The sequence below is a fragment of the Pelodiscus sinensis genome, chromosome 10, assembly GCF_049634645.1.
Source record: "Pelodiscus sinensis isolate JC-2024 chromosome 10, ASM4963464v1, whole genome shotgun sequence".
NCBI lineage: Eukaryota > Metazoa > Chordata > Testudines > Trionychidae > Pelodiscus > Pelodiscus sinensis.
Genome location: NC_134720.1, coordinates 25218909 through 25359942, shown reverse-complemented (window position 1 = coordinate 25359942; position 141034 = coordinate 25218909). Strand labels below are relative to the sequence as shown.

At 44.0% G+C, this 141034-nt stretch overlaps 1 protein-coding gene and 1 long non-coding RNA gene across 6 annotated transcripts; both read right to left on the bottom strand.

Annotated features, from left to right (window-relative positions):
* Positions 1-31101: 31101 nt before the first annotated feature.
* Positions 31102-99570, bottom strand: AGTR1 (angiotensin II receptor type 1). 5 transcript variants are annotated; one of them, XM_075937686.1, is made up of 3 exons: positions 98959-99570; positions 97409-97586; positions 31102-37678 (listed from the first exon to the last, which is right to left on the bottom strand). In XM_075937686.1, the coding sequence occupies exon 3, from the start codon at positions 37627-37629 to the stop codon at positions 36550-36552; it is 1080 nt and encodes a 359-aa protein (XP_075793801.1). In that variant the 5' UTR covers positions 37630-37678; positions 97409-97586; positions 98959-99570; the 3' UTR covers positions 31102-36549. The 5 variants fall into 5 exon arrangements, with proteins under 5 accessions (XP_075793801.1, XP_075793800.1, XP_075793798.1 ...); XM_075937685.1 differs by lacking the exon at positions 97409-97586 and having other exon boundaries at positions 98942-99569; XM_075937683.1 differs by lacking the exon at positions 97409-97586 and having other exon boundaries at positions 98959-99566.
* A 15388-nt stretch (positions 99571-114958) lies between these two features.
* Positions 114959-121942, bottom strand: LOC142830857 (uncharacterized). The gene is made up of 3 exons (XR_012906386.1): positions 121819-121942; positions 121015-121093; positions 114959-115580 (listed from the first exon to the last, which is right to left on the bottom strand). It is a non-coding gene; the product is annotated as an uncharacterized LOC142830857 (long non-coding RNA).
* Between the last annotated feature and the right edge of the window lie 19092 nt (positions 121943-141034).

Here is a 141034-nt window from a genome sequence, read left to right as displayed (position 1 = left end):
GTCTCCCCCCAGACAAGGCAGTTTTGGAGTTACCACCCCATGCAGAGCAATACAAACACTGAACCAAATCCAATGAGGTTTTCCCATGTAGGTCTGAACCCTGCTCACTGAGCAACAGGCATCTATTAGCCCACAATCCCCCTCCCAATTTTTCATATTTGCTATCTGGTCAGCCTAATCACATACATCATGACACGAGGAAGGAGATACACAGATCCCTGTTGACAGAGGGGAAACAATTGTACTGCAATTGTTCAGTTGAATCTTGGGCACATTGGGCTTTCATGGCAATAAAAGGATGGATTCCATGCCTCCAGAAAGGTAGTGGTACAAAATTTTCTGTCTTAACTATATTTTGAAAGACTAGGGTGCTGCGACCCATGCTCGCTTTGCTCACCAACCCCCTCTCTCGGCCGCAGCCAGATCATGGCCTCCCCTCCTAACCATGCTGCAGCAGGAGGGGGGCTGCTATCAGGCCCTCCTGTGGCCAGGTGGGGGCTGGATTGTGGGGCCTGCCCCAGGATTGGGGACAGGGACAGGGACAGGACACTGTGGCTAGAGGGAGGCTTGGCCCCAACTGGGGCCTTGTTGGCCAGGCTTCATTTTAAATAAAGTAAAATATTATGTCCAACACAAAAGGTTTCAACATTGTCTTTATTTATGGCAGGAGTGGAGAATCTTTTTTGGGTCAGGACCCACAGAAAAATCAGCTGGGGACCACACAAGTGAGAAGGAAAAAAACCCTCCAGAAACCCCCAACCCTCTCTGATGTGGCCCCCAACTGAAACACCTCACTCCTCTGGTGCTTCAGCCTTATGGTGGGGGGAGGGAGGACTGAGGTTCAAGGCCTCAGGCCAGATTAACGCTTCTGGGGTTCCAGGGTTAGTGGATTTTGTGGGCTCCCTTTGGCTCTGAAGTGGGGCCAAAAATGAAGGATCCAGTGTGTGGGCAGGGATGCCAGTGAGGGTATGTCTACACTACCACCCTAGTTCGAACTAGGGTGGTTAATGTAGGCAACCGGAGTTGCAAATGAAGCCCGGGATTTGAATTTCCCGGGCTTCATTTGCATATTGCCGTGCGCCGCCATTTTTAAATGTCCGCTAGTTTGGACTCCGTGCCCGCGGCTACACGCGGCACGAACTAGGTAGTTCGGATTAGGCTTCCTATTCCGAACTACCGTTACTCCTCGTGGAATGAGGTGTACCGGTAGTTCGGAATAGGAAGCCTAATCCGAACTACCTAGTTCGTGCCGCGTGTAGCCACGGGCACGGAGTCCGAACTAGCGGACATTTAAAAATGGCGGTGCCCGGCAATATGCAAATGAAGCCCGGGAAATTCAAATCCCGGGCTGCATTTGCAACTCCGGTTGCCTACATTAACCACCCTAGTTCGAACTAGGGTGGTAGTGTAGACATACACTGAGAGAGATAGAGATGGGGGTACAGGGTCTGGGTGGGAGCTGGGGTGCAGGAGAGGGTAAAGGTGCAAGTTCTGAATGGGAGTAGGGTGCAGGAGCCAGCTGGGAGTAGGGTGTCTGGGCAATGGGAGGGGGCAGAGTCTGGCCAGAAGGGAGGGTATAGGAGCAGGCTCAGGGTAGAGTGTGTGGCCAGGAGAGAGGGTGCAGAAGCAAGGGCGGGTGCAGGAGCAGGTTGGGGGTGGTTAGGGTATCTACCCAGTGGGGAGGTGCAAGAGCAAGGGAAGGTGCAGGAGCTTGCCAAACCACTCCCCAGTTGCTATGCATGCCAACTCCCTCCCTCTAGTAGGTATGTTCACCAACCCTCCTCCCCACCACCTCTACGCCCTATCACCAGCCTGCTCCTTCACCCTCCCTTGCTTCAGCACCCTCCCCACTTGCCAGACACCCTACCCCCAGCTCACTTCTGTACCCTCCCTCCTGCCCAGACACCCTACTCCCAGCCTGTTCCTGCATCCCACCTCCCGCCCAGACCCTGCGCGCTCATCTCGATCCCACTCACTGGCAGAGATAGGGGGTGCACTTGGAAGGAGGCAGGCTCCATGGCTCCCACCTCTCCAGAGCACCGGAGAGAGGGGAGGGAGGAGGCTGTGTGTCTGAGGATGGAGGTGGGCAGCAGGACACAGATGACGTGATGACATCACTTTGTCATCCCGCAGGAAAATGTTTTTATAGAGAAAGAGATGAGCTACCTACTAAGAGGCCTCCGTCATCTCCTGACATCTCTAAGTGTCTCTTCAAATCCCAGAGCTCCCTCCCAGACCCACATCCCTTCAACGCTTCCCCTACTTACAGCCCCATGCGCAAAGCCCCTGAATGCCCAGTGCTCCCAGGACCCTCTAGTGTCCCGTCAACCCTTGCCCTAGCTTCCTTTTGGTCCCCACCCCTGGCTCAGGGACCTCTTGTCTTGGATGGACACACTGCACACGTCTGCCTGGGGCTCCCCACTGCCTTCTCTGCCCACGCACGTGCACTTTCCTTACTTAGCTCCCCCGTGTGCTCCTGCGCTCTCCCCTTTATTGCCCCCGGGCCTGTGCTGTGAGCCCTGGACCCTGCGTGTGGCAGTGCCAGGTGGGAGCTCTGGGGACGGCCCCTTCCCAGGGCAGGCAGGTCAGGTGCTTGGGGTCGAGGCAACTTTCCCAGTGCCCCATTTTCAAAGTGATAGACCCTGCAGGCATGAAGCAAGGGGAGGGGCAAGGGCCAGCTGGGGGAGGGGGTTTGCTGCATGGCTCCCACCTTCCCAGAGCACCAGGGAGTGGGGAGGGAGGAGGCCGCACAGCTGAGGACTCAGGCGGAGTTGGACGTCAGGATGCAGATGACGCGATGACGTCACTCTGTCATCCTGCAGGAAACATTTTTATATATAGAGAGAAAAACTTGGTCTTTTTGACTAAAGGAATTTTTTTGTGAAAAAGTGTGGGCTTGCAGAGGACGATTTTGACTTTCTGTTGAACAATTTCAGCCAAAACGCAAATAATTTTGATTTGAGAATGTTGCTGCCATGCTTCCAGGAAGTTGTATTTTGCATACCTCCTACCTTATTCTTCCCATATGGGTCAGATTTTCTCACTGAATCGCATCTCCCATGATGCACTGTGGTCATTGGATTCATGTTGGAAACTATGATGCATCTTGGGGGATGTAGTCTGGCCAAGGAGCCTGGTCCATAGAGGAGAATATGGGTGCAAGGCACCTGAACTCCCATGAGACACTACACAGGCATTTGTGAACCCAAACTGTTTGACTTTCAGACTCAATTTTCCATGGAAAATTTTGACAAAATTATCTTCACTGTGGAGTAGGGCTGACTGAAGAATTCTGAGCCTTCCATTGTCTTGCTTTACATAGAGATACTGAGCTTGGGTGGCCTTTGACTCTTAGATTTCTCTCTGTTCCTACTGAACTGCTCACACCTACCTATGTTGTTCTGCCTAGACATCTTAGAACAGAATAGCCAGAGTGGATTTTGTTTGTCTTTATTACATGTCTAGTTTTTCTTTAGCCACTTTTCTTTCCCCAGAGTTGTATTCACACTCTGTTGTTCTTCAGGATGGCCTAGAGGCCATATGGGAGAAATGAGCATAAGGGTCTGATCCTTCTCTGTTTGAAGCCAATGGTAATTTTGTCATCCACCTCAGTGGGAGCAGGAGAAAGTCCTTATTTTCCATACTTGATTTCTCCCTCTCCCTGAAAAAAGCATGCCTCCTGTATTTGTTTTTAATGCACCAGTTGAGAGTCCCATTTTTCATTGAATGAGCCATGAGGAACAGAAGTGATTGGTGTGAATTATGCTAGAAAGGTGCACTGCAATTTTTATGTACAAGAGACATGGAAATCAGCCTCCCAGGGCTTATACAATTTCAGAATAAGGCTTTAAAATCATATTAAATGTGGCAGTAGTTAGGATTAATACAGAGGCCATTTTTATTTGCTTTATTAGCATGTAAATGTTTGATCTATGCTTGAAGGTCAGTGTGGTTTGTCAGAAGAGTACACCAAGCACTTAAAAACCAACACATTTATAAGGCATCAAAAGCCTGCTCCCTCCCCACACTGGGTGGCTTTGGAGAAGTTGGTTAATTGATTTGTGTTAGTTTCCCATCTCTAAAAATGTGGATAAACTAGCTGAAAGGAATGCTCTGAGGATTTATTCTTAGTGTTTCTAAAGAAAGTTCAAGATACAGGACCAAATCCAGGCCTGGTAAAAGCAGCGGGAACTCCACTGAAGTCCAGGAAATAGTGCCCACTTATGCCAAGGTTCAATTCATCTTGCATATTATTAATTGTCATACTCCTCCCTCGCCCCCCACAACCCCATATGGATATAACTGATGGCAGAATTTAACCTACTCAGATGACATTGTGTAGCTTCTCCAGCTCAAGCCCCAAGGGAGGATTTTAAGGGTTTGGGTTGAGTTTAGAAGCCAAGGAACATGGTCTCTGTGTTTAGCACAATCTTCCTGATCTGCCCATGCAGCCTGGCACATGCTGGCATGAATGATATGTGTGAGTACTGTGTGAGCATTCCCAAACTGGCATGACTAGGGATGATTAATGTGCTTTTGTAGAAATATTTTGCACATAATTGGGGAAGAACACTGAAAAGGATACTGATTTGCAGCATATACAGGATTTGGCCGTGGTACTGTACATTAACAATTTGGAGACACCTTAAACATTTAAAAACCTCAACGTGAAACTCATAATTAGGATATAGTTTTAATTTTCTGATTAGAAAGGAAGCATCACTCCCGTCCTTTCCCTCCCCTCTCCTTAATACCACAGAAAAATATATTTGATACAGTGGATGAACATTACTCTAAGGAACTAATGCTAAATAAACCTCCTGAAGATAATGAGAGTGACCTTGGAATAATAAAGGAAACTGAACAGTGGCAGGAGGAAGATGATGGAAGGTAAGACACATTCATGTTAAAACAAATTGACATGCAGGGGATTCATCTTACATTTTTATGGTGATCTATTTACTCAGGTATGAAAATGTACAGTTGCATGCAAAATGGCATTCTCCATGTGGCCTGACTTTGTATGTGCTATGTGCGCGAGGCCACAGTATGTGGGGGACACTGTTGTACATTTGGGGCTGGATGGAATCATCCTGTGGGACAGCCAGTCCTGGGGCATGTAATGCATGCCTTGCATGCTCTTATGTCACTTCACTGCATGGGAGACTGCAGCTTTGGTCTTAGTCCCAAACAGTGAGTGAACTCACCTCTTGGTGGTAGGAAGCGAAGGTCTTTCTGACCTATTCACCTTTGGAGGAAGAGTTGTATCAGTGTGTAGTCTCAAGGATGGGAGAATAACGGGAGCTCTAGAAGCCCTGTTCTGGTCTAGAGGGAGTGAGGGAGAAAAAGTGGATGGTACCCTTGAAGGTGTAAGATGTGAAGAAGTCCTGAGTTTAAGTTCCAGTGCTGTGCAGACTGATCAGCACTGCACACCTTTCTGAACACAACCCTCAAAAGAAACAGCATGAAATATAGAATATGTAACCTAAAGGTCAGCCTTTCCTTCATGATAATCACAGATTGTTCTATCTATCTCCAATGTATTCTTTTTTTGAATTGTGCGGAAAATGTCCAAAAAGTATTGTATTTCATATAAAAACTACAGTAAAACCTTTGTTATCTGGAACTTTGTTAACCAGAAAACTTTGTTAACTGGCATTGCCCCCAGCCACAATGCTGTCACATCTTCAGGTGCACAGGCCTGGCTTGGTTTACCATGACTGGCTTAACAATTTTTTGTTTAAGAAGTACTAATTATATTTAACTCAAAATAGAAATGTGAGACCGACTGCCTCACAAAACTACCAGTGTTAAAAACTTGAGTTTTACTATTATTGTCCATTGGTTTTTCCTAGGTTGATGGGACCCTCAGATAACCAGAATTTTTAGATAACTGCAACACCCTAATCCCCAAGCATGCCGGATAACACAGGTTTTACTGTCTATTAAAGAATGTTATTAAAGTTGTAAAATCAAGCGCTCAGAAGCTAGAAAATGTCAGTATTATAACTGTCCATGTAATTTAATATTACCTCCTTGGCATATGCATCATGATATCTTTTTAATTTATATGAGCACAAATGGTTTCTTTCCATAAGGCTCACCCCTGTGGTATAGGGCCATGATCTGGTTCCAGAGGGATACGTTTGAGTTTCTTCTTTTATACTGTAATTTGCGGTTTAGAATGACTTTGGATAAAAGAATCAGGCCGGCTGTATGGCAGGAAGAGTAACAATATGTTTTTCAAGTTCATAGTGGGGATAGTTGTGGCTAAACTTTTGCAAATGGCAATACTGAAGATTTCCTTATGTATAAAAGGACATAAGAATATAAGACTAGCCATGCAGGGCCAGATAAGTGGTTCATCTAGCCCAGTATCCTGTCTTTCCACACTGGCCAATGCTGGATGTTTAAGAGGGACTGAACAGAATAGGACAATTATCGAATGAGCCATTCCTGTCGTCCAGTCCCTGTGTCTGGCAACCAGAGATAGGGACTGAGGTTGTATCCTCATTCAGAGCATGAGGTTGTATCCCTGACCATCTTGGCTAATAGCCCATTAATGGACCTATCCCCCATGAACTTACTTAATTCTTTTCTGAACCCTGTATCTCTGGATGCCCTATACACTGTGGGCTTGATTGTCATTTAAACTAAGAGCCCTTTTACTCTGCTCTAGCAATGTAAAGGGCCCTGTACAGGGCTGCCAGTTTTCTAATTGCACGAATCTGAACACCCCATCCCTTCCCTTTCCCAAGGCCCTGCCCCTGTCCCATCTTTTGAAGCCCTGCCCCCTTGCTTTCTTTATCTCCCCTCCCTCCATCACATGCAGTGTTATGAAGAACAAGTCATGCCAAACTAATCTGATAGCTTTCTTTGATAGGATAATGAGCCTTGTGGATAAGGGAGAAGCGGTGGATGTCATATACCTAGACTTTAGTAAGGCATTTGATACGGTCTCGCATGATATTCTTATTGATAAACTAGGCAAATATAACTTAGATAGGGCCACGATAAGGTGGGTGCATAATTGGCTGGATAACCGTAGTCAGAGAGTTGTTGTTAATGGTGCTAAATCCTGCTGGAAAGGGATAACAAGTGGAGTTCCGCAAGGGTCTGTTTTGGGACCCATACTGTTCAATATCTTCATCAATGATGTAGATATTGGGATAGAGAGTACGCTTATTAAGTTTGCAGATGATACCAAACTGAGCGGGGTTGCAACTACTTTGGAGGATAGGGACATAATTCAAAATGACCTTAGCAAGTTAGAGAAATGGTCAGAGGTAAACAGGATGAAGTTTAATAAAGAGAAATGCAAAGTGCTCCACTTAGGAAGGAACAATCAGTTCCATACATACAAGATGGGAAGCGACTGTCTAGGAAGGAGCATGGCGGAAAGGGATCTAGGGGTCATAGTGGACCACAAGTTGAATATGAGTCAACAGTGTGATGCTGTTGCAAAAAAAGCAAATATGATTCTAGGTTGTATCAACAGGTGTGTTGTAAGCAAAACTCGTGAAGTCATTCTGCCGCTCTACTCTGCACTAGTTAGGCCTCAGCTGGAGTACTGTGTCAAGTTCTGGGTGCCACATTTCAAGAAAGATGTGGAGAAATTGGAAAGAGTACAGAGAAGAGCGACAAGAATGATTAAAGGTCTAGAGAACATGACCTATGAAGCCAGGCTTCATGAACTGGGCTTGTTTAGTTTGGAAAAAAGAAGATTAAGGGGGGACATGATAGCGGTTTTCTAATATCTAAAAGGGTGTCACAAGGAGGAAGGAGAAAATTTGTTCCTCTTGGTTTCTGAGGACAGGACAAGGAGTAATGGGCTTAAAGTGCAGCAGGGGAGGTTTAGATTGGACATTAGGAAAAAATTCCTAACTGTCAGGGTGGTCAAATATTGGAATAAATTGCCAAGGGAGGTGGTGGAATCTCCCTCTCTGGAGATATTTAAGAACAGCTTAGATAGACATCTGTCAGGGATGGTGTAGACGGAGCTTGGTCCTGCCTTGAGGGCGGGGGGCTGGACTCGATGACCTCTCGAGGTCCCTTCCAGTCCTATTATTCTATGATAACTATCTTCCTATTTACTTTTTGAAGGTTTTGCTGAAACCTTTTCACGGTCGACTGTTGGAATATATACAAAATAGGAAATAATCATAAAAAAGTTAACAACATAACTTTTGGCAGCTAAATTGATGCCCCCCCCTAGCGTGGCGCCTTGAGGCAACTCCCCCCGCCCCCGTACCCCTTTCTCTATGCCACTGCTACTTGCACCCGAGGGCTGCTCTCAGGAGCTGCATGGAGTCAGGGCTGGTGGGGACCCTGCCTTAGCCCCAGGCTCTTATGTGCCACCCACCAGACATTTAACAGCCCAGACGGTGGTTCCAGCTGGAGCTGCCAGGGTCCCCTTTTGACTAGGAGTTCCATTCGAAAACTGGATGCCTGTCATGCCTAGCCCTCAAAGTGAGTGAAAACATAACTTACTGTAAAGTAGCATTCATGTAGCTGCCCCTGTATCTGTTTTATGTTGATTTTCTAGGCCAAGATATGCATCCAAACCAGGGAAACTGTGAACTAATGGCAGGTCTGATTGCATTATTATAGCCCCGCAGAGGCCTGTGATTATTTCAGTCTGTGATCAGTCTCTTGTTTTAGGTTTATTGCTTTTTTTGTTTGTTTGTTTGTTTGTTTGTTGTTTTTTTTACTGGTTGATTCTCACATTGCAGGCATATTTATTTCAATGTGCAATCACTTATTTTGTTCTTTTCATTTTAAAATAATGTAAACAAAGACATTTCAGTGCTATGGAAAAGCTTGAAAATTTAAATGCAGAGAAGCTAAGGCATTCAAAATTATGGTTTCCAAGCAACAGAAACTGAGCCACACTGCTTATCTGTCACATGCCTACTTAATGGCATATACAATAATAAAAACATATTACTTTTGTGCAAAGGCATCACAAGATAGTATTTGTGCAGAAAATGACTTTGAATAATTTTCCTTTTGCTTTTAAATTCTCAACCTAAAAGTTACATGAAACAAAGGTGAGTGGCTTGCTTTGTGTGTAGTGAATGTTTTTATGTAAGTTTGCTGTTTGGAAAGCTGTTGGGATGAGAAATCAGTGTCAGCAAAGGCCAGCAGAGCATCCTAGCAATACGGTAACAGCAGTGTGATCGAGTTTATAAACCCCACACTCAGGCAGAGAAAGGAAGGATTGGAGCAGTACTGGGTCAGGGAGGCCGTACCCCTCAGGCGTTGCTCAACAATAGGAGAGGAAGCTTCTACAGAGGCCACATCGCTATTGACTTTTTTTGCTCAGTTACCAAGTAATCTGGACTTTTCACAGGCCTTTTTTAACTGGACTACAGGAACACTGTGCCAGTGTGATCAAGCCTGAGTGCAATGTTTCTAAAGTGGGCCGTGAACCCATTCTGAAAAAGCTGCTAGCGGGTCACTCCAGTTCGTTTACTTACCAGCTCTGCAGCCACAGAGCCTCGTGGCTCCCATTGGCTCTGATTCACAGTTTGCAGCCAAGGGGACCCATGGGAACCAGTATTACAGGCCACACCACTTCCCACGGCTCCTCTTGTCCATAAGCAGTGAACCTAAGCTGAGGAGAGCTGCGAGGCTCCGTGGCTGCGGAGCCAGTATGTAAATAAACCTGAGTGGCCCATTAGCAGCTTTCTCAGAGTGGCCCACTTTGAGAAACACTGCCCTAGCATAATGAGGTGACCATAGGGACTTACCACAGCTCCAAAGCACACAATAATACATCCGATTATGTACATATTCTAAAACAGACTAATGCATTCACATTATATTTCACATTATATCACACTTTATAATTTCCGTATTAATTTTTGTAACCATTCCCTGTACAAATCTTGAACTGTCTGGGTGCTGCAGAATACGCTAGCAAGCAAAAATGCAGCCAAAAACTTATTACATACTATTCTTCTTACTATTTCTTTATCTGTTGACTACCTGTTATTTACAAGGCCACTTGTGACAAGTTGCAAATAGCTTTGTCTATTGTTAAACTGTTTCCTTGCTGCTTTTATCTTTCATTGTTCATGCAAGGCCTTCAGCTGTGAGTCTCCTCTGCTGTCCTAGATGCTCCCCAAGAGGGAGGGAGAACTGGGAAGGATCTTGAGGAGTCTGGAGTCATTGGCCCTGGACTGTGTTCGTTTGAAAGTGAAGACTCTTAAGTCCACTGAAATCATGCCCTAAATTGAACATAGTGGTGGGAGGAAAGTAGTGGAGGGAAGATTAGCCAGTGGGTTGGCAGAACTTAGGCCAGTGCATGCTGCTCCACTTTCGGGGCCCTGGGTCAGGACCTGATGGAGAGGGAAGGTCTGGGTTCCCCTACACACCCTACAGCTACACCCTGGCCCCTAGCCTTGACCTAGTCTCTTCCTATCAGTGAGGGAAGAGGCATATCTGCTTGAGTATCCCTCTCACTTCCCTGGCAGATAATTGATTCATTTTTTCATGATGTCCTGCTTCAGACAGAAGGGAATGTGAAGTGAAGATGTTGAATTAGGCCTGGTCTATATAAAGTTAGGTTGACCTAGGTATGCCCCTCAAGGATATGAAAAATTCATACCCCTGGGAGATATAGTTAAGTGGACCTAAGCCCCATTGCAGACACAGGTAGGCTGATGGAAGAATTCGTCCATCAACCTAGCTACCACCTATTGGGGGGTTGACTTACTATAATGATGGAAAACCCCTCCCACTGCTGCAGCAAGAGTGTACGCTATAGCAGCTGTGCCACTGAAACACTTGAAGTATGGACAATATGTTTTGTGGCCATTTTATTCTTCCTTCTTCTCTAGAGACCAAAGAACCACAGAAAATACTAAGGTAGATTGGAAGCTGAACACCTCTGAAACTCAACTAAGCATAGTACAATAAAAGCTGGAGACCTTGAATGATAACAAAAATAATTAAGTTGATAAAAACCAGACTGGTAAGAACCTCATATAGGACATATTGTGTTTATATTGTTACAGGTCATTTCTTTTGCTTTTATTTTTTTTCACTTGGTTGTTTTTCCACTTGGTTGATCCAGCTGTTTCAAATACAGTATATGGAGAGCATATTCATATCACAGATAACTAGCAGCTGTTATACTGTAAGCCTAACAAAGCAAGAGATAGATGCTGTGTGTAAGGAGTGAACTGGCACTACAGAACAGAACTTATTCTTGAATAGTTTACTCTTCTTGTGAAGATTTTGTCATGAAAACTGACCTGATGTCTCTGAGGAGACACATCCTTTCTTGGTTTACTTCTAGTGCATGTATTTTAAGAAACACATCCAGGTGTGGAGCCCTAGTTCACTGTTCAAGCAACTGAATACACTTAATATATAAAAAAATCCCCTCCAAATATGCTGTTAAAAATGATGCCATTGTCAAATGTTAACTAACACTTTAGATTTATTTTATCTGTATTGATTGTCAGTAAAAGATGTATACTTAGTGTTTTAATAGATATGTATGTCAGTTTAAAATATTATGTGGATTTCTGATGGAATCTCTGGGCTCCAGTGATAACCTAACCCCGTGGTCCCCAACACGGTGCCCGCGGGGGCATTTCCAGGCGCCCGCCAGGTGCTCGGGGCTGGCCTGGCACCGGGCGCATGGTGGGGGGAGCGCCAGCCCCGGGCGCGCGGCGCTGGCGGGGGGAGCGCCGGCCCCGGGCGCGCGGCGCTGGCGGGGGGAGCGCCGGCCCCGGGCGCGCGGCGCTGGGCGGGGGGAGCGCCGGCCTCGGGCATGTGGCGCTGGCGGGGGGAGCGCCGGCCCCGGGCATGCAGCTATGGGGGGGGCCGCTCCCGGGGCGCAAGTGTCCCCGCCCCCTGGCCACGCCCCCTGGCGCCCGGCGGGCGAACGGCCACGCCCCCTGGCGCCCGATAATCTTGAAAGGTTGGGGACCACTGACCTAACCTATTTGACTCTTTCTCATCTCATCTCAATGTTCTTTGAATTCAAGTTGTGTCCTGTCAGGGTGGTTTACCACTAGAAAAATTACATAGGGAAGTTCGGGAATCTCCATCATTGGAGAGTTTTAAAAGCAGGTTAGATGAACATCTGTCAGGGATACTCTAGATGGTGCTTGGTCCCGCCATGAGTGTAAGGGAATGGACTTGAAGACCTCTCGAGGTTCCTTCCAGACTTATGATACTATAAACCAGTGGTCCCCAACCATTTAAAGTTGCCAGGCGCCAGGGGGCGTGGCCGTTTGCCCGCCGGGCATCAGAGGGTGGGCCCCCCCATAGCCACGTGCTCGGGGGCGGGGCCCCCCATAGGCACGTGCCCGGGGCCGGTGCCTCCCCCCAAGCTCCGAGCATTCGGGGCTGGCGCCCCCCCCAAGCGCCGCGTGCCCGGGACTGGCGCTCCTTTCATGCGCTGCGCGCCCAGAGCACGGGCGGCCAATCCGTGGCGCTCCTGGGGCCGGCGCTCACCATGCGCCACGTGCCCGGGGCCAGGCCAGCCCCAAGCACTTGGCAGGCGCACACAAATGCCCCCGCAGGCGCCATGGCACCCGCGGGCACCGTGTTGGGGACCACTGCGTATAAACTACTGCATTTGTAATTTAAGCACTGTGTTATTCATGCCACTGCTATTTGCAACTTAAAGTTACTCTGAATGCATTCTTTGACTGAAGTAAATAACATCTTCCTTTCCTTCTAAAAATGTTTTTTATTGTTTGTTTTCCAAAATACTTCATACTTGACCTTAAAAGGGGAGAAAAACAGCATCATTTTTAACTGGCAATAAAAAGCTACATTCTTATTTTGCATTTAAACCTATCGGGAATATGTCTCGCTTTAAGTTTATTCATTCTGATCCTCCAGGTCTTATGCATTTCAGGCTGACGCTGGCTGCTACAGTACAGCATGTCTCAGTAACAGAAAATAGATACATACTTTGGCCTACTTCACTCTTTTCATCTCAAAGTTTAAAAAAGTGTTCTTATAGCTTTTCAGGGGATTTTGGAAAAATTAGTTCAAGAGAAAAACGATCATAAAAGGAAGATTTTCCCATTGAAGGTACCATTTTATAATTGAGTTTAACGAGATAAGATCATTACAGATCTTGAGGGGTTTTTTTCAGTATAATCCTGCAAAGGCTTTTGCTTTATACTGTTTACCTCTTCTATTTCTATCTGTCTTGAACAATTGCATTCAAGCAGTAGGTTAAGGGACTGGAAGAACATGAACAGTCTATATAAATGTGTACTGTAAACGTTTCTATATGAGTAAGTATAATGTCTATATAAATAACTTGAGCAAGCATGTAAGCATACTTACAAAAAATCTGTTTCAAATAAATCTAATCAGGGGTTCTCATTCACAGTGTAGACCATATAGTCAGAGAGAGACAGAGCTGTCTTGTGCATCCCCTTCCACTCCCATTCAGAAACTGTGCTGACCTCAGCTGCTTTCAGTCATAATCACAAAACATCCTTGCAGCAACTGGCTTATATGGAAAAGAGTTTAAAATACTTTTGAGCTTGTTTTACTCCATAATAATATGGAAACAAGGGGGAGCCAGTGCCATGCTACTGAAGCTACATCTAGACTGCTGGCTTCTTGCGCCAGAAGCTTTTATTGGAAGAGATCTTCTGAAAAAACTTCTTGCACAAGTGTGTCAACACACAAAAGCGCATTGAAAAAGCGATGGGCTTTTGCAAAAGAGAGCGTCCAGACTGATTGGATGCTCTCTTGCATAAATGGCCACCTAGAACCAGTTCAAGCTGGGTTTTAGGTCACCAGTTGCTTCCGAGTGCTGGTTTCGGAGCCCTGCAGAGACACATGCTTAAAGGGACCCCCCCTGGACAGCCATTTCTCTGCTTCTGCTGCGTGCTTGCTACCTCTTTGAGGGATAGTAAAGCTACAGCAGTGCCTGCTGTGGTTGCCCTGTTCTATTTTTGGACACCTTTTTCCTTTGTGTGCCATGGAGCTGGAGCTGCCCCTGGGCATGCGATGGCCCCACATGGCCATGCTGCAGTTTTTGCAGCACTTTCTGCCAGCTGCCTTCCTGTTCCTGGAGGACCTGGACCTCAGGCTCCTTCTGGAGACCCTCTCCGTGGCTGCAGCTGTTTCACTCTGGCTGCCGCACCCCACAGTCAAGAGAAGATTCTGGAGGCTGGAGACCAGATCAGACCAGATGGTCCTGGACAGTGGGATGACCAGCAGTGGTTGCAAAACTTTCGAATGCGCAAGGTCACCTTTCTAGAGCTCGGTGCCTGGCTTGCCCTTGCCCTCTGGAGATGTGATACCCACCTGCGGCCTGCCACCCCTCTGGAAAAGCAGGTCGCAATTGTCCCCTGGAAGCTTTCCACCCCAGACAGCTACTGGGTGGTGGGCAACCAGTTTGGGGTGGGGAAGTCCACTGTTGGGGCCCTCCTTATGGAGGTAAGGAGCTCTTGGGCTGCAGTCCCTGCATGGGGGGAGGGGAAAGTGTTGGATAAGGGGGACCCTTGGGAAAGGGGGGCTGGGCACTGTGGGGGGTGGAATAGGGGTGGGGAGAAAGCCCTGTCCCCGGAGGCTTGTGCCGTCCTACCCTCGCACAGCCCTGCTGCTGCTGGGGGGGGGGGGGAGGAACGGCCTCATAGGAGGTGGGTCCTAGGGTGTTGGGGGGGAGCAGAGGAGGGGAGGGAGACGGCGACCTCCCAAAGGCTCATGCACCCCCTCTCTCATTCTCTGTTTTCTGTTTGTGTTTGTCTCTTTCTGCAGACAGGAACTATAGAGCTGTGATTGCTTGGTATGGAGCGGACACTAGGGCACCTGTGCTTTTTCCTTTTTCCTCTTCTTTCAAAAGAACTCCCTCTTTCCCCTCCACACACACCTTTTTCCAAAAGAGCTTTTTCAGAAAAAGGCCTCTTCCTCATAGAAAGAGGAGTACCAATGCTGGGAAAACCCCTCTGTTCTTTCCATTTTCTTTTGAAAGAACACTCTTGCAGTGTGGATGTAACTCAGATTTTGTTGGAAAAATGGCCGTTTTTCTGGCAAAACTGTAGTCTAGACATATCCTAACTGCTCTGCAGAGACCATATTTTGAGAACTGCTGACTTAATCCTCACTCCTGTGTGGCCACAGAGGTTCACCTGCAAATAGCTCATCAGAAACTGGGGTCCTTAGAATATTAAGTAAAGGAATATTTTAATATCAAACTTTTCACTACTTGTGCTATTTATTTCCATTTTCTATTTCTCTCACTTTGGTCATTAATCAAATAATGATATAGAGGCTACACAATCTCTAGTCAAACTTCATATTTTTGTTGCTATAAACTGGCTCAGTCCTGTTTGGTAGGAGATCATGGGAAGGGTAGATTTGTTTAAAAAAGAAAAAAACTCCTTTAAGTATTTCTTGATAACTGTTCTTCTATTTGTCTTCGCTCTCATCTTAGCTTGTTTTAACATATTTGGGAACCACATATAACCTGTTGTCTTGTAAAGTGTTGTTTCAACTATCTGGGGAACTTTATTATTTTCATGACTCCATCATTTCAATGTTTACTAACTTTAGAGGCGGTTTGGAATCTGCCAACTGCATGATCTTTTAATTTCAGGGTGTCAGACTTATAAACTGTGCTCATGCTAGGAACCTTCAGGAGTCATTCCTCTTAGGATCATGGTTCATTTTATGTTCAGCATTGGCAAGCAGGGAGATTTTAAAATCTCTGTGGGTTTTTCATTTTGGAGTTCACAAAGGTTTGGAGAATAGGGATTTGAAATCCCATGTAAATTGTTTACTATTTAAACTACAAGTGAGCCTGGCTCACTTATAACAGGTTGTTTAACTGGTAAATAATTTCAATGGGATTTTACATTCCTATTCTCCAGTCCTCTGTGAACTCCAAAATGAAAGACCCAAGGAAATGACAAAATCTGCCTGCTTGCCAATGCTGAACATAAATAAGGAATAAGGGATCTTTCAGAAAAGGCTTTATTTTCCGAAAGATCAGCGTCTAGACTGGCGCTTTTCTCCGGCAAAGCTCTGTGCCGAAAAAAAGCGGCAGCCATTTTTATGCGGGAGATTTAAATCCCCACTTCATTAGCAATTGCAATACGTCTAATTTACATCCCTTTTCCGAAAAAGGGATGTAGTCTAGACATAGCCAGGCTGTATGCAGCCATCAGGGGGTTTCCTGTGGCTGTGACAGGCTCCTGGGCAGTAATAGGGGAGCATCATAAGAACGGCCTTACTGGGTCAGACCAAAGGTCCATCTAGCCCAGTATCCTGTCTGCCGACAGTTGCCAGTACCAGGTGCCCCAGAGAGGGTGGAACAAAGACAGTGATCAAGCGATTTGTGTCCTGCCATCCCTCTCCAGCCTCTGACAAACAGAGGCCAGGGACACCAATTCTATCCCCTGGCTAATAGTCTTTTATGGACCTAACCTCCATGAAATTATCTAGCTTCTCTTTCAACTCTGTTATAGTCCTAGCCTTCACAGCCTCCTCTGGCAAGGAGTTCCACAGGTTGACTACATGCTGTGTGCAGAAGAACTTTCTTTTATTAGTTTTAAACCTGCTACCCATTAATTTCATTTGGTGTCCTCTAGTTCTTCTATTATGGGGACTAATAAATAACTTTTCTTTATCCGCCCTCTCCACACCACTCATGATTTTATATACTTCTATCATATCCCCTCTTTTCTAAACTGAAAAATCCCAGTCGCTTTAACCTCTCTTCATATGGGACCCTTTCCAAACCCCTAATCATTTTAGTTGCCCTTTTCTGAACCCTTTCCAAGGCCAAAATATCTTTATTGAGGTGAGGAGACCACATCTGTACATAGTATTCAAGATGTGGGATTACCATAGTTTTATACAGGGGCAGTAAGATATTCTGTGTCTTATTTTCTATCCCTTTCTTAATAATTCCTAGCATCCTATTTGCCTTTTTGACCGTCGCTGCACACTGTGTGGAAGTTTTCAGAGAACTATCCACGATAACTCCAAGATCTCTTTCCTGATTTGTCATAGCTAAATTAGCCCCCATCATACTGCCCCTTTCTTCCCTGCTGCTCCTGGATGCACCACCCGGCATTGCCTCAACTCAGGTGAGGCACAACACGGAAGGAGCATGCTGAGTTCACCATCTGGGGTTAGGGGGTTTAGTGGGACTCGAGCTTCATCCCTGGGGTGGTTGGGCAACAGGAATCCAGGGAGCTTGGCTGGATGGGGCATGGCACAGATGACTCCTGGGAGGAACACAAAGGAGGGCACCAGCTAAAGAGGGGCATGTGATCCCCCCATGACTCTGCCTTCAACCCGGGACCCCTGCAATCTCCCCACCCCACGTTACCTGGGGGAAGAGGATCTCTGTCCTGCTGCTCAAGATACCAATTTCTGAGCTGCAGGGCTCTCCAGAACCACAGTGGCAAAAGGAGCAGAACATGCTGCTGCAAGGTGACCCCATGCCAACAGCTCCTCTGGCATGGTTGGACTTCCCCTAGCCCTTTCACAGCTGTGTCTCCTGGGCTCTGTGCAGCCCCACTGGGGTCAGGGCTGTGGGCTGTATCAGCTGAGATGCGCTGGAGGAGCTGCCGTGGCTGGATGCTGGCTCCTAGGACTGGCAGTCCCACGTTCTGCTCATTTTGCCACTGCGGTTCCTGGAAGAGCCACTGTGACTGGTGGCCCCAGGTGCTGGCTTTGGGTGCAGATCTCCAGTGCTGGCTTGGGCAGGTGCTGGCTCTGGACACTGACTCCTAGTCCAGGCTGTGTGGTGTCCCAGTTGCTGCTGCTTCCCATAGCTCCCACTGGCTGGGAATGGTGAACAGTGGTGAATGGGACCTGTAAGTGGCCATACCTGTGGACATGCAGGCACGGGAGCTGACAGCCATGTCTGGGCAAGGTGGTGGTGGGGCCTGGCTCTTTGCTTCCTAAAGGGGTGGGGCCTCAGGTGGAAGGGGTGGCACAGAGGGCAGCTGGGCCTCAGAGCTGCCCAGACCATGGCATCATGCCCCTTACTGCCTGGAGCACATGGCATGGCACCCCCATCTCCCCAGGCAGCCCTAAGAGCCGCTCGGAGCACGCCATGGGATGTTTGGGATTCCAGGCCCCTTTGCAACACCAGGCCCCTTTTGCCCCTATCAGTGGACCTGTGTGTAGGTAAGCATGGTGGCTTGCCCTGCATTAAACAAAGGGTACAAGAGTTATTACAATGCCTACATAGCAGTCTTAGAATTTATCAGCAACACAAGGTATCTGATGGAGACTAAAAATTGCATAAAGTGAGGTTTTGCATATAAATTTGACTATTTTTGCAAGCTTCTACATATTGGGGCAGCCATCACATCCCAAGGTCTGAGAAGTCCTGTCACTGCACTGACTTATACTGAGGAAGTTCATGGTGTGGGAGGGGACTCAGGGCTCGGTCAGATGATTGGGGAGCAGAAGGGGTTCAGGGCAAGCTCTGGGTGGTGCTTAGCTCTGGTCGCTCCCAAAAGTGACAACATGTCCCTACAACTCCTAGTGCAGGGGTGGCTAGGGAAGCTGCACATGCTGCCCTGCCCCCAGGACATATTGTGAAGGATGCTTGCCACTGGATGTACTGTCCCTTTAAGGAGAGGCCTGTATGTCTTTGCTTCAAGTTTTGGACCCATAAGGACAGGTCTTCTGTGAGTTGTAATCTGTAGCGGTTCATGGGATTGTAAAGTAAACTCTGCTCAGAAATGGGTGCAGCACTATAAAAACCAAGCTTTGAGCCTGCCATGGTGTTCTGCTGCTTAGAGGGGGCATTCTGCCTGCTGGCGCTATTGCTGGTTCCTTGCCAGCAACAGGGTGTCTCTCTGCTCAACTCTTCCTCTGAGAGTTTCTAGGCTGCCTCAAAGGAAGATGCAGGGTATGAAGTTGGATTAGGAGGAGGCCCACCAGCCCTTGGTTTCCAGGGCTGGAGCCTGTAATACTGGGAGAGTTGGTAAGGACAGCTCTGTAGCCCTGGACTGAAGAACTTTGTGTGCTCTGCACTGAAAAGCAAAGGATGAATGTTTGGCCTAGGGAGGCCAAGAAACTATCCCAGTGAATCCTCCATTGTGGGAGGTGAAGGCTGTGGCCTGGGGCAGGCCAAAGCTGCACTGAATGTTCTTTGGACTTTGTTTACTCTGGTAGGGGAGGGCTTGTTTACTTTATCTGGAAGGCCAAAGGAGTAAAACCACTGACTCACTGCTGCCTGAGAGCATGGGAAACCACGCCACAATTAACACCAAGTGAGGTAAGCTGACACTCTTGTAGTGCCGCACATACTCATCATATTGAAAGTGTCTTGAATGGAGTTGTGAAAGTTCACTTCTTAGCTAAGAATATCCTGTTTTGAGAAGTAACATGACTAAAGTGTGTGAATGGTACTTTCTAGGTTATTGATCAGGAAAAGTCCTGCTGAAAGCCCTGCCATGGTGTTTATAGCCCTTGGTTAAGACACTTCAACTCTGCTATAGTCAGTGGTGTCACATTTGGGATGAATTTGGCATTGTAGCTATAAAATGATCTTTGCTAAAATTCTGTTTGGTTAAGGTGGGAAAGAAAACACCTGGCCAAATTCTGGTCTTAGTTGCTGTCATGACCAAGAGGGTTAGCCAGCAGCCTGGGGACTAAGGGATTAACTGTACCTAGCCAGGTATCTGCTTAGCCAATAGAAATGTAGGTAAGAATTTCAAACTCAGACAAAGGAATTTTGGGGGTTTCCCTCCTTTGACCCTGAGCGGTTTTTCTCCAGCTACTGAGGGGGACAGACAAAACATCTTGTTCCAAAAAAAGATTCTTCACTATCTGTAAGTAGGGTAAAGTTTAGATAAATCCATTAGGTTTTATTATTTGGGAATGGGAATCTGATGTCTGTGAATTTAAAAATGGGTTTTCCTCTCCTTTGTAACTAAGCTCTTGGTGTCTCCCTGTGAGTATATTAATTGGCGACTTTTCCATCTAGTCATTATGCTTGTAACAGGAGTATTGTGGTGATAATAAAAGTTCTTTTTCTTTTCTTTTTTTTTATTTACCTGGTATTGGTTAATTTTTTTGTGTTCTGGTTTTACTTTACGGGTGAGATTTCCCAAGTGATCTCTTCCCTGATTTCCTTATCGTTGGGTGTTGGCAGAGGATTTTTATCCCCAAAATCTAGGTTTTTAAGATTTTGGGGAGAAGTTTTATACCAAAGCCTGGAAAGATACGGTTTTGGGGGACTTTTGCAGGCCCCCACTTCTGTATTCATCGTGCCAGAGTGGGGGAAAAGGCAATGACAGTTGCACATATGCAACTCCAAAGCTGTAGTGCCACGCCCTGGCCCAGTAAGTATAATCATGAGGTCTTGAATTATTACAGATAAGATGGATGTTACACTGAGGACTGTATGAACAATGGTGTCTTTTTCTGTGCTCTGTATATTTGCATATTGCTGTTTTGTGTCATCTGTTTAAAACCAACCAGCCAAAAAACAAACAAAATATTTAGACACTAGAGATTTGATAACAGCAACATCTATGTTCTAAAAGTTATAGCAAACTAAATTGTTCTTTTGTTTTTTTTTCAATTTAGTAGAGTGGCTCTTGTTTTGTTTGTTTGTTCTAAGCAAGAAAACCCTATGGGAAGAGTTTTTATTTTTTTTAAACATCTTGTTACCTATTGTTAAAGTTTTTTGTGCATTATTTTTCCAGGAATAATTTTGATAGATTTGTGCTTTGAACATTCAAGAAGGCAGGAGTGATTTAAAACAAATGCAAATTTTTGTGGCTCTCCAGATAGTTTGCTGCTATGGTGATGATAGTGGTATAGTAACCAAGGCTGTTGATTGCAAAATTTCAAAAAAATAACTTTTGTTCAAAATGTGATGTTTGTTTGAATCTTGAAATATCTGCCAAAGGAACAGGAGAAAGTGGCAGTGTGCTCTAAAAGTTACATGGCACAAGGGAGTGAGCATTCAGACAAGAACCAGAAATGGGACAAGTTTTATTCTTGTCCCTACTTCTTACTGGTCTTAATATTTTGCATTTCGATTGTGCTTTAGTCTCCTGACACCTTTGTCCATGTTTAATATGCTAGACCAGAGTACTCATTAGACAAGTAATTTTAATATTTGGATTTTTTCATTTAGTGAGACAATATAATATTGATATAAAGAGTATAGATAATAAGAAAGGGTATTTAAATTGGACTATAGTAATTGGACTATAGAAAGCTGTGAAGATTGTTTTGTAGCTTGTGATGGATTTTGTTTGGCCTTCTTCATTTTCTCCCAGAAGCAACGATGTGTAAATTTGCTTATTTTGTTTTCTTTTCCTCCTTCTTTGTCTTGATCCATGCATCTATTTGGAATGTTCATGATCTTTATTTGTATATTTAAAATAACAGAAAATGCAAGTGTCAAGCTAAGCAGAATGTTGATGTTACACCTCACTTTTCTCTGTGTATGTTGTATGAGTGATTTTAAAATAAACCCTTTGGGTATGTCTGCACTGCAGAGGAAGATCGAAGCTGCCACTGTCCATCTTCCAGGGTTCAAATTAGCGGTCATTAGTTAAGACAGCCAATTCGAAGCAAGAGGGGCACTCCGGTCGATGCCAGTAACCCTGCTTTCATGAGGAGTAAGGGAATTTGAAGGAAAAGTGCTTTTCCTTCGACTTCTTGCAGTGTAGACAGTGCCAAAAGCCAAATTAAGCTACTTCGACTACAGCTATGCAATTAACGTAGCTGAAGTTGCATATCTTAATTCGACTTTGTACCATAGTGTAGCTTTGTAATGGGAAGTTAAGGATACCCTTCATGCTTTATAATGGGAAGCTAAGGATATACCATTAATGAATTACCCCTCAGCAAGAAATGCTTATTCTTATTATCCAACACATTTCACTCTTATGTGCAGCTGGGAGACATCTGTTCCTACTTGGTTGTTGCTACAATTGTATGAACGTATCGGATGTTAATATGTCTCTGTCATTCAGGGTAGAGGAAAAAGAATGAAAAGCTCAAAGGAAAAACAAATCCATAATTTTCTTCAAGTCATTCTCTTGTGTTTCTGGCATTCGTTCCTTGCCATAGTATGTCCATTCACAGCTGTGTGTTTATACTGGGGATCATAACCCATCATCATGGAATTCAAATTATAGTACTAAAATCTAGCTATTTTTGTGCCTGGTATGCTATCATCTTGCACCCTGTTGTGTTAACCCAAAATATATTGTCATGCTTGAATTCATGATGTTGGTTTTTGTCATGTAGCACATGAATTGCTTACTGGTGGTCAATGGACAGCTGGCATCTGACTGAGTTACCCAATGTGGGTTTCTGCTAGACCTTCTTTGCAGATACACAGGCTCTTCAGAATCCCAGACAACATGTGCAGTTGGAAAGTTAGTTTAAGAAAATCCAGGGCAGGATCCTAGGCACACCCTGACATGGGGCCCCTGTGTCTCTATTCCTATACCCTCACCTCTGCACTGTGGCCCCACCCCCTACTTGGAGCAGTGCTGACAGTCTGCCTTAGCTCTGTCATTCTTGACCAGAGAAGCAGTGGCATGAGGCAGCATCAGCAGGGGCACCCTCTCCCTCTGGAGAAGCAGGGTGACCCTCAGTACTTACTAAGCAGCCAGAGTATATCTGCTTGGCTAAGTATGTCGGGCCAACTGCACTCTTTTATTACACACAGGCCTCTTCTTGGGCAGTGTTGGTTGGGCCTCCAGGGCAGTAGTGCTTTGTAACCCACACACCTTCTGGGTATGGTTCACTGTTCCACATGGGCGATCGGTGAAGGCAGGCTGGAGGCTTGCCTCACCGCCAACCCCACCCCTTCTGCTAGGCCACACCCTTTCCCCCACGCCTGGGAGACGGGTTGGCATGCCATATGTGTGTTTCCCCCTTCCAACCATGGAGAGGGAAGGGGAGTGGGCATGTGCTCGCCACAGCCTCTCCAGCCTTGGTGGAAGGCGCACCCCACTATGTGGCCTGGCTCAGCCCAGCACAGCCTCTTGAGCACCGTGGGAGGGGGGAGGCAGGGCGTGCTGTGCCACGTAGCTAGCCTTGGAGCACCGGGGGAGGGAGGATTGCTGCCCATGCAGGCAGGCCTGGCCTCCTCAGCCCACCCTCAGCGGAGCACAGGGGCAGCAACACTCCTTTCTTCACCATCAGAAGGAACATAACAAAGCTTATGCTGGGTCAGGCCAATGTTCTTTTTAGCCCAGCTTCCTGTTTGCAGACAGTGGCCTGTGCCAGATAATTCAGTGGGAATAAACAAAATGGGAATTTATTGAGTGATCCATCCCTTGTGGTCCAGGCCTCACTTTTAACAGTGGGAATGTTATTTCTTTAAATGAAAGTTGAGATTCTGCTGTAATCACCTGTCTTCTAGAGGCAGGGCTTTAGGGCCCAAAGTCAGAAAAGTGTTTAGGTTAAATCCCTCGTGGATCTGGGCTATAGTATCTGAGCCTTAATGTGATCCCTGTCAAGTGAGATGAAGAAAAGATGACCTAGGGCAATAGTTCTCAACCAGGGTACATGTACCCCTGGGTGTACAGAGGTCTTTTATGGGGTACATAAACTCATCTAGATATTTGTTAGTTTTACAACAGGCTACATAAAAAGCACTAGTGAAGTCAGTACAAACTAAAATTTCATACAGACAAAATAAGACAGTAATTTTTTTCAGTAATGTGCAGTGAGGATTTTGTACTTTGATATCTGACTTTGTAAGTAAGTAGTTTTAAAATAAGGTGAAACTTGGGGGGACGCAAGGCAAATCTGATGCCTGAAAGGGGTACAGTTGTCCTTTTCAGTGACCTGGGGTCTGGTGGCAGAGAAGTAGTACGGGGCAGTAACAAATGGAAGAGGCAGCTGAAATGAAAAGCAGAAGAGACACGAGATTCTTCAAAAAGGAGGTTGCGCAGGCCTCCTGCCGGCATTTCCTGGGCTCAGAGGTGGGAGTAGGATGTGCAGGTCTCCTGCTGACACTCATTGGGCTTGGCTCAGGAGCAGAAGGAAGGGCTGCGCAGGCTGGCTGGATTGGGCCACGCTGGACAGCTCGGCGATGGTGGCGGGGAGCTGCAGTGAGTCTCGGGGCGAGAGGAAGGCAGGGCTGCACTGCCTGGCCCTGGCAGTGTTACTGGGGTGGGGCTGCGGTGATGGGGCTTTCTCCCCCTACCTCTACCAGTCTGGTGCTGGGAATGAGGGCCAGGAGAAGAGGAGTTTGGGGGCGGAGGGGGTCACTTAACTGGTCACTTATCTGATGGCAGGCAAGAGGGCGAGCCCCGTCCCCAGCTGGCTAATCCCTTAGTGATGTGGCTGCCCCAGATATCACTCTGAAGTATAGCTGTTCTCTGTACTCACTGCCCCCAGTGGTGACTGTATCACATCCCTCCTCTCTTTGCCCCCTCCCTTTCCATATTATGGAAAACAATAGAATTCCAGACATCTCATTTTCTCAGCATAATCAAACCCTGACCTTGCTTAACGTTAAGATGAAAGGAAACTGTATACCAAATTTGGTGGTCCTAACTCGTACCATTTAGGAAGAGTTCTTGAACAAATGGACTGAGACAGACTGACTCAGACAAACACACACTTCTAACATATTTATATAGGTTAAGAATTCTCTGATCTTTGGGAAGAGTTGTTGTGTTACTGTCAGTTAATAAGGAAAGTAATGTGTGTTACTGCTAGATGGCAGAAGTAATTCTTAGCTACAAAGAAAATTAGTGTATAGTTTTTTTCACGTAACAATAGAGATTTTAGCGAAATAGCTGAAAAAGCTCAAGTAAAATAGACTTAATCACAACACTGACTTTTTTCTTTATAACATTTCTCTTTCTGTCGTTTCTTCTGTTATTTTGGCTGTATTTAATAAAATCGTTTCATAACTACTGTTCCCCTTATAATTCCTTCACTGTAATTGGGTTATATTATGTTGTACAAAGGTGGAAAAACATGTAAGTGCTCAGAACTAAAGTGCATGTTATTGCTTCAAAAATTCTGCATGGGTGACAAGAATTAATTAGAATTCTAAATTATTACATAAGCCTTCTGTTCTACAGTGGGAGCTTTAGTGAAATGCTGACACTGGATAATTAACAGGCACTATTCTGTCTCTTCATTTTGGATAGTCCATAAAAGATTTGATGCTTCCTTTCCTGAAACAAACAAAAACAGCTTCTGAACTGTCAGAAAATAACAGCGGTTCTTGAAGGCTAATCATTACCAGCCTTTGTCATGGGGTTGTAATTGTTTCATGAATTCTGCTTCAATCAGGGAAAAATACGCTTAAGTGCCAATAAAAGTTTTTATGCTGCTATGATTTTTTTCAATTTATGGCTTTATTCTGTAGTTTGTGTCTAAACAACATTGTACATGTTAATGCAAATTATTCGAAACTCTTCCAGTGTCAGAATCTAGTGCCAATAGCATTGGGTTAATTTTCTGATTAATAGGTGATAAAAAGAAATGCTGCTGTAATGGAAAAGGCAGATAAAATGGCTAGGAAGCTGGTTTGAAGGTCAAAAGGAAGAAAAGATTTCATATGAATTTGAGTGACGGTAGCAGTTCCACTTTCAATAGCTAGCTTTCTCCAAATGGATGCCCCAAAATGTGATGTCCAAGACTCTATCACTTTGACCGGCATTGCTTTTAGCTAAACAGCTCACTAGGCCACCCGGTGTACATCCCACGATGACACAAGTGGTGGTGGTGGCAGCATGGCTGCATGTCACTTTCATAGGTGTTCAAGAAGAGAGAATATGATTATATGTCTGCTATTTTACTTTTTAGTCTGCTCCAAAGGCATTGTCAGTGGGCAGAATTTTCAGGCGCTCAGTACTGGTGCATTTCAATTGAAGTCAATAGGAAAAAAACCCATTGATATTAATAGGAGCTAAATTAATACAAAGACTTTCCAATAATCCCATCCATGCTGTGCAACCCCTTGTATATTGTTCATTCAGAATTGTTCAAGAGAATGCTAGAAGCCACACTGAAGGGTTGTGTTTGCTCACAGAAGCATCTTATTTCAGAAATGCTTTTAAGGCTTGGTCATACCCTCACTGAACTAAGTAGCCAAACTCTTAGCATCAGGCTCTAAAAACATTGCTGAAAAACAATTGGTGAAATATAGACTCTTCCAGCAGTTAAGTTCTAGGTGTGAAATTTCATGTACTTGCATGATTTTTACATTTTTTTGACTGCCATAGTGTGTGAAGATTTAAATCTTTATTTAAAACAAACTAAAATGGGATTCAGCCTTGATTGGTCCAGTGTTGCTCCTCCCCCTTTTAATAAAGGGTGGAAAAGGATCATCAAAACATACTAGATTTCAAGTTGTCCAAGTATGAATAGTAATAAACTGAAAAGTTGCTTCAGATACTACTCTTGCCAGTGAGTCCCCCTCCCTTTTTATGTGCTTTTATAACTTGTTTTCCTTTTAAAATAATTGCACATCATTTGAGGTAATAGACAAAGTCCACAAAATAAGAGAGCCTCAACCTTTCCCCGTGTGCTTATAAAAATACATTGGATTTCAAAATTGGAAACATGATAAAATTATGGATTGCATCTTAGATATTGTCCCATTCATTTTCCTTCATAGTTTAGAAAATAAGAACGTAAGAACGGCCATACTGGGTCAGACCAAAAGTCCATCCAGCCCAGTATCCTGTCTGCCGACAGTGGCCAATGCCAGGTATCCCAGAGGGAGTGAATCGAACAGGTAATGATCAAGCGATCACTCTCCTGCCATCCATCTCTACCCTCTGACAGACAGAGGCTAGGGACACCATTCCTTACCCATACTGGCTAGTAGCCATTTATGGACTTAACCTCCAAGAATTTATCTAGTTCTCTTTTAAACCCTGTTATAGTCCTAGCCTTTACAACCTCCTCAGGCAAGGAGTTCCACAGATTGTGCTACGTGAAGAAAAACTTCCTTTTATTCGTTTTAAATCTGCTGCCCATTAGTTTCATTTGGTGGCCACTAGTTCTTATATTATAGGAACAAGTAAATAACTTTTCCTTATTCACTTCTCTACACCACTCATGATTTTATATACCTCATCATATCTCCCTGTAAGCGGAGGGGTTGTGGGTTATGGGGCTGCAACCCCACCCTTATGTCCACCGCGGCGGTGGACAACTCTACGTTTTTCTCCTTTAAGTCCTTTCCAGGGTGCTGCTGCTCCATGCCCGTCCCTGAGACACACCGCCCAGTGCGAGATGCTGCACTGCGCTCTAGCAGCCTGCCACAGTGCTGGTCCTCCCGTCCCGTGTTGTGGGTTCGTCAGCCCTCCGGTCCACAGCTTCCACCTGGCTCCACTCCGGGGTCCCCCTCTGGGGATCGAGTCTGCGGCTGAAGGCCCCCTGCCCTGCTCAGTCTCCTCCCCTCTTCCCTGCTGGCTTCCCTTCTTTTAAATGCCGGTGCCGCTGGGTTGCGTCAGCGTGCCTCTCTGGCCTCTGCCTCCCCTGGGTCCTCCTGCCCGCCAGGTCGGGTCCCCTATGCACCTGCGCCGGGCAGGCTTCTCGCCGCATGCCGCTTCTGCACAGGCATGACAGAGCTGTCGGTCCGCACGTCCTTTGGCCGCGAGCCCCGCACCGCCACCTGGATTATCCCCCCTTAGTCTCCTCTTTTCCAAGCTGAAAAGTCCCAGTCTCTTTAATGTTTCCTCATATGGGACCCGTTCCAAACCCCTAATCATTTTAGTTGCCCTTCTCTGAACCTTTTCTAATGCCAGTATATCTTTTTTTAGTTGAGGAGACCACATCTGTATGCAGTATTCAAGATGTGGGCGTACCATGGATTTATAGAAGGGCAATAAGATATTCTTCATCTTATTCTCTAGCCCTATTTTAATGATTCCTAACATCCTGTTTGCTTTTTTGACTGCCACTACACACTGCATGGACGTCTTCAGAGAACTATCCATGATAACTCCAAGATCTCTTTCTGATTTGTTGTAGCTAAATTAGCCCCCAGCCAGCTCCACGAGAAGGTGGCACTTTCCCCCCTCAACCATCCCCTGACTTACCTCAGCAGACCAGCCTGTCTGGATTGGGTTTGGTGGGGGGTTCACCTCTAAAAGTCTGAAAACTGCTCAGGGTACAGGGAGGGGGCAGATAGGTCTGTGTGTGGGCAGGGGGGTAGCTCAGGGTAGAGAGAGAGAGTAGCTGGGACTGTGCACCAGGAGGATTAGATGTTGTAGGTGAACAAAACTTGAACGAACCACCACTGGTTATGAACTGAAAATTAACTTGAACCAGTGCATAGTTTAAGAATGGCAGAGATTGTTTTAACATTTCTGATGGATCAAAAAACTCCACAGGAAAACCTTTTGTGAAAAACCATTACTATTTCTGAGGTTACTAGTATAATTACTACTGGATTTGTGTCTAAATGTTGATTGCAAACTAGTAATAAATACATGACTATCTAAAATCTATTTAATGATTGTGCAATAAACACATCTACTCTTCAGCTTTCCTTTAAAGCCTAAAAGAGTGAAACGTCATGGGTAGTAGTCAAAGTTAGTGTAAATACCCAGAGAAATTACTCACAATTAAAAATATCAGATATATACCATTTGCATATGGAAAGCACAGAGATGCTTTATATCATACTGAACTGTATATAATATGGGGAAATTACATATTATCTCTTCTAAATGTTCTTGACATTCATACTAAAGTAATCACCTGAGCCAGCTTCTTGAAAATGTTTCAGAATGAATATATTTTATTATGTAAAATGTACACTTCACAAACCTTGTTTATATCACATCACTGAAGAGTTCACTGAAGGTCACTTACATTCTTTTTTGGTGCTCATACAGGTACACCTTGTACTCAGTAAGGGGATTGGGGTGTGTATAAACACTCTTGGCTAGTGTTTATTACCTGATAATTTTTCACAGTGGAAAAATACACTCTAAGTTATAAAAATAAATATTTAGACTCTTATTTTCTGCTTTGATTTGTTTTTTCTATGTATATATTTTATGTATAATAGGTGCATATTTTTGTGTAATAAACTAAGGAATATGTGATCTCAGGTTATTTATGGATAGCGAATGCTCATAAACATTGCAGTACATTGCCTTTTATAGATATAGAATCTGTTTTCATTTGTGGACCCTAACCAATGTCAAATTGAAGTGTGGCTCACTTTAGAAATTCACGTTGTGGTCTGTGGACTCCTACCTTAGTCTTAGACTGAAAAGTGATTGAACAGAATTAAACTAAAAATGTTGCTTATGCTCAGCATGCATTTGACACAGCACAAGAAAGGACACTAAATTGTAGGCTTCTATAGTAATGACAACACTTCTGTGTTTTGCCCTGTAGATGGGAATATTCACATAGTTTTGATCAGAGGAACAGAAAGCCTTTTCTGGGCTCTGAAACTTTGTATTTTGTAGTCACTTTTCATGGACCCTGTAGACCTCCCTGGGGATCTGCAGACCACAGGTTGAAAACCATTGATCTGTTCAGTTTTTAAGGGGAAAAACCCCCAACCTCTTATGAAAGAGATGCCAAACAGTGGCAAGCAAACCACTAATAGATCTGGGACAAATATTTTGGCCCAAACACTTTTTTTATTGTATGTGAGTTTTTATAGTAAAAAACTTATTTTTATTAACATTTTGGGGAAGCATTTTTTGAATGGGAAATTTTGTTGTCCTGCTCCCGAGAACTCCAAAATAAAACCTTTGTAATACCCCGTTTCCCTTTTTCAGCGGCAATAAGACCAAATTTGAATTCTTTTTTAATTAAAATGTTTGTACTTAATTTAGAATAAATTATTTTTTTAAGAGCCCGTTGGATGAAAATGATTGAAATGTTTGCACTTTGGTCATAAATAGTCTTTATAATTTTTCAGTTGGCCTTTAGATACTGTTACTATTCCCTCCCCCGCAATTATATTGTAAGCTCCATGAGGCAGGATTGTGTCATCTCTGGTGTTTGTATGCCTCCTATTATAACAGGCCCTGACCAGGGCCTCTAGGTACTAGCATAATACAAATAGTAATAGGGATAATTAAAGTACATAGAGACTAAGCAAGTTAAATACAAAATGTATAGGCCCAGATGTACTAAGATCCTTATCTGTTTTCTACAGTGTGGAATCCTCCAGAAGGCTAAGCATATGGGGTAGGCACTGCTAAGGCTTTGTAGGGTTTCCAGAGTCAAAATGTGGACAGGACTGATGCCATTTGGTTTCAGCTAAAGATGTTAAGTATCCATTAATTAATCGAAATTCCATTGACTAGTTGATGGGGGAGGGGCGCGTCCATTGCGGCTCTGCACTTTAAATGCCCAGCAGGCTCTTACTACATTTAAAGTGCAGAGCTGCAGCGGGGTTAGCTTTCAGAAGTGGTGCGAGCCGGGACTGAACAGTCCTGTGGCTTGGGCTGCCTCTGGGACTGCTGGGGCTCAGTCTTCCCTGCCCCCCTCCTCCTACACCACGGCGATGGTGCTGGGGGGAACTGGCTTTTAAGCAGGCTCCTGCTAACCCTTCTCTCCCCCGCTGCCTCTGATACAGAGGCAGCAGAGGGGGGAAAAGAACTAGTTGAGCAACTAGATAAGCCTATGCTTATTGGGTAGTCAACTACTCAAGTAGTCGCTTACATCCTTAGTTTCAGCCTAGAAATTTGAAGTGCTCTTTTTGGGCCAAATCCTGAATTCTTTTTGCAAAATAAAAACTCCATGGAGGCTAGGGCCTAATCTCATTTACAATGAAGACACTGTGAGCCTTTGTATTTATGCCAAAGGGAATTAGATCAAACCTTCCATGTAGCATAGCAGATACAAAACAGTATTAATTAGGAGAACTTTGGTATGGCTGATATTGACTGAGGAACAGAGCTAACCTTTCATTTGAGTGGCCTTTCTGTGCCACTTTCTCCAGTTTTCAGCTTATCATGACTGCATTATTTCTTGAGTACTTATAATAAAATGGAAACATTTTAACGGTCACTCCCAAATGACCAACATAAACAGGAAAGATGCCCCTGTGAAACATAATCTAGTAAATGTTGATCTAGGCATTAATATGAATAATAAAGACAACAGAAGCAACTCTTACACTATACACAAATAATACAATTAAACAAGGCAGCCTTATGCAATTTAAAATTATTTCTAATAAAGCAACGAACAACGAGTAGACCTGTGGCACAGTAGAGACTAACAAAAATACATAGACTCATGAGCTTTCATGGGTAAAACCCACTTCTTCAGATGAGTTGGAGTGGAAATAACAGGATACAAGAGATATATATGACAGCAAAATCAAAGCAACAAACAGATCACATTTACCACTTTACACATTATTTGCTCAAAAATACTATAGAAAATTCTACATTTTAAAATCTTGTTGCTTAGTTTTTCATACATACATTTAAAGTTATAGGACACCACACTAGCCACTATATTTATCACATTAGTCACTGCTATGCAGATTTAAATTAATATCTTAGTCCCCCCATTGAGTGTATACTCATGGCTTGCATCGAGGGCATGAGTACTTAGTCATTGGCAATGAGTCTGACAACTCGTGCTATCAAGATCAACGATGTGCTAGTTCAGCCTTGGTAGCAAGGTCACTGGGGAAGCAGACTTGATGATTGATAACACAGCCTCGTCGTCTTACAACCACAGGTGTCATGGGGTTTTGGCCAAGCCCTTCAGCATGATGTAGAGAACAGTGTTGAGGAGACCTTGGCCTTGCAGTGGGGATAACAATGGCTTGATGAGGGCAGATATTTTATATCTGGATCTTGTTATGCCATTTTCAAAGAGAGGCCTTTCAAAACTTTGTCTAGTTATTTATGAACACAAAATGAAAAGAGGCTTCATTGAATTTTTTTAACATCACCTACTAAAAATAATTTTTTGCAAATGGAAATTTGCAATATAAACAGCCTATCACTTTTGGGTTGTTTTTTTCCCCAGTGTTTCTGGGATTTCCTCTTTCCATTGCAAAACTTAGTTTTGGGAACTTTAGTGTTTACAATTGTAATATACAGTATGTTTGGACAGGAAGTCACATTGATGGGAAATGAATAATTTCTTGAGCTACATGAGGAAAAGCTTGAGAACCACATACACATCCACTGATGCCACCAGAATTTTAAGTGGATGATGAGAATCTTAATGAAATAATAATACTGGAAAATAAGAAACAGCCTTTTTGCATAATAGTCACTCTGCGGTACTTTGACAAACATTATAATACAGAAAGTATTAAAATAATGGGCCAAATCCATTCCTGATATAACTCAATTGACTTCACTGGCATTTAGCCCAATAAGCATGCACATATATGAACCATAAGAACATGAAGGACAATCTAGGAGGATGTTCAGTATGAAACATGAGTCATATAAAGTGTTATTACACAATAAATAGAAATAAATATAATGTACATTTTGGACAGACCATAGCTTAAACACGATTCTGCCAGCAGAAAGGAAATACAAAATATTCAGTCAAGCCTGGCAACAGCATGTATTTGTGAAGTGACAGGACTGGGTGAAGTAATTCCTGTATTTAGGACTGTATGCTGTCCTTGGTTCACAGCTAGAGACCCCATTAACAGCTGCTGGAGTTTCTCATACCAACAGAGGAAATTACAGAGCCATTTTCATAGTTGGTAAAGTGCTTGGTCTTTCTCAGGATGAAAGATGATCTATAAATGCATCTGTTTTAAAAATTGTCAGATTATTATGAGCTTATCACACATTAAGTGGTGGGCACCTTTGGCTGGCTTGCTGGAAAAGGTGTGTGCCCCTAGTAGGGCTAGGGAGCCAGGGAGTGACTTTGATGCAGCCCAAATCAGCACAGGGACATTGGTTCATTTCCCTTCCCTCCAAGTTTAGCAGAAGAGAGGAGGCACTATAGCAGACCAGATTAGTATAGGAAAAGTCCTATTTTATCTGAGTCATGCAGAGCAGCACTCACTGGCGGAAGTAGTAAAACCCAAGGTTTTGTCAGGACTTGCTGAGGGCATTGTGTAAGTTACTCCATGCTTGGGGGCCTGTGAAGAAATTTTTCCTTCACTGCCAGATGGCCAGGGTGAAATGGATTTTTTTTCTATCTTCTCCACAGCAGTTTGAGGGGGCTTAGTTGGGGCAAACATGACAAGGGAGTTAAGCTGTATCATTGCAACTCATTACATAAATGCGTGGTGGCTGTCCACTGCCCATACTCCATAGGGAAGAGATATAATGCTCCGATAAAATGGATTGGTAAAGGATTTAAAGGAGCAGAAACAGTGTGGGCTGGGACCAAAATAAGAGGGTGGGCTCATGGGAGCCCCCTCAATATATATTGAAATTAATTTGGAATAACCTGCACTAGACACTTTTATTTGCTGGGTACTCCCAGACACTTAAGAATTTAGTTGTAGCCCAATTAAATCACATCCAGTATCCTTCTTCGAGCATAGAACGACAATGTACGGTGTATTTATTAAAGCCTGTAGGAGTTTGTTCTCCTTAGGCCTGTATAAATTAGTTTTTAGATTGTGGACAAATTACATGGGCCTGATTAAAGGGCCATTGAAGTGAAGTAGTAGCTACGCGCTAGCACTCTGCAGCCTGGCAGCAGGAAGCAGGGAGGTCTGTGTCACCCCTTAGCTCCACTAGGGATTAACCAATAAGCAAAAGCTTATAGGTTAATGCTATAGACTACATTCATTCCCCTCCCCCTGCCAGTACATTTTTTAGCAGGCTGGCCAGCAGCCCAGCTCAGTTCTGGCTTGCGCCGGGACCTACCCCAGCTGCAGCTCTGCATTTAAAGTGTATTAGGAGCCATGTGGGCTGGCAGCCTGGCACAGTTCCGGCTCACGCCAAGTCCAGGAGCTCAGACATCGCCCCCCCCCGCCCTTCCCCAGAAAGGGGCTGCTGCCACCCTGCACTGTTGCTTGTGTGTCACAGGCAGCAGCATGGGGCGATAGGCAGCCCGTCCGCGAAGGGAGCTGGTTTTTATACTGGCTCCCCTCGCGGACCAGCTCCCACCCAGCATCCCACGCTGCTGCCTCTGATACAGAGGCAGAAGTGCGGAATGGCAGGGGGCTCCTTGGAAATAGGGTTAGAGTGCACTGGCTTGTGGCCCCACCCTCGGGGACTACAGAATAATTGAGTAACCCATAAGAATGTGAGGTTAATCAACTATTCAATTAACCAATATTAACATCCCTAATCTCCGCCTTACACACAACTAGGTCAGACAGACTTTTTACAATGTGGTGGATTTGCAGAGGGCTCTGGAATGGCACATATTGGACTTCCCACTCTTCTGACTCTGTTTGAAAACAGTTAGCATTGCTGTCTTTACCTAGGTCCCTGGAGGCTGCACACTTGGAAGCCTGGATTTAAGATTAGTTTTTTATCCACCATCTGTTACTTGTTTTTGCAAATGCTGGATTAGCAACCACACACATTTAGCACCTATTCTCTTCCAACCCTCCAATAAAAGTCATGACTAAAGAATTACTTAGAAAAAGATTAATTCCCTGCTCCCTCTAAATACTAATGTGGGGGTTGGTTGTTCATTAAAAACACATCACATGCACCCTTTACTGTCTCTCCCATAGTCACACATCCAAGTATACATCTTACTTCCTCAGGATTTGTACAGGCTTAGAACCCTGAGCAGTAGTTTTCCTGCACTTGTTACTAACCCATAAGCTTTCCTGGGCTCAAAGTGATCAAAAACACTGACCAGTGCACTTCCATGTTCATTTATTGCTGTTAAATTGTTCCTCCCGCCCAGATAATTTAAAATATAAACTCACCAGCCTGTGAGTCAGTTACTCTTATGGAACGCAGACTCTAGATGGAAAGGGGAACTAGTTTTCAGATGCACAAGAAGACAGGGAGATCATCTCTCATTTTAAGATGATACATGAGTATCCAAAGCACATTAATGGCCCAGCCCAGCAGACAGCATCCACAGTCAGCCAATCTGCAAATGGAAAAGATGGATGCTCTCTGGTAGGTGAGACCCAAAATATATAATATAATGGCAAAATGAAATATTCCTACTTCAAAATTCAAAATCAGAAAGTTTAGTTGATTATCACGTGCATATATTTGTCTAATTTAAAATATTAAATTTAGATATTAAACTGTCTAATTTTAATATTAAAATGAATATAGTAAATATAATAATGGTGCCTTTCATTTTCCAGAAAATAAATCCTGGAATAATATTGCTCTGTATATAATATAAATTTATATTCAGAAATTAGGGATAATCCTACAACTCACAAACCGATTTCAAAACTAGTTAAGTATGTCATCTCTAATTTGTAAAAATACTGAATTTATAATGGTAATCTCCACTGTGATGAGTAACTTTATCTTAATCTTTCTCTGTCAGACCATGTTGTAAATAGATTATTTGCTTTTTGGGCAGATTAGACAATTTTAAAATGGACTTGAACAAAAATTTCTGGAAAGTTTTTATTAGGCAAATTGAAAAGTCAGGGGCAAATGTGGTCATACATTTTCATTTCTATGACTTGAGAGCAGAATTTATCCCAGTAAGTATTATTATATTTTTGCTTTGTGGAGCTCTGAATATCCAGGAACAATTTTAGACAGTTTGAGATGTTCTGTGTGGGTCAAATTAATTCATTTATATTTGATTTAGTACTGTAATTATTCCATGAAAATAATTTTGGCTGATCTTTCGAAGCTTGTTAACAAGGTGACAATTTTTTTGCCAAAATTGGGGCATATTCTCGTTCTCTTAGTCACATAAAATAAAAATTCACTCTGAGTAATCCCACTCAAATCAACGGGAGATATTCCCTGTCAAATGAGAGTAAGACTGGTTTATATATAAACTATGGCCATAAAAATACCCAGGCTACATTTAACATAGTGATTAAAAATGTGTGTGTAAAAAGTAATGTTTTCTAATATGAAATATAAGTAATAGAAGTATAGATTTATACTTTTTATATTTAATAAATAAATCTGCATTTCATTTTATATTATAGCGTCTTTGCCATGTTTAAAATGAATAATAGCACAAAGGTATGTTAACACAGTCTTGAAGTCCTTAAATCTCAATCTAAAATGGGAATGAGATCTGTTTATGTAAAATATGTATTCACCAACTAGATGTATATAAATGTAATGTTGTGTGGTTATTTGTATCAAGGAAAATGGATATTTTTTCCATATTTCAGACATAGTTGTGTTCTCCACAATCTCTGCAAATTCTGCAGAGTTCATATAATTCACAAATGATCGTTTTTTAACCTAAGTTCTGAGATCTTTGCAGGAGCATCATTTACCCTTCTTCCAAAGTTCTGAGCTCGAAGGCAGGCTGCAAAAAACCTCCCAAGTTTCCATCTTCTTGAGTTGCTTCAAATAAAAACAACGAACAGTCCTTTAGACAATACAAAAGGCCACTGCTAAATCTTCCAAAGACAATTTCTAGGAGGTGTTTTAATGTCTCAGTAATTGCAGTAAGATGTAATGTCAGGAATGTAGGTGAATTTTGACATTTTTGCAATTTCAGCTGTTCTTGAACCATACAGCGCAAAAGACATCACTCAATGTCAAAAGACCCTACAGCCTTTTTCATGGATAAACTTAAGTTTTCTGATGGTCGATAGGACAATGAACTCATCTTTGTTGTTAGACTTGGATGTGCCCTGACATTTGGTGGAATGTATTTTAGTAGTTGCAGGAAATATTTTTTAAATTTTTTTCCAAAAAACCCATAAAGAAAGGGATTCAGGCAATTGTTGAAATAAGCGATGCAGATAGTGAAGGGCATAGCTGTATCTACAATATCAACAATTTGGCAATCTGTTATGATACGTAGCTGGATTAATACATCCAGAAAGGTAAACACTTGATGAGGGATCCAGGAAAAGAAGAAGAAAAGTACTATTGACACAATCATCTTAAAAATCTCATCATTTCTGGTTTTGTTTTTCTGAATTTGGTAAGCCTTCTTCAGTGTCTTCCAGATTAAGGTGTAGCTTGTTAAAATTATCAAAAAAGGAATAAAAAACCCCAACATGTTCTTAGATAAACCTAACCCAACAGGCAGTGTTATATTATGGGTCTTGTACCGGAAAGCACAAATTGTCATATTCATATTCTCAACAAAAAATACATCACGGTGAATTAGGACAGGCAAACTAGCCAGTCCTGCTAGCAGCCAGATGATGATGCAAGTTATTTTGGCAACAAGCATGGTGCGCCGAAGTCGGGACTTCATTGGATGTACTATAGCCAGGTAACGGTCAATGCTTAGACATGTGAGTAGAAACACACTGGCATACAAGTTGAAACTTACCACAGCGGATGCTATTTTACATAAACAGTTGCCAAAAGGCCAGTGGTATTCCATGGCTGTGTAGGCTGCCCACAGTGGCAAAGTCATTAGGAAACACAAGTCAGCCAGGGCTAAATTCAACAGAAAGACACTAGCCACAGTCTTTAATTTCATGTAGAAGCAAATGACAATGACCACCAAGCTGTTCCCAAATATGCCTACAATAAAGATGATGCTGTAAACGGTTGGGACCATAATGTATATATAGCCATGTCTTCCTGAAACAGGGCAGTCAACATGGATTCTTTTAACAGTCCCTTCGGTAGACGAATTAAGGTTCATCTTGATTGCTTCAGTCGTGACTTGGTTTCAGGAACAGTATAAACTTTATCTGGGTGAAAAAGAAAAAGCATTCATGAATGAGGATTTTTAAAGGCCTTTTAAAAAAATTAAATTTCAAGATTATATCCTATGTAGCAATGATGAATGCAGTTCACTGAAGGAAATTTTAACTCTGCTTCTAAATGAGGACATGAGAAACTAATCTATTTTTCATTAATTGAACATCTCCATTTGACTCTGTTAAAGTCTGGGATATAGGTCAAACTAGGGCTGTCAATTAAACACAGTTAACTCATGTGATTAACTCAAAATTAATCATGAGTAATCATGATTAATCACCATTTTAATAACACTGTTCAACAGTAGAATACCACTTGACATTTATGGAATATTTTGGATGTTTTTCTATATTTTCGAATATATTGATTTCAGTTACAACACAGAATACAGCACGTAAACTGCTTACTTTAAATCATTAGACTGTTTTACAGTGTCAATATTTGTAAACAAAAATAGTATTTTTCAGTTCACCTCCTACCAGTAATGTAGTGCAATCTCTTTATCGTGAAAGTGCAGCTTAAAAACGTAGGGGTTTTTTGTTACATAACTACACTCAAAAACAAAACAATGCAAATGTTAGAGCTTAAATGACCATTTGGTCATATTTCTTGTTCAGCCAATCACAAGTTTGTTTACATGTAAGGGAGGTAATGTTGCCCACTTCTTATTTACAATGTCATCAGAAAATAAGAATAGACATGCACATGAGGGTTTTGTAGCCAGCACTGCAAGGTATTTTTTTGGGCCAGAAATGCTAAATATTTCTATGTCCCTTCTTGTCTGCACAACATTCCAGAGGACGTGCTTCCATGCTGATGCCACTTGTTAAAAATATGCATGAATTAAATTTGTGAATGAACTCTTTGGAGTCCTTGGATCTGTTTTACCCACATTCTGCCATAAATTTCATGTGATAGTATAGTCTATTACACAGTTAATCACAATTATATATTTAAATTGCTTGCCAGCCTATGCTGTTCATTTTAGGAAAACTTTCACGGCAGATTTGACAAAACATAAAGAAGGTACAGAAAGAATGTGAGATTGCTAAAGATAGCTACAGTAGTGGACCCAAGGTTTAAGAATCTGAAGTGCCTTCCAAAATCTGAGTGGGATGAGGAGCGGCGCATGCCTTCAGAACTTAAAGAGCAACACTCTGATGCAGAAACTACAGTCCAAAATCATCTCCAGCCTGATCCTGGCCTGCATATTTATTCCTGCCTCTGGAAATTTCCACTACATGCATCTGACGAAGTGGGTCTTTGCCCACGAAAGCTTATGCTCCAACACTTCAGTTAGTCTATAAGGTGCCACAGGACTCCTCGTCGCTTTTACAGTCCAAAAAAGATCAATGTTTTGGTGACATCTCACTCAGATTATTAAAATGTACATACGTCATTCTGCACTGCTTTGGATTGTCATCAAGCAGCACATATGCATGTTTTTCAGAATGGTGGTTAAAGCATGAAGGCACATATGAATTGTCAGTGCATCTGGCATGTAAATATTTTGCATCACCAGCTACAACAATACCACATGAATGCTTGTTCTTACTTTCAGGTGACACTTTGAACACAAAATGGGCAATATTATCTCCTGCAAATGTAAACAAACTCGTTTGAGCGAATGGCTGAAAAAAAATAGGATTGAGTGGATTTGTAGAGTCTAAAGTTTGACATTGTTTTGAATGTCTACATTTGTAAGTTCAACTTTCATGATAAAGAGATTGAACTATAGTACTTGTATTAGGTGATTGGAAAAATACTGTTTTTTTCAATGCAAACATTTTTAGCAATAATATAAAAGTGAACACTGTATACTTGGTATTCTGTATTGCAATTGAAATCAATACATTTGAAAATGTAGAAAATGCCCCAAATAATTAAATAAATGGTATCCTATTATTATTTAAAAGTGTGAATAATTATACAATTAATCACAATTATAGTTTTAAATTGCTTGCCAGCTCTATGCTAAACCCTTTAAGTCCTTGTTCAGACAAAATTCCTATTGCAAACCAATGGGAAACGTTTCCCAGATCTTCATATTTCTCTTAGTGTGTGCTGTCTTTTTTTTTTTATTAATATACCCTTGGCTATATATGCTTATTTAACACTATCCAAAAATCCTTAATTCCTTTTAACCTCCTTGTATTTATTCCATTTAGTTTTATACTCCTCAGGTTATATCTAGATGTCATTCTTTATTAAATCAGAATTTCAGCGCACAAATGGATTTCAGGATAGGGCCTTTGGTTAGTTTTAGGGGGAAGCAAATGTTTTAGTGATGCATTCTGGGAGTACAAACTCACAGGAGTCTTCCCCCGGAGCCTTTGAACTAAACTCCGTTTGATATTAAATGCCTCAATCCTGTAGTTATTTTTTGCCTGGAACTCTTACTGCCTTCCGTGGGAAATTCACATAGAGAATCTCTGTAGAATTGGATTGAGATGTAAGTAATATGCATGGAACACACAGAATATAGCTGTTGCTGCATAGGACCAAATATGAAGTATGATAAAAGTTGTCCATTATATTTAAATTCTCTTCCCACATTTGCTTTCACTGAGCATTGATGTATTTCACCTAGCCCTGATTTGGGATGTGATATAAAGTCAAATAATGAACTAAGGTCTGATAACTCCCACTAAAATCCATAGGAATCTTTCCATGAATTCCACTGGGAGCTGTGTTGAGCCACTATTTGCAATGCATGTCTGATACCAAAGTAGTAACAAAAGAACAAACCCAGCTAAGAGAATCCTCAGTACTGGCCCACAAACAGGATGAGGCAAAACTCGAAGGAACAAACACAAAGCTTCAAATGTGATACAGAATATCAGTGCTGTCTGGAAGGTAAAAACCACTCCACTGCATTGACAAATATCTACATGTTAAAAATTCTTTCCCATCCTCAGAATTGGCAGTCAGCTGCTTTTCTAAGCTTTTATATACCACACTCTCTAGTGGAGAACAGGCTAAAACTGACAACACTAAGACAGAAAATAATACTTATAAGTTGCCTTAATGCATACAAAAAATGAGGAAAAGATATATATAGCCATGTTCCACATTTTCCTTTGGTACTGTAAATAAAAAGAAAAGTTTTCATTTAACAAATAATTCCTATATTTCTATGATACTGTCTTTCTAATGTCATTGCAGTAAAAGCTAAAGATAGTAAATTTCCATGGTTCCAAAAGTCCTTGCTTTCTGTTCTTGTTCAGTCATGGGAAAAAAACTAATTTTAGACACCTAAATAAACTACTTTGAAATACAGTGAGAATTTTGTATCTGTCCCCAACATATGTTTGGCTGCTCTCTAGCCATGACAATCTATATGAATTTTGTTTTCAGAGATTTGCTTTGAAGCCTTCTGAGGTTTACAGCGTTTCTCCGAACATGCATAAAAGCAGAAGGTCAGCTGCTCTAAATTGTGATCGCTCCATGGATTTCAATGGAATTGTGCCCGCTTACACCTGCGGATGCTTTAGCCCACAAAGTGTTTATTTTTACAAATTCAAATGATATTTTTCACAACATTTTAATTGTAAATGTCAAACTTGGAAGCCCTTACTCCAGGAATACTATTAAGATGGTAAATAGAACTTTGTCGACTGAACTGGGGCAAGGGCTTCAGGATTTGGCTATCGATAGCTTCTTTTTAAGGAAAGCTAAAACTGTGAGACCAACTTATTCAGATGTCTTTTAGATTCTATACTTAGATGCCATGTTTGTCAGTTCATGTAGTCAATATAATATACTAGACTAGTCACCCGGGGTTGCCTGGGACAGGGCTAGCCTGGGGCAGGAGAGGGGTTGCCCCACAGGCTGCCTGCTAACTTCTCCCTGGGGCTGGCCAAAGGGGGGGAATGGGGGAAGGTCCGTTGAGTTCTTGGGGCTGCCCACGGTGATGAGGGTGGCACTGCCAGGGTGGTGGCAGGGGCTACACTGCATGTTTAGGTGCCTCTATACCAGTGGCCTCCAACCTTTTTACACCCAAGATCACTTTTTAAATGTCAGGGCAAGCCAAGATCTACCTCATCCCTCCCCAGGACCCCACCCCTTCCTGGAGGCCCCACCTTCTCTATTCCCCTCCTCTCCATTACTTGCTGTCCCCAGCCCTTACTCACTCTCACTGGGTTGAGACAGGAGGTGCAGGCTCTGGGGTGGGAATGAGGGATTTGGGTGTGGGAAGGGTTTGAGAGGGGCAAGCTCTGGGAGGGAATTTGGGTGCAGGAGGAAGTGGAGAAGAGGATGCTGGCTCAGGGAGGGGACTCCAGGCTGGAGAGTGTGGGGGTCAGGTGGAGGATTGGGGTGCTGAGCAAACCACAGGCTTGTGGATGTGAAGGAGCAGAAGTTTGGATTGGAGTATATGGGGGGCTCAGGGCTGGGGTGGGGTAGGAGGTGCAGAAGTGTTATGATGCAGCCAGATGGGGGCTTGCTGGTCAGCTTTCATTTTTAAATAAAAACAAAAGGTTTCAACACTGTCTTTATTTATGACAGTGGTGGGGAACCTTTTTTGGGTTACGGGCCACTGACCACATTAAAATCAGTAAGGGACCACGCAAGTGAGATGCAAAAAAACAACCCCTCCAAAAACCCTAATCCTCACTGATGTAGCCCCAACTGAGACACCTTGCTCTCCTGGCACTCCAGCCCCATGGGGTGAGGGAGGAGGGTAGATAGGACTGAGGTTCAAAGCCTCAGGCCAGATTAACTCTTCTGGGGTTCCAGGGTTAGTGGATTTTATGGACCTCCCTCGGCTCTGGGGTGGGGCCAAAAATGAGGGATTCAGTGTGTGGGACAAAACTGCCAAGGAGTGGGAAAGGGGTGGGAGTGCAGAATCTGTTTGGGAGGTAGGGGGCAGGAACAAGCTAGGGGTAGGTGTTTGGCCAGAGAGCAGGAGCAGGGTGCTGGTGGGGTCTCTAGCCAGAGGAGAAGGGGCAGGAGCAGCTCGGCTGGTATCTGGGGATCTCCAGGGATGAGTATCTCTCAGGCAGGATCTGCAGGCAGTGCTGGAAGAAGCACACATGCAGCTCCTTTAAGAAATCCAGCTGTTCCTTGTATGATCCTCCGCCGCCATCTCTAACCCCCCGCCCCCTGTTGCTTCCCTGGAGCACAGGGGAAGGAAGGGAAAATTAAGAAAGCATGTGCGCTGCTGTGGGGAGAGGAGGAGCAGTACAGGCAGTCCCCGGGTTATGTCAATCTGACTTATGTTGGATCCCTAGTTACGAACGGGGGAGAGGGGAGGGGCGCAGCTAGTGCGGGGTGCCTCCCCCACTGTCGCCACCTCCGGCGGCGTGGGGGGCACTTCCCCCCAGCAGACCAGGGAGACGCGGAGCTAGCACCCCCTACCCCAGCAGACCAGGGAGACACGAAGCTAGCGCTCCCCCCTCAGCAGACCAGGGAGACACGGAGTGGCTTTTCTCGCCGCGGAGGATGTGGGCGGCGGGACTGCTGAGAGGTGCCGCCTGACAGGCGGTTCAGCCGGCGCTGCCCCGAGCGCCGTTTTACTGACAGCCATCTCCGAGGCGAAGGGCACGGGGCGGAACGTATCCAGCATGGGGAAAAGCTGGGTAAGAGCGGAGCGCAGCTTAGAAACTGCCCGCTCGCTGAGGCACGGGGCTCAGCACCCCGCTCTGAACTCCTGCCACCCCAGGCAAGTGACTCCCGAGCCCCCTCCCCTGTGCGGCCAGCGAGGGATTTGCGGGGAGGTGACCAGAGTGCTGCGTGGGGTCGCAGCACGCCCAGCCCGCCTCACTTTTTTTGTCAATGAGTCCCTGAATGAACCTGTCTAATCGCTGTGCCCGGCCAGCCGCTCGGGCACTTTCTCCTCCCCAAGTGAATGAAATCCAATTAACCTGAAGTTGACTTGCCCTCCTTTCGCTGAGCACAACATCCGGTCCCTGCTCTGGTGGGAAACCCTCTCCCTCTGGCCCCTGGCGTGCAGCTCATCAGCCCTGGCTCCCCCTGCTTCTTGCAATGTGATTTCCCCTCCTCCTCCGCCGCGGCCGCGGCTCCGGCCCCTTGATGTGCTCAATGTCCCTTTGAATCAGCCCCGCACACCTCCAGCACCAGGCAGCTCCTCAATGGATACAAACACAGAACGTCTCAATGGATACATTCTCTCGCTCAGCCAATGAGGGTGCGCGGAAGGGGCTGTTGCTGTGGCGACGGACCGGCTGGAACACATTGTGTTGATGAATTGTTAATGAGTTTTGGAGAAATGTTTGGCTAGAGTTTCCCCTACAATATGTACCAGTTCCGACTTACATACAGATTCAACTTAAGAACAAATCTACAGTCCCTATCTTGTACGTAACCCGGGGACTGCCTGTAAGTGCAGTTCCTGAGAGGCCGGCTCTGGTGCGGAGCCTCGGGACTTGCTGCCTCCTCTCCCACAGGACTCCAGCTCTGGCTCCAGTTTTGCGAGGGGCAGGAGGCTGTAGTGCCAGCACAAGCTCCTCGTTGGTGCGTATGTGTGTGGGGGGAAGGGTGCGAGGGAGGGGCTGGATACATTGCCTTGAGATGGACTGGCAGTGCCTCTGCAATCAACCAGTTGATCACGATCAACTGGTTGGTGCCCACTTCCCTACACAGACCACTGGGCTTCTATACCTGGTGCTGCTACAGGGCTTCTTCCTGTCCCTTCCTGCACACGTTGCTGTTGGCCAATGGAGGGCTAGATTGGCTGCAGAGAGAAGCCCCAGTCACTCTGGCCCTAGGGAAGTCACAGTGTGGGGATGAAGTGGGGAGGGAAGACCCTGGCCCCCATTAGGAGCTGCACAGGGAGGGGGCAGGAGGAAAGCCCCCGCCCCATGCAGCTCTTGCTGGGGGTTACCGAGCCCAAGGGGTAACCCTCGGCCACCAGTCCTTGTAAGAATCACGTGAGAGGGATGGAAGCCCCTGCCCCTGTTAGGAGCCCCACAAGGGGCAGGGGGCAGGGAGAGGGGAAAAGGGAAGGATGGAAGCCCCATGTCCCAGCAGAAGCTGGGAGGAGCCCTCAGTTGCACAGAGCTACTTAATTTGTAAGGAGGGTCCTGTGCTATGAGGCATGGGGCCAGCATGGGAACCCTGCCTGGGGACAGCAACATTCAGAGCCCCTCCATCAGTTTAGGCACTGTCTTATTGGTGCAGCTGAGGTCACTCTGCAGTATGACTGTCCCTCCTTACAGCCTTTCGGTGTTATGGTAAACAATCCCAGTCCAGGCAGATCCTGTTTTCCTGGCACAACCAAATCCTGATCTTGCTTTAAATTAGGATAAGAGGAAGCTGCATACCAAATTAGGTGGTCTTAGCTCTTACCATTTAGGATGAGTTCTTGAACAAAAAGGATTCACAGACAGATAGAACACACGCACACATTTCTAAAATACAGTAAACTTCCGATAATCCGGCACCTTTAGGACCCAGGGGGTGCCGGATTATCAGATATGCCGGACTATCAGAAGGGGGGGCTATGAGGGGTCTGGAGTGGGAGGGGATGCCACCCCAGACCCCTCATAGCCCCCCCTTACAATAGTTCGGCTCTGCCCCAGGCGTCCCTGATTCAGCTGCTGCTGGTCAGTTTCAGCAGCAGCTGAATCAGGGATGCCTGCAATAGAGCAGCTCGGGTGCTGCCGGGTTGGTCCCGCAGCGCCGAGGGGGGCGCTATGGCACCAACCCAGCAGCACTCCAGCTGCTCTTGCCCGGGGCTTCCTGGAATCAGCCGCTGATCTGTTTCAGCAGCGGCTGAATCGGGAACCTCCGGGGCAGAGCAGCTGGGGTCCTGCCGGGTTGGTCCTGCAGCGCCATCCTTTGGCGCTGTGGGACCAGCCCGGCAGTACTCTAGCTGCTCTGCCCCAGGCGTCCCCAAGAGCAGCTGGGGTGCTGCCGGGTTGGTCCCGCAGCCCCGAGGGGCAGCGCTACGAGACCAACCCGGCAGCACCCCAGCTGCTCTGCTCCCGGCTTCCCCGATTCAGCTGCTGGTCAATTTCAGCAGCAGCTGAATGGGGGAAGCCTGTCCGGCTGCCCCAGCACTTCTGGGTTCCTGATGGTGCCGGACCATCAGGAGTCCCGGAGCATTGGATGCCGGACTAATGGAGTTTTACTGTATATAGCCAGATATTCCTTAGGCTAGAATGTTATCTAAATATGTTAATTCAGGCTAGATACATATTTTGTTGTATAGTATCTGTTCTCTAACGTTCTTTTAACATAGTAGTTTTAAGATTTATTTCTTAGGACTATTTAGAGGTTATAAAGGCAGAACTGAGTAGATCTTACAACTTCGTTGTCTGTTGCATTCACCAGAACTGTAAGCATATAAACCACTCATAGGGTATGTCTACACTACCCCGCTAGTTCGAACTAGCGGGGTAATGTATGCATACCGCACTTGCTAATGAAGCCCGGGATTTGAATTTCCCGGGCTTCATTAGCATAAGCAGGGAGCCGCCATTTTTAAATCCCCGCTGCTTCGAACCCCGTGTAGCGCGGCTACACGGGGCTCGAACTAGGTAGTTCGGACTAGGGTCCTATTCCGAACTACCGTTACTCCTCGTGAAACGAGGTGTACCGGTAGTTCGGAATAGGCACCCTAGTCCGAACTACCTAGTTCGAGCCCCGTGTAGCCGCACTACACGGGGTTCGAAGCAGCGGGGATTTAAAAATGGCGGCTCCCCGCTTATGCTAATGAAGCCCGGGAAATTCAAATCCCGGGCTTCATTAGCAAGTGTGGTATGCATACATTACCCCGCTAGTTCGAACTAGCGGGGTAGTGTAGACATACCCATAAATTATTATCCCAGCCATTTGGATTGGAAATAAGATGTTTAATTTACAATGGAAAACAAATATGCAAAGACCAGGACCAGATTGTTTTTGTCTCACACCGAAGCCTTTAAAAAGATTCAGAGGAAAGCACAGTTCCTGTTACTACTTCGATTAATGCCTAAATATGGAGCTAGGTGCTTAAATTTAGGTGTCCGACTGTGAAAATTCTGCCATCAGTCTACTAAAAACATGTCCATGCTGCGTAAATACCTGCAAGTTGTGTGAAATCTATTTAATGGGGCTCTTTTGGCTCTGCTAGCACTTCTGTGGTGTGCAGGAACAACTTACTTTTTAATGAGTTAGAACCCCATGAGCAAATACTAAATTATAAGTGAAACAAGCAGAATGTTTTCTTAACAGACCACACACTAGCAAGTTTATAGAATGTTTGCTTCCTCCCCCCAAAAACAGCATACATTGGACATGTCTATAAAGGATCTTAGTGGACTATCAAACCTAGATTGGGCCCAAAACGCGTATTAGTAAAATGTCAGTTTCTTAAAACTGCCTTTAAAATGCTAAGTCAGTATTACAAAAATGTATATGCCCCCCAATGTCAAACCACTGTGACATTATAACTACTTGGCTTCAAAACATCCAAAGAACAGATAGACCACAGGGCTGTGTCTAGACTAGCCAGTTTTTCCGGAAAATCAGCCGCTTTTCCGGAAAAACTTGCCAGCTGTCTACACTGGCTACTTGAATTTCCGAAAAAGCACTGACTTCCTACTGTAAGAAATCAGTGCTTCTTGTGGAAATATTATGCTGCTCCCATTCAGGCAAAAGTCCTTTTGCGCAAAACTTCTGAGCAAAAGGGCCAGTGTAGACAGCTCAGATTTGTTTTCCACAAAAAAGCCCCGATCGCGAAAATGGCGATCAGGGCTTTTTTGCGGAAAAGCGCGTCTAGATTGGCCACAGACGCTTTTCCTCAAAAAGTGCTTGTCTACACAGCCTTGCAGTTTGTTCTGTGGGGTTGTGAATTGCATCATGCACTGAAGTGTTGCATAGTATTTGTGGTTTCCAGATTTTCAAGAACATAAGAATGGCCATACTGGGTCAGACCAAAGAAGGTCCATCTAGCCCAGTATCCTGTCTGCCAACAGTGGCCAATACCTGATGCCTCAGAGGGAGGGATCACAACAGGTAATCACAATAGGTAAACGTGATCCCTTCCGTGTCACCCACCTCTAGAGAAACAGAGGCTAGGGATACCATTCCTACTCATCCTGGCTAATAGCTACTGATGAAATTAACCTCTATGAATTTATCTAGCTATTTTTTGAAGTCTGTTAAAGTTCTAGCCTTCACAGCATCCTTTGGCAAGGAGTTCCACAGGTTGACTGTGCGCAGAATGAAGAAAAACTTCCTTTTGTTTGTTTTAAACCTGGTGCCTATTAATTTCATTTGGGGTATGTCTACACTACAGTTTTTTTTTGAAAAATGGCTGTTTTTCCGACAAAACCTGAGTTACGTCCACACTGCAATTGCATTCTTCTGAAAGTAAATCGAAAGAACAGAAGGATTTTTCCAGCATTGGTAATCCTCTTTCTACAAGGAAGAAGCCTTTTTCCAAAAGAGCTCTTTCAGAAAAAGGCATGTGTGGATGGGGAAGAGGGAGTTCTTTTGAAAGAAGAGGTAAGAGGAAAAAGCACAGGTACCCTGGTGGCCACTCTATCCATGGTAATCACAGCTTAAATGTGAGATAGCATCCATTCAGCATGGATCTGCTTTCAAAAAAGCAGATCGCTTTTTCGATGCGCTTTTGTGTGTGGACCCTCTCTTTCAGAAAAAGTTTTTCAGAAGATCTCTTCTGAAAAATTTTCTTCCGAAAGAAACCTACAGTCTAGACATAGCCTTGGTGACCCCTAGTTCTTATATTGTGGGAATAAGTAAATAACTTTTCCTTATTCACTTTTTCCATTCCAGTCATGCCCTCTATCATATCCGCCGAGTCTCTTCTTTTCTATGCTGAAAAGTCAAAGTCTTTTTAATTTCTCTTCATATGGGACCCGTTCCAAATCCCTAATCATTTTAGTTGCTCCTTTCCAAACCTTTTCTAATATCAAAATATCTTTTTTGAGATGAGGCGACCACATCTGTACACAGTATTCAAGATGTGGGCGTACTGTGGTTTTATATAGAGGCAATAAGATATTTTCTGTTTTTAAATGGCTCCTAACATTCTGTTTGCTTTTTTGACTGCCGCTGCACACTGAGTGGATGTTTTCAGAGAACTATCCACTATGACTCCAAGATCTTTCTCTTGAATAGTTGTAGCCAAATTGGTCCCCATCATATTGTGTATATATAGTTGGGATTATTTTTTCCAATGTGCATTACTTTACATTTATCAACATTAAATTTAATTTGCCATTTTGTTGCCCAATCACTTAGTTTGGTGAGATCTTTTTGAAGCTCTTCACAGTCTGCTTTGGTCTTAACTATCTTGAGCAGTTTGGTATCATCTAAAATATTGCCACTTCACTGTTTACCTCTTTCTCTAGATCATTTATAAATAAGTTGAATAGGATGGGTCACAGGACAGACCCTTAGGAGACCCCACTAGTTACTTCTCTCCACTCTGAAAACTTACCATTTATTCCTACCCTTTCTTTCCTGTCTTTTAACCAGTTACCAATCCTGGAAAGGACTCTTATCCCATGACAACTTATTTTACTTAAGAGCCTTTGATGAGGGACCTTGTCAAAGGCTTTCTGGAAATCTAAATATACTATATCCACCAGATCCCACTTGTCCACATGCTTGTTGACCCTTTCAAAGTACTCTAGCAGATTAGTAAGGCATGATTTCCCTTTACAGAAACCATGTTGACTTTTCCCTAACAAATTATATTCATCCATGAGTCTGAAAATTTTATTTTTTAACTATAATTTCAACTAATTTGACCAGTACTGACGTTAGACTTACCAGTCTGTAATTGCCAGGATCACCTCTAGAGCCCTTTTTAAATATTGGCATCACGTTAGCTATCTTCCAGTCTTTAAGTACAGAAGCTGATTTAAAGGATAGTTATAAACCATAGTTAATAGTTCCACAATTTCACATTTGAGTTCTTTCAGAACTCTTGGGTGAATGCCATCTGGTCCCGGTGACTTGTTACTGTTAAGTTTATCAATTTGTTCCAAAACCTCCTCTAATAATACTGCAAGGTAGGACAATTCCTCAGATTTGTCACCTAAAAAGAATGGCTCAGGTTTGGAAATCTCCCCCATATCCTCAGCTGTGAAGACTGAAGCAAAGAATTCATTTAGCTTCTCTGCTATGATTTTATCATCTTTGAGTGCTCCTTTTGCATCTCGATTGTCCAGGGCCCCACTAGTTTAGTGGGCTTCCTGCTTCTGATGTACCTAGTAAAATTTTTCTATTACTTTTTGAGGTTTTGGCTAGCTGTTCTTCAAACTCCTTTTTGGCTTTTCTTATTATATTTTTACACTTCATTTGACAAAGTGTATGCTCCTTTCTATTTTTCCCACTAGGATTTGACTTCCACTTTTTAAAAGATACACATAAAAGAAGCAGTGACAGAGAAAAAGGTAATTGCCCCATATGAACTAAAAGGTACCTAGTTTGTGCTGAGGAGCAGTACATTGACACGAACGAGGTATCTTTTAGTTCATACTGGCAGCATCCACATGGGGGAGTTAAAGTGTAGCACTTTGGTGTGCACTGCTGTTTGCACCTCTCTAGTCCTCTCTGTGGTGCAGCACAGAAATAGCCTCCGGGTGTGTCTCTGCTGTAGTGGAAGGTGTGATTGTTTGGGTAAGCATACCCATGCTAGCCTTAATCTAGCTGGCATGCCTAAAAACAGCAGTGAAGACACAGTGGCTCCAGGGAGCCTGTAAAGCCTACTCAAGCTACCATCAGACCTCTTGATAACAGTGTCCACATAGCCTGAGTCTCACTGAATGCCAATGGGACTTGAGCACCTAGGCACCTAAATCCCTTCCAATATTTAGCAGAGGGATACCTAAAAACCATAATAAATCTGGGCCTAAGTGCATGAGCAGTGGGTGAAGCTGCTTCTTGGGGGGCAAGTTCCCCAGCCTGTGGCCCTACCCATACTGCACCCCTGCTCCATCTCAATTCCCCCCTCACTCTGGCCATGCTATACCCTCCTCCCTTCCATCCCCCTCTCTGTTCAACCCTTTCCAGCCAAATCCCTGATCCCAAATGTAACAAGTGACATTCGAGAAAAACACTCTTGTAGTTTCTTTCCAAAGAAAACGGAGCATGTTTTCCACTGCATGCCAGATTATGAAGACTGGACATGCAGAAGATATCCAATTAAAAGCACTAAATTTGGGATTAAAAAACATCAGTTACAGGTGTTTTGATATACCCCAAAGTTTTCATAGATCTATTTGAAAACTCTTTGTAGTACAGGCAGTCCCCGGGTTACGTACAAGATAGGGACTGTAGGTTTGTTCTTAAGTTGAATTTGTATGCAAGTTGGAACTGGTACATATTGTAGGGGAAACTCTAGCCAAACATTTCTCCAGAGCTCAGTTTTATTCTCCCACACCTCACTTCCCTCAGTCCTGTATTCTCAAGCTGAGGTGTCTTCTGAGAAAAGCCGCTCCGCGTCTCCCTGGTCTGCTGGGGGGGGGGGGGGGGCACTAGCTTCGCGTCTCCCTAGTCTACTGGGGGGAAGCAGCTAGTGCGGGGTTGCCTCACCCCATTTGTAAGTAGGGATCCGATGTAAGTCTGATACATGTAACCCAGGGACTGCCTGTAATGGCAAATCAGCTGTCCTACTTAATGAAACATTAGTATTATGGAATATATGATACAGTACTTTATTTTCTTATTCAGTATTTCTAAACTGATTTTATATTTTGAATGTACTCTTAACCCTTCATAAAGTAATCATTCCAGATTACCATGTATTTAACACACTGAAACAAACCATTACTTTTAAATTAATTAGAATGATATAGTGTGTTCATAACAATGTTCATTGCTTTTAGAAAACGGGAATATTACATCATTTCTTTTGTGTGAGCTCCATAACAAGACATTTATAAAATGTCACCATATGTTTGTTAAAAGTATGTTTCCATAACAAAGTATTTTATATACTAAGGTACTGATTTTGGTGTAGGGTTCTCTTAAAACTAGTTCATCAAATAATCAGAAGGAAAAAAAAGCTGGAAAAATCAGTTTCCTTATCTGGAAGAAAAGGAAGTTGTCCCTTTCAGGGCTCTCATCAACAGGGAGGGGAAGGGAGAAAGACTACAGCAGGGATGGACGGAAAGACTTTGGAAGCAGTTTTTGTACTATTATAATTAAAATGTGTATTTTAGATAAATGATCTTTTGAATCATAGAAAACTAGAACTGGAAGGGACCTTGAGAGATCAAGTCCAGTCCCCTGCCCTCACGTCAGGACTAAGCACAGTCTATATCATCCCTGATAAATGTCTGACTAACCTTCTTTTAAATATCTCCAGTGATGGAGAATCCACAACTTCCCTAGGCAACTTATTCCAGTGTTTAAGCACCCTGACAGTTAGGAAGATTTTCCTTATGTCCAACCTAAACCTCCCTTGATGAAGTTTAAGCCCATTGCTTCTTGTTCTATCCTCAGAGGCCAAGGAGAACAATTTCCCCCCTCTCCTCCCTGTGACACCCTTTTAGAGACCTGAAAACTGCTATCATGTCCCTTCTCAGTCTTCTCTTTTCCAAACTAAACAAGCCCAATTCCTTCAGCCTTGCCTCATAGCTCATGTTTTCTAGACGTTTAATAATTTTTGTTGCTGTTCTCTGGACCTTCTCCAATTTCTCCTCATCTTTCTTGAAATGTGGTGCCCAGACCTGGACACAAACTCCAACTGAGGCCTAACCAGCACAGAGTAGAGCAGAAGAATCACTTCTCGTATCTTGTTCACAACACTTCTGAATTTATTTAAAAAAAAACACACCTATGCCTGACAATCCAAGCATTTAAAGCTAATTTTGAATACTCAGATTTTAATCTATGCAAGGATTTTTTATAAGCTTCAGCAACAAACTAATGAAATCTTTTAAGCAAATACTAAACTAATTTTAAAATTTGAACTGGTTTTTGTCAGCAAATTCAGAACTGGACAGCACAGGTTGAACCTCCCTGGTCCAGCATCCTGACCCGTCCCGAATGAGAGAATTTGCTGGCACAGGAGAGGTCCCCTGCCACTAGCCTTCCAGGACATTTCCTCTCCCTCTGGCTGGCTCCACTCTGGCCTCCCTGCCACTGAGCTCCAGCCCCGCTGCTAGAGGGCTTGGCTCCGTCTGCAGCTGTGAGCCAGCTGGGGCTCTCCGGGGACAGAGCTCCCTAGCTGCTGAAGACCTGGTTCTCCCCGCCTGGCTGGGGCTTCCATGGGACTGGGCTTACCAGCTGTTGGCGGTCCCACTGCTGCCATGCCCCACCAGGGCTTCCTGGGACGGGACTCTGTGGTTGCCCTGCTGCTGCCGTGCTGGTATGGGGCTCCGTGGGGACAGAACTCGTTGGTTCCACTGTTGCCTTGCCTGGCAGGGGCTCTCCAGGGACAGGGCTCACCAGTCTGATGGTGGGACTCTCCACCGCTGGACTCGCTGACCATCTCACACTCCCGGGTGCCAGGGCTCTCTGGTCCAGTAACATCTGTGATCCTACCTGACCATGGATGTTGCCAGGCAAGATTTAATATGTTTCCTGGATTTAAGAAGCTCAACCTTTATATACCACTGGAAAGGCAAATGCCTGTTAAATGGATTTATTACCGCTTAATGGCTCTTTAACAGTTTCAGTGTTATGCAAACAGGTCTGGAAAGCTGGAAGGCCTTTCACTTAAGTTACTAGAGCCCCTCGGGAGGAAGACTCACTAGGCTACAACAATCTGTTGTGGGAGTCCACAGGAAGAGTTGGAATAGGGATAGGAAGAGGCAAGTGGCTGGGCACTAAGACCCAGAAGAGGCAATGCCTTTCTTTGCCTCTTATACATGCCTCTTCTGCCTAAGTGACTTGCCAGATCACACAGGAAATCAGGCAGAGCCAGGAACTGAATTAGATCTCCTGAAACCCAAGCCAATGCCTTAGCCACAAAACATGCTTTTACTTTAGTAGGTTGTTCTTTTCTAAAAATGGAGTGAGCCTCTGATATATATTTTGTGACTAATGATCTCTTAAGGCTTCATTTATCCTTTTTATTATACACTTCCTTGTTCTAGGAATAATGCTAGACTTAATAAGCCGATTAATTTCAAAAAAGATAAAAGGGGCAATTTCAAGATTTAGCTTCTTGGGAGTTGCACCAAGACTGGAATATCTAATTAAATGTATCTAAATACAAAACTTTTATCAAGAACTACAATTAATTCCTCCCAATCTCAGAAACTTCTTGTGTAAATTACAATCTAGGTACCTCGTTTGTAACAAATGCCTCAAATCCCCCACCCCTCAGTTATTTTTACCATTTTTTCAAGTAAAAAAAAGTCATGTTAAACCAGCTGGTACAACAGATATCTCATATTTTGATTATCAGTGGCATGTTAACTTATTAACCTTTGAGGGCTCAAATTCATACTGTCCATGCCTAACAGATCTGGAATACCATATATTTTGGCTTTATGGTCAGCCATGCTATTCAGAGGCTTTCAGGAAAATAGCCAAGACTCCCCCGAAGCATGTTTTGGAGCTACCTCACAAGATTTGAACTCCTGTGAATACATATTTTTGTAGCTTGTGTTCTGCAACTCCATGGTCTGTCTTTTTATAATTGCCTCAGCATCAGGTTGGGACTGTACAGTTTATTAGTCATTATAACTCTTCATTTATACAGAATCACAGAAGTGCAGGAATAAGAGGGACCTCAGTAGGTCACCTAGTCCAGTCCCCTGCACTCAAGGCAAGACTAATGACAGGTCTACACTACAGCCTAAGTCGGTATAACTTCTGTGTGCTCAGAGGTGGGGAAAAAAAACCCATGTCCCACTAAGCGACACAAGTTTTATGATGTCTGCGCCAGCAGGAGACATTCTCCCACACATACCACTTCTGCTTCTTGATAAAGTGGAGTAATTATGCCAATGGGAGAGTAGTCTTCCATCAGTATAGCATGTCTTCACGAGACACACCACAATGGCATTGGTGGTGGTGGGAGACCTGACCTCTACTGTCTCCCATGCCAGGCCCCTCCAGTAATTCCAGAGGCCATGTCTCTCGAGGGACAGCATGCCATAGAGGCCAGGGCGGTGGCAGGAAGGAGTGGAGTTTGGGGAATGGGTTTGGACATGCCCCAGCTCCTGTGGGCTATCAGGCCTTCCAAAATGGATTACGAATATGCTCCGCGCCGTAGATGACCTGCCGGCCAGGAATTTGGAACCCCTGATCTAGGCTATATTTCCCTAGTTTGATTATGAGGCAGTCATGTGGGACAGTATCAAAAGACTTACTGATGTCGAGATCTACCCCATCTAACAGCTTCTTCGCTATATACAAGACTTGTTTCACTGACAAAGAAAGTTATTAGGTTGATTTGACATGATTTGTTCTTGACAAATCCATGCTGACTGTTTATCACCTTACTATCTTCTAAGTGTTTGCAAACTGACTGCTTGATTATTTACTCCATTATCTTTCAGGGTATTGAAATTTAGCTGAGTGGTCTGTAATTACCAGGTTGTCCTTTCCCCCTTTTTATAGATGGGCATTATATTGGCCCTTTTCAAATCCCCTGCAATCTCTCCCCTCTTCCATGAGTTTTTGAAGATAATCACTTACGGCTCAGATCTCCTCAGTCAGTGAGTGTATTTCATCAGGCCCTGATAACTTGAAGATATCTTATAAGAAATGTTTAACTTTTCTTACTGTCATTCCCTATGTCAGATGTCCAATTAATTTTTCACCAGCAGGGTTAGTAGCAAACAAAAAAGACATTTTGCACTTTTGCCATTTCCACATTTTTCTATTATTTTTTTTCTCTCTCTCTATTGAGTAACAGGCCAACCCTGGCCTTGGTCTTCCTCTTGCTTCTAATGTATTTCTAAAATGTTTTCTTGTTATCCTTGATGTCTCCAGCTACTTTAATCTCACTTTGTGCCTTGGCCTTTCTAATTTTGTCCCTGCATCCTTTTCCAATTTGACCTTTTTTCCCTATTTTTGTAGGACTCTCTTTTGAGCTTCACATCATTGAAGATCTCCTGATTAAGCCAACATGTGATCTCTTGCCATCCATTCTGTCTTTCCTGCACAATGGGATAGTTTGCTCTTCTGCCCAAAATAATGTCTCTTTGAAAAACTACAGACTCTCTTGAACTATTTTTCCTCTTAGGCTTGCTTCCCATGGAATCTTACCTACCAACTCTCAGAGATTGCTAAAGTCTGCTTCCTTGAAATCCACTGTCTTTATTCTGCTGTCATCCCTCCCTTAGAATCATGAACTGTATCATTTAGGGATCACTTTTACTCATGGCTCCTTATTGACTTGAAGGTCAGGAAGAGCCATTATCATCCATTATATCTAATCTCCTGTCTGCTAGCTAAGAGCATGAATCTGCCAGTGTTGTGCTGAGCAGGACCTTACTCCATGCATAGACCTGTTGGTTTCAGTAATAAGGTCCTACTCTGTGGCCTGGTCTACACTACTTGGGAAGGTCAAAGTAAGATACACAACTCCACCTCAGGTTTTTGGCAACACACAAAAACCTGTAGGGGAACACTTCAATCTTCCTGGACACACAATTGCAGATCTAAAGGTAGCCATCCTGCAGCAAAAAAACTTCAGGACCAGACTTCAAAGAGAAACTGCTGAGCTACAGTTCATCTTCAAGTTTGACACAATCAACTCTGGATTAAACAAAAACTGTGAATGGCTTCCTAACTACAAAAGCAGCTTCTCCTCTCTTGGAATTCACACCTCCAGATCAGCTACCAGAAGTGGGCCTCATCCTCCTTGATTGGATCCACCTCGTCATCTCCAGCCTGATCCTGGCCTGCATATTTATACCTGCCTCTGGAAATTTCCACTATATGCATCTGACGAAGTGGGTCTTTGCCCACGAAAGCTTATGCTCCTACACTTCAGTTAGTCTATAAGGTGCCACAGGACTCCTCGCCGCAACTCCACCTCTGCGCGTTTCTGCACCGTCCACACAGCGTGAGGCCAACAGGAGCAAATGCTCCCATCGGCTTCCCTTACTCTTCATGATGAGCAGGCTTACCGGCATCAACAGGGGGCCCTTTGAGTTTGATCTAGCGGCAGCATTGATCTGCTGCGTAGTGTAGACATGCCCTTAGTGCAGGCCTGGGCAAAATACAGCCTGTGGGCCGGATCCCACCCACCAAGCCACTGGATCTAGCTCGTGGAATCAGCGGGGAGCCCCCACGCAGGCTCCCCAGCTTGCCCCACAGCCCCATGTGCTGTGCAGAAATGTGGCTGCAGGGCTCCGTTTTGTTTTGAAAATGGAGGGGAGGAGGGAAGTTTTAGGAGCCACCCCGCCCCCAGCACATTCCCATTGGCTGGTTTCTGCCAGAAACTGGCCAATGTGAGCTGCTTGTTGGAATAGAAAATTCATGTCCCCTCTCCTGGGCCAGGCAAACAGGCAGGCTGGGAAACATTTTAAGATCTACAGCAGTGGTCCCCAACCATTTCAGGTTGTCGGGCGCCAGGGGGCGTGGTCGTTAGCCCGCCGGGCGCCCGGGGGCGCCCCCCCCCCCATAGCCCCCGCATGCCCGGGGCCAGCGCTCCCCCCCCCCCGCAAGCGCTGCGCGCCTGGGGCCAGAGCTGGCGCTCCTCCTCCCCCCCGCAAGCACCGCGCGCCCGCCCCCTCCCCGCAAGCACCGCGGGGCCGGAGCCAGCGCTCCCCCTCTCCCCCCGCAAGCGCCACGCGCCATGTGCCTGGGGCCAGGCCAGCCCCGAGCACCTGGCAGGCGCATGCAAGTGCCCCCGCGGGCGCCATGGCGCCCGCGGGCACCGTGTTGGGGACCACGGATCTACAGGCAGGCAGGCTCCTTTGGCAGCTGACAAGTAAGTCTCTTAGCCACAGTCTGTTTCTGGCACCCCAGCCGTTTCCTGCCCCTCCAGTCAACTTTCCCAAACCCTCTGTCCCACTGTTACACCCATACCCTGTCCCAGATCATAATTCTCTCCTACCCTAAGTCACATCCCAAAGATTGCACTCCAGTCCTCTGCCCTAGGGTCACAACCACCTGCTTCATCCCAACTCCCTCCCAGACTCCAGTCTCCCTTCTGCCCCCCAGTCTCTTACCTTACCCCAAGCTCCCTTCTGCACCCAACCTCCATCCCAGACCCCACATCTCCATTAATATCATGGAAAGTGCAGCCCTCAACACTTTCCAAAATCTTGGAGTGGCCCCCTATCAAACATTATTGCCCACCCCTGTCTTAGGGTATGTCTACACTACCCCCCTAGTACGAACTGGGGGGGGGGGGTAATGTTGTCATACGGAGTTGCAAATGAAGCCCGGGATTTGAATTTCCTGGGCTTCATTTGCATAAAGCCGGCCGGCGCCATTTTTAAATGCCGGCTAGTTCAGACCCCGTGCCGCACGGCTACACGCGGCATGGACTAGCTAGTTCGGACTAGCCTCGTGGAATGAGGCGTACAGATAGTTCGGAATGGCTACGTAGTTTGAACTATCAAGCCCGTGCCGCGTGTAGCCGCGCGGCACGGGGTTCGCACTAGCCGGCTTTTAAAAATGGCGGCGCGGGCTTTATGCTAATGAAGCCCGGGAAATTCAAATCCCGGGCTTCATTAGCAAGTTCGGTATGCATACATTACCCCGCTAGTTCGAACTAGCGGGGTAGTGTAGACATACCCTTAGTGTGTAAGGTTGGTGGAATCATGAGCTGAGATATGTGCTGAATACAACTGTGGATTTCATAGCAAATAGACAATGGTGTCATGTTTAATGTAATATGTGGTAATTGTCCCTCTGCAGAGAGGGTAAAATGTTTTCCTCTCAAAACAGTTTGAAGCTCCCTATGGCTGGGCAGCTTAAGAATTGTGAGGCATGTCTAATAACCAGCAGGTATGCCAGGATCTCTCAGCAGATTAACCTCACTTTTGGAATTTATTCCCCTTGGCAATGCACCTTAGCCAAACTCTTTGAAGCATGCATAAGTATTTGGGATTTGACTTCCCCCTCTTGCTCACGTGGTAGCTACTGTGTCTGGTGACAGCAGTGGGCCTGATTAGTGCTAAACTATAAATGTTTGCAAACAAGTATCTAATTTAAATGTTCTAAAATCCACTATAAATCAGCAATAAAGTAAAGTTTGGTAATTTGAGCCTGACCATGCAACTTTGTGAACATTGTCTGTGAGGTATTGAATGACCTCAGCTCCTTTTGAGGTGAGGGGGAAATAAGGAAGTTCAGCATTTCATGAGTGGAATCAGGGCATTACTCAGGAAAGAGCTTTGAAATGTGGTACACAACATATTAAATTAAAAACAGAGTTGATTCAAAGTTAACAGGCCAAGCTCATTTCTAGTGTAACACTACTGATTTCAATGGATTTCCTTACACCCAGGATGAATTTGGCATGTTATCTACTTCAAAGTATATCAAGTAATTTCAACTATTTTATTAATTATTCAAATGCACATATACAAAAAGGAAAATTATGCTAATCTTAATTACAAAATGAGAAATACCAAAATAATAATTAAAAAAACCCCAACTACAGAGCTGAGGAAATGGAGAGTAGAGAAAGAGATGATACATTAACAAATAATGTAGTTTTGTTGCATTTTCCTTATAAGAGATTTTGATGCATCAGAAAGAAAAGAATGTTTTCATGGCTGTATTTGAACTGTGAGAAACACACACAAAAGCTTTGTAAAGACATTGACTGCAGTAGAATATGGAAGGCCATTTGCTTTGAGTACAAATAAAAGGACGTGGACCTTGTCTTCCTAGGACAACAAGGGGAAACCAAAAATCAGGAGTGGGCCACAGGAGTGACCTTTCTTCTCCTCAGTGGGTCACAGCAACCTGTGGCCCACTGGGGTTCCACCTGTGGCCCCGCGGATTCCCTGTCAGCTGCTCTTCCCACATGCATTATGCGCACTGGGTACCAGAGCCCTGCAATTCCTATGACTTCCGCCTCCCTCCCAGCACTCTTGGAGCAAGTGAATTGCCTGATACTTGCTCCGTCCCCTCTCATCCCCCTCCCTCTCAGAGCTGGAAAGTTGCAAATGAGCTGCTGTCTGTGGCTGTTCAAACTCTGGGAGGCAGAGGGAGGAGTGGGGACAGAGCGGAGCGTGAATCAGGTGATTTGCGCGCTCCAAAAGTGCGGCGATGAAGGTGGGGGGCAGAGGAAGTGTGGGACTACTGTTCCCTAGGACACAACAGGTGCATGGGCAGGAGGGCAGACAAAGGAGAGGGAGGACTGGCAACACGCAGAGCCACTTCCTCCCTGGCCAGGCAGAGCCTATGGGTCGGATCCAGCATTGGGGTTGCTGACTCCAGCCTGTGAGGCCCGGGGCTCCCCCCACATCCTTCTGCAGCACAGCCTGTGGGGAAACAACAGGGGGCACAAAGATCCCTGCTGCTGGGGAGCGTTCCCCGAATCTTGCGGGGCAGATCTAAGCAAACAGGGGCCAGAGGTTCCCCACTCCTCCTTTAAAACAACAGAAAAAGCTTCAAAACTAAAGTTGAAATTCCTTCCTTCCAAAGAGCTCCTCAAGATGGCAGTTCTGTGAGTTGTGGTGGAACTTCACTATAGATATTAATTTCTTGCAGTCAACAGTGTTCTTTCTTTCCTAGCTGTCATCGGGTTTAGCTACATTAAAGCTACGCAGAATAGACTACTTTAGTGTGAGGGCACTTCATTTACTGCAATCTGGATCTTTACTTCCTCAATGACTGCCAAAGCATCAGCATAGTCTGAAAGGTGAATAAAAGACCATCACAGAGGCAGCAGACAAATTTTATTCTAGCCAGTGCTTGGGAAATTTTAGGGTGACACAGCAGTGCCATTTGCTAAAAAGCTTGATTTCAAATGACTGAGAATGGGGGAGGAGCTGCTTGAGACTCAATCTCTAAGAAAAGTGGCTGGTGAGTTGCTAATCCCTGTTGTACATTACTGTCCTGTTTGACCTTTTATTTTTTTTTTAATTACAATGATTATAATAAGTCACTGGTAATGCAGGGTTTCAGACTGTTCTACCAGCTATTATTTACCACTCTATTCATTTCCTGTGTTGGATGAGCATGCATCCTAATTAAACTGCCTGTGGTAACAAGGCAGAATGCTGGGCCCAGGCAAGGTAAATAATGCTTTGCCAACTGAAACATAAGATGAAATACCACTGACTCCAGCTTCCTGTGAAAACTTCGTTAGCTATAAATGGGTAACTAGATGTCACTAGTCAGGTTTGAAACAAACAAAAATGCTTTTAATATTTGTATCTTGGCACTGACTCTTATCACTACAGGCACACCCAACCTTAAACATTTAGCTGTACTGCAGTAGGTAATTCACCCTTTATTCTTTTTCTTATGTGGGATGGATGATTTGTTCCCCCTAAAAATGGAAAATAAGACTTTTCTATGTATATAAGGATGAATTTTTTTCCACATAAGAGGGCTGTGGATTTAAATGTGAACATAACTCAGAGTAAACTTCCTGAGATGTGCTGGAAAATGTTTTGGAATAGTATGTTCCATATAGTAAAAAGTGTTTGCTTATTGTTCCTTTAAAAAACTACCCTGTATTGTCCCAGGTATTTAGTCCTTCCTTTTTAAGGTCTATTATTTATACTGGTGGCTGCAAAACTGTTAAAAGTTTTACAAGCTTTTTATTTCATTGTCCTTTTCCTATGCAGCATTATAAACAGCATGTTCTCCCCCACAGCCATAAGTGACTGTACTTTTTTCCACCTCATATAATCACAAGTTCATTCTCCTTTCCTGCTTATCTACCAGGACCTCCCTTCCCATGGCAGTGAGACTGCAGCCTGTAAACTCCCTGCCACCAACTAGAACCAAAGTCAATCCTCAGCAAAAGTAGGTGCTGAGAGAATTCTTGTTTAGCAAACACAGATGCAAAAGATGAAGTAGCAGATATACCTAATGACACTCCTCTCTGCCTTCACATGACAAAATATTTTGGCAGAGAAAATACAAGTGCTTAAATGGGCTAAGTTAATGAAGCGTGGTCCTGATTCTAAAGAGCCCTGTGATGGACGGTTTGCTGCTATGCCCAGACAATGGGAAGACTTGATGATGAAGCCTGACAAGCCTTCCTCTAAGTTGCTGGTTCAGTCCAGTACAAGCCAATAAAAGCAAAAAGTATCAACAATAGGATGGCTGCTCAGTGGCCTGTCTAGAATAAGCGGCAGTTTTCAGTCTGTTCCCTTGTGGACTGGTTTCCATGTAACTTGCTGTAATGTGCAGTTCAAGATAAAAACATGTTCAAAGTTTCTCAGATTTAAAGATCTGTTTATTTTAAAACTATCTATAGTGCATATCTAGTAGCTGATGGGCACTATTCACTGGGATGACTCCACTTTAGTTACAGCCCCAAATAAGAATATGCAGATAGCTGCAGGAGATTTTCTTTTCTATTTTCTGTGTGCTTGTACAGCTTCAGCTAAAGCCTGCCCCATATAGGGTTGCCAGGTATCTGCTATTGAACCAGACAGCCTGGTATTTGCGCCTTCTGTCCGGTAAAAAAATTCAGAAAATACCGGACAAACGAAATGTCTGTTATTTTTTGTTTTTCCCAAGTGCCTTGGGACATGCTGGGGTGGAGGGAGGGTGGAGCGGCCTGGGAATTAAAGGGGCCGTGACTGCATTTCGGCCATGGTCCTTTTTTTTTCCTCAACAGAATTTTTCCCGGCTTTTTTGGGGGCGGAGGCGGGAGGTCGGTATTTTTTGTGTAATCATCTGGCAGCCCTAGCCCCATACCCAGCTGGGACTGAACTGAGCCACAGGGATTCCCTCCAGTTACAATTCCTGGACTTTGAGAGCTCCTGCTGTGCCACCACTGAAGCCAGGGAGACTGGTTCTTTTCCTTTGCTCTCAGTGCTCTCCCTAGTGGCACCCAGCTGGCATGGAATGACCAGGTGGAAGAACAGGCAGCAGCTTCCTGGCCTTGCTGGCAGGGAGGCAAAAAGATTGGAATGGACGCTGGCAAGGATTCAAATGGGATCAGAACTAACTACAAGAGACTGTCCCCAGGGTGTTTCTGACAGGTTTGTAGAAGCTCTGGCATCACCCTCTTCCGGCAGGACATGACTTCCTCAGATGGGTCAAGCTTAACCTGCTATTAAGTCAACAATGTGCCCTTCTGCAGGTTCAGGCCTTTCTAATTCCCTCCCCACTCCTCCAATGACTTCCTTAGCTCTCTTTAGTCCCGACTACTGCTAAGGAGCCCACACATAGGCTGAGGAAACTGTAAGGAATGTATTTCCTGCCTTTCAATCATGCCATACATTTAAAAGTATTGGAGGCTTCCTATTTGCATAGGCTTTACGTTACTGTGACATCCATCCTACGCATTCCACAATGCTTAGTTCCTCGGACTTTAAGGGAAGTGAAACCTTTGAAAATGTTCTCATGAAGAATAGAATTATAGAAATACAAGACAGGACTGGACGCCTTTCTCCATGTGTTCTCATTTGTAGCATATAAGTGAACAGAAAAGACACCTACAAAACACAGCTTTACTAATAATTGTTGAATGTGTGGCTGTGTGGGCTACTTTTGGAATAATTAGATAAAAAAATGGTTTAGTACATGAGTCGCCAGATATCCCAGGAGCTATGTGCCTTCCTGTCCATTTATAGTATTTGTATTCCAATATCCAATGTATTTAGACTTTTTCCCTAAACAATTAACATGATCACATATGAGAACTCACTATCAGGCTTGTGTGTTAAGTGCTTTCTTTCTGCTACAATCTTTTGAATTGGATTAAGTTATTTTTGGTTTTGCCCACCTCTGAGCTATACCCATGAGCAGAGCATGCATACTACCAAGCCTGTTATTTCAAAATAACAGGCTGGTTATTATGTAGTAATAACTCCTGTGTTCCATGAAGAATAACGCTTTTTTCCAAAATAGTTATTTTGAAATAGCGGTAGTGTGGACGCTCCACTGCTGTGATGTCGAAAACTACTCCCCAGAGTCATTCAGAGTAATTACTCCCCAGTGCTTCCTGGAGCTCTAAGTTGAGGTAGCGCATCCACATTAAGGGAGCCTGCCTCGCACTAATTTTGAGACTTTCCTATAGGGTGGACATGCTATTTCAAAATAGTTATTTCAGGAGTTATTATTTCAAAATAAGTTATTTCAGATAATTTCCTAGTATAAACATGCCCTGTATGTTTGTAGGATCAGGGCCCTAATTTTCAGTAATTATTTTGGTTGCTTTCTTTCACTTTCTCATTCTTATAAAACCTAAATAGAAGCAATTAGGCTAATTACTTGTGTACGCTACATACTTGGTTAATATTTTCAGCTAAAGTCATGGGCTTGCTCTAGACAGATAGACGATAAAAATGCCATGCGTTTCGAGAACCAAATATTTTTAATTTTAAATATCTTGACAGTAGTTTTTTAAGCTGCCATTGTAAGAGCTAGGCCAGTTTTTCATAGCACATCAAATGAAAGGAGGAAGCTTGACATGGGAGTGTCAATTTCTTAATTTGGAGTGAAACCTTGACTTTCCTTGTCAAGTCAGCTTTCATGTCATTGGTTCTGGAGTACAGGCAGTCCCCGGGTTACGTACAAGATAGGGACTGTAGGTTTGTTCTTAAGTTGAATCTGTATGTAAGTCGGAACTGGCGTCCAGATTCAGACACTGCTGAAACTGACCGCCAGTTCTGACTTACATACAGAATCAACTTAAGAACCCCAGGCATCCCCAAGTCAGCTGCTGCTGAAACTGATCAGCAGCTGATTCCAGGAAGCCCAGGGCAGAGCAACTCTGCCTGGGGCTTCCTGTAGTCAGCGCTGGTCAGTTTCAGCAGAAGCTGACTTGGGGATGCCTGGGGCAGAGCAGCTGGGGTGCTGCTGGGTTGCTCCAGTAGCGCCGCTCCTGGGTGCTACTGGACCAACCCAGCAGCACCCCATCTGCTCTGTCCCAGGCGTCCTGATTCAGCCGCTGCTGAAACTGATTCAGCCGCTGCTGGTCAGGACCTGGGGCAGAGCAGCTGGGGTGCTGCCGGGTTGGTCCAGTAGTGCCCAGAGCGGGCGCTGCAGGACCAATCGGCAGCGCCCCAGCTGCTCTGCCCCAGAGTCCAAAACAAAAGCCTGGTCTGCTGGGGGGGGGGGAAGAGCACTAGCTGCACACCCCCCCCCAGCAGACCAGGGACACGGGGAGCAGAGCCGCAGCGGCAGCGGGGTCCCACGCCTCTGAGGCTTTGCCAGAGCAAAGCCTCAGAGGCGCGGGGAACCGCCGCGGCTGCCGCTTCAATCTGGGTGCCTGTGGTCTGCTGGGGACGGTCCCCAGCAGACCACAGGCACCCAGATTGAAGCGGCAGCAGCGGCGGTTCCCCGCGCCTCTGAGGCTTTGCTCTGGCAAAGCCTCAGAGGCGCGGGACCCCCCCGCGGCTGCGGCTTCAGTCCGGGAGCCTGTGGTCTGCTGGGGACCGTCCCCAGCAGACCACAGGCACCCAGATTGAAGCGGCAGCAGCGGCGGTTCCCCGCGCCTCTGAGGCTTTGCTCTGGCAAAGCCTCAGAAGCGCGGGAACCCGCCCGGTGCCCCTGGTCTGCTGGAGACGGTCTCCAGCAGACCAGGGGCACCGGAGCAGCTTACGAACGGGGCTTTCTCGCCCCGACTTCCGGGGCGAGAGAGCCCCGTTCGTAAGTGCGGATCCGACGTAAGTCGGAGCCGCGTAAGTCGGGGACTGCCTGTAATAGAAGCCCAGCTATTGTTAGCCTGTAAAGTGGTACTATTTATGTACTGTGATTTTGAGAACTGTCCTCTATATATTTATCTCCTTCACACTTCAGTATCTAGAAAAATCACATTATTTTCATTTCTTGAATTTCTTCCCTCCTTCTAGTTGTTTTTATACCCCCCCCCCCCCATTTGCTTTCTTGACTTCTTGGATTAATTTTTCATTTAGTTCCCAACAGCCTTCAATTTCGTTCAGTTTTACTAGTGCAAATTTCTGAAAGGAAAAAGTGTCAATTAATGTGCATTCTCTGAGGAAAATCATCTGCTTTCAGAATGAGTAATGAGGGTTGAAGATATAGGGAAGATATTTTGGAGGGTATTTATTTGGGTTTTGGAATGGAAAAGATTATAATAATATTGCCTATAGGAATGATGTTTAATTTGCTCCAAAATCTATTTCATTCTGTGTATGACATTCTGACCACTAGAGGTCTGTATTTCCTATTTTAAAAAAATAGGAAAGGCAGTATATTCTCACGTGTGGTTGTTCAGTGTGGACCCCAGAATATTGTTTGTGTCTTGAAGCAATTCTTTAAATAAACACAGTACAAAAGACTGCTATCCTTAATCTTTGCATTTAAGCACTGAAGAGTATGCCAGAAGGAGCAATTTTAGGACATAGTTGTTTTTCCTTCACCAGTTGCCATTCATCTAGGATATCTCATCCTTTTTTTGCTGACATTTAACCCAGTATCTTGCTCTAATGAATCATGGAGCAAGATCTTGACATTTGTTGTAACAAGGATGCATGGAGCTTCATCTCCTTACGTTTCCTGAGGCAATTTAAAAAAAAATGTATTTGCAGCCTGGGGAAAAAAAATTACAGTTTCCTCTAAAACTGTAAATGAAAATATTTGACAACTAAATATTATTCTGTAAGATTTTTAGCTCTGTGTTATTAATTATACAGCATTTTTCTTCAAATAACAGCCAGAGAATAATACTGAAAGTAATTTTAGCTAATTCTAGGTCTACTTCACTTAAACATTCATTTTCTTATTTAGTGGGCGGTGTTTTTGTTGTTCGAGTTGTATGAAGATTCCACTTCAGATCTACTTTGGTTGTTATTAAAAGAACACCATTTTTTACTTGGGATTTTGGAAAAGTACATGCCATTGTGATTTTTATATTGCTTTTTCGTTCCCCAAACTGTCAGTTTTAAACTTCAAGGTCTTGACATATTTAATTTCTTGTAAAATCAGTTTCAGGTTTTAAAATAGTAGTTGTCTGTTTCCCCCCCTCTGTTTACATGCCTAATTCACATTAACCCTTGGGACCCTTGTGAGACACCATGGTGTTTATATAACTGTTATACTAAAATGATTCTCTTTTGAGCTAGATATTTCTCCAGTTCCCCCATAAAAGTAAACATCTTTATAGCACTATCCTCTATGAGAGACTTTCCCCATCCCCTAAATCTATACTGTTTGTTTATATCGGGACTGGAAGACTATCTTCATGTCAATAGCAGAACAATGAGAAACCACAAGTGGGTTACAATTCTTCATGACAGACAAAACAGAAATAAATAGTGTATTCTTTTTTTCTACTCCATGTATCACGTTTGTGTCAAATAAGGTGGTTACATTCTGTCTGATGGCAAATCCTTATAGAGTTAAGGAATGATGGGTTGTATCTCAGAGCCAATAAAAAGAGGAATATTTTGGAGAACACAAAAAGATGTTAGAAAATGGAGGAGGGGTTGTGTGTGTGGGGGGGGGGGTGGAGGTGGGGAGGGGAGAGTAGGGTTGAACATTTCTGGTGGTTGTAAAACCAAGGAGAATGGACATTAATAGCCACCAATTTTCTAGGCTAGGTTTAAAAAGACAAAATAAAGAAAAGTCTTTTACCTGCACAGACCCAAATTTAGCATTTTGCAAAAGCGGACCGTGGCAAAAGTCAGCAGAAACAACTGACCTCACCTGAATGTTGGGACTGAGCGGACGCATCTGCACTTTCCTGAGGAATACTCCATGAGGTTCTCCTTACAAATTTTCCCCAAAATGATGGCACTGGAGGAGGACTAGATTTGCCCCTAACCCTGCCCCTCAACACACAAAATGAGTTCTTCCCCCAGAAGCTACCAGCTCCTCTAAGATTCAAAGGAAACAAGAAGCATGTGCATGGAGGGCCTGTGCTTTGAGGCTCCAATACTCTGCTCACTCCTATGTCCTAGCAGTGCAGCTTCAATAGGACTGCATTGCTAAGGCCTCTATTGCCCATGGTCGTCGCTGGCGCTCCATTTTAAACAGGGGCTTCATCAGGGCTCGCCGAACCACGGTGAGCCCCACTCGCCAGCCGCGCTGTCCTGCGATCTGCACGTGCGCAGATCGGCCGAACCCGGCTCTTCCGGGTTGCAATCTACTCGCCATTGGCGAGTAGATTGCATTATTTGTCGAGCCCTGGGTTTCATAATATTCAGCCTGAATCTTTCTTCCTAGAAATCTGTATGGGATTGGGGAGGAGAAAAGAGCAACTACAGCTTTATTTCCAGCCGACTCTCCTACCACAGAAACTTAGGACTGGATGGGGCTTCGAGAGATCATCTAGTTCAGTCTCTTGCACTCAATGGCAGGACTTATTATTATATAGACCATCCCTGACAAGCAATGTTCCCTCTCATTTTTCCATGTGCGGAATAAACTTTGTTGCATGCACCAAGGCATGTGTGGATGTGCACCATTAGTAGAAACACATGCTGCTGGTGTGGCTACTGTGGGCACTCTGCTAATTAACTGGGTGGCAGTGGAATCTATCCTGGGCAACCACCCAAGTGCATAGCTTACAGGAAACACTGCTGACAGATGTTTGTCTAACCTGCCCTTACAAATCTCCAATGACAGAAATTTCATAACCTCCCACTTGGCAATTTATTCTAGTGTTTAACTGCCCTGTTGACCAGCCTAAATCACCTACTGCTTCTTGCCCTATCCTCTTCCTTTTAACAACCTTGTGGCTACAATGGCAAGATTTTCCTTGCGCAAAATCTTGCTGCCTGTCTACACTGGCCATGAGTATTTGCGCAAGAACACTGAAGTTCTACTATATGAAATCAATGCTTCTTGCGCAAATACTCTGACGCTCCTGCTCAGGGATAAGTCCTCTTGCACAAGTTTTCTTGCGCAAGAGGCCATTGTAGACAGGTAACATCAATTTCTTGCGCATGAAATTGGCCATCGGAGCTTTCTTGCGCAAGAGAGCGTCTACACTGGCACTTTTCCATTAAAAGTATTTGTGCAAAATCATGCCAGTGTAGACGCAGCCTGTATGTATTTGAAAACTTATGTGCTCCCTCTGTCTTATCTTCTCCAGATTAAACAAACCATTTTTTTCAATTTATCCTCCTAGCAGGGCCGGCCCGAGCCATTTTGGCACCCCAGACCCGGGCGTGCGGTGCAGCCCCCGGGTGCATGGCACATGCGTGGGCCCGCCCCCAGTGCACATGGCGCATGTGCTGCCCGGCCCAGCCTCCGGTGCGCAGCCCGGGCCCGCCCCCCCCCCAGGGAGCACGGGCCCGCCCCCAAGGTGCATGGTGGGCAGTGCCTGGCTCTGCAGGGCCCTGCAGCCGTGGGGGGAAGGGCGCTGCTGGCCGGCACCGTGGGGATGAGGGGGGGGCGGCGCTGCGGGAGCTGGGTGCGCGGTGCCAGATGGCAACTATAAGGGACGCTGCGTGCCCGTTACAGCTGCCAACAAACGCCCCCATCGGTTGGCACCCTGTGCAGCTGCCCGGCTCGCCTACCCATTAGTCTGGCCCTGCCTCCTAGGTCATGTTTTATAGACCTTTAATTACTTTTGTTGCTCTTCTCTGGATGTATTCCTATTTGTCCACATCTTTTCTGAAAAAAGGTGCCCAGAACTGGATACAACTCCAGCTAAGGCCCAATCAGTTCAGAGTAGAGCAGAAGAAACACTCCTACAATAGATCCCAGAATGACATTGGCTTCCTCCCCCTCACCTAACTGTGTTCCACTGTTTATCGTATTTAGCTTGAGATCCACTATGAGCCTAGATCCCTTTCCACAGTACTCCTTTCTAACCAGTCATTTCCTATTTTGTGTGTGCAATTGATTGCACCTTTCTCAGTAGAGTACTTTTGCATTTGTCTGTATTGAATTTCATCCAATTTGCTTCAGACCATTTCTCCAGTTTGTCCAAATCATTTTTTAATGTTAATCCTATTCTCTAAAAAGCACTGGCGACCCTCTGAACTTGGTATCATCCACAAATTTAAAAATGTGTATTCTGTGCCCACATAATTGATGAAGATATTGAATAGAAGCGTAGGTGTTCTCTATCACTGCTTTTTGTCTCCATCAACCTAGCTGTTCTGAAAGACAAGACTTTGGAATGAGATGAGTGACCCACCTGCTACATATGAGACAGGAGGGAGCTGCATGGGCATGTTGGGACAAATTCATGCTTCCAGCACATCAAAATCATAGGGCATGACTCTCATTCAGATCAGACGGCTTTCAGTCAGTCTTTTAAGGCAGGACTAGCATATCATAGAATCATAGGACTGGAAAGGACCTCGAGAGGTCATCGAGTCCAGCCCCCCGCCCTCAAGGCAGGATGAAGCTCTGTCTACACCATCCCTGACAGATGTCTATCTAACCTGTTCTTAAATATCTCCAGAGAGGGAGATTCCACCACCTCCCTTGGCAATTTATTCCAATATTTGACCACCCTGACAGTTAGGAATTTTTTCCTAATGTCCAATCTAAACCTCCTTTGCTGCACTTTAAGCCCATTACTCCTTGTCCTGTCCTCAGAAACCAAGAGGAACAAATTTTCTCCTTCCTCCTTGTGACACCCTTTTAGATATTTGAAAACCGCTATCATGTCCCCCCTTAATTTTCTTTTTTCCAAACTAAACAAGCCCAGTTCATGAAGCCTGGCTTCATAGGTCATGTTCTCTAGACCTTTAATCATTCTTGTCGCTCTTCTCTGTACCCTTTCCAATTTCTCCACATCTTTCTTGAAATGTGGCGCCCAGAACTGGACAGTACGGGTCCCAAAACAGACCCTTGAGGAACTCCACTTGTTATCCCTTTCCAGCAGGATTTAGCACCGTTAACAACAACTCTCTGACTACAGTTATCCAGCCAATTATGCACCCACCTTATCGTGGCCCTATCTAAGTTATATTTGCCTAGTTTATCAATAAGAATATCATGCGAGACCATATCAAATGCCTTACTAAAGTCTAGGTATATGACATCCACCGCTTCTCCCTTATCCACAAGGCTCGTTATCCTATCAAAGAAAGCTATCAGATTGGTTTGGCATGACTTGTTCTTCACAAACCCATGCTGGCTATTCCCTATCACTTTATTACCTTCCAAGTGTTTGCATATGATTTCCTTAATTACCTGCTCCATTATCTTCCCTGGGACAGACGTTAAACTGACCGGTCTGTAGTTTCCTGGATTGCTCTTATTCCCCTTTTTATAGATGGGCACAATATTTGCCCTTTTCCAGTCTTCTGGAATCTCCCGTTTTCCATGATTTTTCAAAGATCATAGCTAAAGGCTCAGATACCTCCTCTATCAGCTCCTTGAGTATCCTGGGATGCATTTCATCAGGACATGGTGACTTGCTGACATCTAACTTTCCTAAGTGATTTTTTAACTTGTTCTTTGTGTATCCTATCTTCTAAACTTACCCTTTCTCTGCTTGTATTCACTATGTTAGGCACACCTCCAGACTTCTCGGTGAAGACTGAAACAAAGAAGTCATTGAGTATCTCCGCCATTTCCAAGTTTCCTGTTACTGCTTCTCCCTCCTCACTGAGCAGTGGGCCTACCCTGTCCTTGGTCTTCCTCTCGCTTCTAATGTATTTATAAAAGATCTTATTGTTTCCCTTTATGCCTGTAGCTAGTTTGATCTCATTTTGTGCCTTTTCCTTTCTAATCTTGCCCCTGCATTCCCGTGTTGCTTGCCTATATTCATCCTTTGTTATTTGTCCTAGTTTCCATTTTTTATAGGACTCCTTTTTTATTTTGAGATCATGAAAGCTCTCCTTGTTAAGCCAAGCTGGTCTTTTGCCGTATTTTCTATCTTTCCTACACAGCGGAATTATTTGCTTTTGGGCCCTTAACAACGTCCCTTTGAAATACTTCCAACTCTCCTCAGTTGTTTTTCCCTTCAGTCTTGCTTCCCATGGGACCTTACCTACAAGTTCTCTGAGCTTATCAAAATCTGCCTTCCTGAAATCCATTACCTCAATTGTGCTGGTCTCCCTTCTACCATTCCTTAAGATCATGAACTCTATTATTTCATGATCACTGTCCCCCATGCTGTCTTCCACTTTCAAGTTCTCAACTAGTTCCTCCCTATTTGTTAAAATCAAATCCAGAACAGCTTCTCCTCTGGTAGCTTTTTCAACCTTCTGAAACAGAAAGTTGTCTCCAATGTAGTCCAGAAACGTATTGGATAGCCTGTGCCCCGCTGTGTTAGTTTCCCAACATATGTCTCGATAGTTGAAGTCCCCCATCACCACCAAATCTTGGGCTTTGGATAGTTTTGTTAATTGTTTAAAAAAGGCCTCTTCCACCTGGCTAGGTGGCCTGTAGTAGACTCCTAGCATGACATCACCCTCATTTTTTACCCCTTTTAGCTTGACCCAGAGACTCTCTACACAGCTATCTCCTACATTCATCTCCACTTCAGTCCAAGTGTGTACATTTTTAATATACAAGGCAACTCCTCCTCCCTTTTTTCCCTGTCTGTCCTTCCTGAGCAAGCCGTACCCTTCCATACCAACATTCCAATCGTGCGTCCCATCCCACCAGGTTTCTGTAATACCAATGATATCATAGTTGTATTTATTTGTTAGCAATTCCAGTTCTTCCTGCTTATTACCCATACTTCTCGCATTTGTATATAGGCATCTAAGATACTGATTTGATCTTGCCTCCCTGTTACTACTAAAGGAAAAAATGTTTAATCCCTTACACTGTAGGGCTTTTTTATTGTATCAAGAAAAAAAAAGTGTGCCAAATTGCTTTCACATTTGTGAGTAAACAATGATAATCCCATGTAACATCTGTAACAATGATGAAATTTTGGTTATAATTTTGCCTTTGCACCAATATTTCCATTATCCAGGAACATTATATATTGTTTCTTCACATTTAGCTGCATATAGTTAATTCTGCATAGACCTAGCGGCTGTGATTTCCCATCTCTCATTTGTGCTCTGCTGCCAGAAGTTGGGAAATCCTGATGTACTATTTCTATTCATACGTGATAGATTACACCACCCTCGGATTGTGCAAGCATACTGGTATTCAGACATGAACACTAAACTAGCTTTTTGTTTTAAAATATTTTTATAGATACCAAAATGCTGTTTGCTGCTTTGCAGAATATTTGTGGAAGGATTAGTGGAAAGAGTGCTATTTTCCAATTTGCCATACAGTTTTAGAAAAGTACTTTTAGTTCGTAAATTTCATTTTTCAGATTTGTTGGATTAGATCCCAAAGATGACCTTTGATGTCACACTTTGGGTCATTAATCCTACCCTGAACACTACATTTCACAGGACTCTAAGTACTCTATGTTGATTTTAGAGGATTTAGGTCAACCTTTACACAGGCATTGTGGCTGTGTCTAGACTACATCCCTCTGTCGACAGAGGGATGTAAGTTAGACACTTCGAAATTGCAAATGAAGTGGGGGTTTAAATATCCCATGCTTCATTTGCATAATTGTGTCATGGCTCTCTTTCAAAAAAGCTCCATTTCAAAAGTAAAACCATGGTGTAAAAAATGAGGTTCACAGGATCTTTCGAAAAAGCCTGCCATTTTTGAAAGAACCATGTCTAGACTTCAGTTTTACTTTCAAAATGGCTCTTTCAGAAGAGCGCCATGATGTGAATTATGCAAATGAAGCAGGAGATATTTAAATCCCCACTTCATTTGCAATTTCGAAGTGTCTAATTTACATCTTTCCGTTGACAGAGGGATGTAGTCTAGACACAGCGGCTGTGTCTACATTGGCACCCCTTTCCGGAAAAGGGATGCTAATGAGACCAGTCGGAATTGCAAATGCCGCGGGGGATTTAAATATCCCCTGCGGCATTTGCATGAACATGGCTGCTGCTTTTTTCCGGCTCGGGGTTTTGCCGGAGAAAAGTGCCAGTCTAGACGGGATCTTGCGGAAAATAAGCCCTTTTGTAGGAATAAGGGATCTTCCAGAAAAGGGCTTATTTTCCGCAAGATCCCGTCTAGACTGGCACTTTTCTCCGGGAAAACCCCGAGCCGGAAAAAAGCGGCAGCCATGTTCATGCAAATGCCGCGGGGGATATTTAAATCCCCCGCGGCATTTGCAATCCCGACTGGTCTCATTAGCATCCCTTTTCCGGAAAGGGGTGCCAATGTAGACACAGCCAGCCTGTGTTGCGGAACCGTAACTGCTGCACCACTACGATAAGAGAAACAGTCCCTAGTCCAAAGAGCTCACGATCCAAGTGAATCTGTAGCTGTGGTAAAGGGTCTGAGCACAAGTTGAGGACTCTGGTCAGAACTGTAGGATGTAGAGGGATTGTGCTATGCTGGCAGAACTGAGAGGTGCCTTCTCATCTCATCTTGGCCCCTACCTTTTCTTCCCTTCCCTCCCATTTATCTCCACTCCCTGAAGCCCTAAATTCCCTATTCCCTCACTCAACCCCCCCTAAGACCTCTCCCGGGAAGCATTCATATGTCTGTTCCCCTGCTCCCATACTGCCATCTGTTCCTCACAAAATATGGCAACCTCTAATCATTCAGTTCAAAACTCCTTGGCTATGTCTACACTGCCCCCATTTTGCGCCAAAAATGTGCAAATGAGGCGAAGTGTGGAATATCGCTGCACCTCATTTCATAATTAATGAGGTTCCATTTTTGCACAAGAGGCTTTTACACAAAAAGGATCAGTCTGCACCGTTCCTTTTGCGCAAAAACCCCCTCTTGTGTCAGAGCTGTTCTTCCGGAAAAAAAATGCAGAAGAACGGCTCTTGCGCAAGAGGTTTTTTTGCGCAAAAACGGAGCCTAATTAATTATGCAGATGAGGCACAGCAATATTCTACGCTTCACCTCATTTGCATATTTTTGTAGTGTAGACATAGCCCTTTTGTCTTAAGGAAGGTACTTGTCTTATCCTTAGTTTTGTTAATTGGAGGCTGAGTTCACAACCATCAGTATCAATAAGGTCTGCAACCTCCAGTCTTGATTATTATAGCTTGTATCTAGAAACACAGGTGCTGTCTTCCTCTGGACTCTCAGGCTACGTCTACACTGGCCCCTTTTCCGGAAGGGGCATGTAAATTTCACTAGTCGTCGTAGGGAAATCCGCGGGGGATTTAAATATCCCCCGCGGCTTTTAAATAAAAATGTCCGCCGCTTTTTTCCGGCTTTTAAAAAAGCCGGAAAAGAGCGTCTAGACTGGCCCCGATCCTTCGGAAAAAGTGCCCTTTTCCGGAGGCTCTTATTCTTACTTCAAAGTAAGAATAAGAGCCTCCGGAAAAGGGCACTTTTTCCGGAGGATCGGGGCCAGTCTAGACGCTCTTTTCCGGCTTTTTTAAAAGCCGGAAAAAAGCGGCGGACATTTTTATTTAAATGCCGCGGGGGATATTTAAATCCCCCGCGGATTTCCCTACGACGACTAGTGAAATTTACATGCCCCTTCCGGAAAAGGGGCCAGTGTAGACGTAGCCTCAAGGTGCTCACCCCTCTGTTCCACCTCCACCTGAACCCTTCCTCCAAACCCCCATTCTGCCTCATCCTGCCCCTGCTCCATCCCTGCCCTGATTCTTCCCAACCAATTCCATCCTCTGTTCCCCAAACATGCCTCGTCCTCACTCCTCTCCCACCCCTGCAGTGCCTCCTCCATTCTGTGGAATGCCTGTTTGCAGTGGGCTGGATGTGCTGGGAGAGAAGGAGGAGCTGATTGGCCTGGCTGCTTGTGGACGGGAGATACTGGGTGTGAGGGGGAGCTGGTGGGTGCTAAGCACCCACTAATTTTTCCCTGTGGGTGCTCCAGGGCTGGAGCCAGTATTCCCTGTAAATGGAGTGCTTGGGTGGCCACCTAAGAGAGATTCAAATGCTGCTCAGCTGATGAGCAGAGCGCCCACACCTAGGGGCATGTGTTTCCACTGGTGGTACACATCTGCACATGCCTCAGTGCAAATACATTTTATTCTGCACATGGATGGAAAAATTAGAGGAAACATTAGCTGGAGCACTCAGAGTTGGCACCGATGTCTAAAAATGAAGCCATTGCTTTGACAGAGCTCAAACTGCTATTAAAAAACAGTGCATCATAAACACAGGTCACTATGTTGGCTCTCCCTTCAATAGAGAGAGTCCAAATGACAATCTGACCTGATATTCAAAGCCCTGCACAGGATTGGGCCTCACTGCCTAAGAGTTACCGTGCTGAAAGCTACATTTCATTGGAACAATGACATTGTGGACAATTGAGGAAAGAATCTTGAGAGTGAAAGCCAGAACTTTCATAGGGCACAAGGTATGCTCTGGAATGCACTGCTGCAAGAAATAAGGATGACTTAGGAAGTGACTACGTTCAGAACAATATACATAATCTATTGCTGAGATTTAGCTTTCCTTCAGTAAGTTACACACAAACACTAAACTACTCAAGTCATTTAGCCCACAGGCAGGAGAGGAAGAGAGATGATTACTGTTATTTCTATTTTCATGTACTTGGGAGGCACGCAGATGCTATGGTGAAGACCATATAAGTACCTAAAAGAGAGAGCTGGAAGAGTGGAGTAAAGTGGATATAGAATTCACATGCCAAGATTAACACTCAGGAAGCCAGGAGTCATTTTAAATATGGTCAGAAAGGAAGACCAATCAAAATCCCTACCACAGGTTGCTCTACTTACTGCTGGAGGGCACTGCATCCTGGCTGTAATGGGGATTAGCTTGGTCAAGCCAATGTGATCACACCTATTAGTTTCTCTTCTGTAAGCCCACGCTTGTGAGCTGCAGCTCTTCAGTGTCTATCGATGGCTACCTTCCATAAATGTATCTAATTCTTGTATGAAATCACTTGGATTTATGACCTTCACAACATCTTCTGGCAACAAGTTCCGTTTGATGCCGTGTTCTGGGGGAAAAAAAATGCCTACTTGTGTTTTAAATTTGCTGCCTATTCATTTCATTGGGTGATCCTTGGTTCTTGGGGTATGTAAAAGGATGAATGACACTTCCTTATTCACTTTCCCCATACCATTCATAGACCTCTACCATACCTCCCCTCAGTTGTCCCTTTTCTAAACTGATCATTCTCAGTCTTGTTAACTTCTACTCATACAGAAGCTAAGGAGGGGTATGAAACATTTTTGTTGTCCTCTCTGTACCTTTTCCAATTGTAATACCGTATATTCCGGCGTACAAGACGACTTTTGATGTTAAAAAACATCCCCCAAAAATCGGGGGTCGTCTTGTACGCCGGGTATACATCCCAGGCGCGCCTGGGATGCCCCCCCGCCGGCTTCCCCCGAGGCTTTGCAAAGCTGCTGCGGCTTTGCTCCCGGTGCCTCTGGTCTGCTGGGGACCGTCTCCAGCAGACCAGGGACACCGGGAGCAAAGGAGGCGGAGGGGCGCTGGGGTATAAGATGAAACCCTATCTTTTCATTAAAAAATTAGGGGGTCGTCTTATACGCCCAGTCGCCCTATACACCGGAAAATACGGTATGTCTTTTCTGAGGTGGGGCAACCAGAACCACACACAGTATTTAAGGGTTGGGAGTACCATGGATTTATATAGTGGGATTATGACATTTCAGTCATCTTACTATACTTCAAAAAGGTTTTTCCATCAGGAAGACAGAGTGACGGCATGTGTCACTCTGTGTCCCGTGACCCCTCCCTCTACCCTCAGCCCCATGGCCTCCCTTTCCCCATGGTCCATGGGAGCCCCAATCCGTGAGGCCTTCCCCATGTTCTGATCTGCCCTGGTGAGGCCTGAAGTGGCGGGAGCAAGTTGTGTGGCTCCTGGGGCATGTGGCTTCCCCTCTTCCTCGTGCTCCAGGGAGGGGCCATGCAGCTGCCCTACTTTGTCCCTTCTCCCCCATGATCTGCTCTCCGCTCTGTGCCACACGGGCTGTCGGACCCTGAGTGTCCCTCCAGCAGCCACCGCAAGGGCAGGTGGCTGCCAAAATTGAAATTGAACTGTGTGGCTCCTCCACTGTCTGGGGCGGGAGGGAGTCGTGGGGGCTTTGGGTGGAGCAGCAAGGGGGAGGGGAGTGTGTGTAGTCATTTGGATTAATAGATAAACCCAGGCTTATTGGGGGTATTCAGGACATGTGCGGCATCGCCAGTGGTCTGGGGCACAAGGGAGCTGCGCAGCCTTGCACCTAGCTGCCAGGGGACCAGAGCCATGTGGCTTCCCCCTTGCAACCAGAGGAAGAGGGCCAGCCCAGCCTCAATATGGCCCAGCCCGCCCACCCGGCAACCCTAGTATTATATATCCCTAATATTCTACTGGCTTGTCTGTTAGGTTTTTAAACTGCTCATTGAGCAGATGTTTTCAGATGACTATTCTTTATGACCCCAGGATCTCTTTGAGTGGTAACAGCTAATTTAGATCCCATCATATATAGTTGGGATTATTCCCCCCCATCCCATATGTATGACTTTGTATTTACCAAAAGTGAATTTTGTCTGCCCCTTTGGGTATGTCTAGACTACATGGCTCTGTCGCCAGAGCCATATAGATTAGTTTACTAGACATACCCAAATGAAGCGGTGATTTAAATAATCGCCACTTCATTTAAATTAAAATGGCTGCCACGCTGTACTGATCAGCTGTTTGGCGGCACAGCGCTGTAGTCTGGACGTTCCACGGTCGATATCAAAGGCATTTGTTGACCTCCCCGTTATGCCTCGTGGGATCAGGTTCACCGGGGAGGTCGACAAATGCCTTTGATGTCGACCGCGGAGCGTCCAGACTACAGCGCTGTGCCGCCAAATAGCTGATCGGCACAGCGTGGCAGCCATTTTAATTTAAATGAAGTGGCGATTATTTAAATCACCGCTTCATTTGGATATGTCTAGTAAACTAATCTATATGGCTCTGGCGACAGAGCCATGTAGTCTAGACATACTTTGTTGCCCAGTGAGGGTATGTCTACACTACAGCGCTAATTCGAACTAACTTAGTTTGAATTAGTTAATTCGAACTAAGCTAATTCAAACTAACGCATCCAGACTAAAAAACTAGTTCGAATTAGCATTTTGCTAATTCGAACTAGCATGTCCACATTAAGTGGACCCTGAACCGGGGTTAAGGATGGCCGGAAGCAGTGCCGGCAGGGCATCAGATGAGGACTTAGAGTGTGGAGCTCCTGCCTCAGGCTAGCCGAGGGCTGTGCTTAAAGGGACCCGACCCCCACCCTGGACAGACAGTTCTCAGGGGTTCCCCGCTTGCAAAGCAGTCCTGTCTTGGAGTGCCCTGAGTGCCCACACTGGGCACATCACAGCACTCGGCCATCAGACTGGCTGCACTTGCTGCAGGCTGCCATCTGGGGAGAGGGGACAATTGGGGGGGCTGCAGGAGGGCTTCCACCTCCAGAGGCCCGCAGAGCCAGCCCAGTCCTCTCCATCGGGGGCTCGTACCCCATTCCTTCCTCACCTCCTTCCACTTACTCTTCCCTAGCCCCCCTTCCTGATGTACAAAATAAAGAAAATGTGTGGTCAAAAATAGAATCTCTCTTTATTGTACAAAACTCGAGGAGACTGGGAAAAGGAGGTGGAAGAGGGGAAGAGAGAGGGAGGGAGAGGGAAGGGCAACTAAAATGATCAGGGGTTTGGAACAGGTCCCATATGAAGAGAGGCTAAAGAGACTGGGACTTTTCAGTTTAGAAAAGAGGAGACTGAGGGGGATAGGATAGAGGTCTATAAAAGCATGTGTGCGGTGGAGAGGGTGCATCAAGAAAAGTTCTTCATTAGTTCCCATAATAGAAGGACTAGAGGACACCAAAGGAAAGGAATGGGTAGCAGGCTTCAAACTAGTAAGAGAAAGTTGTTCTTCACAAAACAAAGAGTCAACCTGTGGAACTCCTTGCTGCATGAGGCTGTGAAGGCTAGAACTAGAACAGAGTTTAAAGAGAAGTGAGATAAAGTGATGGAGGTTGGGTCCATGGAGTGGTGTTAGCCAGGGGGTAGGAGTGGTGTCCCTGCCCAAAGTTTGTGGAAGGCTGGAGAGGGATGGCATGAGACAAATGGCTTGGTCACTGTCTTCGGTCCATCCCCTCCAGGGTCCCTAGGGTTGGACTCTGTCGGCAGACAGGCTACTGGGCTAGATGGACCTTTGGGCTGACCCAGTATGGCCATTCTAAGCTCAGGGCTCAGGGTCTGGGGTCTCAGTGGATCACCTTGATTTTCATGCACACCTGTTCTTGGGTGGCCAGGCTGGCAGCTATCCTGCCCTAGATGGCCACTTTCCTGTGCCTAGTGCGGAGGTCGTGGACAAGGTCCACGGGTGCCTGCCTCTTGCAGTCCCGGGCAAGCTCCGTTAGTTCAAATTAACTTTGTAGTGTAGACATACCCTTACTCAATTTTATGAGATCTCTTTGTAAGTCTTTACAGTGAGCTTTGGATGTAAATTCTTTTATAATATCTGTAAACTTTGCCACCTCATTGTTTACTCCTTTTTTGCAAATAAGAATGTGTTGAACAGTACAAGTCCCAGTACAGATCCTTTGGGGGGAACCTGCTATTTACCTGTGCCTGCTGCAAAAACTTTTGTAGAGTCTGACTCATAACTTTTGAATGCTTGTGACTGGCCATAGTAATTGGACAAAGGGGACAAATGGCAGGAAGCAATAACACTTCTAGTCAGTGTGGTTAGCAAATGGACAGTATCCAAGGAGAAAAGTGTTTGAAGCACAAGAACCGAAAAAACTGCATTGGGTATAGAGAATCCTCTTGCGTGATAGTTGTTTTATTTGTCAAAGATGAAACAATTGATAGAGAGAGCCATTTATTGGGTAGAAGTTTCTCATGTGACACATGTTGAGAATTCAGTTTGTATTAAGTTATTTTTATGCAAGATTTGGGACTACAGGCAGTCCCCGACCTACGCACTTACGAACGGGGCTTTCTCGCCCCGGAGGTCAAGGTAGCGGATTGCTACCTGCGAGCTCCGGGGCGAGAGAGCCCCGTTCGTAAGCTGCTCCGGTGCCCCTGGTCTGCTGGAGACCGTCTCCATCAGACCAGGGGCACCGGGCGGGTTCCCGCACTTCTGAGGCTTTGCCAGAGCAAAGCCTCAGAAGCGCGGGAACCGCCGCTGCTGCCGCTTGAGACCCGGTGCCTGTGGTCTGCTGGGGACCGTCCCCAGCAGACCACAGGCACCGGGACTGAAGCAGCAGCCGCGGGGGGGGGGGGGGTCCCGCGCCTCTGAGACTTTGCCAGAGCAAAGCCTCAGAGGCACGGCACCCCGCTGCCGCTGCTGCTCTGCTCCCCGTGTCCCTGGTCTGCTGGGGGGGGGGGGCGCAGATAGTGTGCCCCCCCCAGCAGACCAGGCTTTTGTTTTGGACCCTGGAGCAGAGCAGCTGGGGCGCTGCGGATTGGTCCTGCAGCACCCACTCTGGGCGCTACTGGACCAACCCGTCAGCACCCCAGCTGTTCTGCCCCAGGTCCTGATTCAGCCGCTGCTGGTCAGTTTCAGCAGTGGCTGAATCAGGACGCCTGGGGCAGAGCAGCTGGGGTGCTGCTGGGTTGGTCCAGTAGCGCCGAGGAGCGGTGCTACTGGAGCAACCCAGCAGCACCCCAGCTGCTCTGCCCCAGGCGTCCAAGTCAGCCGCTGCTGAAACTGACCAGCGCTGACTACAGGAAGCCCGAGGCAGAGTTGCTCTGCCCCAGGCTTCCTGGAATCAGCGCTCATCAGTTTCAGCAGCAGCTGACTTGGGGAAGCTTGGGGTTCTTAAGTTGAATCTGTATGTAAGTCAGAACTGGCGGTCAGTTTCAGCAGCGGCTGAATCTGGACGCCAGTTCCGACTTACATACAGATTCAACTTAAGAACAAACCTACAGTCCTTATCTTGTACGTAACCCGGGGACTGCCTGTATTCAAAGATTAATAATCTCAAAAGTACTCCTTAACTCTTTGTGAGTTTGAAATCTTTCACATCCTTTGATTTTTCCCTCCCTGTATGCATCTTTGGTTTTAGTTTATTGAAAATCACAGTTGTGATACAAGGAATCCTATGGGGCCCAATCCACCAAATAAATGTAAAGCTATTTTGTTTTTATCCATGTTGAAATCCAAGGGACTTCTTGTGTGAGCAAGGTCTCATATAAATTAGAGATTGCAAAACTGCATAGGTATTAGTTTCTCTGGTGTTTTCTTTGCTCCAGGTTGCAAGAGATTGCAAATATACATAAAGGGCTTCTTATCAATCCACAGGATGTGCAAATCATCTAAGACTTTGTTTTTAATAATTTCAATTAATAAATTTAAAATTGACTATTTAAACAGCTCTTTCTGCCTGAGTCATTCCTATGACAGTATGTCTACACTATTGGACAAGGTTGAATTAAGATACGCAACTTCAGCTACGTTAATTGTGTAGCGAAGTTGAAGTAGCTTAACTCAGCTTTTGGCATTGTCCACACTGCAGGAAGTCGAAGGGAGAACACTCCCCCTTCGACTCCCCCTTCCACTACTGGCATCGACTGGAGTGCCCCTCTCAGTTTGAATTAGCTGTCTTAACTGGACCCACTAATTTGAAACCTGGAAGATCAATAGTGGCAGCTTCATTTTTCTTAGGGCATGTCTACACTACAAAGAGATTTCTATTCTCTAGAAAAGCACTTCTAGTCTAGTAGAATGTCTACAGGAAAAGGTTTTGTAATTGTTCTGATAAAGTTTTTGCTTTTTTTTCTACAGTCTTCTGACTCTTGCATGGAGGAAGTTTACCACACTCAACATTCATTAACTTTACACAAATCAGTGATTAAGAAAAATATCAGATAGCTATTACTGAATTATGAAACTTATCAAGGCTATTAAGTTTGGATTGAAATCAAGAGAAAATGAAAAAAATGTGAAACAGAGAATGATCCTTCAGAGTATCTTGCCTTTTCAAAAGCCATAAAAAGGCCTGTGACAGCAAGGGTGGAGGATAGCATGGTATGCTAGGAAGGCATAGGAGAGGATTCAGTACACCTGGCTTGGGCAAGGACATTAATATCTCCAAAATGTTCAGTTTCTATGGTGAGGAGTGCCATAGAAAAGCCTGTAAAGTAAATCTCTAGCAGGCCTGGCCTTTGGGCAAGGCGAGCAAGGTGGTTGCCTTGGGCCCCGCGCATTCAGGGTCCCGCACTGCCCAGCTCCCAGCACTGCCCACCGACCGTTCACTTGCTGCCCTGACTGAGAGACGCATGGCCATGCGGCTCAGCCAACCATAGCATGCTGCTTTGGGCCCCACAAACTATTTGGCTGGGCCTGATCTCTATAGAGAGTGAGCACAGTTTTTTGATTTACAATGATTCCGTGCAAGAATGTGAGTAATTTATTAGGGGAGCTTGACAGTTACCCAAAAATAGGGCTTTGTATATCTAAATTGGGGGTTTAGAATATTACAAAGCATTTTAATGCACAGACAATATGCATAAGCAAGAGACAACCAAGATTAACATCCTTCTGACCATGGACAGAGAGAACACACAAATGCAAAAAGAGAGGTCAAAGATACAGTCATTCCTGGGCCAAGTCATTCTCTCCCACAGAAAAACATGTGGGAGAGGAAAAGTCCTGCTGTAACTCCCAGTATTAAACTCTTGGGCCTACCTCTGATCTCGTGCATACCATTTTGAATCAGGAGTAACTCTAGAGAATCACCATTATAAAAATAGTGTAAGTGATATTATAAGTAGGCCCTCAAATTTTCTGCTGCATTCTTGCTGCAATAGGGAAGACTTGGTCAGCATGAAGACAGGAAGGGATGTGGCTGGTAAACTGTGAGGAGCTCAAGATTCTATGGGGAAAGACTGCAAAGCCTTCCACTACTTGCAGTAAAATTTTGCTTTTGCCTTTCCTCCCCTCCCCTCTCTACTAGCCTGACTTATTCAGGGACAATACTGTTATTGGTTTTCTCCTCCACAACTACACATTTCTCCTTGTCTTCTAAGGCAGCAGCAGGTTTTCCCTGCTATATATCTGGTCATCTGCATCTGACAACATGTCTTGTAAACAACAGGGGTACTGCTAGCACATTACAGTTGTCATGTGTTCTTTTATGTTGACATCCCATGGAATATAAAATCAAATTCAAGGTTTTGGTCCATACCTTTGAAGCCCTCTCTAGGCTCAGAACACCTAAAAGTTTGACTACAATTCTGGGATTAGGATAGCAGTTGATAATTTCCTGCCTTAGGCACAATGGCGCTTAGCCAGGGTAAACCTTGTCTATACAAGAGACAGAAGCCCTTTGGGAGCTAGTTCCAGATTGGAATGAACTCCCACGAGAGCCCAGACTCTCACATCTCTCCATCTTCCATTCACAGATGTGTGTCTTATGTCAGCAAAGTCAAAGTTGCATAATTAAACAGCAAGCACTGCACTCCACACACATTTTTTACCCCTGGGAAAAGGATGAGAGAGAAACCCTACATGACACATGATAGCGCATTAAGTATTGTAACTATCAGAATGTGTTTACGTAGTCGGGTGATGAGCACAGTGGAAGAATCTGAACAGAATAAAATAGCAAATGGGGAACAGCTGGGCCTCTCTCTAGAGTGCCCTTGGCATACCAGCATTTGACAGCAGAGTGGCTACACATCAGACCTTAGTTCCTTCCTGGTATCAGGATTATCACTGCTTACATTTTGTATGTAGAGCCCCCATGGTTTAGAGAGAGAGTTTCAAAGATATGGCATTTGACCGACATACGTGCCTTTGAGAATCTTCACTTGAATTCTACCCTTATTGCTCTTCCTAGTGCTCAGGAGTGGGTATTTCCACCACGTTAGTCCTTGGCACGGCCACCTTTCCATGTAGCTGTCTTAAACTTACTAGGCATGAGCAGTGTTGCAATAATAAAACCCCGTTCCCTTAAAATACAACCTGTCCTATAGGATGGGAGGGAGTCTTATTCTTGGAACTAAGGTGTACTAGGATTCATTTGCCAGACAAATATGATTTGATAGCTCTAGTTTAGGGATGTTAGTGTGTAGTCATTTAAATGATTAACCAATAAGCCTGGGTGTATCGATTAATCCAAACGACTACAGGCACCCCCCCCTTGCTGCCTCTGTATCAGAGGCAGTGGGGAAGGGGGGGAGAAGCGGGAGCTAGTGCCAGTGGGGAGCTGTCCTTTTAGCCAGCTCCCCATCAGCAGTGGATTCCACAGAGCTGTCTGCCCACCCCCTTTATTAGAGGCAGCAACGGGAACTGGGGGGAGGTCAGGCAGGAGCAGATATGCTGGGGGAGCTGGCTTTCAAGCCGGCTCTCTGTGCATGCTGGCTCCGTGGCACCTCCTGTCCCCCCACCTCCTTGCTGCCTCCCACGGAGGCGGGTGGAGGCAGGAGCTGGTGATGTCCTTCCTGAGTACCGGCTTCATGGAGGCACCCTTCCCCCGTGCTGCTGCCTCTGTATCAGAGGCAGCAGGGATGCTGGCACAGCCTCTGTCTGTGGGGAGCTCAGATCCCCTCTGGACAGGGGCTGCTGCCCCCCTGCACTGTTGCCTCTGATGTGGCCTTCCGTCCCTGTCCCCAGGGACTATAGAATTATCGTGTAACTGTTAATAATTGGTTCAGTTACACAATTATTAAATGACATGTAACATCCCTACTCCAGATTTTTCACAGATAACACATTACAGCACATAATGCATTTGCAGCTAGGAGTAATATCACCAAATAAAAACAAAACTAACATGCACCCCCGCCACACACCTCATCTGGGAAAGAGAAGCTAACTTCATGTTGGCACCATGCATCCAGGCACCATGCCCCTAAATATTGAAGTCTCCCCACTTTTTTGCCATTGTAAAGAGCCTATATGACCAGCTAATCAGCTGTATAAAGTAGCTGATAGTAGATGGCAGTACAATCATACTTTAGATGAGGGTTTCTAAGTATAGGATTTACTGACTATGGTTTGGTATAAAACATAAGAATATTCCCATTTGGTACCTGTGGGATTAAAGTTACTGATGGAAGCTTTTACTTTAAGAATGTATGCCAGCACTAGTTTATAAAAACATTTGCTCATGTGAACACAATATTCTCTCACACACAAGTTTGCCAGCATTATATCCCCAGATAACAGGCATGTTTACAAATCCTTCTAACATACAAATTATGGCATCACATTCTTCACATTATAGTAAAAGAACTGCCTGGAATTCCATTATAAGCTAAGGTTTTTTGGAGAAAAAAATCTGTTGTGCTGAAATGCTGTAAAGCTTCAAAATGAAAAAGTAATACTTATGCTTTAAGTATGAAAATAAAATAATAGTTTTAGTTTAGATGCACAAAAATAGTTGCTTATGCCCCCCCACAAAAACAGAATATGTTCTCTTATAACTCAGAGATACATATTTTCAATTGATTGTTTTGATTTAGTATTCATTAACAGGAGTATTACAGGATGGGAGTGTGGCAAAACCACTGGGTTACTCTGACTTTTGTGTAATTAAGATAGACATCCTCACAGCAGGGACACATCATAAGACACTATGCCTCAAGAAAGGAGACTTTAAAAAGGAGAGGATGTTAGAATGAAAAAAGGAAAAAGATTAAAAAGCCACAGAATCAACACAGAGGTTTCCTAATGAATGTCTCATTATAGTCACAGAAGGAAACCAAAGGTGAGAAGGCAAAACAGTATGGTTAAATGGCAAGGGACGTGAAATTACTCAGAAAAACAAAACAAAAATACCCACTCCTCCACGGTAATCCAGCCCAGCCCAAGTGAGCCAGGAATATAAGAATTAATAAGTATGATGTGGAAAATATAGAGAGCCCAAACCTGAAGTCCCTACTAACACAAAACTTATATTTAATTTTGAGTGTAAAGGGTCCTAAGAGTGCTAGGAGAAAATCTGAAAAACAAGTAGCCAAAGATATGAACAAATGATAAGAAATCTTTAAATATGGGGCTACTACAGCGCTAAGTGGTCAGAGAAGACAAAGAACCAGATTCTGCCATTTTTATCCATATAAAATTGGGGATAGTGTACTCACATAGTAAATGAGTACTCCCTGTGAATAAAAGTGGCAGAATCTGGCCCCAAATTATTTGTGGCAGATTCCATCATAGAGAGTGATGGCAAAATTCTTCTGCTGTGAGAGCTGTACAATTCAATACAGGTTTAATAGTGGTTGCCTGCAAGGAAATAGGGTAACTTAATAATCTGAGTAAGCCATAAGGTTATTATTCCTGCATGTTTCAGAGATGAATGTTACAGGTAATAAAGATGAAACACAATCAGAGAGAAAGGCACCAAAAATAAAGATGATGGAACATGCGGAGAAATTCAATAGACTGTCATTGTTCTCAAAAACACCTTGCACTTTGATATTCTTCAATTGAAATAAGTCACCAGGTCCGGCTGGTATCCTTCAGAAGAGAACTGAAAGTAGTGAAGAATGAATTGGAAACATTACTAACAAAACAAAACCCAAACAAATAACCTTACCATCTTGTAATCTTCCACTGTAATACAATACATCTTATATCATTTCAACATCTATGGGCCAGATCCTGAGACACCTGAGTAAGTGAGACAGAATCTGGGTTTGTGCACACACACACACGTGCTCTCTCTCTCTCTCTCTTTGGGTATGTCTACACAGCAAAGTTGTTTTGAAATAACAGCCCTTATTTTGAAATAACTTTCCTAAGGAAATAGCGGAATGCTTATTTCGAATTTGGTAAACCACATTCTATGAGGAATAATGCCAAATTCAAAATAGCTATTTTGAAATAAGTGCTGAGTAGATGGCAGCCTGCAGAAAGTGCAGCCAGGCTCGCAGCAACACGTCCAAGAAAAGCACCAGAGTGTCCAGGGGCAGCTCTGGCTCCATGTTGCAGAGTGCTGTGGTGTCTCAAGTGAGAGCAACCAGAGCACACAGAGACAAAATGCTTTGCTGTCCCTCATCAAGGTAGACAAGCAAGCAGGAAAACCTGAGAACTGGCTGTCTGAGGGGTCCCTTTAAGCACAGACCTCAGATAGCCTCAGGCAGCAGCCCCACACAGTAAGTCCTGACCTGGTATCCTGCCGGAACTGGTTCCGGCCAGCCTTAAATGCAATTCAGAGTCCACTCAGTGTGGACGCACTATTTCGAAATAACCAAATGCTATTTTGAAATGCATTTTGTGTGTAGACGTGTTATTTCGAAATAAGCTATTTCAAAATAACACTGTAGTGTAGACATACCCTCTGAGAGTACTGGTAGATACGGTCTCATTAGAAGACAATCTAAGGGAAAAAAGAGTTCAGGAGAGCTAGCAGTTTCTCAGGGAGAGTATTACAGGCACAACTGCAAACTATCCTGATGTGAGGGAAAGATATGAATAACTGTAAGTTGCTTTGAGATCTTCTGGAGGGTGTGAGCTTGGAGGACTGGATAAAGGTACTGTGTTTGCCTGTCTTTTAAAAAAGGGTAGCAAAGATGACCAAAAAGGGAATTATAGACCAGTCAGCCTAACTGTGATACCTGAAAAAATACCACAATAAATTATTAAACAATCAATTTGTAAGCACCTTTAGGATAATGGGTGGGATTTGGCATGATTTGTTCTTGAGAAATCAATGCTACTTTCCATCTTTGACAGGATTACTGCCTGATTGGATGGAGGGAAGCAGCAGCTGTGATATGCCAATGATAGTTATGCTTCTGAAACAGTTGCACATTGGATTCTCATAAGGGTGGGTGCACAACTGGTTGAAAGACCATACTCAGAGTCATTATCAGTGTTTTAATGTTAAACTGAATGGGCATAATTAATGGGGCCCACAAGAGTCAGTCCTGGCATGAGTTCTATTCATATTTTTCATAAATGACTTGGATAATGGAGAGGAGAGTACATTATAAAAACTGCAGAGGATGCCAAACTGAGAGGGTTTGTAATAACTTTGGAAGATAGGATTAGAATTCAAAACTTCCTTAGCGAATTGGAGAGCTGGTGTAATTCAACAAGATGAAGTTCAATAAAGGCGAATGCAAAGTAGTTCATTTATGAAGGAAAAAGTCAAATGAGAACTACAAAATGGGGAATAGCTTGCTGGGTAATACTGCTGAAAAGGACCTAGGGGTATGTGGATCACAAAATGAATGAGAGTCAATAATGTGATGTAGTTGCAAAAAAGATTAATAATATCATTCTGGGTTGTATTAATGAGAGTGGTGCATTTAAGACATAGGAGCTAATAGTCCTGTTCTGCTCCATACTGGTGAGGCCTTAGATGGAGTTGAGAAAAAAAAATACTCCTAGGGTGACTTGATAAGTCTTCAAGTTTATTAAGGGTCTTCAAATATATTAAGAGTTATAATGAGGATCATGATCAATAGTTCTCCATATTCACTGAAGGTAAGACAAGAAGTAATGGATTTAATCTGCAACAAGGAAGATTTAAATTAGATATCAGGAAAAACTGTCTCACTGTAATGATAGTTAAGATGTGGAATAGGCTTCCAAAAGTGATTTTTGAAATCTCTCTTATGGGAGGTTTTTAAGAACACATTTTACAAACACCAGTCAGTGATGATCTAGGTTGACTTGGTCCTGCCACATTCTCAAGGCCCTTTCAGGCCCTACATTCTATGAAATTACTCATCACTACATCTGTGATTCTATGAAATTACTCATCACTACATCCGTGATTCTATGAAATTACTCATCACTACATCCGTGTAACGCTGATGGGTAAGTGTTTGTCCCATTGTACAGAAGTTGAAGAAACTTTCCTTGTCAGGGGTTAAACACTGATTAGGAAAGCAAAGAATAGGAGTAAGTGACATGGAAAGTTATTAATAGTGGGAAGGTGTACCTCCATGTAGGGCTAGAATAGCACTTGTGAAACACCTGTAGATACCTACTCAGTGTATGGAGCTAAATGGAGCAGGGTATAAAAAAGGAAGTGTATTCAGCAGGGGAGAGAAACCAGGGGCTGCCAAGGGTAGCTGCTGCTAGGGAGAAGAGGTAGCAGACAATTTGCTCTCTTTTTTTTTCCATCCATGAGTGGAATAAATGTTATGTGCACTGAGACATATGGGGATGTGCACCAGCAGTAAAACACATGCTGCTGGCTTTAGGCACTCTGCTAATCAGCAGGGCAGCATTTCTGGTGGCTGCCCAAGTGCTCAGCTTACAAGGAACACTGATAGCAGAGTCCATCTCTCTCCATTCCTGGACCTTGTAGAAGCACTTGCCTCTCCATTCTGAGCTCCTCTCATGATTATATTAAACATGAGGGGCTGTCATTGAAAACTCAGAGAAGGGAGAGCACTGAACACCTGCCAGAGGTATGGCATTGGAAACCTCAAGTTTTTGGGTAACTGGAGCATATGCAGGGGGAAAGTAGGGCAGAGAGAAAGGAATGCGGGGGTGGGTGGAGGAGGAGGAGGAGATATAAATGGAAGAGTAATGGGGAGATAAATTCAAGGGCAGAGCAAAGGAGAAAGGGGAACTTCTGGAAAGTGTGGAGAAAAGGGTGTGAGTTGTTATGAAGGCAGATTACATGGTATACATTATATTTAAGAATCATTCTTCAGGATGATTGCTCACCTTTTGTGACAGCAATGAGGAGTCCTGGGGCATTTTAGCCCTGGTCTATACTTATTATCTAACTCCCCTTATTTTGAAATAACCAGTGGAGCATCTACACTACTAAGCCTGTTATTTTAAAATAAGGGGCTGGTTATTTTGAAATAATAATTCCTGCTTTCCATGAGCAATAACACTTATTTTGCAATAGTTATTTTGAAATAGGGTTAGTATGGATGCTCCACTGCTGCTATTTTGAAATAACTACTCCCCAGAGTCATTCAAAGTAATAGAGCCCCAGGAAGCACTGGGGAGTAAAGTTAAATTAGTACATCAACAAAAAATGAGGAGTACAGGATCTTTCGAAATAGGGTAGTTCTGTCGAAAATGCCCTGTCTAAACTGCTGGTTTTTTTCGAAAAGCCCGGTTTAGAAAAAAAAAAGCGGACGCCATTATGCAAATGAAGCGGAGTGTAGTTTAGACACACCCTTACAGGAAGCAGGAGTATATATAATGAAAGAAGTTGCTTGTGTTAATAACGCTAATGAAGTCAGGGTGAAAATGCATCAGTCATAGCATTTGGATTGGAGATCTGAATATTCAGAGAGGGGGAAATTGCCTTTATATTGTGTTAAACAGTTGAGATCCTTATTCAATCCTAAATTGATAGTGTTGAATTTGTAAATGAATTCTAGTTCAGATGTCTCTCTTTGTAGCAGGTTTTTAAATTATTTTGTAGAAGGAAGTAGAGGGTATTGCCAATAGAATGAACATTTTAGAGTAAAGTAAGAAAAAATATTTTCTTTTCCTTGCCTAAGCCTGCCAAGATGAAAGTAAAGTGTGTGTGCAAAAGTTTATAGGAATGTTTCACCAACTCTACACAGGTCTTTCTGAGGCAGAAGTGCTGAGACACAGTAGTCTATTCAGTATACACCTGTATGTTTTGGGCATGGTTAGCGTGGAGTGAGAAATTTTGTTTTATTCAGGATCTTGTACTGCACCCCTCACAGCAGAGTCTAAGCACTGTGGTGTCATTAGACAGCAATCTTCCAAACAGCAGGAAATGTACATATTCTGAGAGGTAAGAAAAAGGGCTACAGAAGTGCCCACCTTTACTTTCCTATCAGGGGGTATGTCTCCACTACCACCCTAGTTCGAACTAGGGTGGTAATGTAGACATACCCAGGGAGTCTATCATCAGACACTTAGGTATATCCGTTATTTCTGCATTGCTTTCTGCTGCTGTTCGATTTTTCTCTCCTGTACCATCATGCCATTAAGTGATACCTTGTTTTATTGATGTGAAGTACCTTCAATTGTTACCCCTTTTTTAACCCTGAAGGAGACCTCATACTGAATAATGGTACCAAATAAACACTACAAATGATAACCAAGCTTGCTAGCCAGTATTTTTACACAGTTGATACATGACGCACCTGGATAGTTTTACTATCTTCCAAATGCCACATGGACTGAAGATTGCAAAAGGTGATTAGGAGAGTAAATCTGTAATAGTTTGAGCTGTTGGCACAACAGTGAATGGAAACATCCCACTTTGTTGCACGTGCTGTTTTCCACATTTAGTTATGATTCAGTTGAAAGCGCAAAGTCATTTTATCTTGGTCCATCATTTATTGAAAAGATAAGTCTGTAAATGATTAGACTAACCAGTTAGTTTCATACGCACTTTTGTTGTGAGCAAATCACAGTTGCTATGATTTATAGTAAAAACAACCTCCCTAAACTGCTGGCTAAAAAGGTCCACAACAAAGTACCAGCAATTCTATATTTTATGGTGCAAAGGTGATTTGTTTATTATGAGGGAAGTGAATGCAGGGAAGGCCGTACAGAGGAATAGGGCAGGGGCATGAGAGGCACCCATATAACTATTACAATTTTGGCAGGGGCACAAGAGGGTAGTGCGCCTCCTGAGTCTACCATGAGTCCTATATTATGTAAAATATTCTTAGTCATCAAAGTCCCCAAAAGTGTTCAAAAAAATGCAGATTCTTAGTGTGAGGACATGGGCAAAGCACCTTTACCAAATACTATCTTTTTAACCAATAGATTTTGCAAAGTATAAAAACTAGAAACAGCAGAAATTTAGTGATTAGTTAGAGAAAGGTGATCCATATTTCAGATCAGGTACCTACAAAGAAAGGAAAGAAGCCTGAACATTTGTACATGTTCCTCTCTTTCTGCTTTTAACCTTTCTTTAGAAACTCTAACTTTCTACTGAGGATTTAATTGAAAAGCGCACAACTGTATTGGATGAGAAAGGGAGTGTGGTATGAGATAAACTCCGGCTCCTTTAGGCAGTGGTGCTTTCAGTGTGTCTGCTCTGCAAGTGGTACACATACTTGGAAATGATCTTGGGGGGTGTGTGTGTGTGTGTGTGTGTGTGTGTGTGTAAATCTGTTGATGTCATTTCAACTGAAAGAAACTGTCTTAACAAAAGCTTGCCCTTATCTGATACCTTGCTCCACACATCTTGCAGTGTGGGGAATTATGTTATTCATAAACAGGAGATTAAAATTATGCTATGTTTAATAACTTTGCCTCTAGTTCTGCCCTTGGCTATATGCCTGCAGCTTCTACTGTGTTCAGTTAGAATTGTGTATATGAAGCCACAGACAGAAATTGATCCTTTACAAAGTTCACTGGGAAAGAGAAAGAGATGGAAGTGTTAGGCACACAGCATAAATCAGAGAGCACCATAGGTTTTACAGAACAGCTCAGATGCAACACAATTGGAAGAATTATAGTCAAGAGAGCATCAGAGGGGTAGCCAAGTTAGTCTGTAACCGGAAAAACTTAAAAACCAACAAATAGTCTAGAAGCACCTTAAAGACTAACAAAACATGTAGATGGTATCATGAGCTTTCATGGGCACAACCCATTTCTTCAGATGAAATGTCATGTTACTTGTTTTCCTGGTACTACCTGGCATCTTGTTGGGGCCATACTGGAAGGGGGTTGCAGTCTGAGAACTGCAGGAAAATACTGATCATTATACAGGAACTTTGGGCTGGTAGGTATTGGGCTGTTTCGCCCCTCAAGTCCCCCCATGTGAAAGAGATATTCCTGAAATGTCTTCAGGAAACTGTAGGGCTAGGTAGTACCAGACTGCATATATAGATGTTGGAATTTGTGGTGTGGGGGGTGCTGGCTTGAAGTGATTTCCATTATGTATAGGGTTTACTATTTGATTTAATGATTCTCAGCACCCCCATTATGCAAATTGTTCCAGCACTCCTGAATGCACGACTGGGAATGTTTGGTGTAGTATCCATATATGAGGATCTCCATGGTCACTAGTGAGACTTATTTAATTGGTGCTATTTGTGACTGACACTTTTAATTTATGTAACCTTATTTTTTGAAACAATGACATTCCCATATTTGTGTAAATAATGTGACTGGTGGTACGGAAGCACAGGAGATGCCGGATAGACTGATAATACTGAAACAGGAGCTTTGATTTTTAAATATTTATTCTACTACAGAGTAAGGTTCTTAAAATTATTACAGTACTGAAAACGTAGCAGTGGGCCCAACTAAATACATTGCTCTCCCACCATCTGAAATGAAATGGTCAAGAATGTCAAGTATGGTCTACTCAGAATAATAACACTTGCTGGAATAAAAAAATTGCCATGTTCAGAGAACAGCTCACTTGTGTATTCATGATATCTACTTAATTTACTGAGTAAAATAAGTATTTCCTGTCTTTTATACTTGTTAGCTCTGGAGATCGAATACAGGACCAAGAGACTGAAATGGAATCTATTCTGGCTCATTAATGATCAGCAAAATTGTTAATCAAGTTCAGATTAAGGAAACTCTAAGGCTACGTCTACACTGGCACGATTTTCCGAAAATTCTTTTAACGGAAAAGTTTTCCATTAAAAGCATTTTCAGAAAAGCACATCTAGATTGGCAGGATGCTTTTCCGCAAAAGCACTCTTTGCAGAAAAGCGTCCGTGGCCAATCTAGACACGGTTTTCCGCAAAAAAGCCCCAATTGCCATTTTTGTGATAGGGCCTTTTTTGCGGAAAACAGTACTGTGCTGTCTACACTGGCCTTTTTGCGCAAAAGTCTTCCGGAAAAAGACTTTTGTCCAAACGGGAGCAGCATAGTATTTCCGGAAAAGCACTGACAATCTTACATGAGATCGTCAGTGCTTTTCCGGAAATTCAAGCGGCCAGTGTAGACAGCTGGCAAGCTTTCCGCAAAATCATCTGCTTTTGCGGAAAAACTTCCCAGTCTAGACACAGCCTGATGGTGTTAATCTATGAGCCAGAAAAAAAACTCCATTTGACTTTCAGATCCCAGGTTGAGTTTAGATGGTTGGTAGCCTTCAAAACTAGCTTATTCAAAACTGAATAAGTTTTATTTGGGAATTATTGAGGCAATAAATATGTAACATCAGAATGCCAATTTCACTCAGTTCTCATAGTAGCTCAGCACTTTTAAGAAGAGATTATCTAGCCCAAGAAGAGTTTCATATGTCAGTTATGCTCTAGACTTTAAGGGTGAAAACAATCACCTTTACATCTGCAAATACAGTACAGGCAACCCCTGACTTACAGCCGCCTTACTTACAATCCCCCACATTTACAACCATTTTTTTCATGTGAGATAGCTCCTAAAACCCCCCCAATTTACGTTCGCAGCTCACATCTATGACAATGTACGACGTAGATGTCACGCATCATCCCAAAACAGGAAACGTACAAAGTCAGGCAGACTCGCCAGTCTGCAGCTGCTTCTTGAACTGCATGTGTCTCCACTACCGGTCTTTACTTTTTAGTTATTTTTGTGCATTATTTGAACTATTTAGTTTAGTTTTCCTCCATTTCTGTAGTCAATTTTGGATTTCCAGGAACAGAACTAACATTTATAACATTGCGCCTATGGGAAATAAGGGTTTGGCTTATGACGGTTCTCCAGGAACCAATTAGGTCGTAAGTGCAGGGGTCGCCTGTACAATATTTCAACAGTGTAATTAAAGGGTAAATGGGTGCTACATCCACAGTCTGGGTATGTCTACACTACCCTCCTAGTTCGAACTAGGAGGGTAATGTAGGCATACCGCACTTGCAAATGAAGCCCGGGATTTGAATTTCCCGGGCTTCATTTGCATAAGCGGGGCGCCGCCATTTTTAAAACCCCGCTCGTTCGAACCCCGTGCAGCGCGGCTACACGGGGCACGAACTAGGTAGTTCGAACTAGGCTTCCTAGTTCGAACTACCGTTACTCCTTGTGGAATGAGGAGTAACTGTAGTTGGAACTAGGCTTCCTAGTTCAAACTACCTAGTTCATGCCCCGTGTAGCCGCGCTGCACGGGGTTCGAACGAGCAGGGTTTTAAAAATGGCGGCGCCCCGCTTAGGCAAATGAAGCCCGGGAAATTCAAATCCCGGGCTTCATTTGCAAGTGCGGTATGCCTACATTACCCCGCTAGTTCAAACTAGCGGAGTAGTGTAGACATACCCTCTGTCTCTTTCTTTTACACACTTACAATAGTGGCAAAAACGAACCCACTACACGAGTATTATTAGTTTGCAGATAAGATGTAGAAACTGAACTTTTTTGTGTCTTACGTGGGAAATTAATTAACAAATGTCTACAATGGTGATGTAACTTGACAGAAGAGCATGCTCCTCCTTTTTGCAGTGGTGTAGTACTAACACCTCTGGCTGTCACCATTGCCATAGAAACAGATGGCTTCCCATTATCATGGATTGGTACTGCATGTGCAAATTGGAAAGTGTTGTTGCCAGGCTAGGGGACGTGTCGCTAATGGGCCTGATTTTCCTTTCCCCTTGTCTAGTGTAAATCAGAAATTAACTCAATTTCAGTCAACAAAACGCATCAGTGTACTGTGACCATTATTTTCAAATCTCCAAATGAACATTGCTTGCCCTGCAAGCAGGAACGGGGAGACCAGTTTCCCATTCTTAGCAACATACATTAGGAAGTACTTAAGGGTCATATTCCTGACTTAACATTGTTGTGAGAATGTGGTTCAGGGCTGGTGGAGATGAAAAAAATATACAACAAAAGCTCAGTTCCAACGGGAGAATTATACCTGCAAATGCACAAACTGGTCTAACCTCCATGTCCTACCCACAGCAGTTTCATTGTTGTGTTCTAATATTAAGCCCTGCTCTGTGGTGTTTTATAAAATTACGATGGCAGTCAAACAAAAAGGATCACCCTAATCAAGAGTGTGAAAGGTTTGTCTCGTAATGAAATGCTGCTTCCAGAGCACTTTAACATCACCATATTAATTACATGCTTTAGGCCACATTCAGCCCTTCTTATTCAGGCAGTCCTATTGACTTTAATTCTAGTACTGTAGCTTGGTTCATATAGCTATGTTAAAGGGAGTAATGATTCCCATCAAGAATATACAGAACAAAACCTCTCCAAATTCAATGAGGAGTCCTGCGGCACCTCAGAGACCAACCAATTTATTTGGGCAAAAACTTTTGTGGGTTGGAGTCAGCGTTGTCAGATACATCTGCACAGATGGCATGATATAATTCCTACTTTAGGCAGACATGATTGTTATGCAGACTAGCAAGAAAGTGTGATATTTTTGCTCTTCACATCTGACACATGTTTGGGTATAAACTTTCTAGCCCTCAAAAGTTTATGCTCAAATAAATGTGTTAGTCTTTAAAGTGCTACAGGACTCCTCGTTGAATTTCCTGAAACAGACTAACAGTCTGAAATTTGTCTCCAAATTCAGGACTTCCAGAAAATATAAGTGGTTGGTTCATGGATTTTATTTACCAGTCTTCCCCATGCTATTGCACTTGATTTTTAAAATATACCATTGTTACACTTCAATACCTGTGGAAATTCAAACAAAATTGCAAAATGTTAGGTGCTGAATCCTGCCATTCATTCCCCAAAATTCATTCCCATTAATTCCAGAAAATGTACACAGGCACAACAAAGGGTATAATTTGACTAAGCAAGTTGACTTAATGTGAACCAGTTGGTGATTTATTATTCAGTTGCTTTGCTGGCACCAGTGGGTTTGCTCAGATCTTGAAATATCAAGGGGCATGTCTCTAAATAACATCATAGATTTTTACAGATATTGTACCTCATACGTTTAAGGTGTGAGGTCACTTAAAATGTTAAAATATGGAAGATCCCTTCTGCTGAATTTTTCTCCCTTGTCAGAAAAAAAAATTGAATGACAGCTGCTTATGCAGGGAGAAAATGACAGAATCTAGACCAAACCTGTAGATAGCGAAGGATGTGTTTCCATCTCTTTAAAATGTTCAGTTTGGATTTGTAGTAAATTAATAGAAGAGACAGCTCCGTTGTCATCTCTGGTGCCTGTTACACCAGAACTCCATATGGCTTGCTAGGAGTAGCCTGAGGAATGCCATCACTTTTGGTAGGTGGCATCTTTACTCTGTTTTGGATAGGGATGTAATTAGTGTCATTGATTAACCAATAAGCAAAAGCTTATAGGTTAATCCCATAAACTACACGCATTTCCCTCCCTCCCACCTGCCAGTACATTTTTTAGTAGGCTGGCCCGGCTCAGTCCTGGCTTGCAACGGGTCCTGGACCTACCCCTTCTCTGTGGCTCTGCATTTAAAGTGTATTAGGAGTTGGTTGGGCAAGCAGCCTGGCTCAGGCCAGGTCCAGGAGCTCAGACATGCCCTCCACCCCTGGACAGAGGCTGCTGCCACCTTGCGCAGCTGCCTCTTTATCAGAGGCAGCAGCACAGGGCAACAGGCAGCTAGTCTGCAAGTGGAACTGTTTTTTAAACTGGCTCCCCTCATGAAACTCTGATACGGAGGTAGCAGTGCAGAGTTGCAGTGGGCTCTTCCGGAGCGAGGCCAGAGTGCACTGGCTGCCGGCCCTGCCTGAGGACTATAGAATAGTTGACTAACCGATAAGAATTCATGAGGTTACGTGACTATTCAATTAACCAGTATTTAACAGACCTAGTTTTGGAGCTGTTGACAAGAAATTAGGGAGCATCCTCATGACATGGCCCCAATTTTGCAAGCTGGATCATCCAGCTATCTCCAAAATAAAGATAAGTATGTGGCATTGTTTCAGTAAAGTGGCCTTGATGCAACTCTGCTATCTTCATACTGAGGTCTGTGTTTAGAGGATTGTGTTTTGGCAAGGGAGAAGGGATTCCACTTCCAACTTTACATAAACAATGTTATATACATTTATCATAAAACTGTATATAACAGATCGGAAAGCATGGATACATTTGTCATTAAGCTGCTGGACAGTTTTCTTTGAAAAGAAGAGCAATTAAAATAAATCTGTACCAATATTCCCCTGATAAAAATGAAAAAAAAAAACCCCACCCCACCTTCCAACGGAAAATGCAGTGACCAGCAAATACGAATTAACTCCCGCAAATACGGTGTAAACATATTTCCTGTCTCATCAATTAACTTTAAAAGCAATCGAACCAAGGCGCAATACAGAACAGTTTAGTTCTGTCACAAAGCAAATGCTAAAAAAACAAACCCGCCCCCCAAAAGAACAAAACGCCCTAAACGTTTCGCTTGTGTCTAGAAAGCCACCCCTCCGTGCTTCCGTGGCAGATCAGCACAAAGCCAATCTACCTGACCCCGGGATGGGGAGAGGGACAGAAAACCACAAGGGCTCTAGTCCTACCTGAATTCCTGGCAGGCTTAGAGTTACTGCCCCCTCCTCAGCGCTGCTAAAGTTTACGGGCACTAGCCCAACCCCCCGCCGCTCCCCGCACATCATGCCCACGCAGCAGAAACTTACAGGGCAACAGAACTTACAGGCTGGGGCGCACCCCGCGTGCTGAGCTGGCGGCGCGATGGTAGAGCCGGGAGGCTCCCTGCTCCCGTGTCTCTGCGCGCTGGCTGGGGCTGTGCAGCATGGATCCAGGCGCTCAGCGCAGCCTTGGGCGAGCCGGGCTCCTCCGGATCGTCCCCTCCGCTAGGAGCAGCCCGCGCCGCCCCTGGAGAGCTGGCTGCGGCTTGTGTCCTTTGGCTGCTCGGACCCCCGAGATTTATAGCAAGAGGCGCTGCTGCTCAGCCGGGTCGCTCTCTCCTTTCAGTCCCCCCTCCCCTCCTGGGAGACCCCCCTGTGACCTCTGCCCCTCCCACTTCCTCCCACGCAGGAGTGGAGCCTAGAGACTCCCCCTAAGCCATCAGCCCGCTTCCTCTGCTCCGACTGCTGCCGCTTGTCTCCCCCCGCCCCGCCAGGTCCATGGCAGGGCTGCCTTGTCTGCCTCTCCCCAGCGGGGCGCATCCGCCGCTGCAGACCCTGCCTGGCTTGTCACCTTTCTAAGTACGTGCCTGGAGCAGGGAACTTTTCGTTCCTCAACCAGAACTTGGCCCAGAGGCAAGGGCGTCATGCGGGGCGGGGAGGAGCGGAGGAGGAAAGGAGCCCCCTCCTCCCCGCGTTTTGTACCAGGACGCTGCTTGCTTCTCTCCTGCCGCCCCTCATTTGGGAGAGGAATGCAAGCAGCTTGCTTTATCCTCCTCCTCTTCCCTCCCTCCCCCCAAGCTGGGAGTCAGAAAAGTGGAAGCCCATCAAACAGAACAAAAGGCCCAGCCCATGCGAACTCCTGCTTGGCCCCTGCTTGAAATCAGGAGCAGAGAGTTCGAATCAGAGCTCCTGAGATACCAATTCCAGTCCGGGATTGGCAAGACGGGAACTGTAGTAGCAAATGCAAAAGACAAAGGTGACAGCAGTAGTCATGGTGCTTGCTTGCCCCCTATACTGTTTCCCTTCCAAAAGCGAACCCACTTCTCCCTGCCACTCAACCACATTTGCTTGAAAAGGCAGCTCACACTCCTTTTGCTCTACCAGTCAGAATGCAGGGGCGTATCCGGCAGAACCAATAGCAGGACTGGGAGTTTCTGCTGCACTTTTTTCAAATTCATTGACATAAGCAGGCTTAGCCAGTGGTGGAGTTTGAAGCTCTGTGCTTAGGTCAGAAGATGTTTTGCTACAGATTCAGTCAAGAACCGACTCTCATCTTCACAGGTGGACATGTTGCCAAGGCTGGCAGGAACAACCCCTTGTCACTAGGGCTGGATTATGAAATGGGCTTTAGGGACTGCAGCCCAGAGCCCCAGGTGAAGGGGGCTGTCTTAGCCCAGGCCCCTGTGATGCAGCCACTAAGGCCTTACATGCTGCAGTGCTGCCTGCTGCCATTCTACCCTCCCCAGACCCACAAAACAGTTAATCCAGTTTGTGGCACCAGGAGATACATGGCTGCTTAAACAGGGAAGAGAGCTGCTACCCCATGCACATTCAGGTTAGAGAGGAAAAATCCTGTTTAATCAGTTTGATAAAGCACGATCCCATGGACCACTCTTGGCCCCAGGGCGCTACTGTCTCCTGGCCTTGTGCAGCTTCTGATTCCCAGCCGCCAGCCACATGGGGCTCCTGGCTGCTGGCCCCACAAGGCTGCCGGTTAATTGGTTTCCGGTAAGCATCACCCTGTTAACCAGTTACCTGTTCACATCCCTAATTCAGATTAGCCCAGTTTTGGATGTTTCAGTGCTTCATTGCAAGAACAGCAGAGCTAAAGTATGACCACCTGGGATCTTTCCTGGCTGCAAATCAACATAAGAATATAAGAATGGCACACTGGGCCAGAACAAAAGGTCCATCTAGCCCAGTATTCTGTCTTGTGACAAAACATTGCTTAAATGACTCTTAAAACTTTTCCATTTTTCGAAATCTCAATTTTTGGGGAGAATGGCAACACCCAACGTGGCAGTGTTGCCAACTTTCATGCTGTAAATAAAGCAAACCAGTTTTTTTTCCACAATGAGCCAAAATACAACTAATCCTCTTTCAATACATGGCTAAAACCAAGCTAAACCCTTAAAAAACCCTTCAAAACCCAATCTATGTGACTGAAATGCATTGTGGGTCCACCGACCATCCCTCCTTATGTTCCCTTTGCCCCTTGTACCTTCCCTTACCCCTCTGAGCCTATTTCACTTCACCTTTCGCCCTGCGCCCCTTGTGCCCCTCTGAGCCCATCACAACTTCCCTTGTGTCTCCTTGTTCGCCAGCCTTTGCTTTTGCCCCTTGTGCTCCCTTTGCTCTTCCAAGCCCATTGCAGCTTTTGTATTGCTCTCTTGTGCCCCTGAGCCCAGCTTTCTTTTCTGTGCCCCATGTGCCGCCCATTGTCCCTCTGAGCCCATTCTGCCTTTCTTTTTGCCCTCTTGTGCCTCCGTTGCCCTTCTCAGCCCATTGCAACTTTTCTTTTGTTCCCTTGTGCCTCTGAACCAAGCAAGCTTTTTTGTGCCCCTTGTCCTTCTCCATTTCCCTCTGAGCCCATTCTTCCTTGGCTTTTGCCCCCATTCCCTGTACCCCCTTGTGCCTTTCCTTTTGCCCTTTACCCCAGCCTTTCGTTACCCTTTTCCCTCTGAGTCCATCTTACCTTCTTTTTGCCCTTGTGCCCCATTGCCTCCCTAAGCTCACTCTATATTCCCCTTTGCCCCATTCCTCCATCCCCTTTGCACCTCCTTGCCCCTCTGCGTGCATTGTGACTTTCCTTTTTCTCCCTTGTGCCCCCTTGGCCTTCCAAGCCCCACATGTGTCTTTCTTTTTGCTTTTTTTGCCTCACCATGCCACCTCGTGAAGCTAGACCACACAGCATACTGGACAGAAAGGTGCTTTTATAATGCTTTACTTTTAACATTAAAATACAAGTAACAAAAAGAATTGTAGAATTTAAATTGTAAGTAACCAGTCTTGCAGACAAGGTCATCCCCTGGTGGTGGTGGTGGCGGCGGCGGGGACAACCTCCCCACTTCTCTCTTCACCTCATCTGGGTGACTCCGGGAGCTGGTGGGGCCAAGTGGGGTGGGCTGGGTCTGGGTCACTCACTTGCTGCTGTCAGTGCCAGGCCCCCTAGGCTGTCCTGGTGGCTGGGGGCAAGGGTTGGGGGGACACAGAAGGGCTCTGGTATCTGGGAGGGGGTTTGGGGAGAGACAAGGTCGTTGACAACTGGTGTGGCTGAAGCGAGGAGAAAAGGCCCTGCTGGCTGGGAGAGAGAAAGCCCTGCCGAATGAGAGCCCCCCCCCACTTTGAGCTCCTCTTCACCCACCAACTTTCACTCCCACACCTTCTCCCCCACACTCCCAGCTGCCTGTATGCCCTCCCTCTACATCCTCAAGGTCCTGCCCTGACTCGTGCAGCCCCCACACCACCAGCCTCTTGCCTTGAAGAACCCAGGCAACGCTGGGTGAGTCTTATAGTATGTATCTAACATAGAATTTTTCAGTGTGTTTGAACAATTAACAGAGGAAACTCCCATTAAGAGACTGGCAATGAGATCCCTATTGCCTTTCCAATGCCAACATGACCACCCCCCTCCTCTCCTCACTGTGTCCCTGTTATTTAGGGCTGCATGTGTTTGCTGTCTGGACTTGCTTGTTAACTTCCGTTAAATGTCACCCTCCTCACTCTACATAGTCTGTGGTGGGATCAGCTCCCTTTGTGCCGACATTCCCATGGTAAACCATTGAAGCCTATTCTGAGGATGGTAGAGTCTCAAAAACTTGAGTGACATCCATGAATTTCATTTAAGTGATATCTATTCTCTCAAATCCTGCTAACTTAATCCTTTGTATTTATCGTAAGTATTTCTATAAACCCTTCAGTGCACATAAACCCAAACCAATCTGAACAATTTGTAACCCAAACTTTATTATAGATCCATGGTGCTAAAATCCATTATTTAATTGTACTCTAAATAGTGATTCTTTTTAAAGGTACAGACCACAGTGTTAATATAAAATTGTTTAAATAAATACATTTGGGCTAGTTTTTATGTTACTGTGGACTATTGACACAGTAGAGAATACACCCAGGAATCATGGTAAAAGTTGCCCCCACCAACAAAATCTGAAATGGTGCCACTATCTAGTGGGAGGGAAATTGAGGGGACTTAACAAGCTGAAGCTTTGCAGCCTATAGGCTGTTCTGTTTTCAGTATTCCCCTTTTGGTTGTTCAGCTGGTTGATTGCCACTTGTCTGTTTTGGAAGTGAAAGGCGAACATGTGGTGAACACTGAATAAAATAAAGGCAGCCTTGTATGTAGGTTTCTTGCTTCCCTGCCATTAGTACAGAAGAACTCAGTCTCATATAGTTCACACCCTAAAACAGCATCCAATAGACATGCTGCTCGGCAGCCAGAGGGGAAAAAGTTATTTTAGGGAGTGTGCCAACTCCATCGTAAATACAGATTGCATTAACCCTACACAAACTACCCATACATATTGGGAGGTGTGAGGTGGTGGTTTTTTTCATTCTTTACATTACAAGCTGCAAAAAACAGGCATATACATTTCCAGGTCTCATGGAGCTTCAGAAGCTTTGCTGTGGCATCTCCAGAGCTACATTGCAAAACATTAACAGTGATTTAAAAACTGGTAATACACAGCCAACCAGTCAAACATCACTACCTTATAGAATTATAGAACACTACAACTGGAAGTGACCGCGAGAGTCCAATCTCCTGCCATCATGGCAGGACCTAGTACCGTCTAGATCAGGCATGTCAAACTCGAAGCCTACTGAGGGCCACACAAACGAAAACTGATAGCTTTCAGGGCCACCTAGGGTTCCCAGATGGTTTGTTAAGGAGAGGGAAAAAAAAAGGCAGAAGGCACCAATACCAGTCACAAGGCAACAACCCTAGGGCCACCAAAGAAAATATGCTTTGTCAGAAAGTTATAGTTATTTATTATTATAGATTATATTTTAGATATATTTTATACTATTATAATAATTTGATGTGTAAAATTGTTATTTGCTCATATTAAATAATTTTAAAATTAATTTTACATACTTCTTAATTTAAATATAAATTTAAGGTACTTTTAAATTTTGTATGTTATACGTAACTTGTTTTGTTGAAATAAAAACAAGTATAGACCACGGTTAATAAAATAGAACAGGCTTCTGTGAAAATTTCAGGTATTTTGTAAGTTTTTGAGATTTTGCATAAAGATATAATTATTCATGCAACTGCAAAAATTGCCAAATGTATTGATATAAAATTAATATATATTTTGTGACTTTATTTGGAAATAAATAAATAAATAAATAACAAAATATTAACAAAATAACCCCTTCCTTTTCCCCAGAGCCAGGCACTCCCATAGCCCGGTTCTAACCCAATCCCTCTTCACTCCCCCAGAGCCAGGCCCCCCCAATCTAATACCTGGGTCCCAGAGTCAACATTGCCGCCTGAGGCGCTGGGGTGGCATGAGCACAGTGACCAGCTGTGAGCGCCTGCTGGAGAGGCCAGCGCAGTGTGCCCAGCCAGCCATGTGCAAGCACTCAGCCACGTGCTCTGAGTGGCCAGCGAGCTGCACTTCATTCTTTTATAAAAATATTCTGGGGGCTGCAAAAAATTTTGATTGGGCCGCATGTGGCCCTACAAATTTCAGTTTGATATGCCTGGTCAGACATTCCTGATAGATGTCTATCTAACCTGCTCTTAAATATCTCCAGAGATGGAGATTCCACAACCTCCCTAGGCAACTTATTCCAGTGTTTAACCACCCTGACAATTAGGAAGTTTTTCCTAATGTCCAACCTAAACCTCCCTTGCTGCAGTTTAAGCCAATTGCTTCTTGTCCTATACTCAGAGGCTAAGGAGAATAATTTTTTTCCCTCCTCCTTGTGACACCCTTTTAGATACCTAGAACATAAGAACATAAGAATGGCCATACTGGGTCAGACCAAAGGTCCATCCAGCCCAGTACCCTGTCTGCCAACAGTGGCCAATGCCAGGTACCCCAGAGGGAGTGAATCGAACTGGTAATGATCAAGCGATCACTCTCCTGCCATCCATCTCCACCCTCTTGCAAACAGAGGCTAGGGACACCATTTCTTACCCATACTGGCTAATAGCCATTTATAGACTTAACCTCCATGAATTTATCTATTTCTCTTTTAAACTCTGTTATAGTCCTAGCCTTCACAACCTCCTCAGCAAAGAGTTCCACAGATTGACTATGCGCTGTGTGAAGAAGAACTTCCTTTTATTTGTTTTAAACCTGCTGCCCATTAGTTTCATTTGGTGGCCCCCTAGTTTTTATACTATGGGAACAAATAAATAACTTTTCCTTATTCACTTTCGCCACACCAGTCATGATTTTATATACCTCTATCATATCCCCTCTTAGTGTCCTCTTTCCCAGCTGAAAAGTCCCAGTCTCTTTAATATGTCCTCAGATGGGACCCGTTCCAAACCCCTAATCATTTTAGTTGCCCTTCTCTGAACCTTTTCTAATGCTAGTATATCTTTTTTGAGATGAGGAGACCACATCTGTATTCAGGATGTGGGTGTACCATGGATTTATAGAAAGGCAGTAAGATATTCTCTGTCTTATTCTCTATCCCTATTTTAATGATTCCTAACATCTTGTTTGCTTTTTTGACTGCCACTACACACTACGTGGATGTCTTCAGAGAACTATCCACGATGACTCCAAGATCTCTTTCTGATTTGTTGTAGCTAAATTAGCCCCCATCATATTATATGTATAGTTGGGGTAATTTATTTAAATGTGCAGTACTTTACATTTATCCACATTAAATTTCATTTGCCATTTTGTTGCCCAGTCACTTAGTTTGGTGAGATCTTTTTGAAGCTCTTCACAGTCTGCTTTGGTCTTAACTACCTTGAGCAGTTTAGTATCGTCTGCAAACTTTGCCACCTCACTCTTTACCCCTTTCTCCAGATCATTTATGAATATGTTGAATAGGATTGGTCCTAGGACTGACTTTTGGGGAACACCACTAGTTACTCCTCTCCATTCTGAAAATTTACCATTTATTCCTACCCTTTGTTTCCTGTCTTTTAACCAGTTCTCAGTCCATGAAAGGATCTTCTCTCTTATCCCATGACAACTTAATTTACGTAAGAGCCTTTGGTGAGGGACCTTGTCAAAGGCTTTCTGGAAATCTCAGTACACTATATCTACTGGATCCCCCTTGTCCACATTAGACATTAGACTTACCGGTTTGTAATTGCCAGGATCGCCTCTAGAGCCCTTTTTAAATATTGGCATTACATTAGCTATCTTCCAGTCATTGGGTACAGAAGCCGATTTAAAGGATAGGTTACAAACCATAGTTAATAGCTCCGCAATTTCACATTTGAGTTCTTTCAGAACTCTTGGGTGAATGCCATCTGGTCCCGGTGACTTATTACTGTTAAGTTTATCAATTAATTCCAAAACCTCCTCTAATGACACTTCAATCTGTGACAAGTCCTCAGATTTGTCACCTACAAAGGACAGGTCAGGTTTGGGAATCTCCCTAATATCCTTAGCAGTGAAGACTGAAGCAAAGAATTCATTTAGTTTCTCCACAATTACTTTATCGTCTTTAAGTGCTCCTTTCAAAAATTTCAAAAATGGCGTCTAGCCGGGAAGATGCAAATCAAGCGTGGGATATTTAAATCCTGGGCTTGATTTGCAATTCCGAATGCCTACATTTGCAGTCCTATTCTGAAATAGGCTGCAAGTGTACACATACCCTTAGGGCACATCTACACTCACCATTCCAGAAATCGATTTTCTGGTGTTTGACTTAGCAGTTCTAGTGGTTGCGAGGATTAAGGGAGGCCTGCAGGAGCATTTGTTCCCATTGGTCTCTTGCTGTGTGGACGCCGCCAAGCTCAGCTTAAGGTAAGCCAACTCCAGCATATACATGACCTAAATGTCTAGAGTCTATTGTGAACGCTCCCTAAAGAGGATGAGCTTGTTAGGACTGTTGGCGTGTTTTTCTCAGTGAGCAGATGTGGTCGGAACCATGGAAATATATTATTATGCCATACGACCCAAAAAAAAAAAAAGAAGAAGAAGAAAGAAAAAGAGCAACTCTAATTGTGTACTAAGCTGGAATAATATATGTTCTTTAGCATCTGCATATGTACATGTGAAAGAGAATTATCTGGCTACATGATTTTTTAAACATCTGTTAGCTAAAACAGATGAAAATGAGAAATATAGAATTCGGAAGCATTACATGGACTTGAATTCTTTTAATGAGTGTCTTATTGTTTTTAATAATGAATGAAATACCTTGAGACACACATACATCCATGGACATAATATTGTCCTAATGTTTTTTATGTAAAGAAAATGTATTTCTCCATCAAAATAATACTGTGAAATTTCTAAAGGAGAAAAGCATTTCTGTGCATCAATAAAATGACTAATGTATGACAGTTTCACGCCACATTTAAAAGCTCCAGAGTTTTGCGATTAGCAATTTAGGCACCATTTTCCCTTATTTTAAAAACTAGAGTGCTTATTCACAGCACATTCTGAGGTTGCAATAAGTGTGGAATGTTTTAAATGTCAGCAAAATGGGAGGCACATCACATAGGCTTTCTTAACAATAACAGAGCAATTTTACTTTACCATGTGTTATACTAGCAGTGCTGTAGCCAGCCGAGATCACATTGCACAGTCCAAAATCTGTGTGTCCCAGACAGGGCACATCTGGCTGAAATTGCCTATCCCTCATAGAAACGTAGGGCTGGAAGGGCCCATGATAAGGCAACAAGTCTAGCCCTCTGAACTGAGGGAGAAACAAGTAAACCTAGATCATTACCAATAGTCATTTGTTCAACTTGTTCTTAAACAATCTGTAATGATGGGAATTCCACAACTTCCTTTGGAACCATATACCACAGTTTAGCTATGTTTACAGTTACAAAACTATTTCTAATGTATAAGCTAAATCTCCCTTGCTGCAGGTTAGGCCCATTACTTCTTGCACTATTTTCAGTGGTCATGGGACACAATTGATTACCGTCCTCTTTATAACACCCCTTAACATATCTGAAGACTGCTATCAGGTCCCACCTTAGATATCTTTTCTCTAGACTAAATATGCACGTTTTTTAATCCTTCCTCAGAGATAAGGTTTTCTAAACTTGTATCATTTTTGTTGCTGTCCTCTGGATTTTCTCCTGTTGTCTACATCTTTTCTAAAGTGTGGTACTTAGGTACAGTACTCCAGTTGGGGCCTCATTAGTGCCGAGTAGGGTGACAATTGGCTCCTGTATCTTATTGTAATATAGGAGGTTTCTGGGGCACCACTGAGAGGGTCATGTGACGGGGCCTATCTGCCCCCCACTACAGGACAGGGGGTAGCCTGGGCCCAGTTAGCTGAGACAGCCCCTCCTCCACGGCATTGCCGGGCACGCTCCTTGGGGTGCATGGATATAAAAGCCCAGGGAGACACTCAGTCAAAGGGAAAGGCCTCTAGAGGGGAAGGAGCCGAGGCCGGAGCTCCCCGCAAGTCACAGCTACAGCAGCCAGCCAGGGAGGTGTGGACCAGGAGCAGTTGCTTCTGGAGCTACAGCAACAGGACTAGCAGGTGTGGACTGGGGAACACTTGCCGCCTCAGCTACCATAGGCCTTGGAGCAGCCAGTCCAGCTGCCACTGACACAGCCCTAGTGACAGCCTAGGCAGGTGAGACATGCTCCCCTACCCAGGGACCTGGACTCACCCCGGGTGGTAGGAAGGAGCGCAGGGCGGGGAATTGATCTGAGGACTCAGTGTGTGTGACAGATCCCCCTCCCATGCTTTATGAAATGGACTCATGGACATGAAAGTACATAACTCAAAGGTGGTTTGAGCAATTTCCTGTAACCCATCGATCTTCATGTCATGATCTGCTGGTTTGGTTTATCTTACTCTGTTGTATGTACCATTTGTGTGTGGAAAATTAGACACATGGCGTGGGGAATACTTTGTGGATTTCAAACATGTGAATGAGAGACATGGAGGGTGTTACCCTCAACTGTTAAACTATCTCTTTTGTCTTTCAGTATGAGCAGTGCTTGGTAGAGAGGGGCCTCAATCCTTTAACAAACAGAATAGGAGAGGAGAGGCCTGGGTATTTTGTCTGGGCTGCACCTGAAGGAAGGAGCCTGAGACCCCAGGGTAGGGAAGACAGCCCTGGTTTAGAGTGGCAGCTGGAAGAGAGGTTTTAGGATGACTTTAAGTTTGCACTGAGGTTTCTGTGGAGAATTAGCCAAGCGGTTTTGTTTCTTTTGATTTGTAACCTACTTTGCTCTGCCTACTTTCTCTTATTACTGCTTAAATCCTACTGCTTCAACTTAATAAAACCATTTTTTTTCTATCAAACTCAGTGTAAGCGATTGTTACCTGGGGGCAACCAGTGTGCACATTCCCCCTTTCATTGCTAAAGGAGGCTCACCTAATTCTTTGGGGTTTGATCCCATCTGGGAAGTGCTCTCTCAGGAGGCTGGGCCCTAAATTGCACTCTCCTTGGACCTAAAGTGGTTCAGTGTCTGTACTGCTTCTCGGTGGGGGCGGGGACCTCAGCTCGGGGCCTTGGCCGGGGGAGACCAGCAGAGCTGGCCCAGCAGGATCGGGCGGTGAGGAGCCCCAGAGAGTGGCAGGCGAGTGGCAGTGGCCATGTCATGACCCCGGGAAGCACCCCCGAAGGGTTGTCTGTGACCGCAGCCCGTCACAGCGCGTTTCGGGAGGGACCCTGCTGAGCCAGAAGTGCACTTCAGCGTTGCCTACAGGGCCGTGGGCTGGAACACGGTGCAGAGGAAGGGCCTGGGTCCCCCTACCACTCCTACCTGAAGGCTACCCCGCTCCTAGACTGCTGGGGAAGCCTACCTGGAGTCGGACCCTGGGAGGTCAGCGGGTACTCCTAGGAGGGGCTGGCATTTGGAACTAGGCCTCTGAGGCCATATTTACACCAGTAGAGGGGACTCGGATATTGGACTAGGCCCTGACGACCATATTTACCCTAGTAGAGGGGACTTGGACATTGGACTAGGCCCTGACGGCCGTATTTACCCTACTAGAGAGGACCCTGATATTGAACTAGGCCTCTCAGGCTGTATGTACCCGAGCAGAGGGGACTCTGATATTGGACTAGGCCATAGCGACCGTAATTATCCTAGTGGGGGGGGGGAGGGGGGAATATACACGCCCCCCTCTCCCCCCCGATAGGTCAAATCAGGGCAAATTTCTTGGAGACAGATGTATTTACAGTCCAAGACTGGAGGTCCTCCACTATAAGGCAAACCAAACCAGTCATAAGGAGCACTTCTGTTTGCCATACCAGCTAGCAAGAAGTCATACAGGCAATCTCCTTAGACCAGTGTTTCTCAACCTGTGGTATGAGTACCCTTAGGAGTACTCAAGAGAAGTCTGTGGGATATGTCAACACAACTGAAATTTGGAGATAACTGAATTTTTGTTTTAAGTTTTACAGTGTTTTATTTTTGTACTTTTTACACCCAAAAATTTCATAGCTTGCCAGGCTACGATTAAGTTGTTTAAGCAAATGTGTTGCAATGGTAGAAAAAAATGTTGTGTGGCTGAAATATGTAGTTACTGGGGGTATTTTTTTAAAGGGGTACTTTATTAAAAAAAAAAAAAGGTTGAGAAACACTGCCTTAGGGGTATGTCTACACTACCCTCCTAATTCCACGAGGAGTACAGCTAGGAAGCCTAATCCGAACTAGCTACTCCGTGCCGTGTGTAGTCGCGCGGCACGGGGTTCGAACTGCCGGCATTTAAAAATGGCGCCGTCCAGCTTCATGCAAATGAAGCCCGGGAAATTCAAATCCCGGGCTTCATTTGCAAGTGCGGTATGCCTACATTACCCTCCTAGTTCGAATTAGGAGGGTAGTGTAGACATACCCTCGGACATGCTAGCTGTTCTGTGCCACCACCTGCAATGAGCTGGAATGAAGACAACCTGGAGGAACTCTCGTGGCCCTGTTAATACCTTTGCCCATGTGAAAAGAATTCCATCATTCTCGCTGTGTGAAAGTAAATCCCAAAATGGAAACGTTTGCTTGGCCAGAAAAAGTTGACAGTGGGGAGCGCAATTCAATTACTGATAAATTTTTTCAAGAAAATTTATTTGTAAAGACCTGTTATGTATGTATGTATGTGTGTGTGTGTGTGAGCTTACATTGTAAGAAAAAAATTGGAGTATTTTTCCTGTCTTTTTTTGTATTATCTAATATTTTTTTTCAAATATCCTCCCCCTCCTGCCTCACTCTCTCTTTCTCTTCTCCTCCCCCTCCTGCCTCTCACTCGCGGAGCCCAAATGGCTGCTTGCTCCCACACGGTGGCCCGGTTGAGCGGTGCAGAAGTCAGCCAAGTGCCAGGGTGGGGGGCGAAGGCCATGACAGAGGCTCCAGGCCCCCCTGGCTGAGCGGCACAGAAGTCTGCCGAGCACCAGGGCGGGAGGCAAAGGGTGTGACAGATGCTCCAGGCCCCACCCAGCATTATTTATTCCATGATTTCTCACAGAATCCCTGATGATGGTCCGTGGAACCCCAGGGTTCCGTGGAACCCTGGTTGGGAAACATTGGCTTACAAGCTGATCTGAACATTCACAGAAAAGTTTATCTGATGTGGATTGACACCATTTAAGGTTCATTGTCAGTCAAATACTCTGATTCACTTGACTAGCAACCCTTTCAGAATAGATTGGCCAACCCTCCTTTTTGAGGTCTCCCAGAAGCAAACATTTGAAATACAAGCACTTAGATAACACTCATAACTTCAAATACAGCTTGGTGTCATCTGCAGTTTTTATAAGAATACTTTCCACTCCATTATCTGAGTTGTTTATGTAAACATTAAATAGTGCTGGATCCAGGACCAAACACTGTGGGAACCCACTAAATATGCCCTCCCAGTTTTCATAGTGAATCATTGATAATTACTCTTTGAGGTTTCGTTCAACCACTTGTGCACCCACCCAAAAGGAATTTCATTTAGACCACATTTCCCTATTTTTGTTTGAGAATGTCATGTAGAATTCTGTCAAAAGCCTTACTATAATCAAGATATATCACAGCTAGTGCTTCCTCTCTATCTATTAGGCCTATCTAGTCAATGAAGGAAAATAGGTTTGTTTGGCAAGGTTTGTTCTTGACAATTCTGTGCTGGCTATTGCTTGTTATCTTATGATCCTCCAGGCGCTTATAAATTGTTTAATAATTAGTACTAGTATGTTTCCCGATATCACAATTATGTTGACTGGTCTATAATTCTCTGGGTCCTCTTTGTCCCCCTTTTTAAATATAAGTACTATGTTTGCCCTCTTCCAGTACTCTGGGATTTCACCCATCCTCTTGTATTCTGTGACTGATATTCCCTGCTGGACATAGCTAATAAAAAAACCTCTGAATTATCTCCATGCCTTCAAGTTGTATTAACTGGGCCTGAATGAAAGGAATCTATTTCCATTTTTTTTTTTAGTAAATTCATGAAAACAACCTTGTAAAACAATATTCCTTAGGCAATCAAAGACTTCAAAACCCCTTCACAGAATGGAAAAAGAATAAACCTTTGCATAGAAAAGATCCTCCTCTGCCACATGGGCTGCTTGGAAATATTTTATAAACCAGGGGGGCTTCAAGATAAGTTTTTTTTCAGAACAAATCACTCCTATTAGGCTGCAAGATGTTCACCTAACACATGTGTCTAAACATACACCTCGTCACAGGAGCCTATCAGGCATTACCTGCCCCCTACTAAAGGGTCTACTGCCTCGGTAAACTCTCCTTAGGAGGGTATCCAGCTAAAACGGAAGAGGAGGAGTAGTTCAGACCTGTAGGTATTGTCTAGAGGGGCCCTCCCACAATCATTTGCTGGCAGAACCTGTGGGAGTTGATCCGCCAGCTCCTAGAAGGTCTAGAGGCAAATTAGAGTTGAGCAGAACTGAGGTCTAGCCACTTCTACTGGGGGACAGTTCTGGGTGAAGTCAAGACAGGGAAGGAAGGCGCCTCCCTGCTCTAATCCAAGTAACCTGGCCCAGTTGGGGCTGAGCCTTGATAACACTGGACTCAGGTCTCTATGAAAGATTAGCATTTGTATTAGGGACGTCAATGCTCTGATGGCTATTACGAGTTACAATTTATTTTTGTTTCAGTTAACCCTCAAAAGAATCAGGACTGAGACCTGATCTGGCCAGAGGGCTAGGCCATGGGAGGGTGGTAGACCACTGGAGAACAAGGACACAAGAGGGTGCTAGAGATAAAGATGCTATACAGGAGGGGTGTTGTGTTAATGAGTGCACCCACACATCCCACCTCCATTCTTCTCCTTTCCTACTTTTTACTTTCCCCTCCTTCCTTTGTCTCTCACAATAAAAACAATAGCCTGCCTGAATTTCAGCTATGCAGGCAGGAGTCCCTTTCTCACATGCTGTGAGTGCTGACTCAGGATTGAAGTGTGCTGCCCCCTGCCATGTGGAGAGAAAGTCCACAAGCTTTGTCTATACTCAAATGCTATTGGTTCCTCTGCTATTGCATTAGCAATGTAACTAAACAAGCTGTGTGTGTGTATGGTCAGAGTTTCCAAGACAGGGAATGCACGCTAACATGAAGACTAGCACTATTCTGCCCTTTTGTAGCACCAGCAGCAAATTCCTGCATTTTTTATTTTAAGTGCCATGTGTTACAGGTTTGAATTTTAATAATAATGCAAGATGAATAGAAGCTTCAGAGGGGAAGCTGAGTTAGTAACTGGAAAAACTGAAAAAACAATGAATAGTATAGCAGCACTTTAAAGACTAACAAAACATGTAGATGATATGAGCTTTCGTGGGTACAACCCACTTCTTCAGATGAATGGAGCATTAAAAGTCCAGATCCAAGAATAAATAAGGGAAAGGGAGATAGGAAGGAAAGAAGGGAAAAAAGCGAGATGAATAATCAGGCTCCATTGGAATTTATTTCTCAGAGATGATTAGCAAAAGATCAATACAGAAAAAGAGGTTACACTTACCAAGTCAGGGTGGAGAAGTGACTTTCCAACTTGATTCATTCCCAACAAACAGGACCTCTCCCTTGACTATATCATGCATGTATGCAAAAAGAGAGACACAAAGAAAGGACCCATTGGCCCATGGAGGGCTATTCATGGAATCTGGTTTACCTAGCTAATAATTGAAAAGATACCTTTAATAAAGTCATTATGACACAAACTTCTGTGAGAAGTTCCTGCTAAGTCTAAGTATCTTCCAATAGATCATTGTCAGTCACAGAAAACATCTTCCTCTCATCAGTCACATATAGGCCATTTTTTACTATGTGGACACACTTTAGAATCAGAAAGATGACATGTAATGTTTCACTGATAATAAGCTAAGGTTCATCATCTTAGGGATGTTAAATTTAGATTAATTGGCTAATAGAATAGTTGATGCAATTTGCATCCTTTAGTCAATAAGTGTGCCTCTGCCTTTGAAGTGTAGGGGCAGTCCCCTGCTGGCTCTGTGCTCCTTGTGGCCTTCCAAAGTGGCAGCGCTGCATTGAGCCCAGGATCAGCTTGGGTTGGAGGATATGAAGGGGCTCTGAAGCACAAAACACTTGTTACTTTAAACCTCACAACTCACAATTTGTGCTCTTTGTTTCCTTATTGTGCTCAGCTGGAAGACTGAAGCTATACTAGGCAGCTTTACTTCTGCTTCTAGTCACTTTTAATTTTCGGTCCTCATGCATGATGCTGCAGTGTTTGAGAGGGTGAGCAGATGTCTTGATTTTGTAGGGACAGTCCCAATATTTAGGGCTTTGTTTTGTGTAGGTGCCAATTACTCCCCACTCCCTGTCCTGGTTTTTCATCCTTGCTGTCTGGTCACCCTAAAGCCAGAGGGCATTTATTTGGACGGGGGAGGTGGCAAGTGGAATGATGAAGACTTTCCTGCTGGTATAACATGACAACTCGGAAACATTTGTATTGACACTGGGATTAAGTTTTATAAAAGTTTACTTTTACACAATACACATTTTGAAACAAATATGACGTAACACTCTCCTGTTAAAAACAAGAAATGGTCTGGTAGCACTTTATAGACTAACAAAACATGTAGATGGTATCATGAGCTTTCGTGGGCACAGCTCACTTTTTCAGATAAGTTCATTCTGTCTGTGTAGTAGGGGCCTGATCATCCAGTCCTTGCTTGGGCAAAACTCCCATGAAACTTCAGAATCAGGCTCTGTACCAGTACTTGTACTTTTATCAAATAAGCCATTAAGTTTGTGTGGCATGATTTCCTCTAAAAAGCTCACAGTGTTTATGACTCATTAGATTTTTCTAAGTGCATCCAAATCAATTATTATTTGTTAGAGTCTTTTTCCCAGTATGGTTATTAAACTAACTTGTTGATAATTTCCTCAATCTCTATTTTCTCACATCTTGAAGAACAGAATGATTATCATAATTGCTTCCTCGTATGTCACTGTAGTCAATCTGTTTCACTCTTCTTTTTCCAGTACCATCTCTGATTTTTATCAGACCATCGTTTGCAAACAAAGTTGTCTGAATTCATCTCAGATGTAACTCCATTGAAGTCCTCGGAGCTGCTTCCAAGATGAATTTGGCCAGTCTGTCATTACCAAACAAGCAGCATGTTAAAATGATACTAATCATAAAAACAGAGTGCACACCACAGCATTTCACTTATTTTAAAATGACTCTAAATAGTCTATAATAAAACAAGAAACTTGCATTGTATAAAATTAGAATCTGTTTCTTCCTGGAGAAGGAAATTGATAAGACACAAAAGCTGTGCTTCTCAGGCAACTTTGAGGCAAATTTCATCTTTCCCTCAACTAGGGCAGGGTAAGGTTTGTAACATGTAGTCAAATTTGCCTGAGAAGTTGGGCTTGCAATTAGGTAAGAGGCGTCTTCTATGTTTGACCTTCCTGTAGCCTGATGCCCTGGTCAAGAATCACTACTTCAGTAGACTGAGGATTTCTAAGCCAAACTTTAGCAAGTTCGTTGGAGGATTTGCAGGGTTACCAACTTTTGTGGCTTTCATTGTGAGCCTCCTGTAAGGAGTGTTCTTAAAGTCTCAGTTCCCAGAGTTGTCTCATTATGTGAGAAACTCAGCTTTCATTAAAACAACAACAACAACAACAACAACAAAACTACCTGTCATGACTTGAAGAAAAGCTTGACATGTGAACCTGAGATAGCAGATGAAATAAACTGCATCTAAAAATACCTCATCATTTTCAATCCAGTTTCTTGATTTTTGAGGGGCAAGCGACTTGTGCTTTTAGAGGCATGGGAATGGCAGTGTTGTTCTGGAGAGGCATGGATGAGAGAGGGGGCATAAAAGCAGGCCTGACTGAATTGCAATTTCACAGTCATTGAGGCAGAAAGGGCAGGGGATGCTACAGATGAGGGCTACGGCTACACTGCTGTTCTTTTGTGGAAGAGGATATGTAAATCGTGCTCACATTTGCCTATCTTTTTCTGATTCTTTTTGCGGAAGAGGTTTTTCCGCTAAAAAGCCCCATGTAGGCAGGGCCATTTGTTGGAAAAAAACCCTTTTTTGCAAGATCCTATAAATCTTGTTTTTTTGAGGAAAATAAAGTGACTAAGTATGGAGTTGGACACACAGTTTATTTTGGGCCAAATCCCTGTTGTTATGATGCATGATAACAGACTTTAAATTTGCACATGCAGGGCTTTTCATTGTGTCCTCTCTCCTCCTTGGGTGCCTTCTTGACAATGCCCTGTGTCCTAAAACAGCAGCTCAGGGCAAGCCACGGGAGGAAGAGAGGCAGTTTAGGGATTGAGAAGTACATTGGTCCCCCTTCTCCTCTTGAGGAAATCTGCCCCCATGTCTCTCTGAGGCAGCCGTGGCCATAGAGGGTTTCTGAAAATACCCCACCATTGGAACCAAGCCAGGCTGCAAAGGAGTTTCGGTTAGAGACCAGAGCTTCTGAAAGGTATAGCCCCCCCCCCCCCCCCCAACACACACCTGGAGAACTCCATCCGCAATGGGAAACTGATTGGAACATGTTTAGGAAATTCTCACAGGGATTTTTTTCTAAAAAGTTCTCTCTTGTGGCACTTCATGTGGGAGATGTTGATGTGTCATGTAACTTTGGGGAAATATTTCCATTGATGGAAGTTAAACAAATAATCTTTGACTGCTTTCAGTAGATGTGCTTTAATAGTGTGGCTATGCAAATAAATACCCAAATATAGCAACATGGTTTATTGAAAAATACATCCAGTTAATAATACAAAGATTTACTGGATATGATTCTGCTCTCATTTTAGCTACTCTAAATTCAGAGTACTGCCACTAAAATTAATGGAATTACAGTATCAAAGTGGTATAAGAGAGCATAATTAGTCCTACTGCTTGTATTAGGCTAACTATGGAGCTATTTGAGGAAAGATGATCTGATGGGAAGAACTTATAAAAAAAAGTTAATATATGTTAACTTTTCTAATAACTGCATTTTACTGTTACCAATGCAATATTACTAATTCCAAGCACTTAAAAATCCTCAGTCTGCCTTCAAAAGATCATGAGATTTTAAAATCTCAGAATTTTTAACAAATAATACATTGTAGGTTCTAATGCTTCTTCTGGCTTCTGAGCCTTTAGGTTACACTTGTTTCACATTTTCAGGCTTTTCTCCACAACCATGAGACTAGAAACTTTTTGTATTTTAATGAAAGCCGAGAGTCTCACAGAATCATGTGACTTCAAGATCTGGTCTTAGGAAACACCAAATATTGATGAGACTTCTGATGAAATCACAAATGATGGCAATACCAGTGGCATAGAAACATAACACTGCTATATTCTCATTCTCTTGCATTGTATTTCTGATGTCTTATTCCACAGTTGCTTATTTCAGAAAATTGCTTATACTGTCAATAATTCTATTTTATTTTAAATACAAGATTAGTAACTCAGAGGAACATTTCCCCTAGGTGCAAAAAAATCCATGACATAGAGTAATAGGCTGGATCCTAGAACTAAACTGATTTACATTAGCTGGAAATCTGGCTCGGGGGAGGAAAAGTCCATAAAGTTCCAGTGTCCTTTGAATTCTTTCACAGTATTAAATATTAGTCATGTAGAACCCTCCTCATAAATTGTTCCCCTGTTCTGAGAAGAGGGGCAAGGAGTCAGCATTGCAGCTACAAAGAGCCAGTCGGGATTTTTTTTTGTTAATTTCTGTTGACTGTTTACAACAAATGAGTTTCCCTTCAAGCCTAAATGTCTACAATTAAATGTGGCTAGAAAACTAAAATGAAAACAAAAGTTAGATGAGAGAGAAAATTTTGTGATTTTTCTTTCCCACCCTTTTTTTCTTACCAACCGTAGCCACAATACAGAAAACCTGGCCTGTATTTAGGAATGGATATCACTGCTATAATCCACCATCTATATTTGAACTGTGTTGCTATGCATGTTTTGTTCTGTACAGAAGGTATAGCCAGTAGCACAGGTGTATGCACGTGTGTGTAGTCTGTAAACAAATACAGGGGGTAATTTAGTTTCTTGAATTAGGATGAGCTTCTCACATAGCAAAGTTGCTGATGTCCACAAAGCCCACTTGGCCAGAGCCACCATGGCAATTTATTTTTATTAGCTGAAGAGGTCCTTGAATAATTAAAATTGCTAATCTCTTTCCACGATACTTTAACATAAAGTGTTCTTCAGCTTGTGTGCTTAATTATACCATTTATAATCTGTGTGCAAAATAACAGGGCATGATGAAGAAAATCTAATACACATACGTCTTTAAAGAAAATGATATTTCAAAAAATGTCAGAGCTGCCTTTCAAAATCAAAGGGCTTGATTAGCATGATTAGATTCTAATTATGAAAGGAAAGAAGCTGCAATAGACCAAACAAGAAGTGTATGAAACTTCCTGGCATTTTTGTCCAAGTTAACTGAATGTGGATGGTTCCATATTAATTTCTGTATATTCCTTGAATGTTTCTCATTTAGATTCCTGATTAGCGCAGCAATGATGGTAAATATTTTGCTGGTTTTGACTGTAGAGTTATAAAACTATCAGCTCCTGAAGTTAAAAGTGATAAGTAAGGGGCTTGATTGTGTCTCTGCCCTCTTCCCAACCATAATCTCCATGCTCCACATGGAAGGAGCAACCACTAATGTGGAAACAGTGAATTTTCCTGTCCACTTTTTGAGGGTCTCCATGTTCAGTCATTGGATTTGGGGACTGGATGGTTGAATGGAAACCTGTCATCCTTTTACCAGCCCTGTGGAGCTCAGGTTATGGTGATAATATAACGCCAGGCTAAGCTGTCCTGCTGGCAGGTGAGGTGCAAAAATGTCCCTTTTAAGAGGAGCCTTGGAGCAAATCATGGCCATTGGAACAGCACCACCAAGTAACAAGAACTGGGCTGTATGGGCCAGAGCTGTTACAGAAGCAATGCCCAATCTTCTGAAATCATGAATACACTAGAGAGTTTATAGGATGTGCGTTCTTGAGCTGTAGTCTGTTCCAAACCCTGTTCTCTTGACTGGGAAGAAATCCCAGCAAGGAGAATGCTGGAGAGATTTCCTCTCCTTTCAGCTGCTTCTGATTGTATTCAGAATTATTTCATCCTTATAATAGGCTAGCTGGGGGTTTCATGGCTGCAAGACAGAATTGCTTCCTGTTCTTTCTGCCTTCTATAGTTCTTCCTTATTAATTTGTGTTGTGAACTTGCCAGATTTTCTTAGATGCCTAAATGAGCTTTCTTTAAAGTATGTTGTCTGGTCAGGTGGCATCTGAAGAGAAGCAAAGACTGATAAGAGACAGTCTTGAGTGCTTCTCACAAAATCTGGGTACAAGGAGATATATTCATGAGAAAACAGGTCATGAGAAAACAGGTCTTTGGGTTATTATACACAATGTTGATATATTTTTGAAAATTAGCCCATGCAAGATTTTGATAATATGACTAGTCCCATTATAACTGATTTTTTTCTATGTGTGCGAGTCACCAAATATAGGGATGGTTTTAGAGTCTCTATTGGCTTTCAACGTCCATATGTTATTTGTATTATAATACTTATATATCAACTTCCTAATGGTATACCACTAAATTGAGCTGGGTTACTGCACTTTTTCTTTCATTTTTGAAAGTGTAACAAAGGATCTTTTGAACTTCCTCTCTCAGAATTATGGAGAACCAGAGTGCTGTCTCTTTCTCTCTCACTCACTTTTGTATCCCTAAAGCTTCTTCATTCAGAATTAGATTTGAATTTTTAATGTCTCTGTATCCCTCTTGATTATTATACTTTGGGTATGTCTAGACTACATGGCTCTGTTGACGGAGCCATGTAGATGAAGTTTCTAGCATAGGGAAATGAAGTGGCAATTTAAATAATCGCCGCTTCATTTACATCAAAATGGCTGCCGCGCTCTGCCGATCAGCTGTTTGGCGGCACAGCATGGTAGTTTGGACGCTCTGCGGTCAACAAGGGAAGCCCTTGTCGACCACCCCGTTATGCCTTGTGGAATGAGGTTTACCGGGGCGGTTGACAAGGGCTTCCCTTGTCGACCGCAAAGCGTCCAGACTACTGCACTGTGCCGCCAAACAGCTGATCGGCACAGCGCAGCAGCCATTTTGATGTAAATGAAGCAGAAATTATTTAAATCGCCGCTTCATTTCCCTATGTCCAGAAACCTCATCTACATGGCTCCATCGACGGAGATAAATACCCTTTGTGAGTATCTATGATGGTGTGTTACCCACACAGGTAAACAAAGGGTTAATAGTAATCAGTGCTTTATCTATTAGCCCATCTGGTTGCACATGCAAGGTGGGTCAAACCTAAACAATGACATCCCGCTGGGCAAGGGTTGTGTGGTATTATAAACAGGAAATTTGGAGCAGGCAAAAACTTTGCAATCACTCTCTTGGCGGTAGGAGTGAAAAGATCAATATGGAAGATGAACATTCTTACAGGATAAAAAGAGACAAGAAAAATTTGGGAAGGAAGAAGTCTAAGGAGATGGTATCCAAGGATTTTGGTGTAGCAAACCTTGATTGTCTGTACTCGGGTGTCTTGATCGGAATCCACTAGGCATGGTTCCTCTACCAGCCATCGGCAAGGAGATGGCCTGTAAAGGGAATATAAACTACTGAAAGCCCTGTGAAAAGGGCATATCAACATCTAGGCCCAGATTTGAGGATGACAGACCAATGGAAGGGTGGACCATTGGGTTTTTTTTGTTTTGTTTTTGCTGCACTTTCATTTATTCTGGAAGGGATGCAGAATACAGCATGACCTGGCTGGAGAGCCAAGTCATGAGAGGACATGGATGACCATGGGACCAGAGTGACCATTAGCAGGGGATGTCCTAGCAGTGAGTCTGCTTTCTGCAGCAGTATTAGGTTTATTGCTGGCAGCAGGTAACAAAGCACGATATTTTAAATGTGGTTTCTAAAATGCTACACAGTATACACAGTGTAAATCAAATGCTATACAAATCACAATACAGGCAGTCCCCGACTTACGTGGATCCGACTTACGTCGGATCCCTAGATACGAACGGGGTGAGGCAACTCCCGCACATGCGCAGCAGCATTCCCGGGGCTCGCTCACCTGGGTCCTAGGATCCTCCTCCTCCTCGGGCCGGCTCCGACTGGGGTCCCGCAGAGCTGCCAGGCAGAGGAAAAGTGCCTCCCCACGCCCGCTGCCCCCCCCCACCCCGCTGCCAGCAACAGGCTGCCCCCTCCCCTGAGCAACAGGCTGCCGAACAGACAAAAGCAGCCTCTCCGCCCCTCCTCCCCTCTATACATGCCGGGCTCCTGGAGCGCAGCAGCGTCCCCGGGGCTCGCTCACCTGGGTCCTAGAATCCACCTTCTCCTCCTCTTCGGCCGGCTCCAACTGGCCTCTGCCTGCAGCAGCTGGCCACAGGGACAGGGATCCCGCAGAGCTGCCGGGCAGAGGAAAAGTGCCTCCCCACGCCCGCTGCCCCCCCTCCCGCGGCCTCGCATCCTGCACGCCTCCCCCCTCCCCCCCTGCCAGCAACAGGCTGCCCCCTCCCCTGAGCAACAGGCTGCCGAACAGCAGACAAAAGCAGCCTCTCCGCCCCTCCTCCCCCTATACATGCTGGGCTCCCTGGGCAAACAAAGACTCCACCAAAACAAACAAAGTGCTGGCCTCATTGTGTTAGCAAAAAAAGGACCCTCCTCCTAGAACCCTGGGTGGTGTGTGGAAATAAAGCTATTAGCTCAAAGCATGGTGCAGAGCTGTTTGGTATTTGATGAGTTACTCCTTTAGTCCTGAGTTTGTCACAGGGACAGAAATAGATGTGAAATCTTCTGAACAGGGGAACAGACAGCAAAACAAACATTAGAGGGGAGTTAACCTTTCCCTATGCTATCCAAAACTAAAAAAAATGTTTGGCTAGAGTTTCCCCTACAATATGTACCAGTTCCGACTTACATACAAATTCAACTTAAGAACAAACCTACAGTCCCTATCTTGTACGTAACCCGGGGACTGCCTGTACTTGAAAATTGATATTCAAAATTCCCACAATAAGGTGAAGATACTGTCTATTGATCTGATCCAAAGACCATTGAAGTTAGTGGAAAGACATTGGGTCTTGGGTTAGGTCTGAAACTTTGTACTTATCTGCATCCTAAGCAATCCTATGGATATGAGTTGGGCTTCAGGGCATTTGAGGATAGAATATGGCTTGAAAAGTAGTCCAAGGAAGGAAGTCTACCAACAGTTTATTTTGTAGAGAAAGCATCAATAAACAGTTTCATTTAAAATGTAATCAACTTCTCTCATTGTAAAACACTGTGTATTGAAATAGAGTTCAGAGTGCACCTGGGGTTAAATTTCAAAGGATGATTACACATACTATATATTTTGTGTGTATACATATATACTGCATATATTTTCTGCATCCTGTTGCTGATTAATAATCAGTGCAACAGGATTTTAAAAAATTAGAACAAAATATTTAGTCTTTCACATTTCATAAGAAACTACACTTTATTTTTCAGGAACAATAAAACAAGTAAGAGTTTCTGGAATACGCAATAGCGGTGGTAATGTCTCAACATCCAAAATTGTTATTTGTATTGCTTAATAGTCTCTGAAACTGGTCTGGGACTAATGTGTAGTTAATAACTTTTAAAGTGTTCTTGCCCAAAACAAAACCAATGCACTGTGTTTCCTAAAACAGCAAATTTAAATGCAATTTGCATTAGCAAAAACATGTTTTATAACTGGGGAGGAGAACAGACTGTGACTGAGTTGTTCTTTGCTCTATTTTAACATAATTTTTGTGATTGAAGGAACATGTACAAAAAGTAAAACATAATAAATTGCATGGAAAAAATGTTAATACAGTCTTAAGGTTCGAGGTTGATGAGATGTTAAGTAGAACTTGGCTGAGGTCAGGGAAGGAAAACGTGAGATTGACAGCTCTAGCCTGTTTCTTGTCTGTGTTTTTAGGACATAGAAACTGCATTACTGGATCAGACCCAGTCAATTACTGACAGTGTCAAGAAATTGTTTTTTTAAACTTTGTCCTTTTGTGCCATTTGACCAATTTGTGTATGTGGTTGAAATCCCCCATTATTACAGTTCTCTTTTGCTGTGTCTTTCATCTTGCAGTACTATGCATTCAATTTCTTTCTCCATCAAGAGGCTAGTTGTAAGAATCTAAGGCCTGGTCTACAGTAGGACTGTAGTCTGAAATAACTCCCCCAAGGTCGAATTTTGTAAGCAATGCATCCACACTACCACGCCCTTTATTCTGGAATAAGGGGCCGTAGAACTTGAACGGTGTACTCCTGCTTTTCATGAGGAATAATGCTATTTCCGAACTTGTAAGTCTGAAATAATGTTAGTGTGGATGCTCCGATGCTGCTAATTCGAATAAAATAGCCTCTGGGAGGCCTCCTGCAGCACTCCAGAGTTCCTGCCATGAGGGCAGGGGACTGGACTCAATGACCTCTCGAGGTTCCTTCCAGTCCTAGTATTCTATGATTCTGTGATTCTCTAAGTCCGAGATAGCATGTCCACATTAACGGAGCCTGCCTCAGACTACATTTGATTCTGCTCTGTAGTGAGGACACAGAACTTCGAATGTGTAAAATCAGGTGCCCAGAAGTCAAACTTAGTAAATATGAAATAATCTCCTAGTGTAGACAGACATGTCCTAATTATATTGGTAGTAGGGTGACCAGACAGAAAGTGTGAAACTAGGACAAGGGGTCATGGGTAATATGCATTTATAAAATACCCCCACCCCCCAAATATTGGAACTGCTCCTATAAAATCAGCACATCTGTTCTCGCTAATTGGTAAGGCTAAACAGCTTAGGATTTCTTTCAGTTATGTTGTCTTCTCCACTCAGAATCCTTATCTTTCTAAATTCCTTGAAATGCTTTAGATGTAGCAATACATCTTTAGCCTATTGTTCTTGTGTAGTTTGTGACCAACTATTACACTATCCCATTGGGCTTTGTCATACCATTACATTCCCTGTTATCTCAAGATCCTTGTCCATTGCAAGGCATTCTAGTTCACCCATTTTTGCTTTTAATCTTGCATTTGTATAAAAGGTCTCAGTTTTTATTCTTGACTAGGTGCTAATTGTTTTTAAGGCCTTAATCTGACACTCAGCTGGCTTTATAGAAATCATTTCTGTGTTCATATCTTGTCCCTGTTTTAGTTCAGTTGTAATTTGTATCCTGCAATTTACAGGAGACACAGATGTTGTTGTGCTAGTATGTTTCAGTTCAAATTATATGCCCCATTGCTTCTGAAATTCTGCCACCTTCCCCCCTTGCTCTTACTTTAGACCAGAGGTCTGCAACCTTTTCAAACGAAGAAACAAACCACATAAAAATTCAGAACAAGTGGTCAAAAAAGAGTCCGGATCTTTTTTACAGAGCAGCTCATGCTGCTTTAAACAGCTGGTTGCCAATTGCTCTGCACACCGGAGAGGGAGGAGGAAACTTTGCATTCTGCCCCCGCCCCCTAGCAAAATCCCTCAGCTCTCATTGACCAATTTCCAGTCAATAGGAGCTGAGAAATTTTTCTGGAGGCAGGGACAATGTGTGAAGCCTTCTTCCTCCCTCACTGCCCCATCCTTATGCTGGAGCAGAGCCAAGTGGAGCAGCCAGGTTCTTAGCTTGGGAGTGTAGCACACAGACATGGAACCTACCTCAGGTTCCTGCAGGGTTGTTGGCTGAGAGCTGCCTAGGTAAGCCTCTCCCAACCAAAGCTTGCCTCTGGCCACCCTATCCCTCTCTCCGCACAACTACCTTCCCCAGGCCACCACTCAAACCCTCTGCACCCCCTCTTCCCACCTCCTCTAGGTCACAACTCCCTCTCAGACTCTGCACCCCGTCTTATACACCTCCCTCAGGCCAGAATCCTCTCCTGCACCCATACCTCCTCCCAGACCCTGCACCCCAAGCTCCTGCCCCTAATCATAACCTTCCTTCTTCACCTAAACACCCTTTCAGACCCTACACACTATCCTGCACCCGTGTCCTCTATCCCAAGCTTCCTTCTACATCCCACCTGCTGTCCCACACCCTGCAACTCCTCCACAGAAGTGCAGCCCTTGACCACTTGCCAAAATCTTAAAGTAGCCCCCCATTAACAATTATTGCCCATTCCTGATCTAACTTGTGCCCCAATTTTTTTCCCCCACAAATTTCAAAAATACTAGAGTAGCATATTCAGTGGTCTTGCCACTTTTGTGAAGAAATTTTCTCTATCTGTAAGCTGGATTTAACAGACTAAAAATTCTGACAAACATCAAGCAATAAGTACTGACATGTCTATCACTCAACAATGTCACATGTACATCTTTGATTTCCTGTGTTGTTGAGCCTTCCCACCTAATATCAGTTTCACTCTCTCCAGGCAAGTGATGAATACATTGGCAAGGTAGCATTTACGCAAAGCTCATCTACACTGGGAAGTTATTTCAAAATAACCTGTTATTTTGAAATAATAACTCTCTGTGGGTATGTCTACACTACAGCATTATTTTGAAATATCTTATTTTGAAATAGTTAACACAAAATAAGTTATTTTGAAATAACGTGTCTACACACAAAATGCATTTCAAAATAGCGTTTTGCTATTTCAAAAGAGTGCCTCCACACTGAATGGACGCTGAATCGCATTTAAGGCCGGCCGGAACCAAGTCCGGCAGGGCATCAAGTCAGGAGTTACTTTGTGTGACTGCTGCCTGAGGCTATCTGAGGCCTGTGCTTAAAGGGACCCCCCCCCTCCGGTCAGCCGGTTCTCAGCTTTCCCTGCTTGCTTGCCTACCTTGATGAGGGGCAGCATTTTGTCTTTGTGAGCTCTGGTTGCGCTTACTCGGGACACCACAGCACTCTGCAACATGGAGCCAGAGCTGCCCCTGGGCACTTTGTTGCTTCTCGTGGATGAGTAGCTGTGAGCCTGACTGCACTTTCTGCAGGCTGCCATCCGGGAGGTCCATCGGGGGGCTGTCAGTATTCAGGAGGCCCTGCGGGAGAGCTTCCACGGTGAGGGGCACTAAGAGTCTCCCTGGTCTGCCCCACTGGAGGCTTGTGCATCATTCCTCCCTCACATCCTTCCACTTACCCCTCCCTAAGCCCCCTTCCTGATGTCAAATAAATACATATATTTTCATGAACACAAACTCTCTTAATTTAAAAAAACTGGAGTGGGGGGGAATGAAACTCTGGTGAGACTGGGGAAAGGAGGTGGGAGAGGAGAGAAGAGAGGGTGGGAGAGGGGAGGGGGAAACCTGGGAGGAGGGAGCTGGACGGGGGAAGCAAGGGGAAGAAGGGAGGAGGAGGAGAAGCTCAGGGTTGGGGGTCTTGCCGGACCAACTTGATTTTCATGCAAACCTGCTCCTGGGTTCGCATGTGGCCTTTGGTGGCCAGGCTGGCAGCTATCCTGACATAGATGGCCATGTTCCTCCATCTAGTACAGAGATCATGGATGTTGGGGGCATCACCCCCAAACCTGAATAAGGTCCATGATCTCCACCCTGGACCAGGAATGTTCCCGCCTTCTCTGGGCCCTGGCAGGCTCCTGGGAGCTGGCAGACTGGTCCTGGGGAGTGGTGGAGGGCTGGCTGCCAGTGGCTTGCTGGCTCATGTTTTGGGGCCACTGGGTCTGGGGCAGTGACTGCTGGCTCTGGGCTGGCAGACTAGGAGCTGGCATAGGCACTGTGGCCAGAATCAACCCCTTTAAGGGCTCCGGGGATGAGGGAGGGAGAGGAATGTTCTTGGTTGAGGCATGTGTAGCCACCAGGGCACCCTGTGAAGGCTGGAGGCCCCCTATTTCGATATAAGTGTCTACACAACACTTATTTTGAAATAGCTGTTTCGAATTTGGTGTTATTCCTCGTGGAATGAAGTTTACCAAATTCAAAATAAGCGCTCCGCTATTTTGAATTAATTGCAAAATAGCTGGGTAGACACTGGTAAAGTTATTTCAAAATAATAGCTGTTATTTCAAAATAACTTTGCTATATTGACATACCCTGCTTGTGAAGAGGAATAAGTTTATTTTGAAATAGTTATTTCAGGGGTCATAAATTATTTTGAAATAACCTTGTGGTGTAGACATAGCCTCAATGTTTCAGACTGATCTTTTGATCAATTATGATTAGGACCCTACCCAATTCACAACCATGAAAATTGTGTCACAGACCATGAAATCTGTTTTTTTATGTGTTTTTATCCTATGCTATATAGATTTCATTGGGGGAGGCCAGTCATTCTAAAATCCCCAAAAGAGAGGTGCAGGGGGGGTCACAGGTTATTTTAAGTGTGGGGTTGCAGAATTGCCATCATTACTTTTGTGCTGCCTCCAGAGCTGGTGGCCAGAGAGCAATGGCTGTTGGCCAGGCATCCACCTGTGAAGGCAGCGCTTTGCCAGCAGCAACACAGAAGTAAAGATAGCAATACCAGGCTGTGCCACCCTTACTTCTGTTCTGCTGCCTTCAGCGCTGGCAGCTGCTGACTGAGGGCCCAGCTCTGCAGGCAGCAGTGCAGAAGTAACGGTGGCAGTTCCATACCATTCCATCATTCTCTCTGCACAGCTGCTGGCAGTGGCCCAGCCTTCAGAGTTGAGATCTCAGCCAATAGCTGCCACTCTCCAGCTGCCCAGCTCTCAAGGCAGCAGCGCAGAAGTAAGGATAGCAGTATTGCAACCACCTCCTGCCTATAATAACCACGTGACCCTCTTCCCCCAACTCCTTGTTGGGTCAATCCCTGAAATTACAACAATGTGAAATTTTAGATTTAAATACCCAAAATCGTGAAATTTATAATTTTAAAAATCCCATTACCATAACATTAACCAAAAAGGAATGTGAATTTGGTAGGGTCACTTTGGTTCTGAAGCTGTACTTCATATTCCTCCCTTTCTTCCAATGTTTCACTATTGAATCATAGCCCTCTGTTGTGGACTTTTTAGTCATGTAGTGATTTGTTGTATTTACTGCGGCTATGCAGAAAATATGTACATGGGAGTGAGCAAGGGAAATGGTCAGGTAATGGGGAAGATGTTGAAGTGAGATGTGATGCAATAAAACAGTTTTCAAAGGCAATGTCATATGAAGGAAATAAAGTGCAACATTTCTATGTCCATGGAGGAGTGTGTTGTTGAACAATTCCTAATCTTGTAACAGATGCAAACATGATGATGTTACATGTTAATTCATATATATGATGAATTATAAACTCAGAAAAAGGACACTGTCATTGTTACTAAGCAACATCATTTTACTTGTAAGTTCAATATAGTGTTCAGGTTATAAATCACTTTTACAGTAGGTTTCTATATATTTTTCAAGGATTAAAATGAATGATGCAAATTGCTTAGATGCTCTACTATAGATCAGGGTCTTTTTCATAATCAGAGATGCTCATGAAGAAATTGAAAACAATGTGATATATCTATTGGAGGCAAATTACTATTTGCAGATCTTCTCTTCCAAGTTATTTTATTTCTTAAAAGATATTAGCCACTCACAAAACTAAACTAAATCCAGGGAGCGAATTGCTAGAAAACAGTTTATCTTGGCATTAGTATTTAAATATTTTAAAGAATACTTCTTCCCAAAACGACATGTTTGACCTTATTTTATTTGTTATGATCGCTCTCTATTATTTTCTATACTATTCACCAGTGTCTCATAACTACTGAGGAGAAATTGACAAGTCTGGACTGAGTCCATGGTTTGGAATAAGCAACTATGCACACTGGGATTGTGAAACTTTGGTTTGTACCTTGGAACATAATGAAAGAGAATGAAGTAGAACCATGAGATCAATTGATGCTCAGATTCCATGGTGATGAGTATGGCCTAAATCCCGAGAAAGACAGATATGATTGTAATGTGCCTGTGATCAAATGAGAAATTCTGAACCTAATGAAAAACAAATCATACAAGACAAATTGCATTAAAATTAATAAATATTTAATTGGATCAAGAGCGAGGAGAAGCAAAAAAGGATGTTTATTTTCTTCTACACTTGAACTTCTGTACTCCAAGAACACACATGGTACAGAGCATCTGTGTGAATAGCTTTGAGAAATGGTGGCTATAGTGGTGGCCACCATCTTTGTTATCTCAAAACAACCTAAATATGAGATAACAAAGATGAGAAAGTCAGAGAGAGCAAGGGACCAAGACCAGAAAATGGATCCTTAAGATGTTTCCTTAAAAAAAAAAAAAAAAAAAAAAAAAAAAAAGATGGTCAAATTGTCAGTCTAGCAAAGGGGTCAGAAGAGAATACTGTTTTCTAGAAATAAAATATTTCCTTTTATCCACTGTCACTGAAACAAAAGTATGTTTGAGTCCCCAGTGGGACAACTCACAGTGCATAAAGTTAAGTGCTGTGCAGTATAGAGGTCTAAAATGGTTAAAACACAACACTTCACCTGGAACCCTTTAGCACATTTCACTACTTTCCACTGAGATAAAAAGAAATATTTCTACATTGTAGGTGACTGGGAAGCCTTAATCGCAGCTGTGTAATCTCAAGAGAAGAATTTTACTCCCATTTTACTCCCATTTTTCTATTTGCTGTGATATTCCATTCTTTAGAAATACATTTGAACTTCTTTAATACAGCAACCCCGAGAAACAGAGTATACTGAATTAAAGACTTTGCTGGGTCAGGAAGGGTGCTGGTGGGTCTGGGTATGAAGGGAATGAGACACCTACCTTGATGCCCTGCTCCTGGGGGCACATGTGGCTCTGTACCTTGTGCTGCCTACAGACACCACCCTCCTGCTGCTATGAGAATGGTGCAGGGGAAGCACATCACTGTGATACCATTCCCCCAGCTATGGGGGGGAGGGAATGTACCACACAGAACAGCTGATAGCTTTCCATTGCTTAAATACATTTTTCCAAGAGCAGGGACTCTTTGTTTTGCATCCCTCTTCCATGGACCAATACCAGGATCAAAATGAAATTCAGTACCAGGTGGTATGGGCACATCTTTCTAGACGAACCACCTTCTGGACTTAAAGACAAATAAGGCTGTTTACAAGTTGTTGAGTTAATCACCAACATGCTAGGCTACCGGGGCATCAGTTATGGTTCTAATTAGCACATTTGAAACAATATACAAATTCACACTTCCAGACTTTCAACCTTCAGCTTCTGAGGAAAGACTGAATCTTTATGGATAACAACTGCCTGGACATCTAACCCTCAGGGAAGGGAGGGCCTGATTTTGATACCTCTGAGAGGAAGCATTGCCTTCTCACTTACTTATCCAGCTTATTTGTATTAATTTGCTTTTTTGTTTGTTTGTGGACTACCCTGGGAAGGGTGAGAGTTAGAAGTGACCTGGCTAGAGTGCCTAGTCTCAGGACAGATGAGATGGAGCACAAAGTTACTTCAGATGCTAGGGCAGAGAGCTGCTATGCCATGCCTGGAACTGAGGAGGTGCCAGGTGATGTGTGACACTACACCCCATTTTTGGCAGAGTGATATTATGATGTAATTATACCATAATTACTGTGCATTTTATACAAGATGGGTCATGCAATAAGGTGTTATTGGAAAAGTGATGATTTGCTGAATATGACGATCTTATTTACATGCATGTATCATTTTATATCTGAAGTTATGAATATTGCCTATGGATCTGTATTTAAAATGTTCTTATTCTAGAAAATACTCCCTGCTAGCCTTTCAGGTACAACCGTGATGTAGCTAGACAGTGCTGATGGCTCATCAGCAAAGACAGTGGGCCATGGAAAAGTTTAGCCTTCCTGTAAATGTTTTGGTTGGCCTTTAAGTATTGGCTGTTATGACTCAGCAAGAGCATGCGGTCAGACCACATGATTCTGAACTCCATTTTGAGCTATATTATTTCACTGAATACTGTGTTTCTCCACAAACTGGCCTGGGAATTGCTTTTGAAACAAAGGATCCCCACCATATGTTAAAGCTATATGAGCTAGGGTGTGACATCATCTAGTGATGTACTTCACAAACAAGAGAAGTCCTGGAAACATCTGAGAAACAGACTGAACTGGAGTAGTGGTAGTCACAGGCTAAGAGGATTCCTAGATTGTGTATGAAAACCTGGTGAACTGTTTGTAATATCAGCCCGGGTTAGAAATTGCTCAGTTCATATCTACTTTTTCTAGTATTTGAGGGTTAGTGTTTATTTACTGTGTAATCTGCTTTTATATGTTTGCTATCGCTTATAATCACTCAAAAACTATCTTTCTGCAGTTAATCAATTTATGTTTTGCTTTACCTAAACTCGTTTGTCTTTGAGTGAAATATCTGGGGAAAATCTCTGCTTGGTTAACGCAGTCTTATTACTTATCTTTCCCCCAGCAAGAGTAGAGTGAACTGTTTACAAGCTTATATTGTATAGATGCCTGTGCAGCGCACCATGGTATAATTGTGGGTTTATATACTCCAGCAGGGAGTGTGTGTTTGGGGAGCCGGGAAATTGGCTGGTGTCTGCTCTTTGCACCTGGATAGCTCGGTTTGGGTGAGGGTTCCACCTACTGTCATGTTGAACAATAAGAGGGAAAGGTGAGGCCGGCTGCATCTCCAACCAAACAATGTGAAAACAGGGGCAACCTGGCTGTGTATTTTAGAGGTAAGCAGGGTTCCCCCAGCTCTAAGATTGCACCCTGCACATCACAGTGAGCTGACCCATTCACAGATGTCTTTGATGTATTTTATTCAGATGCAAACCCCCTGCCTTTTATTTTTAAAATTCTCTTCTAAATATTTGTACTGCTTTAAAAGATCAGGATTACTGTCTGTCAACTTGGGGTCAAGTTTAAATCAAACGTAACACGTTGAAATAAAATATTGGCAAAGGGACTCTTTTATTCTTCCTACTAAAAAGTGTTAGGTAAAGATTAGTGTAATCCCTGCAGTTTGGAAACAAATGATTCTATACTTACCAAGGTGGTTGTCATTTCAGATCAAGTAAAGCTCTTGCAAAAGCTGAGAATACAGTTTTGCTAATTCTTAGTTTAGTTTCAGTCAAGAATGAATGTTCTTGACCAATTTACAAAGCCAAAGGGACAAGGTTTCTGATGGAAGTGCTGATGTAATCCTAATTGGTATGTTATCATACCATAAAAAAGGCGGCTGACTACAACAATTAACGTAAATAGACCTTTCACCTCTGCATTCATGGGCGTAACTCTCCCTGGAAATATATATCCATTTTGATGAATGATTCTGTCTTACAAATCTGGTTGAAGTGCCAGTAGACTAGGGTTGCTCATGACAACAAATTGCTTTCAGATGAAGAGATTCTGCACATATTTCTAGCACCTTTTGAAGTCCTTGGATTTTAAGGAAGGAGTGCCAACACAGGAAGCTATATGGGCATAAAGCAAGGTGTAAATCCATACTGCAAATTGTTTTAACTGATGAAGCTCCTCATGTGGATGCATTCATCTGGAATAAAAGTGTGTATTTTTTAAAAAATATTTCATCTCCACAGTCAGAGAAGAGTGACAGAGAAGCCCTTGGTGCCTCTCAGTAGTATGTCAGACATAGTTTGCACTCCCTCCATCTTGGGCTAATCTGTGTCAGTACCAAGATTCACTTTAGGGTTTAAAGGCTGCTCTAAATTAAAGCTATCAATAGCTCCAGAGAAGTTGCTCTGGAAATTGGGATTGCTATCTAAAGAGCCCTGGTCACAAATCCTTTCCCCTGGCAGCCTTGTGTAGTAATGGAATAGGCACCAACATAGTGTGTTGTCAAAGAATCTGCCTTCCGAGGTGTACAACTGTCCTAATGTAGCCAGGATCCAGCCAGTGTTGAATTTCACCTTCTAATATTCCTTGGAAGTCTCCCTTCTCCCACTGTAGACCCATTGCTCTCCCATCTGTTTTTCCACAAGTCTTTCCCCCATGAAAGCCCCAGTTGGCTCTGTTTCTCACCACTTCCTAGCAGAACTCTTTGACCTTAAACTCTTATTAAGTTTGCAGATGATAACAAACTGGGGGGGGTTGCAACTTCTTTGGAGGATAGGGACATAATTCAAAATGACCTTAGCAAGTTAGAGAAATGGTCAGAGGTAAACAGGATGAAAGAGAAATGCAAAGTGCTCCACTTAGGAAGGAACAATCAGTTCCATACATACAAGATGGGAAGCGACTGTCTAGGAAGGAGCATGGCAGAAAGGGATCTAGGGGTCATAGTGGACCACAAGTTGAATATGAGTCAACAGTGTGATGCTGTTGCAAAAAAAGCAAATATGATTCTAGGTTGTATCAACAGGTGTGTTGTAAGCAAAACTCGTGAAGTCATTCTGCCGCTCTACTCTGCACTAGTTAGGCCTCAGCTGGAGTACTGTGTCCAGTTCTGGGCGCCACATTTCAAGAAAGATGTGGAGAAATTGGAAAGGGTACAGAGAAGAGCAACAAGAATGATTAAAGGTTTAGAGAATATGACCTATGAAGCCAGGCTTCATGAACTGGGCTTGTTTAGTTTGGAAAAAAGAAGATTAAGGGGGGACATGATAGCGGTTTTCATATATCTAAAAGGGTGTCACAAGGAGGAAGGCGAAAATTTGTTCCTCTTGGTTTCTGAGGACAGGACAAGGAGTAATGGGCTTAAAGTGCAGCAGGGGAGGTTTAGATTGGACATTAGGAAAAAATTCCTAACTGTCAGGGTGGTCAAATATTGGAATAAATTGCCAAGGGAGGTGGTGGAATCTCCCTCTCTGGAGATATTTAAGAACAGGTTAGATAGACATCTGTCAGGGATGGTGTAGACGGAGCTTGGTCCTGCCTTGAGGGCGGGGGGCTGGACTCGATGACCTCTCGAGGTTCCTTGCAGTCCTATTATTCTATGATTCTATGACCTCCCTATCCCTTGTCCTCCAATCCTCTCTTCTCCAGATAACTGGCTCATCTGCTTTTTCTTGAAACTTTTCTGAATCACAAAGATTCTCTGAGCCTTCAGCTGTTCTTTCTTTTGAGGTATTGCCAAGTTCAGATGATTCTGTGCAAGGTCCCAATGTCTCTGCTGCTTGCAGAGGGTAAAAGGGCAGTGCTTGCAGAAGAGAACTTTAAGATGGCAGCTTGAATGGAGTCTTTAAAGTTACCAAGAAGGTGAAAGAGGAGAAAATAGGGCAACTTCCCCCTACCAAAAAAGGAAGAAGAAAAAAAGCAAGAACAATTCAGAAGGTGCACAAGGGACTGTGATCTTACAATAGTCTCTTGAAAGTGCTTCACCAGTATACCTGAAACAAACTGTAGCAGGCAACCCCCACAATACAAGCATCTAATCAGTTACCATGGTGTTTGGTGGCTTTTTGATTGAACTGGATCAACAGAGAAAATAAACTGAAAATTGTTTTGACTGAATGAGAAAAGGGATTCTTTGGTGTATTCTCCTCATTGAGAACTAATCTGGACATGTGAGAGGGGGGCATGGAAAACAAAGGACTGACGAGATCAAAACAAAACTGAAGCAGCACTTCTGTATGCTTTTCCTCATTGATTTATGCCTTCCAAAAATATGGAGAAGGGGAAAACTAAATTCAAGCGCTGAGGTTCAGATAGGCACAACTGAGTGTGCCAGTGTATATAAAAAGAACAGTTCCCAGTAAGCCTTAAAACATGGTGCACTAACCAATACCAGGAAGTCTCGGGGTTTGAGTTTGCAAGCATAGTTCTATTGGTTTGCCAGAATAGCTAAACCACCTCCCCAAATGATATAACCAATATTGGCAAATAACTGCTTGTACACTTAAGACTTATTAGCATAGCTCTGTCATATAGAGGGCATGAATCCGCACCCACACACTCCTACTTGATACAGCTCTTCCAGCAAAACTTTGCTGTGTAGACTAAGCTTCGCTTTGAGGCTTCCTTTGCTGCCCTTCCACTAAGACTGCCAGAGTTTATGCAAATTCAGTGAAACAATAAATGCTTAGGAAATGTACCTTTAATTACTTCTGTGCCTGGTGATAATGTTATAAAAAATAAAACATCTGCAGTGAATGAAACTCTTTATTTCTGTGTAGATAAATGAAAGCGGTGTCCTGGGAAAACAATGCCAGACTCACTTTGTAAAAGTCATACATTAGATATAAAATACTGCTCCAGGCAAAAGGGAATTAAGTAGATCAGTCTAGTAGACAGAAATGTGTGTCAATGAGATTTTATTTTTAAAAAGAGAATTTACCGTTAAATGTAATAAAGTTGATCAGGAGAATAAATGGAGAAAGAACTTATCAGAAGAAAATATCATCAAATAAAATTGCTGCCTAGGTTTTTTATTTTTGTTTGTTTCATGAATCATTCTTCTTGCATCAAGCATCATTTACCCATCATGTGTTTAAATTAGGGAGGAGAGTGGATGCTTCCACAAATAACATTTGTTCCCTTAGGCATGGTCAAACTCCTGGAAAAATGGGTAAACAAATACCTTAATCACCTCCAAAGCCTGCTATGGTCCGCAGTTTATAACTGGAGCACATTGTTTTTTCATTGGATATGTGAACAATTGGCAAAAAGTTGTCCCCATCTTTCAGTTGCCTATTCACAACAGCCAAAAGCTGGTGAACTCTTCTGTGCATGTGGCTAGTCTTCATGAAAATGTGTTTGTATTTTGTTTCATTGTCTTTTCTCTTTACCCAAATACTTGTTTGCATCCATGTACTGCTTTTGTCATTCATCTAGGGTATGTCTAGACTACATCCTTCTGTCGCCAGAGGGATGTAAATTAGAAATACCGACATTGCAAATGAAGCGGGGATTTAAATCTCCTGTGCTTCATTTGAATAAAAATGGGCCGCATTTTGCCAAGTTAGCAGTTTGTCAGCAAAAAGTGGCTGTCAAGACGGGGCTCAGGCGACAAAGAAAACCTTTGTTGGCCTATCCCTTATGCCTCGTAAAATGAGGTTTACAGGATTCGCCGACAAAGGCTTTCTTTGTCACTAGAGGGATTATGATGGGGCCCTATGCAGTTCTATTAAACTGGTGCCCTTATGCCCGATTGTTGCCGAGGGGAGCAATATTTTAGAGATATGATATATACCCGAGGTTGGCAAATGCCTGTTAAATTGCTTCCCTTCCATTTGAATGGCTCTTTCACAGGTTTAGTGTTTTGCTAATAGGTCTGGCAGTCTTTTTCATTTGTAAGTTAACTAGATCCCCTCTGAAGGAAGCAGAGCCACAATATAGGGATAGGAAGAGGTGGCTGGGTGGACATGAAAACCCAATGGTGCCTCAGATGTTCAGGTGCCTTACACAACTACGTATTTTACAGATGGGTAAGAATGACCATGTCTCAACCCCCATTAATCACACCCCGACCTCCATTAGCCACAGCTCCTGACCCCCGTTTACCACGCCTCTGGAGGTAACACGCTCGGGGCAAGATGAACACATGACCAGAAGTAAAAGATGTCATGTCACCCCCCTCGAAGGACTTTTCCCACCATCCTCCTACCAACAGGGATTAGTTTGGCCCCCACCAAATCCTCCTCATGTAACTATCCTGCAATTGCATTAACCCAATGTGTGTGACAGTAACTCAGGGGCAGAGAGACTGGGGGAAGTGTTCCCTCTAAGGCTATGTCTACACTCGTGGCTTCTTGTGCAAGTACAGCTGTTCTTGCACAAGAACCCACAAGCAGCCACACTGCCCACCTGCTCTTGTGCAAGGAAACTACAGTATGGCATAGTAAGAGAGGGTGTCTTGCGCAAGAGCTATGCTCTTTTCTAACAGCTGTAAGCTCTCTTGCGCAAGAGGGCAGTGTGGATATTCGGTAGAGATTTCTTGCGCAAGAAACCCCTATAGCTAAAATGGCTATTGGAGCTTTCTTGCTCAAGAGAGCATCTACACTACCATGGATGCTCTTGTGCAAAAGCACAGCTCGCACATGGCAGTGTGGACATGTTCTTGTGCAAAACTTCTTGCGCAAGAACCCTTGCGCAAGATGTTCTTGCACAAGAAGCTGCCAGTGTAGACATAGTCTAAGAGTTTCCTCCCATGGCCAGTCTTTTGGTGAATAGGTTTTTATCTTACCTACCATTCTAGTATTAGGGCAAAACTGAAAATGAGTCCTCAATAAAATTACTGGCTCTGGACATAATAAACTTGGGAGAAGCGTTTGGGCCTGAGCTTTGCAGGTTTATGCTGTGGCGTATTGGCCCAACTCTAGTGAAAAGTTGGGATGTAAAATTTCAATTAATTGGCTAATTGAATAGTTGATGCAATTTTCATTGACTATTCAAATTAGAGAGTCCACTAGTCAATGAGTCATTCACATCCCTAGTGAAAAGTAGCTCCTTAGAACAGCTACTGTGTTTGCTTTTGAGGTGAATAGAAATCTGGCTTGACTGGCAAAGCCGCTGCAGCATATTAACCTGTATTTGATAATGGATATTAGGAAGGGATAAGTGTAAAAGCAAAACTCAATATGGATTGTCGTTCTCTCTGGCTACGTCTACACTGCAAGCTTCTTGCGCAAGAAGCCATGTTACGCAAAAACTTTTTGTGCAAGAGCACGTCCACACCTCAAAACGCATCGGGAAAAAATCAGACAAGACCAAGATCCTCTTCTTTCATCTTTATGTCATATTTTGGTCAAGAGGGTGGGGAAAGGAAAAGAATAGTTAAGAACAGTGTCCAGGAGGAATCCTATGGGTACAACATAGGGTATATTGAGAAGACCAGGTTAAAATGAGCTCCAAAAAAGAGCATGTGATGTATTTTGTACTTTCACCTGAGCATCTGTTGCCTACCTCAGTATTGGAGCTGGGAGGAGGGGTTGATACCTCACCAAGCCCCTAAATGCATGGAGCATTAAATTATAGTAACTGTACACTGATGGCAGGAGTCACCAACCCATTGATTGTGAGCCTGAGCCAGTCAGTTGCGATCTCTGGGCAAATGCAGCAGAGCTCAGGCTGCCTGCCACGGCTGCCTGCCAGCTGCAAGCTCATCTCTGTGTTCTCCTTGATGGAAGGGGAACAAGGTGTCTCTGCAAGCTGGCCCTGCCTGCAGCTCCCATTGGCTAGCTCCTGCCCAATGGGAGCTCTAAGGACTGTGCTGGGGGCCGAGGACAACACGCAGAAAAATGTTGTCCTCTTCCCCTTCCCCCAGGAGAGCACAGAAACAATCCTGCAGCTGTCTGCTTCTGGAACCCGCATAGAGCAATGGCAGGCAGGCAGTCTGTTTGAGCCCTGCTGCACTGCTGAGTGGGAGTAGCACTCCTTCTTGCAATCCTTTCCCAGCCCTGGTCCCCCTTACACAACCAGCAGCCCACACCCCCACCTGCACCCCAACACTCTGTCCCAGCCTGGAGCCTTCTCCCAGAACCAGCACCCCCTTTTCCAAACTTCCTACACCCAAACACTGTGCCCTAGCTTGGAGCCAGCCTTCTGCCAGAGTCAGCACCCTGCACATCAACATTCTGCCATAATCTGGAGCCCCCTCCTACAGCCAGCAGCTTCATACCCCCTCCTGCACTCTAACACTCTGCCCCAGCCTGGAGTCCCCTTCTGCTCCGAAATTCCCTTCCAGAGCTTGCATTCCTCTCCCAAACTCCCCAGCATCGGGTCAGAGCCTGCATCTCTGCCCCAGCCTAGTGAAAATAAGTGAGGGTGGGAGAGCAAGTGTGATGGAGAGAGGGGGAGTGGAGTGGACAGGGCTTTAGGGAAGAGACCAGTTAGATCTTGGGCTGTCCTGAAATTTAAAAAGTGATTCTGGGTGTAAAAAAGTTGGAGACTGCTGACTTAGGGCAACCCACTGAAATCAATGGAAAGATTTCCTGGTGATTTTAGTGGGTTTTGGATTAGGTTGCTAGTGAAAAGAGGAGTGTTAGATTGGAATTTTGCCCAGTGGCTGTGCTGGTTAGTAGGTTTCTGTGTCCTCCTCTTACTGTTCCATACCCCACATGCTTCTCCTCAGTAGACCTGGACAGTTTAGGCTCCTGAAAGTTATTTTGTAATGCAATGTATATGTTAAGGGGAAAATCATAATCTTTTAATTTTGCCAATTAACTTTTGTTTCCTAAAGTCCCTGATCCATGTTAGACATGCTCTGGAGTAGCCTTGTAACAGTGTCTGATGAAGATGTATGGTAACTTCAACACAGTTAATATACTTAAATATTTAGAACAGATGTTTCCTATTCCTTTTGACATTGTGGGAGGATTACATACACTTTAATCACTGCTTAATAGTGACATTTTAATATGATTGAAATAAAAACAAAGTAGAAAATGAAAACATTATGTCCAAAAGGGATTTATAAATTTAAAAATTCCAAAAAATTACAATATGCATTAATGTTTTTTATTCTAATTACAGTAGTCCCCTTTGAGACTGCTCTGCCATGAACTAATTGATTTTGGTACCTCCAGGCCAAGATGCATAACTTGCTTCAGTCAATTATCATACTGTAGAGACCACAAGGGTGGGGACTGATGCTGAAAAGTATTTTCGTCTTAGCTTCTAATCAGTCTTTAAATATCCCAAGGGATATTACTCAGGTGATTGAAACAAACCATATACTTCAAATTTATGTGGATGTTTTCCAATTTACCTCAACAAATTTAGGAGAGTTCTCTAATTCTAAGTCAAACATAGTAGCGACTCTAATTTTGTCCTATTAGAAGTATGATACTTTGTATTTTCAGTTTTATCTACCTCATCAGGAATAACTGGAAACATTGGGCTCATGTAGTTCATGTGCTCTGAAATATTTCTCTAAGCCATTCTTAGAGATATGTTTTTGTTTATAAAAGGGCTTCAATATATTCACAATAAATCTAGTTACTGGGTGGTATATGATTTTTTGGAAGATAATTCTGAAATAATAAATAAATGTTTAGTGTACTGAAGTTATATCAACAAAATGTGGGAAAAATTACCCATCTTATGTAACTGGTGCATACTCATTTTTGTTAGAACAGGTATGCTGTGTTTGTTGTATTTCTGTATCTAACTTCTGACTGATTGTTATTAGCAGTAAGTGCTGCCCAGAAACCCCAGTCTGGGTTAGGCCCCCCATTGCATTGGCTGCCTTAGAAACACCCACAAAGGCATCATCCTAGTTCCAAAGAGCTAAGGGTATGTGGGATAGACCGTCCTTTAGGGCGAAAGCTCTTTGAGACAGGGCTAGTTGTAAACAGAGGTAAATAATGATAGCTGGGTACAGTACACTGGAAGGGGTGGAAAGAGAAGACAAGGGCAATGAAATGGAAAAGTGAGGTTGCAGTCTTCAGAAGGGATTTGAAGAAGACAGAAGTCGTCTTAGCCCTATAACTTGTACGCTGGGGGAAAGTACATCATTTTTGTGCCAGACCACATAAGGAAACATGTATCAAGATTTTTAAAAATCTAATTGATTTATTGGTAGAGATGATCAGCTTCTCTAAACTAGCATATGGCATGAAAGAAAAGGTAGTAAATAGTCTTATGATGTTTCATTTCCAAGCTGTTTTACACATCCTAATATTGTATGCACCATGAACTTTTGACTAAACATTCAGTATCATGAATAACATATCCAAAGAAATGGAAAAAAGGTATTGAAGTTACA

What these genes read in the sequence shown, in the direction of transcription:
- AGTR1 (XM_075937686.1), bottom strand. Translation starts at nt 37,629, where the DNA reads ATGAACCTTAATTCGTCTACCGAAGGGACTGTTAAAAGAATCCATGTT.